This window comes from Ochlerotatus camptorhynchus, unplaced genomic scaffold (genome assembly GCF_037179485.1).
Source record: "Ochlerotatus camptorhynchus isolate MF236.1 unplaced genomic scaffold, CSIRO-AGI_Acam_v1.1 ptg000041l, whole genome shotgun sequence".
NCBI classification, from domain to species: Eukaryota; Metazoa; Arthropoda; class Insecta; order Diptera; family Culicidae; genus Ochlerotatus; species Ochlerotatus camptorhynchus.
The window spans coordinates 1,905,505-2,014,480 of NW_027040532.1; the positions used below are offsets into that span (position 1 = coordinate 1,905,505).

The 108,976-nt window shown below is 39.9% G+C and overlaps 2 protein-coding genes across 4 annotated transcripts; both read right to left on the reverse strand.

Moving 5' to 3' along the window:
• Nucleotides 1–29,628: 29,628 nt before the first annotated feature.
• On the reverse strand, nt 29,629–92,279 carry zyd (zydeco). 2 transcript variants are annotated; one of them, XM_065236901.1, is made up of 8 exons: nt 92,037–92,279; nt 44,059–44,232; nt 43,728–43,915; nt 43,430–43,616; nt 43,155–43,232; nt 31,822–32,520; nt 30,485–30,586; nt 29,629–30,400 (listed from the first exon to the last, which is right to left on the reverse strand). In XM_065236901.1, exons 1-8 carry the CDS (start codon nt 92,074–92,076, stop codon nt 30,066–30,068), a joined length of 1,803 nt encoding a protein of 600 aa, XP_065092973.1. In that variant the 5' UTR covers nt 92,077–92,279; the 3' UTR covers nt 29,629–30,065. The 2 variants fall into 2 exon arrangements, with proteins under 2 accessions (XP_065092973.1, XP_065092984.1); XM_065236912.1 differs by lacking the exon at nt 92,037–92,279 and having other exon boundaries at nt 43,430–43,612; nt 44,059–44,149.
• A 13,373-nt stretch (nt 92,280–105,652) lies between these two features.
• LOC135713408 (zinc finger protein OZF-like) lies at nt 105,653–107,465 on the reverse strand. Of its 2 annotated transcripts, XM_065236521.1 has the most exons (4): nt 107,409–107,465; nt 106,303–107,351; nt 106,200–106,236; nt 105,653–106,135 (listed from the first exon to the last, which is right to left on the reverse strand). In XM_065236521.1, the coding sequence occupies exons 2-4, from the start codon at nt 107,300–107,302 to the stop codon at nt 105,664–105,666; spliced, it is 1,509 nt and encodes a 502-aa protein (XP_065092593.1). In that variant the 5' UTR covers nt 107,303–107,351; nt 107,409–107,465; the 3' UTR covers nt 105,653–105,663. The 2 variants fall into 2 exon arrangements, with proteins under 2 accessions (XP_065092593.1, XP_065092601.1); XM_065236529.1 differs by lacking the exon at nt 107,409–107,465 and having other exon boundaries at nt 106,303–107,407.
• Between the last annotated feature and the right edge of the window lie 1,511 nt (nt 107,466–108,976).

Consider the following 108,976-nt stretch of genomic DNA (forward strand, 5'->3'; position numbering starts at 1 on the left):
AGATGTCTTTCGTACGCATACCAAAAGACGTTTATTTAATGATTGTAGGGACAGCCATTGTTGCATGGCGTGCCGTATCACCTTAACACTAGACAATGGACAACACACCCAGTAGACCAGTAGGAAATTTTTCAGGTAGTCAAAATTTGCCCCGGCTGGAGAGGGAATCGAACTCTCACTTCGTGACACTCACAATATGCCTGAACGACGGGTGAAGTCACACGACCACGAGGCCCACAAAGATGGATGGAATTCTACTCGGAATTAACTTGAAATTCTCGTATGATTTCACAAGGAATTAACCTTACACTTCACTGTGAACTATTTTCAGAATTACCTTAAAATTCCAATAATGTCCAACGTTGATGGACTTTAATAAAGCAGCAAGTTGGGCTTCTTATTTTTTGATTAGATTGTAAATCAATTGCAGTGATATTTTTAAAGCAACATGTTTAAAAAATGTGGGAAAATCTGGAACATATTTTAAAAATTTGGAAATATTCGTGGTCTGTCTGTGTATCTGGCAAGATGACTAAAAATCTTGAAAATCCAGATTAATCTGGAATACTGGCAACGCTGACCACAACGAAGGTCATCCACGCTGCGCGTCGCTTCCCAGCCATGTGTTTAAACGCCTACACATATAACGTTTGGTGGTATTTTTTTATTAATTTATTTATTTGTACAGGCTCAATCGAATAAACTTTACAGAGCCAAGTTATCATTTGCGTTATACATAATTGATGTCTTAAATCTAGATTTAAATGAACTGAACCGATTACTCGCGGTCTTCTCGAGGTTAGTAGAGATTTACAGTTTTATGGATGGGGAGAGGGAGGAGAAGGTTTGAGTTATGATTTACGATACAAATATTTCATTATTCCTAAAACATGAACTTATTCCTATTCAATTTGGTATCCACAGTGTAATTATACAATTATTACAGAAACAAAAATTAAAAAAAACCCACACGAACAAAACAAAAACTAAACACAAGGTTAATCAAACTTACAATCTATGGTTAATATTCTTAAAGAAAACATATATGAGTTGCATAAACTCCAGATCACGTCTACCCAAAATATCTCGAACTGGAACATTAGGTTGTCTACCTCGAGCCCGAAGGGAATCGTACAGTTCAGATCTGACTCCGCGATGCTCAGCACAAGACCAAATAATGTGATCTGCGTCCTGGTAACCTTGTCCACATTCACAGAGATTGCTGTCCCCCAGCCCAACACGGATCAAGTGAGCGTTTAACGAATAGTGATTGGACATGAGGCGAGACATCACACGAATGAAGTCTCGACCCACCTCCAACCCTTTGAACCAAGGACTCTTCGACACCTTAGCGATGATCGAATATAGCCATCGTCCCAAACTTCCTTCGCTCCATTTATTCTGCCAGCTGACGAGTGATTGTTGACGATAAATTAAGAAAAATTCATCGTAGGCGATTTGTCGATCGTAAATATCGCCTTCCATAGCGCCCACCTTAGCAAGTGAGTCCGCCATCTTATTGCCCGGAATCGAGCAATGAGATGGGACCCATGCAAAGGTGATGACAAAAGATCTTAAAGATAAAACACTTAGAAGCTCTCGTATTTTCATGAGAAAATACGAGGAGTGCTTTACTGGCCTCATAGAGCGAATAGCCTCGACAGAACTGAGACTATCCGTAAAAATAAAATAGTGATATGGTGGAAGTGAAGCGATCGTTTCTAGCGTATAGTATATAGCCGCCAGCTCAGCAATATATACGGAACAGGGAGTTTGAAGCATTCGAGAGGCGCTATGAAATTCATTATAAATACCAAAACCAGCGGACGTCTCTATTAATGATCCATCTGTGAAGAACGATCTTGCGGAATCAACTTGGCCAAACTTTGTCAGCATAAATTGACGGAACAATTATGGAACGATGATGTTCTTGGATCCCACGAATCTCCCTCATCATAGATGAATCAAAACTAACTGAATTGCCGATGTCGGAGAAGCATACACGATGAGGATTATGCTGTGAAGGGCTGACATCCAGTGTTATGTACACGTAGTACAATGACATAAAACGAGTTTGAGGGTTCAGCTCAAGAAGCTTTTCAAAGTTTTCGATTACCAGTGGGTTCATAATTTCACAACGGGTGAGGAGCCTGAGGGATAATTCCGAAAACCGATCAGAGAGTGGCAACATGCCCACCAACACTTCTAGACTCATAGTATGAGTCGAGTGCATGCATCCTAACGCGATACGAAGACAACGATACTGGATACGTTCCAGTTTGATGATGTGAGTTTTATTTAGCCGCCGACTGGAAACAAAAACTACCGTACTCTAAAACCGATAAAATCGTTGTCCGGTACAACGTTAGAAGATCTTGCGGATGAGCTCCCCACCACGTTTCGGTAATTGTTCGGAGAAAATTGATCCTTTGTTGGCATTTTCGTCTCAGATACTCAATGTGGGATCTCCAGGTGCATTTTGAATCGAACCAGACCCCAAGATATTTGAAGGACATATAATGAGTGATCGGTTTACCCAAAAGTTGAAGCTTTGCTTCCTAGAAAAAACGACCAACTCATTTTTCTCCGTGGAGAATTCGATACCTAGCTGAACAGCGCAAGTAGACAAATTGTCTAAGGTATCCTGTAAGGGTCCTTGCAGGTTGACTCCTTTGGGCCCTGTCATAGACACTACGCCGTCATCTGCAAGTTGTCTCAACGTGCAGTTGTCACTTAGACAATTGTCAATTTCTCTGACGTAGAAATTATACAAAAGGGGGCTTGTATCAAAACCGAATACTTCATCATTTCTCAATAGTGATGGAGTAATACGATATGCACTAAACTTAGGACACGGGATATACTACAATAGATCAAATTACTGGTCGCAGTAGTGTTATGTCCCGAACAGAGGAAAAAAATCCAATTTGTATCTTTGAATTTTTTTCTCTTCCATAAAACTCCAATGACTCTAAAACTTTCCCAAGAATCTGACATATTAAAATATTTTCATAGTTCTTATAATTAGCTTGTTTTTCAACAGTCTGGCACTTCAAATATTGACAATGTTGGCTAGAATTCTAAAGAAATTTATAGCTCAAGACAAGCTTGCAAATGCTCATTACAGCTAAAATGCTATTTTTCGGATTTATGAAGCTATGCGATATTTTAAAGATAATTCTTATGAACAAGATGCAAGAATATATGGTAAAGTGTGTGTATGACACGTAAAACATGTCAATTTAGCTTTCAGAGGGTCACAACAGCGATTAGCTGTAACGATGAGCAACGCGATGAGCGAACAATCAGCGATCATAAAATCGCTAGTTGTGACCTTCTGAAAGCAAAATTGACAAATTTTATATGTCATACACAAACTTTACCACCTCTTCTTGCATCTTACAAATAAAAATTATCATTGAAGTATCTCATTGTTTCATAATTACGAAACATAGCATTTTAGCTGTAATGAGCAATTGCAAGCCAGGCTCAAGAGATAATTTCAATGGGTTCTTAATAAATATTAAGGAATTTTAATGAAAACCCTTGCAACATCTAAGAAGAATTTTAACAAAGTTCTAAGGAAATTTTCAGGCGTGTTTTGAGGAAAGTTTGAAGAAAATTATTATCAAACTTCAATCGGAGGTGAATTTCAAAAGGTATCTGAAAAATGCTTATAGGTAAATCTGAAGAAATTACCAAGGAAATGTAATGAATATGACAAGAGTATTTTATTCATAAACTAAACTGAAGTGCGAGGTTTCATGAGAATACCAACAATACTGTAGAGTGAATTTCAAAAAATTCAGTTGATCGTGAAAGTTTGAAATGAATTCCAATTAGAATCCAAATGGGTGGGTGGAACCTGCCCTTGGTGGGGCTCTGTCTCATTCAGCATACAACATCAATCTGTCAGCTGGCTCCGACTATCACGATGGATCGGACACCTACGATATAGATCTTCCCGTCGATCAGAGTGGCAGTCACCGTCGCGATGACACTAGCTCCACAATCACACCGCGCTCGTACCCCGCTCCTACCTTGCCTAAGCCAGTAAACTTCATCCTGCAGTGGAACATTAACGGGTTCCTGAACCATATTGGTGATCTAGAGCTCCTTTGCCACGACGATCCCCCTGGGTCATTGCACTCCAGGAAACTAACAAAGCGACATCAGACCAAATGAACCGCTCTCTAGGCGGTAAGTATACGTGGACAGCTAAACGGGGAAACAACTTTCGGCACTCCGTGGCCATCGGGGTTTTGAAGACGATACCTTTCCAGGTTGTCGATATGGACTCCGAGCTTCCCATACTTGGTGTCCAGCTGGCGGCACCGGCGAACATCTCCGTTGCATGTGCATACCTGCCATGCGGACGGCTGCCAAACCTGCACGATCAACTCAGCGAAGCCATAGCTAAACTACCGGAACCGCGCATCCTGGTTGGGGATCTGAACGGGCACCACCCAAGCTGGGGCTGCCCCCGTTCCAACCCTCGAGGTGTTACCCTGGTCGATATTTTCGAGAAGGAAGACATGGTGATTCTGAATGACGGTGTGCCCACGTACTTTAACGGGCGGCATACTTCTGCCATCGACGTCTCTGCTGTCAGCCGCTGCTTTGCCGGAAAAACTCAGTGGAGCGCGAACACTGATCTCTATGGTAGTGACCACTACCCCATCAAAGTTCAAATTTCGACCGCCATCTTCCCGATGACAACACGGAGGCCCCGATAGCGCTATGAACAAGCGGACTGGGATAGCTATGGTGAAGCCTTTCAGTCCTTGTTACTACAGCGTAATCCGAACAGCATTGAAGACTTTTCAGAAGTGGTATACGAAGCAGCAACAGCAACCATCCCAAAGACCAGCAAGTCAACGCCCTCAGTGGGAAACGGCGCATGACACCGCTCCACGTACAGATTAACGGTGAAGCTGTTTCTGACCCTGCAATTGTAACGGACGAACTCGGCTCGTACTTTGCCGATCTCGCAGCCATCGAGAAATACGAAGACGAATTCAAGCGGAAAGCTAAGCCTTCGACGTCATCCATTGCAAGTTTTTCTGTTTCTTCTGACGCTGGAAACTTGGACATCAACCAGGCATTCTCCTGGCAGGAATTGCAGCATGCCCTCCGCTGCAGCAACGGAAAGTCGGCGGGTCCCGACGAAATCGGGTACCCTCTACTCAAGAGGTTACCAACGCCAGGCCAGCTACGGATGCTGGAGCTTTTCAACAAGCTCTGGCTCACCAACTCGTATCCAGCGTCGTGGAAAGAGAGCTTAGTCATCCCCATCCCAAAAGCCAATGAAACAACCCGTGAAGCTAGCAAGTTCCGGCCAATAGCCTTGACATGCTGTATGGCCAAGGTCCTGGAGCGAATGGTCAACAGAAGGCTAAAGCATTTCCTTGAAGCCGAAAACCTTCTAGACCATCGACAGCACGCCTTCCGTCAAGGGTACGGAACGTCAACTTATTTTGCAACATTAGGGGAGGTCCTCAAGAGTGCCAACGATAGCGGTCTCCACACCGAGATCGTCTCGCTGGATATATCGAAGGCCTTCAACAGGACGTGGACGCCCCTCGTCTTAGAGCAGCTTGTCAACTGGGGGCTGTGTGGACCCATGGTCCACTTCATCAAAAATTTCCTGACCGATCGCTCTTTCAGAGTCGCAGTTGGCAACACGAGGTCCCAGCTTTTCAGAGAAGAGACGGGCGTCCCTCAAGGTTCAGTTATCGCCGTTACCCTCTTCCTTGTGGCCATGAACGGAGTTTTCGGAGGACTGCCGAAAAATGTTTACATTTTCGTGTATGCAGACGATGTACTTACAGCAGCACGCAACAGGATCAAGGCCCAGGCAGCAGTCTCCGCTGTATCCAGGTGGGCCAGCGCGGTAGGTTTCCAGTTTTCGGCCACGAAAAGCGTCAGGTGCCACGTGTGTCCATCCCGGCACCGTGTGAGCGGGCCACCTATTAAAGTTCAAAGCCAGCCCATACCACTGAAGAAGACGGTCCGTATTCTGGGGGTGCTTGTTGACCGGTCCCTCAACTTCGAGCAGCACTTTAAGGCGATCAAGAACAACTGCCGCAGTAGGATCAACTTGATCCGCACTATCTCTCGCCCCCACCGGTCTAACAATCATGATAATCGTTTCCGGGTTGCAAGAGCCGTCATCGATAGTCGCCTACTGTACGGTCTTGAGATGACGTGCATCGCCACCGAAAAGCTCGTGCAGATACTAGCACCAACTTTTAACACCTACATTCGGATTGTCTCCGGTCTTCTTCCGTCAACACCCGCCGATGCCACATGCATCGAAGCGGATATTCTGCCCTTCCGCCATCGTATAACCGCAGCAATTGCAACGAAAGCCGCTGCCTTTACCGCAATGACCTCCGGAAATGACAGGATCTTTCTCCTCGATGAGGGGACCAGACTCCTCCACATGACTGCCAATTCGGAGCTCCCCCAGTGGCCAAGGTCCACTGGTACGGAGACAAAAGTTGACGCATACCTCGACCAAAAATCGATAGTCGGATAAAAAGCAGGTTCAAGGCTGGAGATAACTCTGCAGCGCTGAAGAGAACAATAGCCGAACTGCTAGGCTCGGACTATCCAACCCATGCCCACATATACACAGACGGATCGCTTTCCCGAGCCGGGGTCGGAATTGGAGTAGCCGGAATTTCAGCACCGATGAGTAGCAGCCTACCACCACAATGCTCGGTTTTCTCCGCCGAAGCTGCGGCCATCTTTGTTGCCGTTACAACACCCTCGGACCGGCCCATACTGGTGCTATCCGATTCGTACAGCGTGATACAAGCCCTTACATCGGAGGCCATGACTCACCCCTGGATACAGGGTATTGTGGAGGCCACACCTCCGAACACGGTGTTTTCCTGGATCCCTGGGCACTGCGGTATCCCAGGCAACTGCGAAGCCGACAGCCTTGCAGGGTCTGGACCAGCTGGCCCCCGTTACACCGACGAAGTGCCACTACAGGACATAAAGCGATGGATAGTCAGCAAAATGTGGGAAGCCTGGGAAGCAGAGTGGTGCCAATCCTAATCCCTCTTCATCCGAAGCATCAAAGGAACGACGAGCAAGTGGACGGATATGTCGAAACTACGGGACCAGAAGGTGATTTCTCGTCTTAGGACAGGCCATACAAGGATCTCACATAGTGTTGGTGGGACGCAGTTCCACAGAACGTGCTACGTTTGCGGAACCACTGCATCGGTGGAACACATCCTATGCCTGTGTCCGCAATACCAACAACTAAGAGAGCAGTACGCGCTTCCCAACAGCATTAGGGACATACTGGGCGACGAACCTTCCACTTTAGCGACAGTTATTTATTTCCTCAAGGACGCAGGCTTATACAACAACATTTAGGTCCTTTTAACTTTCTTTTGGCTGACGGTACATTTCTACCGGACGGGGGATTACCCCCCCTACGGTGGAGCTCCGATCTCTTTCAAAACCCTACCTAACTTTGATGTACCAGATTGTTTTTTTTTCTTCTCGTTGCCTGTATTGTTAGTCTTTTTACTGGAATCTGTTTTAATTGCTTCTATTTGGGTACATGTGAATTGTAAGCCAACTCCGTAACAAAATTTGCTGGTGGAACCCCCCTCTGGGGCCTCCCATTTTATAGAGATGAACTAGCCAACGGCTAAAAATCTCTCTAATAAAGTTAAAAAAAAAAACAAACAAACAAATTATTTCTAGTGTGCCAGAAATTTTACTTGTGAATATATATTTTTTAAATCATCACTATTGCGTGAAAAACAAAATAAAATTGTCGATTTTTGCAACTTTTGTTGTATACTTTATTCCAGGATGGTTAAAAACAATCATAAGTGCCTTTTTTTTGTCAAATTCCGAACCCTTAAATCAATAACAAATGTTCAAGTTATTATAATGATGATTATTGAAAAACTATTATCGAATAAAATGGTAGATTTCTATCAAGACTAAGTTTTCAAACATAATTTTGTAAGTTGTTAAAGATAAAAAGGATAAGATGAGGAATTGGGAATGTCTTCGAAAAATAAGAAATCTTTAAGTATTTAACGTTCACCAAATTGTACAATATTAAAATCCTTTTTAGGGATTTTAGGGATACTAAAGATGTTTTATCATTTTGCTTTGTTTAATTGTCGGAGTCACAAAATATTATAAATTTTCTAAATGTTTTAGTAATCCATATGGTATAATAGCGTTTGGTGTTTAACTAATCGGCGTCTACCCTAATTCCCCATAACACATTTTTGTTGACCCCCCTTATTCGAAAACTGGCTACGCCCTTGAGAACGTGTGTCCAGATAATAAAACTGATAAGAAATAAAGCATTAAAGTTGAAACAACGTGAGGTAATTGATGGAAATCTATTTATTTCGCGTGCCAATGTCAATTCGTCCACAGTCACCACACGTGAACACGTGCATATTTGGGTTTTGACGAGTGCGTTTCGTAGAGATTGTGCGGGCTAGAACATTGTTCTTAGCTACGGCTTCAACAGCACCCAAAAACTATCTGCGTGCTATCGGTGACACTGTAGCCGATCCACTGGGACTATTTTTCGCTTCGTGACTGCGTACCGCTAACAATAGTTGCAGTGTGCGTGGTCATCGAAGAAGGAAGTTTTGTCTCGCCAGCATCACCCGCTACAAGGGTGGTTGCCACAATCCGCGAGTGGTCAGTCTGGGAAAAGCTTGCCACTGTCAGAGTGAATCGCCCAGACTCACGTTCCGGGTAAACAACTACCAGTCCCGAGTAGAGCCCAGCCTTCCAGTGCACATCTCCGTCATCGCCGAAGAAAGCCGGTAGTCCCCTTCGTGGTGCTAGAAAAGCGCCGAGTCGCCGCCCAGGTCGCCGTTCCTCTAGCTCGTCAACAAGTATGACCACCCGTTGGTGTATCCGTTTCGGTGCACATTTCCGTCCTCGATCGAAGAAAGCTTGGGCTAGTGAGCACCTCAGTCACCTTCCGTGCAAACCACATGGTCATCAAAATCGATACCCTACCGGCTAAACGCAGCGTACGACAATCCGACGTCGACCCACTCGGACTGGTGAAAGTGTCCTGGTACACGTGGCAATCGTCTTCGTTCAGCAATCAGCGAGCGTCAAAACCGTCGTTTTCCGCCTCCCATCTACCTTGCGGCTGGTGAACCAGGTAACATCCGACTGACGACGAAACCTGTAAGTACCTGAACAGTTTTCTAAGTACCTACCCACAAGAACACATGTCACGTCCAGTACAAGTAGGGACAAACTATAGATTAGTAGGGGAAGAAAGAAGGGTATTTCAACAATAGGATGACTCACGTAAAGGGATAACACTTACTGAATGACGGCACAAATTAGGAGGAGGAAGGAAAAGGGAAATGATTTTTTTTTTTCTTTAATTACCATGCAAAGTTAAACCCACTAAAATAGACTTTGGAAATCAAACTGATGAACCTAATATTGGGCCCATCGCTAAAAATCAGCTATTTATCAATTTTATCTAGATGAACGCGTCATTGGGACGGTACTAATGAATAATTTTGGTCGCTATTGAAAATTTAGTCGACTGCTGAATTTATGTACATATATAAATTAACAATTTTATTGCATGAGAAATAAAACGGCTTTTGATTACTTTTAAACACTATACACACTTAAAAAAAATCATGTAAATTTAGGTGCCCTGAGAGTGACATATACGAGCGTCAATTTTGACATTAATTTGACTCATAAAAGACGCGAAATATAGCTCAATCAAACTTACTTTTCGTCGAGCAATGAACTTGTGAAACCGCTTTGAATTCGGTATTTGCGAAATGGAAAAATAAGTTGGAGCGTAAATCTACGACTGTTGCTGTTTTTTTGGATCTAAAACGCGTTTTTTAAACAAATTCTAGGACCTTATTGTTAGGATCAATCAAGCGCTTTGGAATTTCGAGTACTGCATATTTTAATCTGGTCCACAAAGCTTTTTTCTTTCCACTCCAATGTAATGTCAGCAACATGAGTATTTAGCACTAAAGACAGTAACACAGTCGATCAGTGATCGATATTCGTCGAAATCCTAGCTGATTTTTTTCTGTGATGAACTATAATTTTTGCTATTTTTAGCATGCTGGTTTTATTATCAGTAGCTCAAAGTCAATGCGGCTGAGCAACTTGGTATGCTCAAATTTGCCCACGGCCCATGTTGCATTTTCTCGTTTGTTTACGATTCATAACGAAAAATATAGCATAATCTTTCAAATATGCAGTACAATCTTACACGTTTTTTTGGGTGTGTGCAGAACAAGAACTCTAATTAATTCTGTACAAATGCTACAAACCTTAAAGTAAAAGGCCAACTTCTCTTTATCATTATTTTTGTCATTACCGTTATCTTTATCTTTATTATTATCTTTGTCATTACTAGTAGCAGGGGGTTCTTTAAAGCTCTTTATCAAGTAGATGCTTTCTTTTTTTTTTCTTGATTTGATTTCCGTCGATCTTGTTTTCCGTGCAAAGCACCAATGCTACCGACGCCATGGAAGCAGCTCCCACACCTGTACCCTACCTATCGACCCATCAAACTCATAAACCGGGGACCAACGGCTTTACTTCCCTTCCGAAGGAAGGCGTGATCAGAGATGTTATGACTCAGAACATCCCGGCGGTGCCGATTGGGATTGAACCCAGGCCTGCTGGGGTAAGAGTTAATCACGCTTACCACTGCATCTCCGGTGCCGCTAAGTAGATGCTAAACTTCCTCGGCTTTCCATTTCAAATGATGCAATAACAACTGTAACAAGTACGCTTTCCATATATTTAGTTATTTCTTCGTATAGAATTCGAATTTATACAATTTGATACAATTTAATCCAAATTATATTCACCGCGTCGGTTCGAGAGTTGCAACTGTCATGCAAAATGAGTTCTCTGCGTTCAGATGCAAGCGCAAAATAAAATGTTACTACCTGTTGAGCATACCGACGGGACTACGTCGAGAAGCGGACATCGACTCGCCAAATTTCCATTTAAAATGCGTTGACCTTTTTTTTTTTTGACGTAGGACTACGTCTGTGATTTCTATATGGGGGTACACTTTGTGAAAACTGAAAATGGAACATGTAACAAAGTTATGAAAGATTTTGAACGTTAATAACTCAGCTTCCCCTAAACCAATCTCAATAATTTTAGCACCAATCCACAGTGGTCCAGAATGCAGATTTAGTTGGAATGATATGTTTTGAGCCTGAAATTGAAACTTTAGACTAAAAGTCTCTTCTACAAAGTTGTTTCTTATAGTTAGGCTCTCATTTTTATGAGAATGAATTCTAGGGTGGTTCCTATTATCCTTATAATCAAAAATCTAACTTTTTTGTTTGAATAAATTAAGGTATACATTTTTCAGCAAAGTTATAGCTGAGCTAATTTCATGCAACTTTGTTGAAAATAACTTTTTTGTATCTCTTAAATTGGCCGATTTAGAGCTATTTTCTTGAATTGAGTTAGGGTGGCTCTTAAAAAAACAGTTTTTTTGTTCTAGTTTTCTTATTTCGAATTTCGCAGCAAATGAGTCTTTAGATAACTTTTAGATATTAAGAAGGCGCAAATTTTTGCTACACAAAGTTTTTCAATATCTTTCGTCGATCAAGAGTTATTGACGTTTTTATACTAAAAACATGCACTTCTCAAATGTTAATATCTCTGGTTGGGGCAAACAAAAAAAAAGTTTTCTCACGGCATTTGAAAGGGCGTATGTTATTCTCAATAATATGACAAAATTGGAGGTATGTTAGTTTTTAGACTCGTATAAAATCAATTTGAATTTGTTCATATTTTTTACTATATTTGGGTATATCTTTTTTAATAGAATAGATACAGGCAACAAATTCAGCTATAAAACATTCGTCTTAAAGAGTTTTAAAAGTCTCTTTAAGATGACTTTCATGATAAATTTCAAATAAAAAAGTTATTGGCAAAAGATGGATTTCATAGGACCACTCTAATGACAAATTTATATAAAATGTGCTAGTACATTTGTTTCAATATTTAGACATTTAGTGTCTTCGAAGAAGTTTTTGTTCTTAAAAATTTCCTTCTTTTGGTGTTTGCAAACGTCAGGGTGGTCCTCAAATTAGGGAATTTTTAAAACTATTTTTTTTTTTGTTTTACAAAATAAAAACATGTGTTGTATAACAAAGTTGTAGCTAAGTTAATTGCAAGCAACTTCGTCGAAAAAAATTTTGTTCTATATCTTAACGTTCTCATTTTAGAGTAATTTTTCGGAGTTGACTTAGGGTGTTCCTGGAAAAAATAGTTTTTTAGCAATAACTTTTTAATTTGAAATTTCTCATGAAAGTTATCTTCTAGAGAATTTTAAAACTCTTTAAGACGAATGTTTTATAGCTGAATTTGTTGCCTGTATCTCTTCTATTAAAACAGATATACCCAAATATAGTAAAAAAATGAATAAATTCAAATTGATTTTATACGAGTTTAAAAAATAATATACCTTCAATTTTAGCATTTTATTGAGAATAACATACGCCCTTTCAAATGCCGCAAAAAAAAATTTTTTTTTGTTTGCCCCAACCAGAGATATTAACATTTGAGAAGTGCATGTTTTTAGTATAAAAACGTCAATAACTCTTGATCGACGAAAGATATTGACAAACTTTGTGTAGCAAAAATTTGCACCTTTTTAAGATCTAAAAGTTATCTAAAGACACCTTTGCTGAGAAATTCTAAATAAGAAAACTAGAGCAAACAAACTGTTTTTTAAGAGCCACCCTAACTCAATTCAAGAAAATAGCTCTAAATCGGCCAATTTAAGAGATACAAAAAAGTTATTTTCAACAAAGTTGCATGAAATTAGCTCAGCTATAACTTTGCTGAAGAATGTATACCTTAATTTATTCAAACAAAAAAGTTAGATTTTTGATTTTAAGGATAATAGGAACCACCCTAGAATTCATTCTCATAAAAATGAGAGCCTAACTATAAGAAACAACTTTGTAGAAGAGACTTTTAGTCTAAAGTTTCAATTTCAGGCTCAAAACATATCATTCCAACTAAATCTGCATTCTGGACCACTGTGCAATCGATCAGAAATATTTCAACGCATCTGTGAAATTTAATAATTTACCATTTTTCAAAATGTCATGTGCAACTGTTGCTATGATAATTAAAATTATCACCGATTGCCTGCGAAAAGCGATTTCCCTAACACAGATTTCAAAGTTGAATTCCATTCGGTCTCACCAAACGGTGTTTCTTCGTGCTCTTCGTGAATCGCTGTGAGCCATCTATGTCAAGCGCGTCATACTCAAGAGAATAAACAGAGAGAACACCGCTCAAATTCATATTCCCGCACAAAACACAAGCTCCTACTGCAGTTAACAATTAAGATTTATTATATAATATAATCAACACTGCTTACAACCCCATAGGGCTGTCCCTTGTAGTTTTTGTTCGGCTTTGCGCCCTCCCGCTGAATTTCGAAGAGAAATGGTCTGCACGGGAAAAAATCCGATCTCCGAAATTAGAAAAATGACTCATGATTTCATGAACACATCGTATTTTCATGTTATGAAAATACACCATGAATAATATTCATGATATCATGAGCAACTTTTGCGTAACGCAGCAAACATTCCCACAATCATGAATCATCCGAGTTGAAATCATGAGCTAAATTCATGGCTTTAACTTTAAACCAAAAAATGTAAAAAGAATAAAATAGAGCAGCAGACTGGAATCGAACCAAGAACCTTGAGATCACTAAACCCATACTTTGACCACAAGACTCTCAGTACTTGTATAAGGAGGAATGCAAAAGGCGTATAAGAGATACTTATGTAGTGCGGTTTATGAACACGGTTTATGCCAAGTACGTGTAACGCTTTTAGCGGTCTTGATTCATCTGCATTATGAAATCATGAATTTCCATCCCGAAATCATGAATCATTGTTACGATTTCATGGGATGGCAAGTTTTTCCATTTCATGATTTTTTATTCATGAAAATGGAATCGGATTTGTTTCCGTGTGGATACTTGAACAGCCCGTCAGAAAGAGATGCTGCAAAACTTTAACAATCAGGTGCACAATTGCGAGAATTTTGTCGTTCGTGAAATTGGACTTCGTTCAATTCCACGATTCCGGGGGCAAAGTTCTGTACTAGCGGCTGACTGAGGAATGTCCTAGCTTGGAGGGTTCAATTCGAATCGAATTGTGGAAGAGGCAAGAGTGGTCGGTTTCTTATATCGTTTCGGGGTGTGTTAAAACACGTAGTTAGCGACACGAGAATCCCCAGTAGGATTGTTAATATATTTCCCTTTCCTTTAGTGACAAGTTAGGCAAACTCTAGCTGGTGAAGTGCAGTGGGCGGCAAAGTGTGTGGATCCAGGATCAAGTAGTAATTCTTAGACCACAAAATAGGTCAACTTACTAGCGTGCACGTGTGCTATCCCCATAGATTCGTGGCAGCGAAGGCCATTTGCCGACACATCACCTTTCATGAGAGACCGCTTTTGACCCCACATGTCGACTTCGGAGTATCCCCGAGGCACACGTGGTCGGAAGAGGTCGCGTCCGTCAATCTACGTGACCTGGACAGGCAGGCCAAACGAAACCGTCATCTGTACCCGTCGCAACACCGAACAACCAACGAATGTGCCGCGTTCCCGCGTAAACCCGCGCTTCCTGTGAGTGAGACCAATCCGCATCATATGTTTGCATCCGCGATAGTTTCTGGGCCAAAGTAGTGCGTATGCAGCTTCGGTACCGTGCGCCGCCGTCTCCTCATCAATCTGCAGCGACATAAACCCTATTGGTAGTCAATCGTGAGTACATGCATGTAACCTGTTTCCGCTGATTTGCCGCAGATCCTGCCTCTCAAGGGTGAACAAACTGGCCGTCTACAAACAAATCATAGCACCTGCAATCCTCTACGCAGCTCCGGTGTGGGAATCATGTGCACAGACTCACAGGAACAAAATCCAGGTCGCTCAGAATAGAGTGCTGAGGATGGTACTTGATCGTCCTTTTGACACTAGAATAACAAATTTACACGAAGAGGCAGGCATTGTCAAAATAGATTCCAAAATTAACGAAATTAAGACTAAATTTGCACAAAAATATAATTTATCAGAACATGCTTTGATAAGCAATTTGTATTTAGTAGGTTAGGTGTACATAGTAGTTGTAGGTTAGTTGTAGTTGTAAATAGTAGTTATAAGTAGTCTCCTTTTTCAAATTTTCAAACAAACCAATCCCACCAAGGTGGTCATTCTCTAAAACAGGCCTGATAGGACTAGGAACTGTAATTAATAATAATTGAAATTTCACAGGAACTAAAGTTGAAAAGACGCATCTGTGTCACTTGATAAGTTATACATGTAAACCACACAAATTCAAGAAATATAGATCATTTAAGTAAGTAAAAAAAAAAAACATGCATGTAACCCATTTCTCGTTGCATCGTCCATGCGCATGAGACTAAAAGGAAGTCCGTAAGAGTCTCACTGAATGGGTTAACCAGCAAAAACCCGAAGCATGAGCATGAGCATGATTGACCGCCCACGGTTGCTACTCTGTTATTGCCAGATTAGCTGTACTTACACAGAGAACCAACAGACGATGTTTGGGACTAGTAAATAACTTCAATGTGTAAAAACTGATGATCTCAAACCAGGCAATACCAGCGCCGGCCGCGCCCGAACGCAGGTCAAGAAAGGAATGGGTAGGAATGTGTTGACGTGACACTCGTTTTGATGAAAGCCGAGAAATCCTCTGCACTTCCACGAGGAATCACTAGAATGTTGGATAAGATGGTAGAGTTTGCAGCAGGGTTCGTTTAAAAACATTGGCCTAATGTATGATGATATTCAATTTATTCTCTGGTAATCCAAATTCTGAAAACCTGGAAAACAGCACCAAAATAGCTGCGACGAAATAATTTATCGGACTCGGATACCGTTTATTTTTTGTTTTTGCAGGCTATGGCTACACGCAAATTATTGCAATTTGACAAAATCGTTTTTTTAATGCTCCAGTAGATAGGCTGCCAGCAAGCAATGGTTAAGGGGAAATTCACCGCTCAAAAAAAAAAGAATTACGTTTAGATTTTTTTTTTAATGATAGAAAAAAATATAAATTTTTTTTATTTGAAAAAAAAAATCCCGTGCAAAAACATTTTTTATAAATCATTATGGCATAACAGCCACAAAACATCAACTTTTCGATTATACTGGGGGTCCATTTTTTCATGATGAGATAAATAAAATATTTTTACACGGTAATTTTTCCAGGAATCTAAGGAAAAAACTGATTTTCTTTGATATTTGATAATATTTCCCAATATTTTTAGAAAAATAAAAACGTGCCGGTAAAAAAATATTCTCGGGGCTGTAAACTTCCGCTTGTAGGCTGTCAATTGGTTGTAATTCCAATCAGTAGGCAACGTGCACGTCACGATTACAAGACAGTTTCCAAATTGTGCTTCCAGATGGCGGTTCAGCAAATCAAAAGAGCGTAGGGGTAGGTAGGAAAGCAATGACATTGATCACAAAAAAAAACTATCACGAATCACTACGAAACGTCCCTTAACTCAACAAATATCGCACTTGGCCAAAACCGGAGTATATAAAACTGTCACGAATTCAGTCTATGCAATTTGAAAGCACGAATTCACTCGTAAAAACAAAGAGATCACGTCGACTAAAAACCACACAAAAACAAACAAGAACAGTGTTGCTAGATAATTTAACCAGCGAAAACCCGAAGCGCCCGAAGAACAGGAATGATTAGGAGGACACACGCGGAGCACACGTATGGGAAAGATCATGGGTAGAGCACGCTAAAGGATAGGAAAGAGAAAAGGGAAGGGAAGATAAAGGCCTACACGGTAAGAAAAAAGTACCCAACGGCCAGTTCACTTTTACTTACTTTTGACTAGTTTGTCTCCTTTTCTCCTTCTAATGTTGTCAAAAACGGAGGAGCAAAACCACCCAATAGGGGTAGTAAAGTGTGGGAACCCAACGTTGAGTATAATCATATTTACCTACTGTTGGGTACAACTAACTTACTTTTGGTTAAAAAGCCAGTGGAAAATTCCATACGAACTGCACATAAGTAAATGAAAATTACTTTGACCCGCTTTACCTACTTTTGGGTTCCTGTACAATAGTGCCGAGATGAGTGAAAAGAACTTAACTTAACTTAACTTAATAATTGTAGAGAGCAAACAATACACAAACGAATGTATCGATCGGAAAAGCTTGTTTCATTCGACTTGAGCTTTGGTGTTGAGAGGAGCTTTAGTAAAGGGCAACAATTGTGATGTTCGCCTGAATAAATACAGTTGAACTCCCAATTACATGGTTTTCTTTATGATAGCGTATTAGGAAAAGTTCTCAGGTTTTAACGTCTTCAGGGAATTTTCATGTCGTTCCGTTCGATTTTGTAGTTTACTGGGATAATCAGCCCGATTCTGATCTCTGGCGTCTCTCGAATCTTACCGGTCGGTACGATAGATCGTTTTGGTTAGGCCCGTAATGAAAAGCCCCGCTCACGTGACTTCTGTTCTGAACCAATTGATGTTCTTTTGCACCTGTAATTTTTAGTGACTTCGCGGAAAATCTTCTTGGGCAAATCTTTCCAACAGCCAGTCAGCATTCTTCCCGTATTCGGGAAACATCGACCCAATCCTCAGGAAGGTCTCAGGCCGGGCAAACCTGCAATCTGTTGGGTGGTCTCCATTTGGGAGTGGTGCTTAAACTACCCATGTTGTGAACAGAAAGCTTGACAGGTTGGTGGGTTACACAACTTAAGACTAAGCAAAACATCATCTTTTTCTATTTCTTTTTTATATTTTACAAACTGAGCACTTCACGGAATCGATTTTTATAAGTTGAAGGGGACAGATGAAAGCCGAAGACATATGAAAACAGCTCATACTCAATAGACTCATTATGACCGTAAAACAGAACTGAGGGTATTACGACGAATACACTGGAGTCGCTTTTTACGCGGTTTTTTTTTACACGTTTTTTTTTTACGCGGTTTTTTTTTACGCGGATTTCGGAATTTACGCGGTTTTTTTTACGTGGATTCCGGAATTTACGCGGTTTTTTTTTTACGCGGATTTTGGTTTTTTTTTACGCGGATTTCAGAATTTACGCGGTATATCGCTTTTTACGCGGTTTTTTCTTACACGGTCTTTTTTTACTCGGTTTTTTTTTTACGCGGATTTCGGAATTTACGCGGTTTTTTTTTACGCGGATTTCGGAATTGGGGGTACACTTTGTGAAAACCGAAAATGGAACATGTAACAAATTAAGAAAGATTTTGAACGTTAATAACTCAGCTGCCCCTGGTTCAATTTCAATAATTTTATCACAAATCGATCAGAAATATGGCTACGCACCGATATCAATGCTTCCGAATGTTGATTTTTATCAAGAAACTATTGAAAAACTGGTAAATGACCAGCATTGTCCAAAAGCGTCGAATTAACTAACAAATCCACCAATTACCTACATGCATATGCTGCTTCCCCAGCACAGTCGTCAGAGAGTAGTAAATAGACGAAACAAGTCGAAGTGGCATTCGCTTCCGATCCTCGGGCGCGTGCGAATAGGGAGGATGGAATTGCGTAATATGTTGCACACTCATCGCCATATTCAGAACCAAACGCAAATTCTTCGAGATAACCACCATCCGTCGTCTGACTCGCCGTGGCTGTGTCTGACGTATCTCCGGTCTGATTTACGAGGTGTGTGCCTGAAAAATCCGTTATGCTGTCACCTACACTAAACACGCCAAGCGTAATTGGCCATGGATGTCATCTACGTTTTGAAGTGACAGAGACGCACTCTGTTTGGTTTCGGAGGTTAAATCATCACCAACTTTGGCAACAAAACGGCTCTTTTCAGGGTCACCAAGCTTATTACAGTAAAGAGTAGGAATAGAATTCATCTGCCTGTTTGTCCATATTCAGCACCACACGCCCCACCAACCACACAAAATGCTCATGTAACCAAACTTGGAAGCAGGGAAACAAATGATTTTGTTATGTTCTCTTCATCAACTTTCTCTTTGAATCGCCACGGCCGGATATTTTCGATGGAAGAAGCAACAATCAAGCATCTAATTCGACGAAGATGGCAGGAAACATTTTTGAAGCCAAGTTATTTACGAAATAGTGAGAGTCGATGAAGAGAATCGACCAATGTAGATAGAACTTATTGAAAAGTGACGCGAGATTTGTTTTCCGTGCTGAGCACCAATGCTGCTGTCGCCAGGGAGGCAGCTCTCACACCTGGACCCTGCCAATCGACCCATCAACTCAACCGGGGACCAACAGCGTGAAGGAAGGCGTGATCAGAGATGTTATGCCTTAGAACATGCCGGTGGCGCCGACTGAGATTGGACCCAGGCCTGCTGGGGTGAGAGGTAATTACGCTAACCACTTCACCACCGGCACCAATATCTTTCAAGGTGATATCACGGCGAATTAGAACGACCCAAATTTGAGTTTAGTCAACTCATAAATCACATAAAGTGCAGGAACTCAGCGATGAGTAAATTTGCCTCATGTTTTCCCAGGTTTTTCCAGGATTTTCCAGGGAAAAATTCCCGAATTTCAGAAACGTAAAGATTGGATTCACTCAGTCTATTGGTACTACTCCGAGATTGAATAAAAATTTCCTCATTTTCTGGCAGATTTTTTAGGTTTTCCACAGGAAACCATGAGACAAATTTACTCATCACTGAGTTCCTGCACTTTTGGCAATTATGAGTGAACTCAACTCAAATTTGGGTCGTTCTCATTCGTCGTGTACGCAAAAGGAAAAGAGCCAGTGTCGCTAATTGATAGCAAACTACTCATAATGGGAGGAGTCTTTGTAGCTTTTATACCACTTGGTTGCACATCATTCTGCTTTAACCGGAAAAGATATAAAAGAGCGCTGCTGTATGGCATTAGCTCATAGTAGATTAGGTGTATATAGTAGTTGTAGGTTAGTTGTAGTTGTAAATAGTAGTTATAAGTAGTCTCCTTTTTCAAATTTTAAAACAAATCAATCCCACCAAGGTGGTCATTCTCTAAAACAGGCCTGATAGGACTAGAAACTGTAATTAATAATAATTGAAATTTCACAGGAACTAAAGTTGAAAAGACGCATATGTGTCACTTGATAAGTTATACATGTAAACCACACAAATTCAAGAAATATAGATCATTTAAAGTCAAAAAAAAAGAAAAAAAAGTCAAGGCATTAGCTCATTTTCGCTTCGGACGAAAGTGCAACAATAGCAGCAGTAGGAAGGTGGTGGCTAGTCCACTCCTTCACACCCAACAAGCAACAATTTACTAATCCTTTAAATTTGTCGAACCTCTTAACGGGATCCCTTTATGAAGAGCTTTGAGTGGGTTAGTTTATTTCCTTTAAATTCCGTTATAATTGCTTATCTTTTGACAGATACGCGTATTTCGTCTACTACTTGCAGACTTCATCAGTGCCAAGTAAAATTACTACAAATTTGGCACGCCTACAATTCAAAAACGGAAAGAGTTGAGATAATAGATAATTGGTCAATTAAAAGAACTAAATGCTCTTCACATTTATTCCGTCCACTAGCGGTCCTACGTCAAGTTTCCGTTCGTGCCTCTAGGCACAGACCCTTCTACTTTTTTTTTTAATAATTAAAATGATTATTGGCTGCCCACTCTCAGAATTTTGGAGAAAATTATTGTGAGAGACTTGTATCTTTTTCAACATCTCAAATTTTTTGAGGCTTTAAAATTCTAAAAAAAAATCATCCTAAAAATGTCTTATGGATACTCTGTCGATTAATGTTTCAACTTCCTCACCGTTTTTGGCTACCCATGAATCGATAAACAGTCGATTGCTCTTTCTGGATACGTTATTTAACTTCCTGATTTTTTCAACTTTCCCGGGATTTCAGGGATGCTTCCAGATTTTGATTGCGGATCCACACTAGCTGCAGGAACTTTTAAGAAATTCGGAAACTTCAGAAAGGTCCTGACTTTTGAGTAAGTTTCGATAAATTAAAGAATGTTTCAATAACTTCTGCTAAAATTCTAAAACCCGGTCCAGCGAACTCCAGTGAACTTAAGGAAACATGATAAACATTTTGGATACTTCACAAGTCCTATATTCCTTGAATTTGTGTGGTTTACATGTATTAAAGGGTGATACGGTCAAAATTTGGTCAAGGGAAAACGCGTGTAAATCGGTGAAATCGTTTATTTAAAAAATCAAATTAAATTCCTTTTTCAAAGTTCAATTAGTATAAAATTCAGGAAAAATATTCAGTTAGGCTTCCGCTTTTCCAAATCCGAATTGCCGGGCCATACGCTTGACCCCTGCCATCAGATTTTGTACAGCCACCTTGTCCACCTTCTTCGCCGCAGAAAGCCAGTTTGCCTTGAACTGCTGCTCGCCCTTAGCAGTTTTTTTGGTCTTCTTTAGGTTCCGCTTGACAATAGCCCAGTATTTCTCAATTGGGCGGAGCTCTGGCGTGTTGGGAGGGTTCTTGTCCTTGGGAACCACCTGCACGTTGTTGGCGGCGTACCACTCCATGGCCTTTTTACCGTAATGGCAAGATGCCAAATTCGGCCAAAACAGTACGGAACAACCGTGTTTCTTCAGGAAAGGCAGCAGACGTTTATTCAAACACTCTTTCACGTAAATTTCTTGGTTGACAGTCCCGGAAGCTATGAAAATGCTGCTTTTCAAGCCACAGGTACAGATGCCTTGCCAAACCAGATATTTCTTTGCGAACTTTGACAGTTTCATGTGCTTGAAAACATCTGCTACCTTTCCCCTTCCTTTTGCCGTATAAAACTCCTGTCCCGGAAGCTGCTTGTAGTCGGCTTTGACGTAGGTTTCGTCGTCCATTACCACGCAGTCAAACTTCGTCAGCATCGTCGTGTACAGCCTCCGGGATCGCGCTTTGGCCGTCGTATTTTGTTTATCTTCGCGATTTGGAGTCACTACCTTCTTGTAAGTCGATAGTCCGGCTCGTTTTTTGGCTCGATGCACGGTTGTAGACGATACACCCAGCTTATTTGCGGCATCTCGGAGAGAGAGGTTAGGGTTTCGCTTGAAACTACCGGCAACTCTCTTTGTCGTCTCAGCGGCTTCCGGTTTTGGATTTCCCCCCGATCCAGACTTCCTGGCTGTCGACAAACGTTCCCCAAACACTTTAATTACATTTGTAACGGTTGATTTGGCAACTTTTAGCGATTTTGCCAACTTTGCGTGCGAGTAGCTCGGATTTTCGCGATGCGCGAGCAAAATTTTGATACGCTGCTCTTCTTGCTTGGACGGCATTTTGACAACTGAAGAGTGAATTCCAAAATCAAAATAGGAGCAACATTCTACACACACACACCTTCAAAATGAGGGGTGTTCAGGTTTTTTAAATGCAAAATTGAAAGAAATACGTCAAGTTGATATTGACCAAATTTTGACCGTATCACCCTTTACTTATCAAGAGACACAGACGCGTCTTTTCAACTTTAGTTCCTTTGAAATTTCAATTATTATTAATTACAGTTCCTAGTCCTATCATGCCTGTTTTAAGAATGACCACCTTGGTGGGATTGGATCCACAAGTCCAAAGACCTTATGGAAAATTTAATGATTTTCAGGACGGTTCAGTTTCAGAAGAATTGAGAGAACTTTAGGAAGCTCCGAGAAAATCAGGATAGATAAATAAATTTCAACGCTGGAATTTTACAGGAGTTCCGAGAAACTCAGGCAATTTTCAAAAACATTAGCAATATTACGAGAGGCTCGTGCAAATTTAAACGCAAGGGAGTTACATGAACATTAGACTGATGCAAAATTTGAAATTTTCGTTCCACAATGTTCAAACGGTTTCAAATCGGGTCCTGATTAGCCTCCAAAAGTTTAAACTCATTTGATGAGAAACTGACTTTGGCACAAACCATTTGAAGTTAATATGCAAATAACTCTGGGAAAACAAAACTTCTTGTTCATTGTCTTCTAGCTTTTTTACATATTGTACTGTTAACAAATTCTATTTCTATTCTTATGGGAATTTTTATCAGCTACAACTTTGCAGAAAATTGTTTTTCAGTCAAACGTCAAATTAAATAGTTATTAATTGTTTAAGAGATTGATAATCTTATGGCAAGATTAAGCAACTGTATTGTGGGCAACACTGTATTCTGCAGTGGCACATTCTACGCGCCATAAACACCAATGTTGCCTGCTGAACAGTTGATTGAGCATAATCATAAGACATCAGTGACTTGAATTATTAATAATTTTTGTTCCTTACATTTGATCGAAAAGTGGTCTTGAACAAAGTTTTAGCTGAGAAAATTTTCAACCAGCTCAGCTATTATTTTCTAAAGTAGAATGAACTGGTGAATTTTGAGATCGATATGAACCAGAATTATGGTTTCTCCATAGTAATTCCCATATAAACTTCAAATGGTTTGTGCCAAGTCAGTTTCTCACTAAATGAGTTTAAATTTTGGGAGGCTAATCAGGGCCCAATTTGGAACCGTTTGAGCACTGTGGAGCGAAAATTTCAAATTTTGCATCAGTCTAATGAACATTCGCACATTGTGAGAACATTTTATAGGAAGTTCCGCGCTTATTAATGGCAGTGTTGATAACTTTTAAAAATTAGAAAAATCGGAAAGATCAGAGAACTTCAAAGCTGATGTTATAATAGAAAGAAAGAAAATTGTGAGAGCGCTTGAGAAATTTCGTAATTTCAAGAAAGTCTAGAGACCTTCAAAGTTGATTAGAGATATTTCGGTAGTCTCATTATAATCAGGGAAGTTCTAAGTATTTCAAAAATTCTCAGATTTCTCCAAGACAGCCCTATTAACTCAAGGAAAATTACAAGAACTTTTGAGGAATTCCAAGGAAATATGGAATATTCCTAAGTACATTTCAGGAATGTTCCAAAAATCTCAAGGGCAGGATGTTTAATGACAATTTGGAAAATTTTCACTCATTAGAAACTCTTTAAATAAAACATCCCTCAAAAGCTCTTTCTTCCGGAATTATGTCCTTGTTTCTTTCGACTGTTCCGTTAGCACTCTGGCTTCCGACTTCCTCCAGAATTTTTTTTTCCAATCTAACTTAGGAAGTTTTTGCCAGCGTCTCCAGGAAGTTCAATTAAACTTCTCCCAGAAATCGTCTAGTTCTGGAATTTTGTCCAGTTGATTATTTTTTGACTCCTATTGGAAGGTTTCTCCGAGCTTCTTCTGGCTTCTCCTGGAAATGGCTACTTCTGAAATTTATTTCTAATTTCCGAAACTTTTCTGCCTTCCTTTGAATGTGAAATCAGATTTTTTTCTGAATTTCGCCAGAAGTTTCTCAATGTATGTCTTGGAAGTTCCGCGGATGTTTTTCCGACTTCTTTCAGAACTTTCGTCAAATTTCCTCCAGGAGAGCTTCTTTCTTCTTTCTCTGAATGTTGTTTTCAGCTTCCTCCAGAAGCTAATTCAAACATTCCCCGGAGTTTTCTTCTGGAATTTTCCGATCATAGTCCAAAAGTTTAAACTTTCGCTTTCAAAAACGGCAAAAATATAAAATTAATTTAAAAAGTAAATACCGATAAATACCGGCTTTTCAATATAATTTGATACCGATAAGCTTTAAAACATTCTGAAAACATTGGTCCCACCACAAAACTGAAGTGATGTTGGTTAGTAACTGTAAAGTAGTGTTGTTACGAGGTGAAGTATCTGGGAGTAATGATCGACGCCCGGATGAATTTCAATAGCCACGTCGAATATGCGTGCGAGAAGACAGAAGGCCATCAACGCGATAGTCAGAATCATGCCGAACAATTCTTTTTCTTCTTTCCTTTATTTAACGTCGGTCTCTGCTCCGCAATCTAGTGCCAATCACCGACGGACATCCATTGACGGCAATCGAATGTGCAGGAAGGCAGCTTCCACACCTGCGTAGGATATCGCACCCATTCAACACACATGGTCCAGCACCAACGGCTTTACTTCCCTTCCGAAGGAAGACGTGACCAGGGATTTTTATGCCTCAGAAAAATCCCACCGACCTCGGCTGGGATTGAACCCAGACCCATCGGGGTGTTAGAAAGCAGTCACGCTTACCTCTACACCACCGGCGCCGGCTGCCGAACAATTCTGGTCCAAGCAGCAGCAAGAGGCGTCCTCATCGATACAAAGGTACGGAGGTCCTACCTGGATTGAAGAGCTGAAAACGAAGTAGAACCAAAGGAAATTGAGCTGTACGTTTCGGCTCATGGCCATGCGAGTCGTGAGTGAGTACAGATCCGTTTCGACGGAGGCAGAAGGCAGTATGCGTTATTGCCTGTATGATCCAAATCGGCATCACCCTGGCGGAGGACTACGAGTGCTATTTGAGGAGAAAAACCACACTGAAAATAGTTTTTCGTTAATTCTCTCATGCCCATTTCGTAAAAATGGGTTTCGTAGATATAACACATTTTTCGTATATTGTGCGAAACATTTGTATTGTATGTTATCAAGCATAATGCTAACATTACGCTTAGTTCGTACAATACAAGAACTGAATTTCGTACGGACGTAAACACTGCCTTCGTAAATCATTAGTACGTTCGTGTAAACTACGTTCACCTACGAAAATCATTCGTGCATTATAGCATTGGACGCATTGTGAAACGAATGTACAATGACAGCTAGAAGGAAAAATATATTTGTGAGCGAGTCCCCAGCTTCGAAAACGTACCACGGAGGAGCAAACATGGCTCAAGCTGGAAGTCCAGTCGTAAGCTATGGCCATCCTGAAGCTGACCATGGATAGCTGAGAGCAATCAAGGGGCTGTTCATAAACTACGTAGACAGTTTAAGGGGGGTTGGCAATTATCCACGGCCCATACAAATTAAAAAAAAATGTATGGACAATTCTCTACGCAGGGGGAGGGGGGTCAAGAATCCCAAAAAACTGTCTACGTAGTTTATGAACAGCCCCCAACATGATGGATAAGACCAACTCAGTTTTCATCCGAGGGCTATCGGGAAGTTCACGGTTCCTAATGAGGTGAGCAATTTCCATCGTTTTGCAATTTGTAGTGGAACTAATCCTTATTTTTTCAATATACACAGCCTGTCATTCGTTGTCTAGGCGAAAGAGCAGCTTACGAAAAATTTTCGGTGGACATAGACCGCATTCTGATCTTGGACACAGTCTACTCAAAAAATCCCCAAGGCTAGATATTTTAGCGTGACCGTGCCACCGACTAGTCGGGAAGGCGTTGGGCTGTTCATCGGAGAAATGCTGCCGTGGCGTAGGATATTGCCTTTGGTTCGTGCTGCGGTTTTCAAAAGCTCCTGGTGCAGATTGGAAGAACCACCATTGGTAGGGTTTTTGATCTAATTTCCGTCCTACTAAGCACAACCCGCACTTTACCTCTCTTTGCTGAACGAGTTTAAACAAAAATGGAATATTTCTGTCAAATATGACTTGCAAATTTATTCACCTTTCCATACGTACCATTGGATTTGATAAAGAGTCACAAATTGTTGAGATATTGTCTTAAATCAAACACTGCTTCTTGATTCTAAATTCGTTCTACGAGTTTCAATTCCGTCCTAACGCATTGAAACGCCATTAGATTTTCTTCGTCCTTCGGATAAACGTAGAAAAAGAGGATTCGCTAGGAGCGCTTCTTTTGTTTTGAGAACAATGAGCGTAAATCCCAACTAACAATTTTCACAATGTAAACGCTTTACTCATTTCATTTATACAGCCTCAAGCTGTATTCAAACGTTATACGATATGAGGAAACCTTTACTCAACCTCTATACAAGTAAATCTGGCGAACTTAGTCATCTACTTTTGGCTGTTGGAACGGTCGGGAGAAGCTCTTATTGCATATCCATTAACGCTTCTATACAGCTGTTATCCTGCTGTTTAGTTGTGTGTGTACTTGAAAGGCGCTTATTCAACCTTTTCCCGGTTATCCAATAATCACTACACAGCTTTCTCTTGAAGCCGGGTTAAATACTGTTTACGCTTTTTTTATGAAGGAATTTATTGAGTTTATTTTGCTGTTAATTAAAATTAATCGAAATTAGTTACAAATCATCACCAAATTATTTACCCTGCACCGGAACCTGGAATCGAACTCAAGACGACCTCATTGGCAAACCTTGACACTACCAACTGTGCTACGCCAACACTTCGAACTTAAGTAACAAATCAACATTCCCTTCTACAACAAAATCGCTGAGTAGAGGCTTTATAATAATGCACATGAATCACTTTTCTCGACTAGTTATAAAAGAGCAGAGTAAAAGCTGTAAAACTGCACACGTCTAAAAATAAACCTAGTTGACTGTGAAAATGCTTCCGAAGTTGCTCTAACACAGTTTATAAGCTGAGTACAGGTTGTTTAGTTGTTGAAAAAGCACTTTTGATGTTTATGTTATTCAGCAAGAGTGGTTGGTTGTGTAGAAACCATCAAATGAGTAATATATTCACTTTGTTAGCTTTGTTTTGCAGCTACAAGTTGAAAGTTGATTAGTGTGTGTATAGAAGTGACATTAGCGTTTATTGGCTGATGTTATTCAGTGCGACTGACAAATTGAATAATGGTTGTGAGAAAGTTGAGTAAACGCTCTCCAAAACTATTTTGCTAGCTTTTGCTTGTAGCTGTATCTGCAGCTTCTTTTCAGCTACTTTACAGCACCACGCTGGAAAAGTTGGCTTACAAAGCTGAAAATGTTAGTTGGGATATTCATACAATGCGCTCTAACAGGATTTATGTTGTAGCTAATGAACTAACGCATCGGAACAAAACTATTATTGATTTGTGCACGGTGAAATCATTGATATTATTGACCTTTTCTGATCGATACCGGAAATGGGCGATTACGACGAAGTAGCGCTCTACCCTATGTGATGGTTGTATTTTAAAGATTCAATATTCAATAAAGTTTTCAAAATGGCTCCCAAAAAGGACAATTTTATTTTCCAACTAAATGTTCGTGTCTATTTGTATAGCGTTTCGTAAACTTTGTTGTGAGTATATGGATGATTCGTAATATTTTCATTCCTTCGATTTTTTCACACGATTATATTCGTATTTAGTTTAAGAAATATTCGTAGCAAGAGTGGCAACGCTTCGTAAAATACACGAATGTTAGGAAGTGAATGATTTTGGAATTTTAGACGAATCGAGTTTCTTAGAACGTACGAATATTGTTCGTTGCAGAAAACAACGAAAGAATTCGCGAAGCAAACGAACGCTTTCGTTGTATAAACTAAATTTAATTTTCAGTGCAGAGGAGTACGAAAAGTTGACGAACCTCCTGTCTGGTCATGGCTGCTTCAGGAAGTACCTGCATCGGTTCGGACACGCAACGTCACCCTTCTGTCCGGAGTGTGGGAATGTGGAAGAATCACCAGAGAACTTGGTCGTCGAAGGTCCTAGATTTGATGCTGTGCGAGAGGAGATGCTCGCCCTTAGCGCGGAGAATGTCGTCGAAGAATGCCGTCAGCAGAGCAGTAGCGCAGATCATGTCAGCACTGCAGCGAAAATGGCGAGAATAGCAGCTAGAAAGTAGTAATGTACTCACACAAGTGCGAAGTGAAAGACGGAGCCGGGAGAACATTCACCGTCGGAGAACTCTCCATCGAAGTAGGCTGAATCCACCGCGGGGGGTTCGTTTAGTAGAACGCGACTACGCTGAGAGCTAAATGGTTCACAAACTTGAGAGACGATCAGCGAACTAGAAGCGCCGTTTAACTGAGATAAAGTGAGGTACGTAATACACAGCCCGCTCCAAAGTAAAACGACAAGTGGTCCCGGGGGAATACGGGCGAGGTGTCCAAGGAGGTTTTAGTGCGGTAAGAATCCCAAACACCGTGTAACCGCGACCGTGCGCCCGATCAGCCAACAAGCAAGTGGCCTTTTTCATGATTTCCTCGTTTCAAAAAAATACACACACACACACGTTTGACTTTTTGTTAATTCATAAATTCCACGGAATACTGTGGAAAGAAACCTGGCATCTTCGCAAATATGAGGTTTGATACAAGACACAGCATGTTCAATAGCGACTAGGTGTGATACATTACAGGACAAAATCAGTGTGTTCAGCTTCAAATAATGCCTTCTGAATTATATTCTCATGCAATTGTTTCTTATTCAAAATTGTCCCATCATGATCTAGGAGTTCTGTTTTCTTTCTGAACTGTGTGAAGGCTACGGATGCTGTTTTCTTTCATACCAAAGATTTTATAATAGTCTGCAGTATGAACATGAATGACTTCGAAGCGTTGCAATCAAATACAGCAGTGTCTCAGAATACAAAATAACAAATGCTCTTTTTTTATTCTAGCAACTAGCAGAGATTTATTTAAAGACACATGAATATTTACAATAGAGAGGAAGCGAATGTTCGTCACTTGTTTTGGTATCCTTAGCACTTTATTCAAATTCAACGATCTAGCATCTCCAATCCTCATCCTGTTCCTTGTGATAAAGAATAGCTGAGATTTCGACCGTATTGACTTTTAGTACAATGTTAATGTGGTGATTGCTACAAGATAATGTAACAACCAACGAAACCTGTTTCCTAGTAAAATAGTTCTTATATTTTGGTATGTTCTTTATTTTTTGGTATCGGTGCTGAGTTTTCACTTGGCATTAAGTCAAATACAGCTAATGGTTGGTTCATACTTTTACTTCGATCATGCATCGAAATACAGATACTGCTTCACGGATGCCTCGCTCCGCCCAATTTTTTCGGTCTTCTTCTTTATCAACACTCACTCACTCTTAACTGTAATCAGCGGGGCGTCGTCCAAATTCGAGTTGCACCAAAAAACATCAATATCAACAATAACAACAACAATTATCAACGTTTATCACCCGACCGAGTTTGTCACGCGACAACCATGTGACAGACACCAGCATCGAGGAAGGTCGAAAATCACTTCGAATTGGGCACCACCCAGCGCCAGATTAATAGATAAAAAACCGTTCACTTTATCGACACTTAACTCAATTTTTCCTGCAACTCACTCACCGCACGCAGGTCGGGAGGTTTACGGGGAAGAATACATTCAACTCAATCAAACTCGCCATAATCAGAAAGACGGCGTACATTATGAGACATGCGTATCCAACTCTCCGATCTAGCCGGAACTTGTTCAACCAGAACGCAACGTACAGCATCAGCAAAGTCGACAGCAGCGAGATGGCCGAGTATTCCAACCCGGCAGAATTGATTCCTACCCAATGGTGACCTTCTTGGATGGGCGAGAAGGCTGCCTTAATGAACCATGGCAATCCTAAACAGAGCAATATGTCGAAAGTGTTGGAACCAATCGAGTTACTAATTCCCATCGAGCCGTACCCTGAAAATGCGAAGAAAGATGTTGATTATCCATTATTGGAAAAACATTTCATACCAACAAATCTCGTGTCAATTAAAGGCTTACCCTGCTTTGCAACGATTACGCTCGACACGGCCTCTGGCACGCTGGTACCTGCTGCCAAAAATGTGATTCCCATAACCGAATCGGGTATTTTAAGCGTGTCGCCTGGAACGAGATTAGCCGGACCAAGAAAACAAAAAGTTTCCAAATATACCAAATTAGATATCTGTCTGTTATCTGTCGTTTGATTAGCCGTGACCGCGGGCTCACATAGATTAAGTCGTAATTTTCGATAAACGTTTTAATTTCCGTAGCAAAGTTCGAAGAGTGACGTCAAATGTGTATTATTTAGGGAAACCTAATCAGCGTTTTGATGCATGCTGAAAGAATACTACCAATGAACGGAGTTGAACACGGGCTCGAAGCTCGTTTGACAAACCACATGCAAATGCTGCGCAATCGCACTAATACACGTAGGTATGTTTTCAAGCTTAGCCCTCGAAGGTTTCAAGGGCTAGAGTAGGTCAACGGTGCCAATCTCGGCAAAAGAAACAAAGTGCGTAGAATGTGTCTGATCCATTTTATGCAACAGAAAAAGAAATTTAGCACAGAATTGCTTTAGCAAACACACAACTACTCTAGCCCTTAAAACCTTCGAGTATTAAGCTTGCCTCTATTATGACAATGTTTGTACTGTAACTTAACAAAATGAAATGTAGCCCCTAAATATTATTGCATATTGGGCAAGTGTGTTCAACTTTCTATAAGAATTGATCAGGAGTTTCTGATTTCAGTAGCTCAAAACGTTTTGGTGAGCAGTTGTTGAGTAGTATAGTTGAAAAGTACAAAATGTAGTAACGTCACGGAATATAGTCGTTCACCAAATCATTTAGAGCTACTCATATAGGCCTATTCTGAGAGGCATGTGAGGTGAGGTGACGGTGAAGTGGCAAATATAACCCCAGGTGAGGTGAGTCTCCGTGCAAATAAAATGGAGAGTTACCTCACCCGAGGTGACAATTGTAACTTCACTAGTGACAGCAAGTCACCTCACTTCACACGCCGCGCAGAATAGACCTAATAAACTCTTGATCAAATCTTATTGAAAATTGATCCCACTTTCAAAATCTGCAATAATATTTTAGGGTTACTTTCCATCATTTTTTTTCAGTTACTGTAAAAAGACATCCTGGTAGAATGTGTCATCGTGCAATCAACATGAAGAACTATGGTTAGGCAGAGTTATAAGTCATGCGATGGAGACGCCTGGTTCCTGATAATTAATCAAAGTTTCAAAATCTAACGCTGGGCTGATTTTAAGTAGGTAAATACATCAAATCGAACTATTCATCTTTGTAACCAATTAGCATCAACCGATGAAGTGCGTCACTGCAACTTACCGATAATCGTAATCATCCACGCAACCACGTACGACAGTGATCCAATCCAGACAATGCACATGATGAACGTCAGCGGAAACCAATTCTTGTATCTTGGTTTTTCGCAATTTGGAATGGTGAAAACAAACAGCAAATAGATTGGCCACGTAATGATCCATGAAAACTGCCGAAATTTGCTCTGCCCTGACGGATACTTGAAAAGTTGAAATTCCTCTTCCTTCTTGTCAGCTGCCTCTCCCGGTTCCCCTCCAGTGCAACCATTATCCAACGCACCGACGTCCTTTTCCGGACGATCTCCGTTCAGTGAGTGTTTCATCGATTCCGCACTATCGGTCGACGGTTCAGGTGTCGTAGGACTAGGCGGTGGAGGTGGTTGGTCATCGTCATCTATGCTGGCGGTGCCATTCATGCTACCGGCACTGTGACGACGCTTGTTTTGCTGTTGCGTTTGCTGCTGCTGCTGCTGCTGCTGCTGTTGCTGTATTTGTTGCTGGTCATTGAGTACGGTTGCTGCTGCTAGGGCCACTACGGGAGCTGGTCCATCTCCTCCTCCCCCACTGGCACTGATCGCCTTAATTTGCATCTCCAGATCCGCTGACGTCAATTCATTATTGCTCGCATCGATGTGAGTAACGTTCTTCAAATTGCCATTCTGTTGGAAGTGGCTTATACGTAACGGGAGATGCACATCAATTGCTTCTGTGGAGAGAAAAATTAAGAAAGATATGTTTAAAAGAAAGAATCGTAAACGTGCAGTACTACGGGCCTGGACATTAAGGTCAATGTGAATTGATTAAAACACAAGAATCGAGTCGTGCCCAGCTGGAGAATATAGCAATGAGCAATGTGTATTTTATGGGATCAGAGTGTTGTGACGTAAAGGTCTTCGACGTCATCAGCGTTGAGTCAAGTGCTTGATTTAATTGGCTTTGGAATTCTCAAAGTGTCTAACGAAATGATACGACATACATGTGCTTAAATTGACATATCAGCAATATTAATATATAAAAGTTGATCTCATTGCAGATCATACATATAATACTTTTGGAAGTGGAGGGGGTTATTCCGAAAGTCGGATTTTCACTCGGTCACTAGTGAGGTAACAAAAGTCACGTCGTGCGTCAGCACGACTTGACGTTTATCAACTCACTAGTTACAGAAAGTCACTTCCACTCTTGGCAGAGCCCCCAATAATAATCACGATAAGATACGCATTAGCTATGGCAAAATTTTCCTAATGTGGAATCATGATAACGCCAGTGTTTAGAAGAGTGAAACATAGAAAATGAGATCTTCCAAATATTGAATTCACAAAAATAGTAGCCCAGGAACAATAGAACGCCATTCGCCCAGCTCTGCTTATATGCGACATATTTTATGTATGCGTGGAAGTGTGGACCAATAGTGGAGGTACGTTAGTGCAATGTGTTCCTATAGTAGCTTATGGAGACTCCATAAACCACTTTAGGAACACATTGCACTACCGTACCTCCACTATTGATTTATATTGATGAGCTGCCAAGAGCTTTTTTATTGTGAAATTCCCGATCTTTCGGAAACAAAATATTGTTGGAACTGTAGAACCGCGAAATACATTCTAAAATGACCTAAAACTACCAACATTTAAAAGAAAACTACGTTCAATTATTATTTAGCTTTATTTAGGAGGCTTTCAGCCTTAGGCTGGTTCGCCTCCACTCTACGTTCAAACCGCGACATCTAGAAAATGGTGTGACTTAAAGGGTGTCCCACATCAAATTGCATCACGGAAAAAAACGCTGTAGAAAATTACCTGGTTGACCGATCCTATTCAAACTTTCAGACAAAAAAATACAACCCATAAGTAAGCTTTTGGTATATTTCTTTCATTCAACTTCATTACCATAACCGTACGCTCGCACCTTACGCTTAACTCCACTCATTAGGTTCTGTACAACATCTGGCTGCAGCTTCTTCTGTACGGAAACCCACTTTTTCTTCATGTCTTTCTGAGATTTGGGATGCTTCCGTAGTGCCTGCTGCATAAAAGCTCAGTATTTTTCGATGAGCCTTAGTTCCGGTGCGTTGGGGGGGTTCATGTCCTTGGGTACGAAAGTGACCCCGTTGGCTTCGTACCACTCCAGGACAACATTTGAATAGTGGCACGAATCATGATCCGGCCAGAAGATCGTAGGGTCCTCGTGTTGTTTCACCAGAGGAAGCAGACGCTTCTGTAGACACTCCTTGAGGTAGATCTTTCCGTTCACAGTCCCGGTAGTAACGAACGGCGCACTCCGTTTACCACATGAGCAGATCGCTTTCCAAATCATGTATTTCTTGGCAAACTTTGAAAGTGTCTGCTTCCTTGCTTCCTCCGGAACATCAAACTTGTGCTGGGTGGTGAACAACAGTAGCCCCTTAAGCTGCCGGAAGTCCGCCTTGACGTAAGTCTCATCATCCATGATGGGACAATGAGGCTTCGTCAGCATCTGAGTGTAGAGTTTCCGGGCCCGTGACTTTCCCACCGTATTTTGTCATTCGTCACGATTTGGAGCCTTCTGCACTTTGTACGTATGCAGTCCCTGCCGGTCCTTAGCTCTCTGAACAAAAGACTTGGACAGATTCAACTTTTTAGCAACATCCCTGACCAGGCATGGAAGTTTTTGTAGGTTTTGTTATTAGCTACAACTTTTGCTCATAACTCAAATCTGTATCTCTTATGCATCACGAAATACATTCACTGAAAAACAGTAGTGGCTTCTGTTCGCTCTGGTTTGTCATGCATCAGAAATACGGATTTGACTTGTTAACCGAAGAAATACCGATTTGACTTGTTAACAAAAGTTGTAGTTAATATCAAAACCTACAAAAGCTCGGTACATCATTTTGCGGAATGCTGTTGATGAAAAAAGTTAGAGGCAAATGAATGTAAATGAATGCAAATGATTTTCCATGCCTGTCCCTGACCGAAGCATTGGGATTCCGCTTAAACGCTTTCACGGCACGTTCAAGGACGTAGCCAGGTTTCGAACTAAGGAGGGGCGAAAAAAATGAACTATGGAAAATTTGGCCGAATACCATTTCACTGAACGCTATTTCACCGAAAGCCTTTGTGTTGCTGAGTTTAGGCCCCCTCTGGATATGCCTATGGACACGCTTGTGATCCTGATCACTAATAGAACATCCATTCTGACCGCATTTCTCCTTCCTTTCGATGCTCAGAGTTTCGTAGCAACGTTTAATAACACGACTCACCGTTGACTGCACGATTCTTAGTTGTTTTCCGATGTCCCGATGAGAGAGTTAAGGAATTTCAAGGTGCTTGCTCAAAACCAATTCGCGACGTTGCTTTCGGGTGATGCAATTTTTCCAACTTTCGAAAAACTGACAGCGATAAAAATACAGTGTACACACTCTAAACTACTTCTACCCAAATTTTCAAGAGAAAATACTACAGCGTTTTTCCGTGATGTAGTTAGATGTGGGACACCCTTTAGCAGCACTTTTTCATTCAAAATTTGATGTACTTTCGTTATATCAAGTCGAAAAAATAACCGAACCATGTTGTAGATATTTTATAAAAAAAATGAGTTTTTTTCAAAAATTAAAACTTTTTTTCCATCATTTCTCCACCTTAACCAAAAGAGTAATAGGTGGTATTCAGTATCCCCAAAAATAAATAAAATAAAAATAAAAAAATCCGCTCTTAATTGGAACGATTTTTAAGTAGTTGAAGATGCTAATTTTAAATAACAGACTAGAGTGGTAATTTTTATACGCTAGATGAGGAGATGAAAGTATAGAGTTGATAGTTCCGTTAGAGTTCGGCAGTGTGAAATTGTTTGTATAGAAAGTAGAAAGCTAGCAAGGACAACTTTTATGAATAAAGGTACATATCGGTTTGCTCATCTCTCTTTACCAAACTCCCACGTTGGAGAGGGATGGTGATGGGTATTCCCCCCGCCACCACTGGGAGTTTGGTAAAGAGAGATGATCAAACCGATTTGTACCTTCATTCATAAATAACCACTCTAGTCTGTTATTTGAAATTAGCATCTTCAACTATGTATATCGTTGACTTCACGCAGAAGTAATATAAAACAAATAGTTACGGTACGATTTTTAAGTTTTATTTTAAATTAAAAAAAAATGTGACATTTTTAATGCATGCATTTTTTTCAAATAGTTCCAGATATTTCCTACAACATTGCCCAAGGTATCAAATCGGTTGGACAAACATTTTTCGAGTAGCAGTTTTCCGAAGACTACCTCGTGCGTGAATTTGATATCCTTGTGAATTCTGGTGATCTCAACTAAAATTTGTGGAAGGGCTTCCCGTTTTACTACGCTGAAGATATCGTCAATAAATGTGCTTTGTCCTTCAGGATTGTCTCCAAGTTGGCCATGAAAAGTTCGCACAGGAAGGGGATAGGGGGTTTCCCATTGAGGCTCCTTTCGTCTTCTTGTAGAAGCTACCTCGGAAAGCGAAGTAGTTCTCTTCCATACAAAGGTGGGTCAGCTTAAGGTACGTCCGAACCTTGAGTCTCCATGCAGCGATAGACTGATGCAAAATTTGACTTTTTCGCTCCACAGTGCTTAAATGGTTTCAAATCGGGTCCTGATTAGCCTCCCAAAGTTACAACTTATTTGGTTAGAAACAGACTTCGCACAAGCCATTTGAAGTTTACATGTAAATTACTATGGGAAATCTCAACTTTTTGTTCATTGCCTTCTAGTCTTTTTCCATATTGAGCTACGACACAGTTGGATAGCCATTCTTATAGAAAAAAATTTCAGCTACAACTTTGCTAAAGATCGTTTCTATGTAAAACGACTAATGAGACAGTAAAAAGTTATTAATTATTTAAGAGATTGGTAAACTTATGACAAGATCAACCAGCTGCTCTGTAGGCAACTCTGTATTTTGCAGTGTGACATAATGTTTGTGTCCTATTCAACGCCCCAGAAACACCAATGTTGCCTGCTGAGCAGTTGATTGAGCATGATCATAAGACATCAGCGCATTGAACCATTGATAACTTTCGATCCTTGCATTTAATAAAAAAGTGGTCTCCAGCAAAGTTGTTGCTGCGAAAATTTCCTAAAAGTACAGTTGAAAGCTTTTGAAGCAAACCGATATGGTGAATTATTAGATAGACACGAACAAAACTCTTAGTTTTATCATAGTAATTCCCATACAAACTTCGAATGGTTTGTGCCATCTCAGTTTCTCACCAAATGGGTTCACATTTTGAGAGGTTAGTCAGGATCCGATTTGGAATCGTTTAAGTATTGTGGAGCGAAAATTTCCAATGTTGCTTCACTCTAATGCAGCATCCTCTCGTTGTGTCCTATAAATGGTTGATCGCTTCCGTGACCGGTACGCTGGGAAAAAGAGCTGTCACGTCGAAAGATACCGTGATCTCGTCCTCGTTGATGTTTCCTGAAGATTGTAGTTGCTGGGTGAACTCCTGGGTGTTGCTAACTGCTTTACTCTGGAACTGATTTTTAATACTCTGGATCTCTGTGACTAGCCACTTAGCTAGCTTGTGGGTGGGGGAACCAACTGCAGACACGATCTCTCGCTTTTCATTCCCTGGTTTGTGGACTTTGGGGAGACCTTTGATCCTGGGTAGAATGGGATTGGATTCCCGTAAAGGACCTACTCCATCTCCTAATATTGATTTGCACTCCTTCAGTGCTTTCTCTACGCGTTTCACTATGTTCTGTAATGGGTCTACTCGAAGCTGTCTATACGGTCCGTTGTTAATCTTCGTTGTCATCTGATTGTCGTAATCTTCCTTGTCGATGATAACGACCGCGTTGCCCTTGTCTGCTTTCACATAGTACTTTACTTTTCAGCTCCTTTACAATCCGAGTTTATTTTTTGTTGGCGCGACTTTGCTCCTGTCCGTCCTTGATTATGTTCGATGTGATAGTCCTGACCATATATTCTGTGATGAAGTTGGAAGTGTCTTGGTAATCACTGTCTCTACGTCAATGATCTGCTCCACGCCTGGCTTGGTTGTAACCGCGCATTCTAGCCCCTTGTTGAGGTGTGTAAATTGTTTTTCTGTGAATGCGGTCGTCGATCGGTTGACAACCAACTCATCAATGGAGTGGTGATGGTGGATGGGATCTGCTCACCCGTTCGGTGTGTCGTCCGTCTCCGTTGAGACTCGTGTCGTAGTCTGTAAAGCTTCCTATCGTGCAGCTTCCGTTTCCTATCCGATTCGCACTCCTCTGCTACCTTGGCCCTAGACTATTCCCATAAGACGCTCCTAGAGTATTCCACTCAGGTGCCCACATTCATCAGGATATATCAACAGAGGTTTCATGACGTGTATGACGGAAAATTAAAATATGTACTTATAGTATTTATCATGTGAAAACACTCAAAGATTACACGTAATAAGTTTAATTTATCTTCCATCCACATATTTATCTAAAAAAATAAAAATACGGGACATAACGCATATTATACAAATTGAAAGAGCGGTGAAAAGTGTCGGTGAAAGTGATGAGCAAAGCAACGTCGAGAAAATCCACAGCCAGACAGTGGTTCTAAGCGTGCTTCTTTTTCATGTTGATAGTCTAGGTGTTATAGAAATGATGCGTTCAACACGTTGTATGAAAGGGACAAAACTCAAGTTAATTTTAAAGCTTCAAAAATGTAGACCCCTGATGGATAATGGTTTGAATATCATTGGTCATATTTAATGAAAATGTGATATGATATTCCACTTGACATAACCAAGAGAGGCAATGATATCGACCATATGGAACAACAATCTGGAATATCCAGAGCCGTTTCTAAAGTGGCTATGAGAGATGATTTGACCATGTGAAACCATGATTCGGAATAAAGTCTAGAACGCGCAAAAATTGGTCAACTTAAAATTGGTGTATTTCTGTTGAAAATGCATAAAAAAAACCTGAAATGTTGCATTTGGAAGTTGAGAGTATATACCATGGTTGCTATGATGAGTTTTCATCAAGGTTGCAAATACTCATTTCAGCTAAAATAATGTTTTTCGGAATAATAAAACCAACAGATGGTATGATGACATGTTTTACTTGTAACTTACAAGAAGAGGCTACAAAGTATGCGTTTGAAACATAAAACCTGTAAATTTTGATTTCTATGAGTCACAATCAGCGATTTGCTGATAGCTGAGTGAGTGAGTGAGTGAGTGAGTGAGTGAGTGAGTGAGTGAGTGAGTGAGTGAGTGAGTGAGTGAGTGAGTGGGTCAAAAATCGCTGATTGTGACTCGCATGAAGTGAAATAAACAGGTTTAATATGTCAAACACATTCTTTGCCACCTTTTCTTGTATCTTACCAATTCAAAATATGATCATAGCATCTAATTATTTCATAATTTAAAAAAAAACATTGTTTTAGCTGAAATGAGTATTTGCAACCTTGGTTTTCACCGGTTGCTCTCCAGTTTTCAAAATGACGTCCAAGCAAGAGGAGCAGCGTGTCAAAATTTTGCTCGCGCAGCAAGAGAATCCGACGTTCTCACACGCCAAGTTAACAAAATTGCTGGATGTGGCCAAATCGACTGTGATAAACGTTTTAAAAGTGTTCGGGGAGCGTCTGTCGACCGCCAGGAAGCCTGGAAGCGGCGGCAATTGGAATCCGGACGTGGCAGCAACGACGAAGAAGGTGGCGGTGAAATATCAGCGGAATCCTAACCTCTCCATCCTCCATCTCACTGACAAGCTCAATGTCTCCTATATTACTATGCAGCGGGCCAAGAAACGAGCCGGGTTGTCAACGTTTAAGAAGGTGAAGGTGACGAACCGAGATTACAAACAAAACACGTCGGCAAAGCCGCGGTCCCGAAAGCTGTATACGAATCTGCTCACATAGTTCGACTGTGTCGTCATGAACGACGAAACTTATGTGAAGGCGGATTTCAATCAGCTTCCGGGACAGGAGTTTTATACCGCATCAGAAAAAGGGAAGGTGGCTGAAATTTTCAAAATCATCAAACTATCGATGTTCCCGAAAAAATATCTCGTCTGACTGGCCATATGCACGTGTGGTCTAAAAAGCGGCATTTTAATTACTACGGGAACCATCAATCAAAAGATCTACGTCCAGGAGTGCCTGGAAAAGCGGCTGCTACCATTCCTAAAGCAACATAATAGACCTGTGCTGTTCTGGCCGGACTGGGCAAGCTGCCACTTTGGGAAAAAGGCAATCGAGTGGTACGATGCGAACAACGTGGTTGTGGTACCCAAAGACCACAACCCTCCCAACAGCCCAGAACTCCGCCCTATTGAACGGTATTGGGCCGTGGTCAAACGGAATCTGCAAAATTTAATGGAAGGGATTAAGCGGAAGGCACGCCATTTTGGATTCGGCAAACCAAAAGAATAAACGAACATTGTTTCCTTTAAATATATGAAAAGAAAATATACAAAAATAAAAATAAGAAGATTTTTGTGATAAGAATTTTGACTGAATGAAACGATTTTTTTGTCGACCAATTTTTGCGCGTTCCAATCTTTATCCAGAACCATTTCTACGGAGGCCATATGGCTTCATGGATCTCTTTTGTGTGCCATTGGTCATTTTTCGTTAAGTTGATGTGATTTGATAAGTCGTTTGATAATGATATTGATACTGAAAATATCCGGAACCGATTGTATGGTGGACATATTGGTTATCGTTTTTAGTGCCATTGGTCAAATTTCATCGAGTGGATGTGATGTGATATGTCGCTTGATATGGTTATGAGAGATATCAAATATGACCATACGGAACCATAATCCAGAATATCCGGAACCGGTTCTACGATGCACATATGGCTCTATGGACGTCATGTTTCATAGGTTAAATTTCATCGAGTAGATGTGATTTTATATGTCACTAGCTGAGTGTGCCCGGTCTTGCTCGGGATTCAATATTAGCTTGAGTTTATGCGCCGATTTAAAAAAAATATGCTATATTGTACGTAGCCCCCCCCCCTATTATCTAAGGGGCTACCCCCTATCCTTATACCCCCACACTCGCCCCCACATGCCTAATTTGGTTCCATTTGCTTGATTAGTTCTCGAGTTATGCAGAAATTTCTGTTTCATTTGTATGGGAGTTTTATGGAGGCGAACCAGCCCAAGGCTGAAAGCCTCCCTAATAAAGATAAATTAATTAATTAATGGTATGGGAGCCCCCCCTTACAGAGGGGTCTTGAACCATCATAAGAACCTTTCACGGCCCCAAAAACCCCTGTATACAAATTTTCACGCCAATCGGTTCAGTAGTTTCCGAGTCTATAAGGCTCAGACAGACAGACAGACAGACAGAAATTCATTTTTATATATATAGAAGATAGATTTTATATGGTTATGATAGATAACCCAAGTAACCAAAAGTTCTGATAAAAGGCTTTTTGTGGCTTAAGCAGCATGGTTGAAGGTGGTCTATAGAATTCTAAGCAGCCTCATTTTTAAGTCGTTATAAGAACTTAAAAGTTCCGGTACCATAGTTGAAGAGCATTCTAAGCAGCTTCTGGCGGAACTTGAACGGAACTTTTAGAAAATAAATTAAAAAAGGTTTTTGTCCTCTACACCAATTCTATATTTAAGTTCGCACTTTTATGAAAGTTATTTCTAAATGCAGGTATTAATTAATGCAGGTATTCATCATCATTAGTAGTAGAATTGGAACTGTTTGAAAAATTTAACCCCGTCCTTCTGCGTGAGAGTCCCAGCACGAACCGCTACGTCATCTGAAATATATTAAAGTGAGCTGTTGTCCCGCCTACTGTTGGAGTTTTCAGTGCCATCTGACTGTCTTGAATACGAAACACAACACCTTGATGAATTTTAAATTGGTGTTTGTCCGCTTGGTATTCCAACACATTTGTGGCGCAGTGGTTAGCAATCGTAGATCGCATGTTGAATACACGGGTTCGAATCCAGGAAATTACTATTCAATTTTTTTAATGTTTGGTAGAATGTTGATGCACTGCATAAATATAAGAATTATTATTTAATCAGGCCACTGATAATTTCATATTTACGTACATTAAATTTGGTTACTAATAAAGATTTGAGCGGATTGAGCTTGAAAGTTTTGTCGGAAATTTATTTGAACTTAATGGAACTTGAAAGTTCTGTCAGAACTTTATTCGAACTTTATGGAACTTGAAAGTTCTGTCGGAACTTTATTTGAACTTTATGGAACTTGGAAGTGATTTTAATCGTTGAATGCGGAACTTTCGATTACTTGGGAATAAATATGATCATATGGACCAATAATCCGGAACATCCAGAATCGATTCCATATGGTCAAACAATTCCATTGGGTTTGTCACAATGATAGGCAAGATATATGATAAAGATTTCACCCCCGTGCTAACGAATTCTTGAATATATAACAAAGAGAGAGCTGCCTGGGGGGAGTACCACCCAACAGATGTAAGAACCAGTCACCGGAATGATGTATCTCTGAGATACAAATGATTGAAAATAAAATGTTTGTCCCGGGCTTTTATGGGTTAACGAGTTCCACAATATAATCCAATATTACCATTCCTATACATCTCAATCATGAACCAAAACATACTGATTGCCGCACCGCGTTTTGTAGATTGTCGATTGACGTTGAAAAAGATTAACAGCATTCCAATAGGACTGCGAATATAGCACTTACGTAATCAACCAAATTATTTCCACTGATCACATTTTTTTCCTTGATTTGTTTTCCGTGCTGAGCACCAATGCTCCCGACGCCAGGGAGGCAGCTCCCACACCTGGACCCTACATATCGACCCATCAACTCATGAAACGGGGACCAACGGCTTTACTTCCCTTCCGAAGGAAGGCGTGATGTTATGCCTCAGAACATCGTGGCAGTGCCGACTGGAATTGAGCCCATTCCTGCTGGGGTGAGAGATAATCACGCTTACCACTACACCACTGGTGCCGCTACTGATTACATTTTGAATATTTACATATTAATTTGTAATTTTGCATATTGACCTGAAAGACGAACATTCCAAATTCGACATAAATTCTCATTTGATTCACTCCTAGTGTAGATAAATAAATACATTAGTAGCTCTTTTCGCCGCAGAAGCGCTCTCAACGTCATGAAATCGGTTCGTCAGCAAAACAGAAGAGTGAACCATATTGTTGCTATGATATATTGGATGTAACGAGTTTTGAAATACTAGCCGTTTTTTTTTTGCAATTCATAAACCGAGTACAAAAACTACTAACTGATACAAATAATGAAATTTTATATAAATTTAAAGCAATACATTCAATTTCAAAATAACTCATCGATTCAAAACTCTGGACACGACTCGATATGATACATTCCTCCAACACCCAGTTACCTTGTTCTCTACTGGAAACCGATTTGATACTACAGGATGCATCTTGCGATCTGCGTGTGCGTGCGTGCTTCAATCCATCTGTGTGCAAACACAAGAAATACAAATATATGTGCTTTTAGTTTTGTGCAACCAGGTTAAAAACAAAACATTGATTAAAATTTGTCCACCGCCACGAACCTACAATAGAGACCTATTAAGAGACCCAGCATGACCCATCCTATTTCCCCAATAGCCTCGGTAGCTGACAACAGAATTGATGAAAAACCGAAACTCACCTCTGGCACATTTCTGAAACGCTTTGTCGTAGTACATCACAGCAATGTACACGATATACAACAGCACCAGTATCAGTGCCTCATACCACTCGACCCGTTCGTCGTGGATAATGCAGATCAGTATTGCTACCGTAATGCCATAGGCAAGGCAGTCTCTCGTCAACGGCCACCAATCGAGTGGAACTACCTGGAACAAAAATGCAATCGCAACCATACATAAGTGAAGCCTTCGTAGCCTAGTACGGAACGAACGACAAAGTAAGGCAAGCTTCCTTTCTTCATTTCGATTAATACCAACCATTCCGGCACCGATCCCACAGCAGGCGGCCACTGCCAGGATATTGAACACCGCTGACCCCACTATGGTGCCAACGCCGATGTCGCCTTCGGTGATGAACGTTCCAATCACGTTGACGAACAGCTCCGGCGCCGACGTCGCCGCTGCCATGAACGTCGCTCCGGCCACGTCGTTTGACATGTTTAACGCTTGGGAAAGTAACAATCAACATTTATTAGTTCAGATCTCACTCACTTGCTTCTTTTTTAGGTCAGGTATTTATATATCAGATGCAAACACCTGTATGACTCAACTGATTAAGAAGAACAACAGCAGCTTTAATGTGACTCACCATGGCATATTTTTTCGACGGCAGGTACAAAATACTTATCACATACTACAGCCAAAGCTACAAATAAATATAAACTAGCGATTGCGTGTAACACTATGGCCCCGTTCTGTCTCTGTTGCACCGAGAACAGATCTGACGGGAAGTCCTCTATCGCAGGTGGTGTACAGTTCAGCCCTGTGGAAGAAAGAAATACCAATTGATAAATCTGAAATTCTAAGATGCCCCACCATCAGTGATAACCAAAACGATTTGCATATATACGCGCAAATGAATCTCATTACACGAGATCAGGACAGCGTTCTTTGATTTGAGAGTGCAGATTTTGTCATGCTTTGAGGCTACCCTATTTATGCGCGTTGAGGTCGTGTGGGAGTTGATAATCTAATTTGAATAACCGCAAAGTAACTTTTGCAAAATATGTCTGTCCTACGAGCATCACTAATTAAAGCTACGTTCTAGCATTCTTATCTACTGCCACGCTACTACGTGGCGCCTTATGGATTATAATTGAGTTAAATTAACGGCAATTAGCGATACCATGTGAGAATTGCTACGATGCGGCTTTTGCTATTGAGCTTAAATTATCTGCAGACGGATCTCTCGGGTCGGAATTGTATCGGTCAAAGCAAGTATGTCGGTCTTGATATATATATTCAACACAAAATATCTACGTTCTTTATCGGGTTTGAAATTAACCGAGGAAGCAAAAGTTTACCAACCAACATAGGCGAAGTTAGAATTTCGCTGGGGGCAACTGAACCAGATATTTATATTTTGTTTAGCACTTTCAAGATTCTTGAAAAATGTTTCAAATCCAAATTTTTTTAGAACCATAATTTTTTTTTCAGCCTTTGAGTTCGAAAATGATGATTTTGTATTTTTTTGTTTTTGAAAAAAGCTACTAGATCGAACGTTAATGGGCTGTATTAGTCATTGGACCGAAGATTGAACTGTGATTTCTGTGAATTTAAAAAAAATACATCTAATAAAAATCATTTCAGATGATTACAGACTTAGAAAAATCCTCGAGATTTTTCAAGAAACTTATTTCCTGTGCTTAAAACAGTTATTTACAATAAATAGCCAGCATTTGGACCTCACGATTTCATGAACTTTTTTTTTTATTAATTACTTTATTTGTACAGGCTCAATCGAATAAACTTTACAGAGCCGAGTTATCATTTTCGTTATACATTATTGCTGTCTTATATTTAAAGTTAAAGGAGCTGGACCGGATACCCGCGGTTGTCTCGAGGTTAGTGGAGATTTACAATTTTTTTGGATGGGAAAAGGGAGAGGGAGGTTTGAAATGTGGTTTACGATACAAATATTTAATTAATCCTAAAACATGAACTAATTTCTATTCATCTTGAAAACAAACATAAAAAAAAACCTCACGTACAAAATACAAACTAAACACAAGGTTAATCAAACTTACAATCTAATGTTAATATTCTTAAAGTAAACATAAATGAGTTTCATAAACTCCAGATCGCGTCTAGCCAAAATATCCCGAACTGGAACATTAGGTTGTCTAAGATAAGACTTGATTGTGCCAATTTTCAACCAAGTCGTTCAAATAGTTTATTAAAAAATGCAATTGAAACAATTGGTTGATATTTAATAAAGGATTGAAATTTTGAAACTTTATATTTTTATGGGATTAATGTCCCAAATGTTCCAAATATTGGGCCCATACATAAATAACAAAGGATAGCATTTTATGAAAAATTTATTGATTTTCAATTTTAAAATTCTAAGTATTTTCCTGGTTAGTAAGTTTAATATATCAAAATTTTCGGGGTTTTACAAATTGTGTTTAAAAAAAATTGAATAATTTTATAATAAAATTGAAGGTGATTTTCTGTTGCTTTATTTTTTTATATGATGATGGTCCCACCTCTTGCCCCTACAAAGGTTTGAACTGGACGATTTATCTTTAATATAATTAAACAGACAGTTTAACCAGGTTTGCAAACAAAATCGAACTGGTTACAGTTACAGATATAAATTCCCTCTATAGTTAACAGTTGCTTCACAGCGATATAAATGTGGAAAAGCTCAAGCGTCCACCTCTTAGTTCGCCTGTCTGTCCACCTAAAATATTCATAAGTATTACAAGCAATCAAGAGTTAATTAACAATCAACAAAGCATCCTATTACACTAGCAACCCCACAATCTGATGCTATCATAATTTTCAGAAATGTCAGGAATGCTCACGAACCCCCAAAATTTGCCAGAAAACTTAATACTAACTTAAGGTATCTTCCAGCCAGCGCAGGTTGTGTAGTGGTAAGCGTGAATACTTTCTCACCCCAATGAGTGTGGGTTCAATCCCAGCAGAGGTCGGTGGGATTTTTCTGAGGCATAAAAATCTCTGGTCACGTCTTCCTTCGGAAGGGAAGTAAAGCCGTTGGTCCCAGCCCATGTGTGTTGAATGGGTGCGATATCCTACGCAGGTGTGGAAGTTGCTGCCTTCCTTGCACATTCGATTGCCATCAATGGATGGCAATCGATGTTCGTCGGTGATTGGCACTTGATTGCGGAACAGAGACCGACGTTAAATAAAGGAAAGAAGAAGAAGGTATCTTCCAAATAAGCTTCAAATTTGAATTTTTTTTTTCAAATGTTAAATTCAGTCCTCTATATCTGTAATACGCGCGCGAGGCCCAAACCTTTGTAGACTACTAAAAAAAATATTTTTTTACTACTACTATTAAATCAAATATCAAAATTCCATCATCACCATCTTGGCGAACAAAATAGTTTTTGCAGTGCTAAAATAATTATTAAAAAGTCGTTTCTGGCTCACCCACCCCAGTAGTGGAGGTACTAAGCCAATTTATTAATTAAAAAACTAATATACGATGTAGGAACACACAATTGTGATACGTCAATCTATAGCTTTCAACCTCTATTTTGATAGAAAAATATTACATAGGGGAATTTACGTATTCTCGTCAATCTAAGCAGCGTCCGCACTTCTATTAGCATTTTCACAGCGTCACGCACATATATGACGTGTCTGTTTGTTTCAATTCATCTGCTGCTTGCTTCTCTATCCATTCCAATCGACAGAATTCTTCAAAACTGTTTGAAAGCGTTTTTACAACGCTCTAAACTTCTCAGGTGAGTGTGACTATTGTCGGCAGCCTCTTTTTCTTCGGCAACCTTCCCATTAGAACTGCGTGTTAACCAGCTGTTCTATTATCAGCAACTCGAAATCAGCCCCATTTTGTATTACGTATGCTTCATTTGAAGAAAAATCTGGCATAAAAGGATTGCTCGGTCCTACAAATATAATCAGATTGAAGCTGAAAGACTAAAGAATCATTTGTATACATTCAGGGAAGTGTGTTGATGGTAAAACATAGTGAAATTAACGTTTAAATTTTGATTGCCGAAAACAGTCAATGGGTGCCGAGCCGACATTTACCCTAGTAATAAAATTGCATAAAATTTTAGAAAAATCGTCCTCAATTAATAAAAACACTGTTCCAGTAGTTGTGTTAGTTGCTAACTTTGGTCCCTATAATAGTGGAATGCGTTGGTTTCTTATGGGTTCCACTATTATAGGAACGATAGGTGCAAAGAAGTGAAAATCTTAAGGAAAATTAATTATTTTCCGTCACATTCGGGCATATTTTAGGTTTGAAATATGCAAATATGCTTTATTTTACAAGAGCTACAGATGACAAATAATCTTATTCGGGTCCTCCTCACTATTCCGGCACCAACTCCATACCGCAACTATACCACTATTACTGGAACACTTACCCTAACAGCTATCCATACAAAATAATCCGTAAAAATAACTTCGTCAAGATACATAATTTACAGCGGCATCGGTGGGGTGGTGGTAAGCGTGATTACCTCTCACCCCAGCAGGCCTGGGTTCAATCCCAGTCAGCGCCACCGGAATGTTCTGAGGCATAGCATCTCTGATCACGCCTTCCTTCGGAAGGGAAGTAAAGCCGTTGGTCCCCGGTTCATGAGTTGATGGGTCGATAGGTAGGGTCCAGGTGTGGGAGCTGCCTCCCGGGCGTCGGTAGCATTGGTGCTCAGCACGGAAAACAAGATCGACGGAAAACAAACCAAGGAAAAAAAAAGTTACATAGGGTTTGTGATCTAATTTCCGTCCTACTGAGCACAACCCACGCTTTACTTCTCTTTATTGACTGAGTTTTAACAATGAACGAAATATTTCTATCAAAGATGACTTCTAAATTTATTCCACTTTCCATAAGTACCGTTGAATTTGATAAAGAACCACACATTATTGAGATATTGTTAAAAATCTAACACTGCTTCTTGATTCCAAATTCGTCCTACGAGTTTCAATTCCGTCCAAACGCATTGAAACGCTTTTGGATTTTCTTCGTCCTACGGATTAAGGTAGAAAAAGCGGTAGATAATTTTACTACAAAAATCTTTGCTGAACACACCAATCCTCTATACTCCTTAGTTTTTGAGATAAATACGTAGCGTTTTATATGACTGTTCAACAAAATTTAGGTTTTTTTCAGTTTTTATAACGTATTTAAAAAACAATAGGTTTTAGAAGACTATAGTTCCACAAATATTTGTATTTTATAAAAATACAAAACTTTGTTCCAGACGTCCAAAACGTATCGATTACACAGGCTGAGTCATTCACAAATTTAGTAAAAAACATTACATATTTTGTGCCCTCACAGACAAAAATCCAACAAAATCCCTCAGTTGAATCTTGAATAGGATGAAAGCTTGTTCAAAAGTGATCTCAATTTCCATTGAAACATTTGTCCCTTTTAGTATCCTCGTTGATTGTTTTGTATTTTTTAAAGGTCGTTCCGTAGTTCAGTGACAGCACGCATTTGTCAAAGACTGAATCAAAGTAGGCTCTGTGATAATATAGCAAAGTATTGTCACTAGGGTGGGACAAAATTCAAATTCCAGTTCCAGTATGATTTCCGGGGGCCTTCTGGGTCCTAGAATAACTGTGTAAAATTTCAGGTCGGTCGGTGAAGCTATATTTTAGCACCAGCGGTTTTAATTTTACATAGGATTTTCTATGGGAAAACTTACTTTTAAAAAAAAAAATCTGGTGAGGTCACTCATTGTCCTCTAAAAATAAATCAACCCATATACTCCCTAAGAAATTTTACAATGTCTATGTCTATGCGGTCAAATGCCTTGCTAAAGTCTGTATAGAGAGCTTCTACGTGGTTTCCATTATCCATTGCATTCAATGAATAGTCTATAAATTCAAGTAAATTTGTCGAGGTCGAGCGACCCTTGAAAAAGCCGTGTTGCAAATCAGTAATTCTATTTTTGATTTGGAGAAATAATTTTTCGTTGACAATTGCCTCGAAAAGTTTAGGAATGCAAGAGATAATGGCTATACCACGATAATTACGTACGTCAGATTTTCGGCCAGATTTAAAGATAGGCACTAGGAATGAGCTTTTCCAAGTTTTTGGGAAGGTTCCAGATTCCAGGGACATATTAAAAATCCAGAACAATGGAGCAGTGAGTTCCATTGCTAGACATTTAATAAATACTGGAGGAATTCCGTCAGGTCCAGGACCTTTTGAGGCGTCTAAATTTTTTAAAGCCTGCAAAATATCCTGCACTTGAAGTTGATTGAGGCCAATGACCCTTGAAAATTCTGGAAAAAAATTATTTACCTCTCAGATAATTTTGATTTAAATCCCAATGTTCAGGGTTTTCACCGAGAAGTTCTTTTTTTCAAGAGAAATACCATGGAAGACATTCTAATGTGGGGTTCCCATGCTGGAGGCGGCTGCGTTCGAATCCCGGTCCGGTCTAGGAATTGTTCGGGTTGGAAAAATCCTCGACTTCCCTGGGCATATAGCGATACATTGAACTTCCCACACAATATACGAATGCACAAATGGTACAGGTTTAGAAAGGTCTCAATTAACATCTGTGGAAGTGCTCATAGAACACTAAGTTGAGAGCAGTCGTAAAGTTCAAGTTGCTAAATCAGCTGCGATAATGGAGACAATCAACGAGTGGGGTCTGCAGGAAAGAATAGTTGAAATGAGCTTTGATACAACTAGTGTTAACTCTGGCATAAAAAAATAGTATTATAACCCGTCTTCCAGTTGTACTGAAAAGAAACTTGCTACCATTTGCATGCCGCCATCACATCGCCGAAATTGTATTCAAACACGTTTTTGAAATATATGGCGTTAAGTCGAAGTCGAACAATCTCGATTCTTTCAATGAATTCAAAAAAGAATTCAACCAAAATCGGAGAAGCCGAAAATTCTTGACCGTTATGGATGATCCGGAGCTGAGGACCTAAGCGAGAATAAAGTTCCCGTCAGAGCAACTAACATCAGTGACCATTCGACCCTTTCGGACTTTATTACTGAGGCTGAGTTTTTTACTGTAATGAACATCTCCACCGATTTTCTCGGTGAAAACCCTGAACATTGGGATTTAAATCAAAATTATCTGAGAGGTAAATAAATATAACAAATCATCAAGATCAAAGTTATTTTTTGTGGATGTGTCATGTTCATGAAAATGTATTCACTGAGAGTGATATATTTTCATAAACATTGTTTCGATTTTGAACAAAAAAAGTGATATAGAATTATTGAAAGGCGGTTCTTTTCTACTTAAGAGCACAGCAGCGAGTTCAAGCTCTTGGGGTTGTGAATGATGTCGCGGAAAGGGCCGTAAAGCTTGTTTCCGACCTCAACAACTCGGTAACCAAGAATCCAGAACAACATGAATACCTACAGCAAGTTGTGGAGTATCACCGAAAAATGAAGCCGATGAAATATTGAAGTCTGAGCAGCAGCACATCGACTGATAAGGTTTGAATAAATTGTGCGCCAAAGCAAATGTACACCCTTGTGAAAAATCACGCTTGTTTCGAAATGACCCCCGTGAAACATAATTGTTGTACTATACCGGAGACCTGTGTAAAGTTTCATCAAAATCGAAGATTCTTTGCGCATGTTACTGGCTTTCCTCCATGCTGAGTGAACCCCCACACAACGTGACTGCCTCGCGCAGATAGCAGCAGGCGGCCGCTGGCAGTGCTGCTAGTAAAAAAAGAATAATGAGCAGTTCGTTTGGTTAGCAATCAGTAATGGCTTAATTACTTTTTCCAAAAGCGTCGGATCGTTTTGCGGTGTTCAAAGAAAAGTTTCTTTTTAAATTTTCTAGGGAGTATATGGGTTGATTTATTTTTAGAGGACAATGGGTGACCTCACCAGATTTTTATTTTAAAAAGTAAGTTTTCCCATAGAAAATCCTAGTTAAAATAAAAACCGCTGGCGCTAAAATATAGTTCCACCGACCGACCTGAAATTTTACACAGTTATTCTAGGATCCAGAAGGCGCCCGGAAATCATACTGGAACGAGAATTAATGTTTTTCATATATCCGAGTCCCAGCCTATTGATTATGTTTCAATGCCAGAATTGGCAGCTGAAGTCAATAATTTTGTGAAGGCGACATGCAAATATTTTAAAAAACTGTGGGAAAAGCGCAACCGGACCATGTCATACATGCTTGAAAGCAGTTGTGGTTATTTCGATAGCCCCTTCAAACTACCACAGAAAGTTGTTGATCGTTTACCTTGTACTTCTGGATCTTCCCGTCGTGGAAGAAAATCTTTGGCGTTCGAAGAAAGTAGCGAGGTTGTTAAGAGACGCAAGACGTCTGCAATGCGGTCTAACTACCCAACAGATGAACTTGCATTTGCAACCCAAATGAAATTACGTGAGGATGGTAAAGAAGATGCAGCGTTCATTGTTAAACAGGCAACGCAAACAACTCCGACAAGAGCCGTAAAAATGGTTTCGGCTATGCAATCATCCAAAAATGGCTTTGTACCCTATTCGGAGTCGGAAGCTCTTGCGTTAATATTGGATCTTAATTTATCAAAAGACCAATAGGAAAAGCTTCGTAATGGAGCTCTGGATCCGAATGTGCCTTTGTATCCGTCCTACTACAAAGTGCTGCAAGTTAAAAAGTGCTGTTATCCCAATACAGAGTTAGTAGTTTCGGAAACGTCTGCAAAAGTGAAACTAAAGGATCTCTTGGAGCACATGGCAATGAGGATTGTTGATGCGAATGCGTGTATGCTGGGTGATGACGAATTGGACAAAATGTCTTTAACGATTAAGTGGGGATTTGATGGCACAACTGGATTAAGCGAACACAAGCAAGCATTTGGCGATGATGACGGAACTTAATCCGATATAAATATGTTTGTTACATCCATTGTGCCGATCAAACTGGAATCAAATGGGTACATTTTTTTCCAGAACACACGTCCCTCCTCAACTCGGTACTGTCGACCGCTGCGAATCCAGTTTTTTTCGAAACGACTGAAGTTACGTTGTTCGAAAAGGAGTGCATCGATAACCAAATCGACAAGATGTAACCCATCGTCATTTAAAAAAACCCGAATTTATCCACCTATGGTGTGATCAGACCCTTCTTACTTATTCAAGTTTATTTATTTTATTGTCATTATCAGTGACCAAGCCCCCCACCCCCGTGTCATCCAGTGACACTACGCCACTTCCTGGGGGTACCTGGAATATATCCGGGTGTAGTCTATTTGGTGAGGCTACCAATCACCTTATCATCGTATTTTAATGTGATTTAATGGGTTTTAATTCAATTCATATTCAAGCAACTTCCCCGGGGTACCCGGAACATGTCCAAGTGTGTCCAATGTGGTCTGGAACACTTAACACGACTTGCATTGATCTTATTATTGAATTCTGTAGTAATTTGATGTGTCGCATGATGGTTTTGATACGTTTTCCGTTAAATCCAGCGTGAAGGCCCATATTCACCGGATCTTATTCCGGCCATATTCCGAAACCGGTTCACCGATTCCAAAACCGGTTCAATGGGACCCCAAGACCTATCATTTGGCGCCGAGTTTGTCCAAATCGGTTGAGCGGTTGCTGAGAAACGTGAGCGCATTCATTTCGTTACATACACACACACATACACACATACACACGTACACACACACACACAGACCTTTTCCGATCTCGTCGAGCTGAGTCGAATGGTATATGACACTCGGCCTTCCGGGCCTCGGATCGATAGTCGGTTTTTCAAGTGATATCTATACCCTTCTTTGTAAGGAGGGGTTTAAAGGGTGGATGCTGAAAATTTCCTGCAACATGCTATTAACTATGCTCGACGGCAAAGCTATAAATTCCCTAACGGAAACAAAATCCTCACAAACTTGCTATCTGTGCGGTGCAACTCCCAAGCAAATGAACGAGATTGACCGTGTAAGAACAAGAGCTGTGGACAATGACCGGTGCCAATATGGATTATGCACACTCCATGCTTGGATACGATTTTTCGAATACTTCTTACATCTATCGTACAAACTTGAAGTTAAAAAATGGCAAGTTCGTGGAGATGCAGTAGAATCGGTAAAACAAAGAAAGAAACTCATTCAGCTGAAATTTAAAGTCGAAATGGGACTACTGGTTGATAAACCACGTTTTGGAGGAGCAGGTAAATCATGAAATTAATTAAATTATTTCTTTTCAACGTCTTATACGGCACTCATTTTTGAAAGGTAACTCGAACGATGGCAACACGGCCAGAAGATTTTTCTAAAACCCTGAAAAAGCTGCTTAAACTACTGGACTCGATGAAGTTTTAATAAAACGATGTGCGGCAATACTGTCAGTAATGTCATCGGGGATGCAGGTACATCAAAATATCCGTGGTACTACATGCCAGTAACGGTCCACAAGATAGTAATTCATGGATTGAGGGTTATACAACATTTTCTTGAACCTATTGGAGAGCTATCTGAGTTAGTACAAGAAAGCCGTAACAAGGACCTCAAAAGGTACGATGAATTTGATAAAGAATATCAGTGTTAATAATTATTATTTTCATAGATATAGATCGGACCACACTAGAAAAATTTCGAGAACAGCAGTAAACACAGATCTACTGCACCGTCTCCCGGAATCGTCTGATCCACTCGTCAGCAGCCAGCTGACGAGTCAGAGCATCTCGAGACAAGCCGATTAATGACCTCTGCAGCGATGCGAAATACATGCTTGATGTGGAAGAGAAAGATGAAAATCTCATCAATTTCATCCTATTCAAGATTCATCTCTGACGGATTTTGTCGGATTTTTGTCTGTGAGGGCACAAAATATGTAATTTTTTTACTAAATTTGTGAATAACTCAGCCTGTGTAATCGATACCTTTTGGGCGTCTTCAACAAAGCTTTGTATTTTTATAAAATACAAATATTTGTGCAACATTATAATCTTCTAAAACCTATAGTTTTTGAAATATGTTATAAAAACTGAAAAAAAAACTAAATTTTGTTGAACAGTCATATAAAACGCTACGTATCTCAAAAACTAAGGAAAGATTTTTGTAGTAAAATTATCTACAACTATCTTGTAAAAGTAAAAAGTTAGATTTTGCAGCGCCGCCTGTGGTGGAGCTCCAAACTAAAACTTATCACTTTGTGCCTTATTTTATACAAAAACGCTTTTGAAGACATCATAGTGAAAAAACCGACATTGAAGACGCAAATAAAAAAGCTCGTGATATTGAGCATTAGACTGATGCAAAATTTGACTTTTTCGCTCCACAGTGCTTAAATGGTTTCAAATCGGGTCCTGATTAGCCTCCCAAAATTACAACTCATTTGGTTAAAAGCAGACTTCGCACAAGCCATTTGAAGTTTACATGTAATTTACTATGGGAAGTCTCAACTTTTTGTTCATTGCCTTTTAGTCTTTTTCCATATTGAGCTGCGAAACAGTTCGATAGCCATTCTTATAGAAAATTTTCTCAGCTACAACTTTGCTCAAGATCGTTTCTATGTAAAACGAGACAGGAAAAAGTTATTAATTATTTAAGAGATTGGTAAACTTAAGACATGATCAAGCAGCTGCTCTGTAGGCAACACTGTATTTTGCAGTGTGACATAGTAGCCATGATTTTTGTGTCCTATTCAACGCCCCAGAAACACCAATGTTGCCTGCTGAGCAGTTGATTGAGCATGATCATAAGACATCAGCGCATTGAACCATTGATAACTTTCGATCCTCGCATTTAATCAAAAAGTGGTCTTCAACAAAGTTGTAGCTGGGAAAATTTTCTACAAGTACAGTTGAAAGTTTTTGAAGCAGACCGAAATGGTGAATTATTAGATAGACATGAACAAAAATCTTGGTTTTACCATAGTAATTCCCATACAAACTTCAAATGGTTTGTGCCATCTCAGTTTCTCACCAAATGGGTTCAAATTTTGAGAGATTAGTCAGGATCTGATTTGGAATCGTTTAAGTATTGTGGAGCGAAAATTTCAAATTTTGCATCACTCTATTGAGCATTCAAACCACTGTGCGCTGTAATTTCGATATTTGTGTTTCATTGGACAGAAATAAAATGAATGGGTAAAGGTCAAGATGAGGAGAGATGATTGATTTGTATAGCTGTATTTTACTGGCAATAGTTAAATCGTTTTTCAATCGACATAGAATTCCATACTTCTTGGCAATTTTCTTGATGACATTATCAATGTGAGAGTTGAACATAAGTGTGTCATCAATAATCACGCCAAGATATTTAATCTCCCGAACGCGATCAATAGTCTCATTATCAATTGAAACAGAGACGTTCTCATTTAATCGATTCCGCGAAATTACCATAAATTTAGTTTAACTTGTATTCAATTTCAACTGCTTATACTACAACCATCTACTAGGAGAACGCAAATCTTCATTCAAGTGTGAAACGGCATCATCTAAATCCTTAGCTGAAATGAATAACACAGTATCATCTGCAAAAAGATTAATGTCGCAAAATCGTAAAACACGTCGCAAGTCATTAAAATACATAATAAATAACAGGGGCCCTGATACACTTCCCTGTGGCACTCCAAGGTTATTCCCCATGGGACTGGAAACAGAATCATTAAATACAGTCCGTTGAGTTCTGTCAGATAAATAGCTTTCAAACCATTTATATGCAGTACTCGTAATTCCAAAGCGCTTGATTGATCTTAACAATAAGGGCCTAAAAATTGTTTCAAAAACGCATTTAAGATCCAAAAAAACAGCAACAATCGTATCTTCACACTCCAAGTTATTTTTACACTTCGCTAATACCAAATTTAACGCGGTTTCACAAGAATGACCTTCCCGATATCCCGATTGTTCTGGTATCAACAAACTATTATTATTTAAATACTGCAACAGCTAGCCTTTAACAACAAGTTCTAAAATGTTATCTAATGTGTGCAACATGTTGATGGGACGAAACTCTTCGGCTTTAATCGTTCCAGCAACTTTTTGAATAGGGACCAAAAAGGATTCCTTCCAAATTTGTGGCACATGTCCAGTTATAATCATCATAATGAAATGATTGACCGGAATATGCCCTCAACAGAATTAAAAATATATTTCTGAACCCTGCGAAGTCATAGAACATGAGTCCTAATGTTAATATGTAGTCTACGATTTGATTGATTGACGAAGAAAAATAAATAAATAAATAAGTATGACTGGAATTTGAATTTCGGTTAAATGACCCAATTGCCCTCTTCGACCTAATAGTGTATGGTCTAATGGCATCCAGCCTATTGGAATTCGGCCTAATTCTCCATCCCTAATATCATTTTGCCAAGCCTCCAAATCCCCCTTCCCTGCTTCAAAACCTGACTACGGCCTTACTCTCCACAGTTCAAATACGACCATATATTTACGGCGAAGGAAAATGATAACGAACATCCGACACTTCTTTCCTTCTACAATAAATCGTAGCTGCTGGCTGCTTCCCAGCTCCACCCTCCCTGTTCGTTACAATGCAAAAGTTTACAACGCTTTACATTTCAATACACACCAATTGTAAACGGGCAGGGTATAGAAAAATCTTCCAAGTCAATGTATTTGAGATGTTACAAGATAAAATCAAATTGTGTCACACAGCATTGCCGGTGTTTGTTTTATAAACAGTGTTTAATAATAATTAACACAGTGACTGGAGGAAGTGTACATTTATAGCGTCATAGAAAGGGGCAGACGATTTTTTTGTTATCGTGTCACTAACGTGTACTTATCTTTACGTATGCATCCAATTTATGACCTTTGCCGCAATGAATTACCTGTTGACAGAATACTCAGAAGACGCTCGAGGAAATACAATGTATGCTGACAAGTGACCAAGGTCGCTGATCTAAAGGTTTAACATGCCTGGTTCCCATAGTTAGTTGGAGTTTAAACAGCATGAATTTGTTCCTCTTTTCGGTCGTAACTAGGTGCTGTTGCTCCACGTGGTGCTTAAATTAATAACAATGCCGTTTATCGCAAGAGGGTCCCTCAACTGCGATTAAACAAGTTTAGAACATCAACCAAATAGATTGTCTTATTGCATACAAAGTAGAAGAAGTTGATTTATGCTATGGGAAAAACTTGCAATGAACGGCAGAACGTCTTTATGTGTCGAAGATAGAGTGTATTAATCAGTCCGAATGCCACTAGGCCAAAGGCCCATATTGACACAAATGACACATAAATAGTGATTTAGTAATATAATAGCTTAGGTAAACAAAGCTTATAGCATATTTTTGTTCATTTTAATTATAAACTGTAAGTTTTTCTCGTTAAGAATGAGAAAAAATTATGCTTTCGAAATTAACTATTAATATATTAACATTTAATTTCTTGAAAGATCATTTTACCGCTATGCCCAAAACTCAATAATTGTCGACTTATCCTGAAATTATACTTTTGTGGCTAAAATCTACTTGAGAATCTGAAAAAAAATATAAAAATTATAATATCATGACAAAAATTTCAATAACGACCGACTTCGCCCCACTGTGGACAATCACATGATTGGAAGGATCATGGGTGTCACTTGAGTTACTTTTTTAATCACTTGGTGGCGAGTCACGTGACTGGATGGATTATAAGTATCACTTTTTGACCCTTAAGGCCCAAACGCAATGTAGACGGAAGCGGAACGGAAACTGAAAGTTTGACAGTTGTCACAAATGACATCAAGAAGCCTAACCGATGTCGATTTGGTTCTAACTAGTTTTCAATCCGACAAGTAGGCTTACTCAGATCGGGCTTTTCCGCTGCCGCTGTCATTGCGCTTGGGCCTTTACACACCAAATTTATGTTTTCAATATCAGTAAAACGAATTGCTGGATCATGATCAGCAAACCAATGCCTTACTGAGAAACAGCAAACGATATTTTTTACCGAAAAATTCAGCTAACATAAACGTTTTGCTGGACACCCAGTAACGAGCTGTCAAATTGTTACCGTCATAGCAAGTATTTTTGCATTCATACGCTGGTTATATTTAATAAATTCTACATGGAAAAGAGCGTAGTGATTTTGTCTTTCTTTACTAGTTCGTTTAATTACTACGCTCAGTCGTGTGTGACACTTTGCGGAGCCAGTAATGTTTGTAATGTTTGTTTGAATTTACATTTTAAACAGCAGTAGTTCTTGGTTAGTATTGGGTACAAATTACTCGTGGTGGGCTTGAGGTTAATGGGTAACAATTTCGATTGGAAGGAGCTAGGTAGGAAACTGGTTTCTAAAGCCTCCTTCAGATACTACTCTCGGATAGTTGACCAAATCCTGGCTGGGCAGGGGCAAGTAGCACGAAACAGGAAAATAATAAGACTGGAACACAATGGCTGGAAATTGTTTGGAAAGGAAGGGATGGTCACATCAAACTCTTTTCTTTTTTTTGTTGGTGGGAGTTGAACCACTGCGTCCATTATTTGATCTTTTGTGGTACCCCTGTTTACTGTTCGTATCATGCAAGCTGACCACCATTTAATGTTTATGGAAACTGATTCAAATGCGCCCTTAATATCCAAAAAGGCTGAAGCCAATTGCTCCTTGTGCGCAAAGGATAGTTGAATATCAGATGAAAGCATCGCTAGACAATCGTTCATTCCTTTACTCTTTTGGAAACCAAACTGCGTTTTTGAAAGTAAGTTGTTTGATTCAACCCAATGGTCAAGTCTTGATAGGATCATTTTTTCTAATAATTTACTCAGGCATGATAACATAGAGATCGGACGGTAAGAATGGTGATCAGATGCTGGTTTCCCAGGCTTTTGAATGGCTATTACTTTAACCTGTCTCCATGCTTGTGGAACTATATTGAATTCCATAAATGAATTATATAGGTTAAGTAATCGTCTTTTAGCGATATCGGGGAGGTTTTTTAGAAGGTCGAATTTGATCATAGCGCTTCCCGGAGCAGAGTTATTCGATGAAAGAAGTGCCCTTGAAAATTCCAGCATTGTGAATGGTTCATCCAGCGAGCCGTTACTACAGGTTGTATCCCGTAAAGTTGGTTGTGCTGGTACAGAGTCTGGACAAACCATTTTAGCGAAGTCGAATATCCATTGGGAGGAGTGTTCTTCACTCTCATTGGAACATGAGCGGTTTCGCATATAGCGTGCCTTTTTCCAAAGCGTTGTCATCGAGGTTTCTCTAGAAAGTCCCTCTATAAAAGTACGCCTGTAATTTCGTTTCTTTGCTTTTAGTAAGTTGTTAAGCTTTTTTTTTCAAGCCATAGATACTTTTCAAAAAGCTCAGATCTTTCATATCTACGATAATCTTTAAAAGCATCGGATTTCTCAAGATATCAACTTTGTGCATTCGTCATCCCATCCAGGGGTGGTGGGTCTTCTTTTGAAGGATGCACTTGGAACACGTCGTTTCTGAGCTTCTAATGCGCTTTTGTAGATTAGCTCGGTAAAGAAACGATACTCGTCCAATGGTGGTAGAATCAATACCAAGAGTTGCCACCGATACAATTTTTTGCCTTTTGTTCCTCGTGAGGTCAAAAGGAACTTGAATTGACTGATCTGTTTTTAGACGACCACTTTTGATTGAAATAATAATTGGTAAGTGATCACTATCATGGGAATCATTGATAACAGACAATCTGATGATAGTGAGTTAGAGCACAAAGATAGGTCAAGACGGCTCTCTCGAGCATTAGGTTTTGCTATACATGCTTCACCAGTGTTCAAGATAGCCAAGTTGAAATCGTCGCTCAAGTCATAGAAAATACCTGCTCTATTGTCATCGTATGATGCGCCCCAGCCATCGTATGATTCACCCAGAGATGGAAGGATTTTAACTGAACTCCAAAGCTGACGCCAGTTTATGGAAGGCCTTGGAGGGACATATACAGAAGCTATGCAAAGACCTTTGTTCTTCACATTTATTTGGCAAGCGACGATTTCAATGCCTGAAATTATTAGGATTGAGATTTTAAAGAAAGAGTAGCACTTTTTGATTCGCACTAATTATAGCTTAGGGAGCGCTATTTACGGCTTGCAGCGAGTGGTCAACCGAGTAATGTCGATATTCGATTTGCACTTGACACGGAATATGCTTCGCCGAAGATTCTCTGCCTTTTTTGCTGACCGAAGGCGCTTGACGCCCAACAGCTAAGTGTAAAATTTTAGACTTATACATTTTTAGTAACTTGACAATGCTTTCCTTATTATTTTCATTTGTAACTGTAGTATATTTAGTCTGTATAATCTGTACTTTTTTTACAACACATCATTGGGTCTATTTCAAGTCTTTTGATGCAAACATAACAAATAAACAAATAAACAAATAAAAAAAAAACATAAACGAATTAAATCCTTACAGGGGAAATGGATGTAATGTCGGCCTTAATGCCCCTAATTTGGGCCCATACATAAATTCAGCAATCGACTACATTTTCAATAGCGACCAAAAATATCCATTGGTACTGTCCCAATGACGCGTTCATCTAGATAAAATTGATAACTTACAGAATTATAGCGATGGGCCCAATCTTAGATCTATAGGCCAACATTAGAGCCATTTCCCCTACTAGACATTTGTAGAAACACATAAATCGACTGCATATAGCAGAGATCGCGGACACTCTGCACGTCTCTGATAGGGATATAGGGTTGTCTTCCGAGGGCCTCGAAGGTATTCAAGAGTAGCTCTCTGGCGGCCTCATTATCCGTACATTACCAAACTGTGTAATCGATGTCATCGTAACCGTTTCCACACCGACAGATGTTGTTGTCCACGCATCTAGCGAGTAGTGGTTGGACATAAGTCTACTGATCACGCGAATGAAGTCACGACTTAAGTCCAAGCCTTCAAACCACGCTCTCGAAGAAACATTGGGAATAATTGAATGTAATCACCGTCCAAGATTTCCAGAGTCTCAATCGGTTTGCCAACTCGAAAGGGTACCCGAGCAAAGTCCAGCATCAAAATGACAGCAAATCGAAATCAAGTTTTGATATCAACATCAAACCGAAATCCTTATTTGATTTCAGTTTATGCAATTGATAAATTTTGTTTTCAGTTTGCTGTACATTTGCTCTTCAAAAATATGTTGTTGCGGGTTTGTTTTCATTGCCTTAGCATAACATCAAATTGATTACTTGTTTTGTTATCAACAGGAAAAATTGATATCAAATTGATTTTTCAGTTTGCTCTCACTGATAGCAGAAATAGTTTTCAATGTGATGTCACAGGCAAGGTTGCAAAGACTCATTTCAGCTAAAACAATGGTTTTCTAAATTATGAAATAATTAGATGCCATGATCAAATTTTGAATTGGTAGGATACAAGAAGAGATTGCAAAGAATGTGTTTGACATATTAAACCTGTTTATTTCACTTCATGAGAGTCACAATCAGCGATTTTTCACAAACTCACTCACTCACTCACTCACTCACTTAGCGATCAGCAAATCGCTGATTGTGACTCATAGAAAGCAAAATTTACAGGTTTTATGTTTCCAACGCATACTTTGTAACCTCTTCTTGTAAGTTACAAGTAAAACATGCCATCATACCATCTTTTGGTTTTATTATTCCGAAAAACATTATTTTAGCTGAAATGAGTCTTTGCAACCTTGGTCACAGGAAGATTTTTTTGCTCTCAATTTTGATATTTTAACCGTTAAAACGACCAAAACGACAGCAACCTGAGCAATCATTATCAGCGAAATCACAACATCAAATTTAGATTTCAATTTGATCTCAGACTTTGCTCGGGTACTCTGACGTACTAAATGATAAAATTCATCGTGTGAAATTTGCCTGTCATAAAATTCGCCTTCCTGCGCGCCCTCCTTTGCGAGAAAGTCCGCCTTCTCATTGCCTGGAATTGAACAATGTGAGGGAACCCATACAAAGGTAATCATATGTGATCTTTCGACCAGCACACTCATCTGCTCCCTTACCTTTGAAAGAAAATAATATGAGTGCCTATTTGGTTTCATCGACCGAATAGCCTCGATCGAACTGAGACTATCCGAGAAGATGAAGTAATGGTCTGCGGGCATGTTGGAAATCATCCCCAATGCGAAGTTGATTGCTGCTAGTACAGCAACAAAAACGGAACAAGGTTCCTGTAGTTTGCGGAAGCCGCTAGAGTTTCCATTGAAGACACCGAAGCCAGTAGATCCAATGAGACGAGACCCGTCTGTAAAATATCGTTTCACGCAATTCTAGATAGAGCTGAAATTAGGGCGTAACAGCTTTTGTAAACAATGACTTCTATCGATGATTTAGGAACTCAAGGCACGCCCACGCAGACCAACATGACCATCGGATAGGGGAAGTCTTTCCCTACCTGATGACGATGTTGGTTTGCATGGGCGAGCTTTGAATTTCTAGAAATCATCGATAGAAGTCATTGTTTACAAAACCTGTTAGGCCCTAATTCCAGCTCTATCTAGAATTGACGTGTTGGTACTTTTTAGTAAAAATATGTGGGATAATAATAGTCCGAAGTTGATCTGGAATCTCATGAATCACTTGTTTTATGGAAATATCATATCCAATTGAAGACCTGCTAATGGTGAAGTGAGCACCAAGAAAGACACATATCCGAAGATATGTAGTGAAGTTAGATTTTCATAAATCGAGATTGTGCGTTCAGCCCAAGAATTTCTTCAAAATTTGCCAATCATAAGTGTGTTCATCACTCCGCATTTGATTAGTATTCTGAGAGAGATAGAGCTCCCAGAAATAACTCTGAAGAGGTGTTACTCTTGCCAGAACTTCGAGACTCACATTATACGTTAAGTGCATACAGCCGAGAGCAATTGGCAAATCAAAGTTGGCACTCGTGGAGAATAGGAGAAGTATAAGAGTGATGATGGTTTCAAAATTTTACACGGTGATGTATACGAGTGCAATCTTAAAATGCTTCTATGTTGCAAATGGAGCATTTTATTTAAATCTGGTTAGTGCTACGTTAGTAGAAAACTTAAGGACTGCTCAATAGACATTTAATATAGAAAAAAAAATCATTTTTTTTTTCAATTTTTAGGAATATGCATAGATTTTAGCATTTCTACCACTGTAGCAGCATTTTAATATTGCACTCGTATACCTCCCTGTGGGAAATTTTGAAACCATCATCACTTTCATAGTTCTTCTATTCTCCACGAGTGCCAACTTTAATTTGCCAATTGATTTCGTTCCAATGTTATTACACGGTAACCGCGCAAAATACCCAATAATGACTATAAAATACTCAATATTAACTACAAAGTGAGCATTTTCGAGGGAAACTAGGACTACCCATTAAATAAGTAGAATTTCACCCATTTATGAGTAATTACAACTTCAAAAATGAGTAGTAAGTAATAATTTATGAGTAACAAATGTTGGTAAAATGTTGTCACTTGCCGAGAGAAACAACAGAGAGAATTTGACAGTGAGCATGCATAAGGGCCTAAACACGATGATCAATTTTCTCTTTACATTGCTACAGCTAAGCGAAAAAAAAATTCTGGAATTTGTTCAATGTAGTGTTGTAACAGGTTGTACTTGCTATGTAACAGCAAACGAACCGAGAAACGTTAATCCCAGCGAGTTATAAAGCGAGTTGACAAAATCGACGAAGAGAATCGATCATCGCGTTTACGCCCTTATGCATGCTCACTATTGAGTTGATCCTTTGCTGACATTTTTGCTTCATAGGGCCTCGTTGTGCCAATTTGGTCCTGGCACATTTCGAGTATGAGAGAGTAATTGCAGTTAAATCAAAAGTGCCTGAGAAAAATGCAAGTACTTTCGCAGATTACCTGAAGTTGCGATAGTGAAGGTATGATCACAGACAAGCAGACATAACAGTCTTAAAACGTTCATCGAAACCGTTTTTAACGGTCAATTTAAATGTTTCTTAGTTGGTAGTTCCGACACTTGTGGTGCACATAATCAATTCCCTAGCGTTTGACGTTTACACACTAAAACCATCTGTTGAGTGTATTGCCCATCAAAGTATATACGACAGAAGGCGGTAGGGTTTGCAATGATAAATGTTCAATGTGTTGTGTCTGCTTGTCTGTGATATAACATTGAGGTAACGTTAAGATAAAATCAAAACATTGAGAAATATAACGCATCACTTTCAGAAATACTTCACTTCGCAACCGATGAACCATTCTGACGGCCATATGAGTACCCAAGTAACCATATATAGTCGCAATATAGCTTGTATATTCTTACTTTGCTTTAGTATGGTTAGTTGGGGAATCTGACGAAACTGTCACTTCTTGAAACTGATCCCTTTCGTATTTCTTTCATTTTCTTTTCGCACACGGAGCGCTCGGTGGACTAGCAACTTTGGACGTGAGCCTCGTCCCAGATCACCATAGCAATTTAATGACAGATGGTGGACATGAAACCGAGCAAAAATGGCGGAATCATATTAGAACTAACCAAGGACGATCTACGGAAGGAAATTGCCGGTGAAGCACGGAATGAAATACGAATCGTTAGCGAAAAAGTCCAAGGGATTCCAAAAGAAGCAATTAACGACGGCGGAAGAGCAGAATATGGTGAGAGCTACCTATCCAATTATTTAAAAAAAATAAATATCAAAATTAATCTAAATACATGTCAGGTTTGAAAAAAATATTTTCGAACCTGGAAGTGTGCATATATAACCAATATCCATTTGATAACGGTGATGCATACATGTGGGGCTTATTGTGAGTGAAAGTAACCTCGAAATGGGCGTGACTCTCCAGACATTCTGAAATGGTTTGCTGGATCTGCAATAGAGCTATCACCTTCTAACTCCCGGACTAAAGCTGTCTACAATGACCATAAATGCGACATTGTAGAGAGAGTTCTTCCATAATAACACTGCCGGCCAGTGGGGGTTAGAGGGAACACACACACACAAATACGTAATATGGGTATTCCAAGTGCACTTCGAATCAAACCAGACTCCAAGGTAGTTGAAAGACAATGATTGGGTAATGTTTCTGCCCAAAGATTAAGCTGCATTTGAGCTGGGTACCGCTTTTGAGTAAACACTACCGGTTGAGTTTTCTGCGACGAGAATTCGATCCCTAGATTCCTAGCCCAAGAAGACAAGTTATCAATGATCCTTGCAAATCCACGGCATGTGGACTTCTTACCGAAACCTCACCGTCATCTGCAAGTTGTCTTAGCGTGCATGTTTTGCCAAACAGTTGTCTATATCTTTGACATAAAAGTTGTAAAGAAGAGGGATGAGACATGAGCCTTGGGACAGACCCCATTGAGACATCTTAATCCAACCCAGCTATTAACAAAAGAGACAATCGATGAAGAGAATGGATCATTGCAGTTAGGCCCTTATGATTCTGAACAATAGATGTGTTATGTTTGATGCGGTGGGTGCTAGCGCTTCTAATAACTTCTTTTTAAGGTGATTCCCTGTAGCGTCCTTTTTCGTGTTACACTTCGCAATTGCACATGTAACAATAATAAGGTTTCTGTGAATGCACGTAACTAAAACTACTACTTGTTGTTTGCTGCGGAGAAGCAAGCAATGTCTGAAATTTGCAGATGTATAAACTTTTCAGATCTTGAGTTGGGTGCTCTTGAAATTGCGAGGTGTATTGGAAAAATGGACTCTACAAGGAAACACTGCATGGCCGTAGTCATCTAAAGAAAAATTCGATGAAGAGAATCGAGGACCTATGGAAAAAAGAAGGTTCGCAAGAATTCCCACTATTCAAACAAGAGGGCATGTGGTTAAATATGCATTGCTCCAAAAACCATACGTCTCCAACAGCATACCCAAAACACAAGCGGACGGTAGGTAATCATATTCTGTTTACACTTCTTCTACACTGCTTCCGCTTTGTTGCTAGTAGGGGAGCTGGGTGTAATACGCGCCTGCGGGGTAGTGTGACCATCGACCTTTTCCAAGGTCTTTTAAAGCAGTAATTTATATAAAAATTTCACTAAATGATAGATCAGCAGCTTATCTAGCAGCTCTGGATTCAAAGCAATTAAATTTTGTTTGAAAAGTGCGTGAAAAAAAGCTGTAGGCATACAGGTGTGACCCGATTTTGTCATCCCCTCCACGCTTCTTCTTCTTATTCGCATTTCAAGCTTATTGCTTAGCGCATATTAGCTTATTGCGTGCTCTCAACTTAGTGTTCTAAATGCACTTCCACAGTTATTAATTGAAAGATTCCCTCGACCGGACCGGGAATCGAACCCGCCGCCTCCGGCTTGGTAATACCGTGCCTTTACTGACTAGGCTATGAGGCCCCTTCACGCATCAGACTTTTATCCTTCAAAAATTTTACATAACCGTAATTTCAAATCTTTCTCATTCTTCTTCAAGACGGATGTTTAACCCAGAGACGATGTTGTATAAGAGACGCACGGAGATAATAAAAGTTAATCTGGTTGCACGGCCAACTAATTTCTTTTTCTGCAAGATTTGGCAACCCGCAATTTTGCGTTTACTTCAAGTGACTTTTAATGTGAGCGACTGTCGTCTGCTTCAGCTTCACGGTAAAATAAATACTTTTTTAACCGTATCGGTAGCAGTGCTGTAAATTTTCACATCATTCGATTGAAGATGAACCAATACAACCATTCAATCAATTCTGTGTAAACGAATTCTCACATGACCATAATTTGAAGAGCCCCTTTCTCATTCGAAGCTCATTGTCACTGTCAATTGAGTCACTCAGTATCATTTGATATACGACAGTAGAGTATGGAAGGAATACAGTAAAATGGTCCCGAACAGACTAGTCGACCCGATGTCGGATCAATGTAAGGCTAATTTAAGGTCGATGTCGACCCAATGTCGTGTTGTTGTCGGGTCAATTTTGGGTTTATGTCGGGTCAACATCGGGTTGGGGTTTGATAGAAGTCAGGTTGGTGTCGGCTTGAAATAGCTTTTTCGCCGATATGTCGACCAGAGCTCCGTTTGTGTGTAGGTTACACTCAATTGAATGATATATAGCGTTTCTCAAATGAGAATGATCCATGCCTTCGTCAAATGACTAAGCAACTGATATCACCCATTCAGAGGAGGTCTCCTTTGATAGCGAATAGCTACTTTTCTCATTTTCATCAAAAATGTTCAAATGATTTTGAGAATTTACAGCACTGATCGGTAGTATCGCTATTCAATGGAAGTATATGAAGACTCAATTTTTGATAACTCTGAGTGAAACCTAATATACCACATTGGAGAGTATATTCTACAGAGCGTTGCACAGAATTATTCAATCTGCGATCGTTGTATGTATGAGTGAAATAATATTTATATAATTTTTTAAATCTCAACAGTTAACGAGCGTCTGGCTGAAAATCTCCTTTATAAAGACAATCAACCTTAACAATTAAATTCAACTTCAAGCTCAATACTTCCCACGCTTTTCTTCGTGAAGCAATCGTGTTTATTTACTTTGCTCGATTGGAACCGCGTTTGACGGTTCGATTGGAACTTTTGGCTTCAGTCTTCGCGCGTCTCTTATTTAACATCGTCTCTGGTTTAACCTTCCCAGTGCATTGTGGTCAGTGGAGCCGGTGGTGTAGTGGTAAGCGTGATTACCTCTCATCCCAGCAGGCCTGGGTTCAATCCCAGCCGGTGCCGTCGGGAGGTTCTGAGGCAATAATATCTCTGATCACGCCTTCAGACGGAAGTAAAGCCGTTGGTTCCCGGTTCATGAGTTGATGGGTCGATTGGTAGGGTCCAGGTGTGGGAGCTGCCTCCCTGGCGTCAGTAGCATTGGTGCTCAGCATGGAAAACAAGATCGACGGAAAACAAGATCGACGGAAAACAAATCAAGGAAAAAAAATAGTGCATTGTGGTCATTTCGGCCTGGAAACACTGTGTAAATTTTTCCTTATGCATTAGGAATGTTAAGCTAGAACATAAGAATATCAAAAAGGGAACTGTATTACCCAACTAGTGCGTATTACACCATTCTCCCCTACTGGGTGTGTTGTTTTGGTTGTTTTGAACTTTGCAGAGCACACACTTCGCTTCACGTGCGGGCGCTTTATGGCGCCCATTGGCGTATTCACCGATGCTGCCACCATCAACAGATTGGCAAGCATCCGCAACTGATTGCTAGTGTGTGTTTATAGATATAGAATTACAACAATTTGTTTGACAATATAGTAATCTGCCGATGATTTGTTGACCATGTGCATATACGACAGATCTTAATATGGCTATTGTAAAAAAAAAATGTGGCAAACCATTGCCATCTAAATGGTAAAGCATTTTGGCCCAAAAATGTAGTAAATTGCGTGAATAATCAACTGTATTTAGGGATATATCCAATAGGTAGCGCACGACTAACAAAATGTGGAAGTTTAACTCCATATGCATTGGGGCCATACTTTAATTATGTTGAGGAAAATTAGGGGGGGCTCGTTACGTTTTTCCTATACTTAATGCATTGCTTGCCACAAAATTTTACAACCCCCCTTTCCCCCTTAGAGTGTGACATAATATCAATCAGGGAAGTAATTTAGCATACTATTTACGATACGCAAACGATACAACCGTTAATTGGGTTTATGGTCATCGATGAAATTGATTTAATTTATTTCGGGTCAGCCACACCCCACGAAAGAACGAAAATTAAATCGTGTTCATCCAATAGTAAATAACTGATTATATGGTACTTTTATAACTCACTATTGTATTTTTTAACGAGTTAACATAAACGAACTATTCCTAGAGATATTCTTGGGAATCCAAAAGTTAGCACGAGTCAAATGTAATTAGCGTTCCAATCGATCTTGTCGGTCATTGTTTTACACGCATGAGAAATATCTATATATAAAGAGATGAAAAGAACGAAAGAGCTCATATAGATACAACGTATAGAATTAGATTAACACACAATACTGTCACATTTACGGAACATGTATGATGAGCACTTAATCTTTAGAGGAAGTTAATACTTATGTTGATAGTCATAAAAACTTGTAAACATAATGAATGAGCTATCAATTGTCATGTGTTTATGTTCCATCGAACGAGGACAAATTAACCAGTGAGGTGTAATCGCGTGTTTAGCTTCTACATTCTGAAGTTGTCGCTGATAGACATTGTGTCTGGAAAGCATTTACTGCCCAACTATTCAAAAGGAGTAATGTACATTGATCGGTTCTCTTCATCGAATTTCTCTTTGGATCTTCATGGCCGTGTAATTGCATTTGCGGATATTTTCGACACACAGTTCGACGAAAGAAGTTACGATCCAGCACCCAATACGAAAAATACGTCAGAAAACAAAAGAGACAGTCGATTAAGAGGATGGATCAATGTACATTGGACCATTTGATTAGTTGAGCGAGATTTTCATCAGTAGACGTGTTATTTTGCGTTTTTACAAGATTGAAAACGTTTTTGAAAAAGGAATTACTCAAGATACATTTGAATGTGATTCATGAAGCATTTTCAGAGCTCATCAGCAATTTATGTTGGTAAAAACATTCCATATAATAAAACTTTTGAGTGTGCCTCAGATCTAAATTGTTGCACGCATCATTTGCCTTGAAATTCTATGATTGCACACTTTGTATCTAATTATTGCATACCTATAAAATATGGCTAAATGCATCTTGAAATAAAATTTTTCAGCAAGAATAATCATTCAGCGATTCTGTTAGATGATTACACGTAGATTTTCGGTATATGATACTAACTATATAACGAACAGACAGGCGTCATCGGAGATCTTAACGCTCAGGTCGGCCAGGAGGAGGAATTCAAATCAGTTTTAGGAAAGTTCAGCGCTCACCAGCTAACGAACGCCAACGGCCTTAGACTCATCGATTTCGCCGCCTCTAAGAACATGGCCATACGTAGTACCTACTTCCAGCATAGCCTCCCATATTGATTGGAGATCACCGCAGCATCGACGGAAGGCACTTCTCGGACATTATAAACGTCAGGACCTATCGCGGCGCAAATATCGATTCGGACCACTACCTTCTAATGGTCAAAGTGCGCCAAAAACTTTCCGTTGCCAACAACATTCGGTACCGACGCCCGCCACGGTACAATCTGGAGCGACTGAAGCTTCCCGAAGTCGTAACTAAGTACGTGCAGTGCCTCGACGCAGCGTTGCCGGATGAGGGAGAGCTCACCGAAACCCCTCTTGAGAACTGCTGGAGCAACGTGAAAGCAGCCATTAACAGCGCTGGGTTCGTGGAGCGGAATCGACGGAACGATTGGTTCGACGAAGAGTGTCAGACGGTTTTGGAGGAGAAGAACGCAGCGCGGGCTACGATGCTGCAGCAAGGATTCAAGGAACCCGTCATAATGTGGAGCGATATAAACAGAAGCGAAGACAGCAAACCCATCTTTTCCGAGATAAGAAGGGCCGCCTGGAAGAGCTGGAGTGCAAAGAAATGGAGCAGCTATATCGTTCTCAAGAAACACGCAAGTTCTACAAGAAACTCAACGCATCCCGCCAAGGCTTTGTGCCGCGAGCCGAAATGTGTCGGGATAAGGAAGGGGGTATCTTAACGGAAGAACGTGAGGTGATTGAAAGGTGGAAGCAACACTACGATGAACATCTGAACGGCACAGAGGCGGAGGAATGGCTTCGTCGGTTCAGCTGATGAGGGGGGCATGCCAGCTCCCACGATAGGTGATGTTAAGGATGCTATCCAACAGCTTAAGAAGCTTAAGAACAACAAAGCAGCTGGGAAAGATGGTATCGGAGCGGAACTAATCAAAATGGGCCCGGATAAGTTGACCACTTGTCTGCACCGACTGATAGTTAGAATCTGGGATAAAGAACAGCTACCAGAGGAGTGGAAAGAGGGAGTAATATGCCCAATATATAAAAAAGACAACAAACTAGAATGTGACAACTATCGAGCGATCACTATTCTTAACGCGGCCTACAAAGTGCTTTCCCAGATCATCTTTCGCCGTTTATCGCCGCTAGCAAGCAGATTTGTGGGAAGTTATAAAGCCGGTTTTGTGGACGAGCGATCGACAACGGACCAAATCTTTACGTTGCGGCAGATCCTCCAAAAGTGTCGTGAATATCAAGTCCCTACGCACCACTTATTCATCGATTTCAAGGCCGCCTATGATACTATTGACCGTGAAGAGCTATGGAAGATTATGGACGAGAACGGTTTTCCCCGGAAGCTGACCAGACTGATCAGGGCTACGATGGATGGTGTACAGTGCTGCGTGAGGATATCGGGTGCGTTATCGGACTCGTTTGAAACTCGCAGAGGACTTTGACAACGCGATGGTCTTTCCTGCCTCCTGTTCAACCTTGCGCTAGAAGGTGTTATGAAACGTGCGGGCTTTAACATGCGGGGCACGATCTTCAATAAGTCCAGCCAGTTCATCTGCTTCGCTGACGACGTGGACATTGTCGGAAGAACTTTTCAGGCCTTGGCGGAGCAGTACACCAGGCTAAAACGTGGAGCAGAGAAGGTTGGATTAAAGGTGAATACGTCGAAGACAAAGTATCTGTTAGCTGGAGGAACCGAGCGGGATAGGGCTCGCTTAGGCAGAAGCGTGACAATCGACGGAGATGAGTTCGAGGTGGTGTATGAATTTGTGTACTACGGATCATTGGTGACGTCGGATAACAACTGCAGCAGAGAAATTCGTCGGCGTTTTATTGCCGGAAGCCGTGCTTACTACGGACTCCACAAGACCCTGAGGTCGGGTAAACTTCACCTTCGTACTAAATGTACCATGTACAAGACGGTGATAAGACCGGTAGTTCTCTACGGGCACGATACGTGGACGATGCTCGAGGAGGACCTGCAAGCACTGGGTTTTTTCGAACGACGAGTGCTTAGGACCATCTTTGGCGGGGTATGTGAGAACGGTGGCGAAGGATAAACCACGAGCTGGAGCAACTCTATGGCGAGTCCTGTATCAAGAAAGTTGGACGGGTACGATGAGTGGGACACGTTTTAAGAATGCCGGACAACAATCCTGCAAAAATGGTATTTGCCTCGAATCCGGCCGGTATTAGACGAAGAGGCGCACAGCGAGCAAGGTGGTTAGACCAAGTGGAGCAGGATCTTGGAAGTGTGGGATGGTCAAGAAATTGGAGACAAGCAGCCACGGACCGAGTGAATTGGCGTAACATTGTGATGCAGGTGCAACCCTGAGGGATGTCGGATAAGTAAGTAAGTAAGTAAGTAAGTAAGTAAGTAAGTAAGTAAGTAAGTAAGTAAGTAAGTAAGTAAGTAAGTAAGTAAGTAAGTAAGTAAGTAAGTAAGTAAGTAAGTAAGTAAGTAAGTAAGTAAGTAAGTAAGTAAGTAAGTAAGTAAGTAAGTAAGTAAGTAAGTAAGTAAGTAAGTAAGTAAGTAAGTAAGTAAGTAAGTGAGTAAGTAAGTAAGTAAGTAAGTAAGTAAGTAAGTAAGTAAGTAAGTAAGTAAGTAAGTAAGTAAGTAAGTAAGTAAGCCCCATAACGTGGGTAGATCACCTTTTCGTGGTACGTTACGGGATGTAAGATCTACCAACGATTCCTAGTCCTGACTACTTCAAAATAGGGGAACAGGATTTTTCAGTAATCCAAGGAACACATCTTAGTCCTTGTTACTTTTTATGCCTTGTCGATAGTGGCAAGATTCGGCTTTGTCCACCGAGGATGATCTTGAAACAAGGAAAAAAAGAGTTAGTTAGTCTTCATCTATGTGATTCCTAATTTTCTATTCGTTGTTCCCTAGTTTGAAGTGGTTAAGACTAGGGTTCCGATGCATGGTCATTATCAGTGTCATTCCTTAATTTTGTTGATAAGGAATCTAATTTTGACTGACAAAGGGGCGCGCCTTTGGATGGTGTTTCAACACTCCGAAGGGTATAAATAGCGGGACCTTTCAATTAGAGTCGGATCCTTGCGATAAATGCAAGAGTGGCAACTGTAAAAAAAAAATCGAATACTTCATCATTTCTCAATAGTGATGGAGTAATACGACATGCACTTAACTAAGGACACGGGATATACTACAATAGATCAAATTACTGGTCGCAGTGGTGTTAGGTCCCGAACAGAGGAAAAAAAAAGTAAGTAAGTTAGAAGAAGAGGTTGTAAAGTATGAACGCTTGTATGAAAAAGATTTTCGTTTCGACTTGCAAACTGAGGCCCCTGGACCAAGAGTCCAAAGGTGATCCAATAATTGAACATTGATATTTTTTCTGTAGACACTAATGGCGGGAAATTGCACTGAATTGTGCCGGTTACTTTTCTGTGGATTTCTGGATAGGTTTTTGCTGGATAAACAATTAGCGAACAAACACGGGACACTGACAACACGTCACGGAGTGGTCGTAGAACTCACCGGTTGCAGATCTCGTAAGAAAACTCCGATTTAGCGGGACAAAAACTGCGATGTTCGCGGCTCGCACTGTTACTCGTTGTTCTTGTTCAAAGAAGACTACATCTTGCGGGAAGGTAGAGGTGGTAAATCTAAAATCTAAAATTGCCATCATCACGAAAAAGTGATAGGTTTTGAACGCTTATAACTTTGTCATCCATAGATGAAATTAAAATCCGCATGCACATCGTTCTGCTTGAATCTAAAAAGTTGTAAAACAGCGCTGCTGTCGTTCCTCCGCTTATTTACGCATAGGATGGCGTGTGAGCAGGAACCAGCTGCAGCAGTAGAAACCCAAGTAACATTGCAAGCTTTATAGAGGTTTTATAGCATTCTACAAGTCCAAATCATGGTCTACAAAACCCGCATAAAACCAAAATTGTTACTTGGGAAGTCAGCGGTAAAAGGTGGAATTTAACTCTTAATTCAACGGTGTGATGAGTGGATCACCGTGACAACCAGCGTTGGGGTACAAGAAAGCTCACCTCTTCAACGATCTCTTTTTGCATTTGGTCAAGCTTCCAACGGTTTAATTCAAAATTGCCACGTTTAACCGTTGAATAACCACGTGTTGCTTCTCTCAGAGACTCTCAACATATGTTGCAAGACAGCGCTGCTCTATAGGATTTCTGGCCGACAAACATCTAAAAACCGACTCTCGCCGATCTTTTTGTCAAAGTTTCCTATCGATAGTAAACACTTTAACTAAGAGAAATCAAAAATGTCAACCCTCTAACAGTTGCAGTCCGTTAGATACTGATTTCGAAAGTAAAAAAAATAGTACGTATTTCTCCACAAAAAAACATGCTCTTACTCACATCAATTTTGGACAATTAATATCAAAGTAGCTACAAGGTTGTTTAATATCGTTAGAAAGGTAATTCAATAAGCTTTGTAAATACGTAATAGTTTTTGAAATCTTTTGAAAAACATGTTGTTAAAAAATAAGAAAAAAGAACGTGCAGACGATGAAAACACTGACAATAAAAACCTAGTAGGTCGAACAATAAAACTATGTTCATTTTAACTATGTCACAAAACAGTAAAAATAACGTCAACCAATGTAACCTTCAACGCAACGTCGAGGGAATCTTTCGTGTTGGAAATTTTCTCGACTTCCCTGGGCATAGAGTATCATTTTGCTTGCCACACAATATACCAATTCATGCATTGGTATTGGCATCGAAAGCTCTCAAATAATAACTGTGGAAGTGCATTTAGAATACTAAGTTGAGAGCACGCAATAACCTAATATGCACTAAGCAATAAGCTTGAAATGCGAATAAGAAGAAGAATATTGTATGTTCAGCCACAGATCGATAAAAGAAGCTTTTTATCTAGCATCTAAGACGACAAACACAACAAGAAACGGTTGTGTGATCAAGTTATTAACGAAAGAGAAAACCGACGAAGAGAATCGATCAATGTTATAATTAGGACCTAATGCAATGTTCAGCTTGAATATTATCTGAAATTTGTTCAATGTACCTGTAACAGGTTGTATTGGCAATCAAAGGCAACAGCAAACGCACCGAAATGTGTTAGTCCAAGTGAGTTATTAACAAAAGAGAGAATCGATCATCGCGGTTACGCCCTTATACATGCTCACTGTCGAATTTGTAATCTGTTATAGATATGGAAGTAACTTTTTTCCCACCACAGAAACGCCCCGTGTTCTTATGCCAAATGATGCATATGCGTTTACAAAACGCAAACGAAATCTTTAAAGAAACAGCAATCTTTAGTATCTTTTTTTTTGCTCAATCGGTAGATAAAAGATGTACCGAGAACTTATTTTAGGGATTTATGGCTAATCGAGATATTCGCGATCAATTACGAAATGTCGCTTAAAATATGTGCACAATTGTGTACCCCGTTTTTTGTGTGTATTCCTTTTTTAGCGTTCTGGTGAATCGCTGTGAAAACCTTATTTCTGAGTTGGTTGGAAATGCTAACATGAAGCTTTAGTGTGATGATTTATTAGCTAGAGAATGATCTTTAGAAGAGGGTAGGTGGATAGTTCCGTTAGAGTACGGCAGTATGAAAATTGAATAGAAGTTGAAAATAAGCGAAGGGCCATTAATGCGACAGTTTTTCAAGATAGACGCACATTTTTGCCTAACCCGTACGATGTACGCGGGGACTTGAAGTATGTCTCCAAGTCCACAGACAAAAATGTGCGTCCCTCTTGTTGCTCATAAACTGACTGCGGCTGTGGAATAGTTCTAGCGACGTTTTCATCACTACCTAAAGCCCCACGTTGCGAGAGCATTTCGACAGTGAGCATGCATAAGGGCGAATACGCGATGATCGATTCTCTTCATCGATTTTCTCTTTGCATTGCTACAGCTAAGCGAAACAATTTTCTAGAATTTGTTCAATGCAGAGTAGTAACAGGTTGTATTGGCTAAAGAGAAAATCGACGAAGAGAATCGATCATCGCGTATAGGCCCTTATGCATGCTCACTGTCGATTTCCAGTCGATGGTGTGTTATAATGCAGTTCTTCTTTACCCAACTATTGTGTTTCTTATTTCTAATCAATCTTACTACCACTTCAAAATTTCAAGAGCACAAATATCAGCTCTCACAATACTTATAACAAAGAAACTGGAACTTCACGTTTGCTGCAGTGCAGTACACAAGAAGGTTCCAATTTCATGAGTGATGTTACAACCGTCCAACATTTGAGCCGTAGAAATCTTGAAGTCATTGTTGAATGCTGCAATGAATCACCTGAAGAAAGCCTTACTCATATCTGACTACTAAGAAGGAAATCCAAAATATGTATATAGGACCGAAATCATAGGTTACTTCTACTGTATTTTAAATCAATATCTAGATAACAGTAACAGTTTTCATGGTTGTGCCAATCACGCACAATAGCACATTAGGAAAAACTTTATCCTCCCATTACATTCGCCATGGAACGTCTCATTCCCACTATGTATGTTGCTGTAAGAAAATAATATGGTGCAGCAAGTACGAGAACACACTTTTGCTTTTTGCTAAACAGAATCAAGTACTGGAACAGATTTAGTGTTATGTCTCAACATTTAACCGGGTGTTTTTATGATGGGAAAAATTGATTTCCCTATGGCAGATTGAAGATTTCAGTTCCAAGCACTGAAATTATCAGACGGTACCTATATTTGTGTTTTTAAATTAAGCTATGTAAGTCCATCCTACTTGGAGATTTATGCAGAAAAGATTGTGTTTTACTGTTGGTAGCTGCGTGCACGCTGAGTAGATAGAAAGAAGATTGATGACGATTCTGAAGATTTCCTGCATAAAGATAATGCGCGATGCAAGCAGATGCGACAAATGAAAGAAGATTTTTAGAAGATTGATTCGCTAGTGTGAGATTTGTTGAGCATCTAAACCTGAGATTTAGATGTGTCGCCCCCCTCGGTAGAACCAAACGAACCGTCAAATGCTGAACCAAACGAGCAAGTAAATAAACATTACAATTCACCAGAAAGGAGTATTGTTCTCAATTATGAAGTGTTTAATTATTTTCACAATATTTCATTATAAAGAACAATTTCGAATCGAAACGTTTTATTTTGTTTTATAGTTATACAAATGATTGCGCTGCAATCAAAACAGTAAAATATGACAAAATTTATATGTTTGGTCCAACTTTGCCTCAGTGTACGGCTATGCTTCGCCAGTATAATCCTTCAGAATAGTAAACTTCGAGTATGAACAGTAAACTTCGAGCCCTTCTTGATGTACATGGCGAAAACCAAGCTTTACAAACGGTGTAGTTCATGGCAACGCTCCGTAGAATATATCCACCGATATGATAAATTTGATTTCTTTCAGAGTTGTCAAAAAATGCATTGTCGAAAACATCCTCCGGGTATTCCACAGTGATCAGTTGGTCATCACACACAACTTGCTTTTGAAGATCGCTACTTCTTCTTCATTCCTTTATTTAACGTCGGTCTCTGTTCCGCAATCTAGTGCCTATCACCGACAGACATCGATTGCCATCCATTGACGGCAATCGAATGTGCATGAAGGCAGCTTCCACACCTGCGTAGGAATATCGCACCCATACAACACAACACATCATGGACCGGGACCAACGACTTTTCTTCCCTTCCGAAGGAAGACGTGACCAGAGATTTTATACCTCAGGAAAATCCCACTACTGACCTCGACTGGGATTGAACCCAGACTTATTGGGGAGAAAGCAGTCACGCTTACCACTACACCACCGACGCTGGCAAGATCGTTACTTACTGAAGCCGTCTCCTGGCTTATGTATGCTGTAAAGTCCGTCAGTCATAGTCTATCATCGCATGCATACGATGCGTTTGGAATTTCTGACATGAATTGGGAAACTGATTGCAGTTTTAATTTTTTCTTGAACTGCAGAGCTGTTGGTCTTTTTTGCTTAAACCTTAGCAAAGAAAATATATTTTCGACACAATCTTGTGTGAACCTGGCTGTGAAGACAAACTGGTAGTGTCTAATAGCGCACTTAATTTTTATTCAGTTCCGGCCGAACGTTCAAATTTACTCAACAGCATTGCGGCACTGTATGAAAGTCATTTGAAGCCACTCTAAGAAACATGGTTGCCAGTGACATTGTTTCTCAAAAACCGTGCTGCTATTTTGACAGAAATTTTCTTTGCGTGTCTCTATCAATGTATCTGCGTCCAAGATTTGTGCTTTAGAAATCTTAAAATTATAAGGAATATCAGCCATTACGACGGCTATTGTTGGAGAAAAAAAAGCATTTGTACTATTTTTTTTATTTGTAACCGAACTTCAGTTTTTTTTTATTTGGGGTTGATGAATGTACAAAAATATGGTTGAAACTCAAACAATATAGTTCTTTGAACATGAAACTTTGAATGAGTATATAATCAGAAAACATCATAAGCAATAAGAATGGCACATTGAATTTGTGATGGCTATATCGGAAATACATTTCATAAGTGATGGTTTGAGTGTTTTTTCAAACAGGCGAAAAACACGAAAATTGTTTTTTTAATATGTTTGTAAAATATGTAACACATACTATATACAAACTATATACAATATCAATGGAAATACCCTGAGCTACAATATGGAACCAATGTTTCTAATTTGGAAAAAGCGCAACGAGTAAATTTAATCTTAACATTATACTATCAAAGTTGCCCGCATTATCAAAGATACCCATGTTTACGGTACGACTACTTCTGTGTTTTCTATATGCGGGTGGCCCTAATGGCAGTTTAATATTTCAAATAAAATCTTTATATAGAAATTTAAAATTTTCTAACTGCTAATAATTCAAACAACATCTCCTCACTAACAAATGAACGGACAAGTGGATATTAAATATTTACACTACAACGTGATGGCGTCTTACAATCAACTGCAAAGCCATTGACTTTTCAATATCTTTGCATAAACTAAAACAATATTTTAACTCCATACGGAATCATAACTCGTAAGAAGTGAAAATAGAATAGCAGACAATTTTTTTTATACATTCTTAAGAAAAACAAATTTGTATATGTCTACTAGTCTACATCGGTTGATGAAAATAAATAAACGAAAATTTTTGTTTTAAAGTAAAGTAACCCCCTCCCCCGCGCTCTCTAACTACGCTTATGAGATTGAGCAAATGTTTTTGAATAATTAAGCCTGTACATACCAAATCGATAAGATAAGAAATTCCGAAGTTATTTCAGTTGGAAACTATTGATATGAGTTAAGGTGGACGGGGTATATTATTACCCCCCCCCCCCTCTCTCCAACTACACATATGTATGAGATAGAGCTATTGTTTTTGAATAATTCATCTGTACATACCAAATCAGTAAGATAAGAAACTCCGAAGTTATTTCAGTTTGGAGTCTGACTTTCATTGGTACACCGGCAGTGTTGGCAGAAAAAGGGATTTTTGGTGTTTAATTCAAACCATAAATATTTGAATTGTTATCACTTTTGTTACATACATTCTAGCACCGTACTTCGTTTGGCAAAGTTGTTCGGTACTTCCTCGACTATATTTGTGCATACTTAGTTGCACTTTTCATGCTAAATTGTGGTCTAATTTCCATACAAATTTCAAACGCAATGCGGAAAGCCGAGTTACAACCAATCGTCCCCAAATTTTGCACAGTTGTTTGGGACTCCAAATGGAAGCAAAAAAGGGTTGTTCTCGATTGATGAGGTAAAGTTTGCGTTTTTCCATATAACGATGACCCACTCTATTGGTAGATATTGGTAAAGTATTTCCTTCAACTTTGTAATCGTCAACTTCACGCATGGACTAACAAAAATCTGATTAGGAAGTGTAAAAACTTGCTACTCTTGTTTGAAGAAAATAGTTCTAGAGTTCGGTGGCAGATCTTACCATCACTAAAAAGTTATCTTCCCACGTAACAAGGCTTCTTAAAATGTATAACAAATAGAAGATAATCGGTTATTAACGCGCAAATATGCCAATATATACAGTGCATGAAGCTAATATAAACAGGCTGTGGAAATGCTCGCAGTTGAGAAACGGAGTAAAGCTCAAATTGGGACGTAACCGTCAAGAAGAAGAACCATTCCCATAGTCTAAAAAAAAGAGCCATTATCTTAGCCCGAGAATGCTGTCCCCGTGGCCTGTCAGATTTTACTTTGAATTATCAATGAGTGTTACATCTCGGATTTCTGTTGTCCAAAAATGTATTTTGCTCAAAATGCCCAATTAACATCATCATGTTTACTTGCTCCCACAGATTAGGAACGAACTATTTTATTCGAGAAACACAAACATGTTCCGGACATGTGACTTTCTTCCATAATCTAATTCCGTACACCGTGTGTCGCATCTAAGCGATGCAATGCGGCCTTGTTCAATCTTTCACATGCGAGCAAAACAATGACCGACAAGATCGTATCAATACATTCGACTCGTGCCGCCCGATGTAAACCTTTGCTAGCCGACCGCAATCGGACCGTATAGTAACGTATATTATTACCAATGTAAGACAAAACGGGCATTAATACCGGTAACACACGGTGTCGTGCGAGATTTCTGGGAAGGGACAATCCCGTGACTGAAGCTCCCGTCATTCGGAGGTGGTGAGTTTTCTCGAAAATCAACACTTGATGGAGTAGAAAGTGACACCGCTTCTACCATTTGCCACAATTCAGCACTGTGATCATATCTGTATAATTACACACAAATGTGAGTATTTGATCTTGTCATTTAACAGTGATTCGAGGGATTGTGATTGCCGTCCGACGTCGATTACACTCTCATTCATTTACCATGCTTGCCTATCAAAGATCCACACACTTGCACGCCGGAAAAGTGTTGGGCGGGCACCGCCCACCTTACAATGATAGCGATAATGATGATGTTGTTGATGTTAGTGATTAATAGGCAGTGTGATGTGATTTCACGTTGCAGTAGGCAGGAAGATATATTTCATGCTTTATTATGAACTACACGCAACGATCGTAGCGATTTTAGTTTTCGTCGGAAAATGAGCGTGAGCTCCGTTACTAACGAGATAAGAACAAAACTAAAACGTGCCGTTTGAGCAGCAGAACATTGGTTCCTTCATAACGCCCAACTAACAATTTTAGCTGCAGATTAGCTTAAACAAAGACAAAATTGCTTATACGTTTAATTTTTGCCTGTACAAGCTAGTCTGCGGGGCCTGCGGGGCCTGCAGCGTCTATTGGTTCTATGTGTAATTACAATTGATCTAGCAATAACGGAGTAGCAAACCGCCCGTGGTCAACCATGCTCATGCTCATGTTCATTAATTGTGCATTTTGTGCCTGAACTCCAATGTTTTGACAACCGCCAGCGGAATGTACACGCTTAGTTTATATCTGGGGGTTCGACACATCGACTAATCTATATTTTAGATGATCAGAAAATCTCACGTTTTCGTCTCAATCTACGAAACATATTGTTTCAGCTCTTGCATCTAAATCCATCTACTCACATCGCTCTCCAATTATTTGCAGAAAATCTTCAAAATTTTCTTCAATCTTCTTTCTATCTTCTAAGCTTGGGCGCATCTCATAACAGCAATGTGAGTCTTCCTCGGTTTATATTACAGTGTAGCTCGGCATTTTATTTTGCTGGGTTTCAGAAGAAAAATGCCGAGATTTAGCTAATAAACGAAAGCATTGCTGAGATTTCAGTGAAAATAAATGCCTAGCTAATCAGCGGTGCCGATTTCGGCAATACAATCTAAGGATGTACGGCGTTTGAATTTGGTAAGTTTTTAACCGACTAAATGGAAAAATTGCATATTATGAGATGTGATAATATTGCATGAAAGCGACGAATTATCTATCGGAGCCAATTTGCCAAAGACCACAATCTTCCATCTAATAGGAGATAAAATTATGGTGCTACTTGAGAAAGAAATAAATTTTAGCAAGATGCTGGCTTCAAAATTCTTTCACGGTGAGGCATGGGAGAGTATTTTTAAAAAGCATTTATTAAATTATTTACGCATTTCAATTAAATTTGGTTTTCTCTACTAAAATCTTCAAAGGCTACACAACCCAAGTAACAATTTTGGTTATATGAGGGTTCTGTAGACCATGAATTGACTTGTATAACGCTTTAAAACCTTGATAAAACTTGCAATTTGACTTGGGAATGGACTCCTAAAATAATATTTTTTTTATATAATTCTTTCCCAGTCGGCGCCGCCGGGATGTTCTGAGGCATAACATCTCTGATCACGCCTTCCTTCGGATGGGAAGTAAAGCCGTTGGTCCCCGGTTCATGAGTTGATGGGTCGATAGGTAGGGTCCAGGTGTGGGAGCTGCCTTCCTGGCACGTCGATAGCATTGGTGCTCAGCACGGAAAACAAGATCGACGGACAAAACAAACCAAAGGAAAAAAAAAAAAATAATTCTTTCTCAATTTTCGCAAGATTTATAGATTTTAACGTTTTAACCCCGTTCCACTACCTAATTAAAAAAAGGCTTCAATAATGTATTGCAAGGTTTTAAAAACTTGTCTCCTATACCGCACCGTGAAGGAATTTTGAAACCATAATCATGTTTCTAGTTCTTATGTTCGCCGCGGGGTTCAACTTTAGATCGTGAATGGAGATGTTAATTTCAAGTAAACAATAGGTAGCCAAATGGTACTCTTGTGCCGCTCAACGAACTGTCCTCCATTTAATGGGTCTTGTCCATCTGAACATCTTTGCTGGTACCTTTACATTTGGTGGGAATTTCGATAATGGAACGAGTCATTAAAGTCGACCTTCAATAGCGTCTAACGGTATGTCCTTTGTCACATCCGCAGACGAACTGACACATAACATAGTTAAGCAAGATAATCATACAGTTTTGTTTTAAAGATAGCTTACTTTATAATTCACTTCCACTCACTTCTAACCACATTTGTTTGTTTAACACTTCAAACACGATGCTTCCGGTAAAATATGTAACGGTAAATGGGCAATGTTTGAAAAATGACTGCTCAGAAATTTATCTATGGATTTTAAGTTTATTGAAACCAAATAAATTTTTAAAATCTGTAGTTTCAAATAGCGTCAATATATTTGAAATTTGTCAATAAATGGCTGAGCTATGATTTTTCGAACATAGCAAGTTTGCCGTTACACATTTTACTAGAAGCATCGTGTTCGGAGTGTTAATTGATATATTGAAAAATATGTAATATTAGATGCCCTACATTGAAAAAGTTGTTAATCTTCATTATGTTGATATTCTACAAAAAAAAGTTGTAATAAATGATCAAAATTATAGTTTTTTTACCGGTGGTTTTGCTACTGTTCGTATTTTATTTTATAATCAAATCTAAAAAGCTTTAGTTTAGTGGAAAATTGTGATCAAACTCGTAGCTGCTCAATAGGAAGAAACGCTCAATCAGAATAAATAAATATAATATTAAAATATTAAAAATATATTCCACTAATTGAAAAAACTAAAAAATATGCATATTTTTTAAAAATCTGTTTATACAGATATCAGTATCAAAATATTGGGAAAAATCTATATGATTACATATAAATCTGTATATGTGGCATCACTGCCTGCCTGTCACAGCCTGTGTTGATGAGCCCAACACTGACACCGCTGAGTAGAGGCTTTATAATAGTGCACCTGCAACACTTTTCTAGACTAGTCTATTCAGCTTTGTAGAAAAAAATCGGACTAACGATTTTAAATTGGCTCACTACTTGACTAGCCTATTGGTCCCAAGCAAACGATTAACGTACCCCATTCTAGTCGAAATTCTAGTACTACACAATGTTTGTTTTGATTAGCTATGAAAGTTTGACAGATAAAATGAGGGGTTATAGGTTTTTCCTATGTTTCGAGGGGTGAATCGATTAGCTTGGGACCGAAGAGAGTACCAGAGCTGAGCCAAAAAGTTGAGCACGTTATTTCGGGACCTTCTAGTCTTAGAGTTACCTCTCTATGGTAAAACTGCACACATCTAAAAATGAACCTAGTTGGCTGTAAAAATGCTTCCAAGGAAGCACTAATATAGCTTATTAGCTGAGTACGGGTTGCTTTGTAGTTTAAAAGGTACTTTCGTTGTTGATGTTATTCATGTTTATTTATTTAACTATCCTTTAACTTTGGAAGTTACTGAATCGTTTTTAAGCAAGAGTAGTTGGTTGTGTAGAAGCCATCTTCTTCTTCTTCTTCTTCTTTCCTTTATTTAACGTCGGTCTCTGTTCCGCAATCTAGTGCCAATCACCGACGGACATCGATTGCCATCCATTGACGGCAATCGAATGTGCAGGAAGGCAGCTTCCACACCTGCGTAGGATATCGCACCCATTCAACACACATGGGCCGGGACCAACGGCTTTACTTCCCTTCCGAAGGAAGACGTGACCAGAGATTTTTATGCCTCAGAAAAATCCCACCGACCTCGGCTGGGATTGAACCCAGACCCATCGGGGTGTTAGAAAGCAGTCACGCTTACCACTACACCACCGGCGCCGGCTAAAAAGCCATCAAAATGACACTTTATCGGCTTTATTTTATAGCCTCAAGTTTTAAGTTAATTAGCATGTGTCTCCAAGTGACATTTGCGTTTATGTTGGCTGTTGTTATTCAATGCAACTGAGAAATTGTTGTGAATATGTAATACAAAATATATAATTAAAAAATTAAAACCACCGGTAATAACAAAATGTGGATTTTTTTCGGAAGGTAAGTAAAGCCGTGGGTCCCCATTTTCCAATACGAATTATTTTTATTTGGTTCTCTAATAACAGCATAAAGTCTGTTCCAGTTAGTATTTGGCCGCTTTTTTTAAATTATTGTAGCGTCGCCGTAGCAAGAAACTGTTATTCTGGAAGGATTGTTTATTCAGTGGTGAAAATTTTATCAGGATCCATACACACATTTAAAGCTTATCAAAGATGGAACGCGAGAGACGTGAAAAAATTATGCACACTCTCGTTGAAAACCCAACGTGTTCGTGTTCAAAGGTTCTCAAAATTCCCAAATCGACTGTAAATACCAAACGATAAGAAAAAAAGTACCCAAAAGTAAGTTCTTTTCACTCATCTCGGCACTATAGTTCTTCTTCTTCTTCTTCTTCTTCTTCGCATTTCAAGCTTATTGCATATCGCATATTAGCTTAATGCGTGCTCTCAACTTAGTGTTCTAGATGCACTTTCACAGTTATTAATTGAGAGCTTTCGATGCCTGTACCATTTTTGCATTGGAAATCGAGAAATTTTCCAACCCGAAAAATTCCTAGACCGAACCGGGAATCGAACCCAGTCACCTCCAGGCTGGTAATGCTTTGTAGCTGCGCCTTTACCGGCTGAGCTAAGGGAGGCCCCGGCACTATGGTACAGGAACCCAAAAGTAGGTAAAGCGGGTCAAAGTAGTTTTCATTCACTTGTGTGTAATTCGTATGGAATTATCCGCTAGCTTTCCACCCAAAAGTAAGTTAGATGTACCCAAGAGTAGGTACATATCCCAAGTAACAATTTGGGTTTTATGAAGGTTCTGTAGACCATGATTTGGACTTGTAGAATACTTTAAAACCTTGATAAAACTTGCAATGTTACTTGGGATGATTATACTCAACGTTGGGTTCCCACACTTTACTACCCCTGTAGGGTGGCTTTGTTCCTCCGTTTTTTACAACATTAGAAGGAGAAAAAGACACAAACTACACAATTAGCTTTTTCTACCGAACTTGGCTGTGCAAATCTCGGCAAAAAAAGTTTTACAGAGATCTCAGCAAATATTTCATGAGCTGAGTTTCAGCTAACCATTATCCGAGACTCAGCAATCAAATGTCACTTTTGCTGAGACCTCAGTGAAACTTATTTTTGCCGAGATTTGCACAGCCGAACTCGTTCGAAAAAACTAAGTGTGACACTCAAAAAATTCCACACGTTTGATCAAAGTGTTTAAAAACTGGATTTTTTAAATGCACAATCACATTTACTATAAGTGTATTTCATCTTGGTTCAATGTGTTATACACGTTAATTTATAGTGTTTTAAACTTTGAAATGTTGATAATCTTTCACTATTGAATCACACTACTATTTAAAGCAAATGGATTTGAAGTGTTTTGAATTTCAATGCCATGTGAATTGCTTGCTCAGAAAGGTATACATCTAAAACAAGACTTGTGACTTTATTCTATCAACCCACCTCATGAGAACAACCGTGGCACAGTGAGATCGAACGAAGACTCCGGCAGCAGTACACCTCAACAGTCCATGATCGAATCCCAAATCAGACCCATTAAAAAGATATGTGAAAGCTCTGGCCTCTGGCAGTTTTGTTTATATATTTGTCGATTCATTTTTAGAGTCGGTAAAGTAGAAGTCGATGAATAAGAATATTGTAGAATATTGAACTATGATGTGCAAAGCTATTGATATCACCAAATGAGGCGCATAGAATCCAAGTGTGTCACAATTCAAATCCATAGTGTTCAGGCATGATTCATACACTCAAAAAAATTATCACATATCTAATGGATGAAAACCATGTGAATTTCACATGGCTTTCATGTGATCACATAGCTAAAAATCCCACCACAAAATCATATGAATATTATGAGGCCGATGAAATTCATATGAAAATCCATATAGAATTAACGTGGTCGCATAAATGTCATGTGAAATTCAGATGAATTCCATTAATTTTATTTTTGGATGAAAATCATTTGCATTTCTAATGAAAGCTACATAAAAACTATTTTCGGTGTAGCATAAGATTCACACATTAAATGGATGTGTTTCAAAATAAGCGCAATATTAAGTGTGGAACATATGATGATGACGTGTGGAATTTTTTGAGTGTAGTCTAATACCCCGTTCACATTACATCGTATATCACGTGATATACGCTGTCTTGCAATGAGCAATCATAAATCTAGTTTTCACTGGAAATCTTTTGTACGAGTGCTCATTGCAAGATAGCCTATATTCCGTGATACAGGCTGTAATGTGAACGGGGTTTACGTTTGTTTGACTTCTCGACGCAAGATCTCACTAATACAACCTAGCTATTGTAGCAGTGTAACAGAAAAACACTAACGTTGGATCGCGCAAAACAAAACAAACGTAGAAGTGGACGAGAGGGACGACTCTATCTACTATGCAGAAAAGATTGTGTTTTGCTGATTTGGCGAAAAGGTTCAGTTCGGCGAGTCTACATATATGCAAGAATGTATTCTGTAGTACCATGCCAGAAAACATCCCAACAGGACGCTGAAACAACACGCTAACTTGAAAATACCCTTTAAATGAGTACCTTGTACTCATTTTTAAGTTTATTTTAAGCTGTCAAAAATGAATTTTTTTACCAAATTAAATATTTATACTTTTTATTCATTTTTGAAAATATCTGCTTGAAATAAAAATGGGTAAAAAATTCATTAATATTTCAATGCTAAAATCAGACGGCATTCTCACATATCAGGAGGAAATGGTCGGGAGTTATCGCGAGTTTTCCAACTATAGAAAGAGCGGCACAGCTAGTTGTTACAAGGTAGGGATCGAGATAGGGATTATATAGAAGTTCGATTTTCATTCAAATTGTTCTAATAATGTGTTTCGTCTCAGGTTTGCTGACATCTTAGAAGAAGTTCACTTTCACAAGGAACCGGACCCATTCGATAGCAGCATCCATCACGTAGACTGTCCTTAAGGACATTCATTTGTTGCTGATCATGGTGAGAAAACTGCATTAGCTGCAACCGACACATCGAAATCGTGATCGGATGGTGGAGTCCGTTGAGGGAATGTCCAGCACAAAAATTCAATGAATTTTTCAGGGAGAACCTTCCGCCAGGTGAATTTTTTCAACCATGATCTTGAGGACGTGGATGGAACTCTGGAGAGGTCTTCCATCTTCCAGTCGTAAATTCAACAAGAAAATTGAATTGCAATCATTGATGATCAATATACAATATAATAATTATTGGTGTTTTTTCACAATGTAATTCTTGGTTAAATCTCTGATGACAGGGTGCCCCATGCAGCAAAATTTTCAATAAAATGAATGCTTTCTACTCATGTATAGAATAAACATGAAGGGTTAAAAGTATCCATTTTTTAAAGTATTCCTTGAATACTCATTCATGAGCAAAGCCGGTTTTACTCATTAAATGAGCTAAGCCACTTTTCTATAAAATTTATGAATGTTTACTCATTAATGGATATATTCAAGTTAGCGTGAAAACCAGGGGGCATGCAATACAAAGAACCGGTGCGTTAAAGTTAAAATACAATCAAAAGTACTTAAAGTAATTAATGCGTTTTGAAGTAGTACTGACGGTTATCAAAATTATCTATACGTAATTAATGTAATTAAAAGTATTGAAAATGTAATTAATGTACTTTAATTACGAAGTTTCGACTGTAATTAATGTTAAAAAGTAGTTAATGTTCTACATTGTGTAATTAATGTAATTAAAGCAATAAACTTGGTTGCCAAAAACCGTGCAAGGAAGTTGTACGAGCATGTTCTGACATAAGAGGAAGAGGTGACAATTGGCTTCGTACTCTTTAATTTCTATCTATATCTCTATCTTTATCTACGTATATCTCTATCTTACGCACATCAAATCAGCCAATCACGAGCTGGTTCACGTTTGACAGAAAAGTGGTTCATGTGTGTCACCTATTCTCTTAGGTTCTGACCAATTAAATATAACGGGTGTATTTTTAAGGACGACGAAAATTACGTCAAAATTGCCTTTAGACACATTCTGGGTCAAAAATTTTACCTTGCTGAACGTAGCGGGGGATACTCCGGGTAAGTTCAAATTTGTCTGTGTAGATAAATTCACTCGCAAGTTGATGATTTGGCAAGGCATCTGCAGTTGTGGAAAGAAAACAAAGGTTTTCAACACTGGAGCGACTATAAATGGACAACTTTACCAGGGGGAATGTTTTCAGACGAGAAATTTACCATTCATTCAGTCACACGAAGGTCCCTTAAAGTTCTGGCCTGACTTAGCCAGCTGCCATTACAGCAGGGATGTCATTGAATGGTATAAGCAGAATAATATAGATTTTATTGAAAAAGTATCATCGAAAATTTTTGGGCAATTATCAAGCGTAAATTGAAGAAATGTGGCAAAACAATCAAAACACCATCTGATTTGGAGAAGTGGTTGAAAAAGATGACAGATAAGTTTGACAGTACTACCACGTACTACCATAGAGGTAACTATAAGACCAGACGGTCCCGAAGAAACGAGCTCAACTTTTTGGCTCAGCTCTGGTACTATCTTCGGTCTCAAGCTAATCGATTCACCTCTCGAAACATAGGAGAATCCACTAACCCCTCATTTTATCTGTCAAACTCTCATAGCGAATCAAAACAAACTTAGTGTAGTACTGGATTTTATACTAGACTGGGGTACGTTAGTCGATTTGCTTGGGACACTTATACATTTCATTTGACACATGATCTTCATTAACTTTTTGCAAGGCGTCTGTTTATTAGTTGACTAATACATTTTATGAATAATAAGCCATAGAAATTTGCCAAAAGGTATAAGGAGATTTCTATCCGTGTAGTAGTGAGCCAATTTAAAATCGTTGGTTTCGTATTGATTATTGGTACTACTGTGCAAGACATGATGGGAGGTATTCGCGAAAAGTCCGAAAATTCACCTGAAAAGCATAGCTTTTTTGTTGGAGAAATGACCAATTTTGTGCGACCAAATTCTTAATGGAACAGACTTTAGGAAATAAATAATGGAAGATTTTGTGATTATGAATTAAATATGCCTAACATAGGGAATGGTGATGCAAGATGAGTCACGTGGCAAGATGGGTCAGCTAGTATATCTAATGATTAATTAATGCCAATCAACTTAATGTCTATAGTATAATACTATTACTATTAGTATTTATACCTAACGTCAAATCTAAGTGTTCTCCCTTAGCTCAGTCGGTAAAGGCGCAGCTATAAAGATGACCATGCTGGAGGCGACTGGGTAAGATTCCCAGTCCAATCTAGGTATTTTTCGGGTTGTAAAAACCCTGGGCATGATTGAACATGCCGCACTATTATACTAATACAAAAATGGTACTGGCATAAATAGCAACTGTGGAAGTGCTCAAAGATCACTAAGTTAAGGACCAGCGTAAAGTCCCAGTAGGGACGTAATAAAACCAAATGAGAAGAAGACCTAACGTCAAACAAAGTCGCCGATTATTACAAATTAATAAAGTGAACAGCTGTAGTGACTTACTGCTTTTGCGATCTCGCCTTTTTTGTTCGTCAAATGCAACAAACGCCTCGATCATTCCAGAACGGAGAATCGTCATTTAAAAGATTCCTACACACTATGCGAGTTGTGAAATGGTTCAATTCTTATACACGTGGTGTGATTACTTCCTACTGGCCGAGTCTTATTTTGACATATAGTTTCAAAAAATTATATAATTCTCTCGCACATCCAATGGCAACGCCGAGCTGGGTGACTTTTGCAAAATCCATCTTGGGTCCCTCGACTGACTATACCGTAAGATCGTACACATTTCCATGTAGCTAGCACCACATCAGAGAATGTCACTTTAATTCAATTAAACCCATATTTCAACCAATAAAAATATGACCTGAAGCAAAAGGAACGAATCACATATCATCTTTTTGTATGCTGTGGAATACGGTAGTGGTAGGGTTCTTTATTTTTTTCCTTTGACGCAAAAGATTTCATCAACCAGCTGAAAATGTCTCAATATCCAGCCCGCGAAAAGGTTATTGCCTGTAGATCAGTGTCGTCAGTTTTTCGATTTTAAGTGAAACTTGCTTGTACATAATCTGGAAATCAGAAGAACCTGGGCCACCTGAGATGTATACAGCACTAGAATTCAGTACATGGCATCTTCCAGGTCACCTAGGTCCTAGAGAGTGATTGCCCCGTTGTAGAATGCCGCTGAATTGTTAAACATTTAACGAAATTAATTGAATCTTATTGTTGATAAATTCAGCGCTTATTTATCGAATAAATAACTTATTATAGCCCGCCTGGCCTCCACTCCTGAGCACTTTGCGCAAAACTCTCGGATATATTGTATTGTGTGTGGTTGGTCCCGGGTGGTAGGTGTATTGTACATGTTCGACGCGGAAAGTGGGGACCTATTCGATGCGAGAGTTTTGTGTGTAAAGTAGGTACACAAAAGGCAGTGCGATCATTGCGGTTTCCCGCGAGCCAAATATCACACGTTGTCTCCTCGACACCGCACACACCGAGTCCACCTACGTCTCAATCGAGCACGTTATCATCATCGACGATAATACGTATTCTAATACACAGGCAGAGGCCGCTGTTGTGATATTTGTTGTATTCTTCTCGGCCTTTTCATTGATGCTTCACAGTGATACAGTTTTCATTTCATGAAGGCACTTAGCATATTGGACGGTACTGGTCACTCCTTGGCCAATTTGAGCGCACTTCTTATGAACACACATATGAGCCACATAAGGGCTACATATACAGCCACGACGCGGCAACAGTTGAACCACTTTACTCTTTAATCTTCTCATCTTCCGAATTAAGTGAAACGTTCTCGTCTATGATAATCAATTAGTGTGACTCCAAGCCGTAGAACTTGATTCTGCCATTTCAAGCACATTGTAGATTCACGATTAACAATTGTTCAGCGCTGCCGATTGGCGGTTTGCAATTATTCATGTTCCTGCTGTAATCATCTCTATGTTAGTATCTGAAACTCCACACGACACTCAACGCACTACAAACTACAGGTCAATCAATTCTTCAAATCCGTGGCAAACAATTAGCTAACAATCAACTATAAATGGAACTAATTTTCCAAAATACCATTAGGTCTCGTAACGGTCCAGAAGTCCGTTTCGTCCATGTTGATCAAATCACAGTCCAAACCCAACTGAGGCGCGCCGATCCCAATTGGCTCCTATGTATAGACTTTTTCCGCTCTTCAAACACCAACGGAACGCAACGACGACAAACGGCGACGGTGCAGCGGTGACAAACGGGTATAGGGACGGGTCACTACGGGCCGACCATTCGAAAGAACCGAACCGAGATGTTGAACGCACGGAAGACCAGGTCAGTCTGGAATAGCTTCAATCGAGCGCATCTCTTAGGTAGCGACAAATACGAATTGCCCTCCAATGTCGATTCGCGTGCTCTCATCACGCCGGGTTCTTCTCCAGCTATGTGGCTCGCTGCTCTCCATATGTGTATAAAAGTTGAAGAACAACGGAACGGAAGGTGATACTGGGGATGTGGAAAAGAATGTATGCTCGCTCACTGTTTACTCCCGTGTACGGTCGGATGCTAGTACAGATAGAATTGCGAGATTATGCTTCGTTCGATTGTGGAAGGGAAACTTAGCTTTATTTCTCTGCCTGCGAACGACACTGTTGATTGGGATTTTTTTTACAATTGAGGCTGTTAGGGTTATCCACTGGGGCCTCTCTTAGCTCAGTCGGTAAAAGCGCAGCTACAAAGCAAGACTATGCTGGAGATGGCTGGGTTCAATCCTGGAATTTTTCGGATTGGAAATTTTCTCTACTTCCCTGGGCATAGAGTGTGTCGATTGTACTTGCCTTGCCACACAATTATACTAATGCAAAAATGGTACAGGCATCGAAATCTCTCGATTAATAACTGTGGAAGTGCATCTAGAACACTAAGTTGAGAGCTATAAAATGCGATAAGCATTAAGCTTGAAATGCGAAAAAGAAGAATAAGAAGAAAGAAGGGTTATCCACTATAACTCAACATGGGTGAATTGTACAATTTTTTCCCTGGCTATTTACTAACTTTGACAAGGCGAGTACTGAATACCGGTGTATCGATTACCGGCAAATCGATACTGGCACAAAAATGGCGAATCAGTTATGATTGCGCTATCATTCAACGTGGTAGTTTGAATTTTAATTATTTAAAATCACAGATAATGTCGTTTAGGGGGGAAAATTTTAAACTAAATTCATCTTGGAAACTGAATCCGAATGCCACATCAGAATGCTTACGAATGCTACGAAAGGGTGATAGAACAAATCCAGAACACTTTTGGCATAATTCGCCCTGTACACCTGTCCCGAAGTGACGTTTCTTAACACACATTTTGACAGTTCCTTATGGGCTTTTGCGTTGGAGTGAGAGAATAAGAAAAAGTCCGCCATGTTTCACACATAAACTGACAGTTACATATGAGATTTCTCCATAGGTGTAAAGAGTTACAGAGCTCTCGTCAACGCCAATAACAGGAAGATAAATTCGGACAAAGTAAAACAGGAATGTCATGCTGCCTTATGAATGACAAAAGCCATTTTTGCGGACATTTTCTTATGTTAACATCTTGATTCACATCGCTGTAGTAATAAAATTACGTTTTATTTTCCATTGATTATGATTTTACACTGATCATACATTCCAATTGATTAGCCTGAAGGGCTCTTCATCTTTGTTTAATTTGTTATTCTAATTAAGGTGTTTACGTTTTTCAACTAGTTTACATGATACCCCTTAGAGTGCGTTTTGCTTGAATAAAAAAATAATAATTTGATATCCTGCCTAACTACTAATAACTTAACCTAAATAGCCAGATCGAGTATGATCTGGTTATTTGATCTCAGGCAGGCGTCTTTGAACCTTTCGGGGATGAGTGTACTCCACTCCTATAGTGTCTGAAGACCAGCCAGGCGGTGGATCTCAGAATTTCGAGTCCGCGGGGGACTGTTGAGGATCATCCCAAGAATCTTGTTCTGGATCCTTTGAAGTTCGAGGTGATGGAACTTAGCACAGCTCTCCCTGCTTGTGGACAACAAACTTGTTTTTAAGGGAAAGGGTGGACTTTCTGTTCATGAGTGGGTAGGGCGATCTAATCAAGACGTTGCACTTGGTGGATATTTTGTCCACATGGGAACGGAACAGCAACTTGCTATCAAGGGAGAGACCAAGGTAGAAGACTTCACTCGACCATTCAACGTCAAGTATTATCAAGGTGGAATATCAAGTTACCATGCGGGGCAAGTCGAAGTGAATTGGAGTGCGGAAATAGTATGGTCTGTGTTTTAGCTGCATTGATAAATCTTCCAGCTTTTGACATAGTCGAACAGAACATACAGGCCTGTTTGGAGTTTTCTCTTCAGAGCATGGATCATTCGACCCTTATAGATGATGGCGTACGCACATCATACTGAAGGCTGAAGCTAGGCGGATTGGACTTGCCATCAACGCATCAAAGACAAAATACATGAAAGGAAGAGGTTATAGGGAAGACAATGTTAGCCTCCCACCCCGAGTTCAGATTGACGGTGACGAAATCGAGGTGGTCGATGAGTTCGTGTATTTGGGCTCACTGGTTACCGCCGAAAATGATACCAGCAGAGAAATTCAAAGACGTATTATGGCAGGGAATCGTGCCTAATTTGGACTGCGGAGGACGCTCCGGTCGAATAAAATTCGCCACCGCACGAAGTTGACTGTCTACAAGACGCTGATTAGACCGGTGGTCCTCTACGGTCACGAGAGCTGTACTATGCTCGTAGAGGATTAACGAGCCCTTGGTGTTTTCGAACGGAAGGTATTGCGTACCATCTACGGTGGAGTGCTGACGGATGACGGAACGTGGAGGAGGCGAATGAACCACGAATTGCACCAGCTGCTGGGAGAACCATCCAACGCAAATGGATCTCGAAAGCGATCCAATAGGAACAAGAAGAAGAGGCGCTCAGTGCGCAAGGTGGATCGACCAAGTAGAAGGCGACCTGCGGACCCTTCGCAGACTACGAGGCTGGCGAAGTGTGGCCATGGATCGAGTAGAGTGAAGATGACTTCTTCAGACAGCAGAGGACAACAAGGCCTTAGCCTGATTGGTATGGTAAGTAAGATGATGGCAGTGTCATCTGCAAACATTGACAAAATATCACCACCCGGATGGGGAGGAACATCTGACGTGAATATGTTGAACAGGATAGGATCAAGGAGGCTACCCTGGGGAACCCCAGCATCAACGTTGGACGTATCAAAAGGTGAATTGTTCAAGAAGACCTGGAAAGATCTGCCCGACAAATAGTTGTTGATGATCTTAACAAGGAAGATTGAGAAGTTGTATCGATGCAGTTTGTACACGAGGCCATCATGCCAGACATTGTCCAGCGGCTTCTCAACACCAACAATGTCATGGCAGATGTCTTGGAAAAGGACTTGTTCCGCTTGATGATGTTAGTAAACCGTGCGAATTGCTCTTTGAGAACGATGTTTTTATCATTTGAAAATACCAGCAAAGCCGAGCTTTCCGAATAGCTTCGAGATGGATGATAAGAGGCTGATAGGGCGATAGCTTTTGGCAATGGTAGGTTCTTTGCCAAGCTTGTGGATTAGAATGACTTTGGCTAACTTCCAGCATGCAGGGAAGTAGCCTAGCATCAAACACTTATTGAAGACCGCTGCAAGGTTTTCGAAGAAGTCAACACTCAAGTTTTTCAACTCGAGGTTGACCACTCCATCGACACCTGCGGCCTTCATGATCTTGTTTGATTTAATGGCTGCTATCACCTCAGCAGCCGATATTCTACTTTCGTCAGGGGCATCTACGGGACTCACCATGGCTTGGCCAAGGTTATGTGAATTCACTCATTGTTGACCAAGAGCATTGACCTGTTCACCTGGGGTTAAGAGTAAGGATTGATCCGAATTCTGATTAAGAGGGGAAAGGGGAGGGATGGGCCTTGGCTTATTTTTTAAAATCTTTGTCATTTTCCAGAACGGCTTAGCACAATCTGGGAGAGAGCGAATCTTGTTTGCAAAATTGTTATTTCTGAGTTCCACTATCCTGACTTGAATGATTTTGTTTTAACGGTGGAAATTTCTGGTACTGGCTACGAATGCTTTTGCGGAGTCTAATGAGGTCTTTAGTGGGCCTGTCAAGGTTCAAAGTATTACATGGTATTACCATAGAGGTAACTCTAAGACCACTGGGTCCCGAAGAAAATCATTATTATTTTTGGCTCACTCAGTACCAGAACAACGGTCCCAAGCAGTCCCAAGCTATTTCACTCACCCCTGCATGTTCTGCATGAATCCACACACCCCTGATGTTATCTGTCAAACTTTCATAGCGAATCAAAACAAACATAGTGTAGTAATAGAATTTCAACTAGAATAGGGTACGTTAATCGTTTGCTTGGGACCAATAGGCTACTAAAGTGGTGAGCCAATTTAAAATCGTTAGTTTCGTATTGATTGTTGGTATTACCATAGAGGTAACTAAGACTAGAAGGTCCCGAAGAAACGTGCTCAACTTTTTGGCTCAGCTCTGGTACTCTCTTTGGTCCCAAGCTAATCGATGCACCCATCGAAACATAGGAAAAACCACGAACCTTTCATTTATTTCTGTTAAACTTTCATAGCGAATCAAAATAAACATAGTGTAGTACTAGAATGTTGTCTAGAATGGGGTACGTTAATCGTTTGCTTGGGACCAATAGGCTAGTCGAGTAGTGAGCCAATTTAAAATCGTTAGTTGCCACCGGTTGGTATTACTCATCAGTCTGGATACTGACACATGTTGCTCTCTGGCCCGAGGGGCACGCAATACAAAGAACCGGTGCGTTGAAGTTAAAATGCAATCAAAAGTACTTAAAGTAATTAATGCGTTTTGAAGTAGTACTGACGGTAATTAAAATTATATATCCGTAATTAATGTAATTAAAAGTATTGAAAATGTAATTAATGTACTTTAATAACGAAATTTTAACTGTAATTAATTGAGTTAAAAAGTAGTTAATGTTCTACATTGTGTAATTAATGTAATTAAAGCAGTAGTTAATGGAATTAATTTAATAACAGCCGTTGCCTGCGTTGGAGTTGAAGGTTATTGCGTGCCCCTAGCTCTGGCCCGGAAAATCGCCTCATCGATGGAGCGCAGACACCGGTCGATGTTGTCTGTCGTTTCCGGCCGGTTGGAACTGCGCCCAGTGGTGGCGCGGGGATAATTGCGTCGAGAAACTTCGAATCGGTTCACGGAGGAACCTACTTCGGCCACCACCGGATAGTGGTCCGAGCCGAGTTCTTGGTAAACCACAGTTTGCGAGATGTTGTTGGCCAAGTTGTTTTCTTTCCGCAACTACAGATGCCTTGCCAAATCATTAACTTGCGAGCGAATTTTTGGCCCGGGATTTGTCCAAAGTCCACTTTTACGTAAGTTTCATCGTCCATCAAAATACATCCGTTGTACTTGGTCAGAACTTGCTGGTACAGCTTCCTTGCACGGCTTTTGGCAACCTGGTTTAGTTTCAGCGTCCTGTTGGGATGTTTGCTGGCATGGTACGACCAGAAACCTTCTCGCATACAGATTCGCCGAACTGTACTATGTGCCGCACTGAACCTTTTCGCCAAATCACGACCGGAGATCCCCTGATTCTTTTGGACTGCCCTTATGACCTTCGCTCGTAGTTTTCGGTCATATGTTCCACTTCTACGTTTGTTTTGTTTTGCACGATCACTGTCACGTTCCATATTCGATAACTTTTGAACAAGTATATGAATCCTGATGAAATTTTCACTACTAAATAAACAATCCTTCCGGATCAAAACGCTGTCAATAGTTTGTTGCTACAACAACTACACGGTTAGAAAAAGTACCCAAAATTAAGTTCTTTTCACTCATCTCGGCACTATAGTGCAGGAACCCAAAAGTAGGTAAAGCGGGTCAAAGTAATTTTCATTTACTTGTGTGCAGTTCGTATGGAATTTTCCACTGGCTTTTTAACCAAAAGTAAGTTAGTTGTACCCAACAGTAGGTAAATATGATTATACTCAACGTTGGGTTCCCACACTTTACTATCCTTGTTGGGTGGTTTTGCTCCTCCGTTTTTGACAACATTAGAAGGAGAAAAGGAGACAAACTAGTCAAAAGTAGGTAAAAGCGAACTGGCCGTTGGGTACTTTTTTTCTTAACATGTAGGGGCGCTACAGTAATTAAAAAGAAGCGGCCAAATACAAACTGGCGCAAACTGGAACAGACTTTATAATGCCGATATAAGCATAAACTTCTCCAGATGATCATCGGATCACCACTCATCGTTGCAAACAGTGCTGCACTCTGATTGGTGGAAAAATTACAGCACAGCGACAAAAAAATAATCGATTAGTTGTTAATCGAGTAATTATAAAATGGGACATCTCCGATTTTGGCCCCGGGGAATTTTGTGCAAACGTGCGTTTGAGAAAAATCGAAATGCCACGCGGTGTATTAAATTGACGGAATCCTACTGATTCTGAAGTATCTTGTCACGTCCGATTAATTTGAAATGCATACGATTGATATTTCATGTGTAAAAAACGAACAAACAGAAGACCGAGCAGAAGACCAAAAAAAAATCTCTGCACGTAATTCAACTCTCACAAAATTTGCGAACCAGAACCAAGGCCGAACAACAAACATGAGATGACTCGCTGTCACTATAGTGACTATTCGTGAAGTGTGAAGTGAAGTGACTATTCGACATTGAGCAAGCATAAGGGCGTAAATGCGATGATCGATTCTCTTCGTAGAGTTTCTCTTTTGATAATAACTCGCTAGAATTAACGTTTCTCGGTGCGTTTGCTGTTGCTTTTGATAGTCAATACAACCTGTTACAACTCTGCATGAGCTGTTAGCAGTGGATGAAAAGGAAATCCCGCGTCCTGAAATACTCATTGGTTTCTTCCCTTGGAGTTCAGAGGACAAAAATGAAGAAATTCTGGCTCTCCTAGAAAGTCAAAACGATGGGTTGGCTGTTGATGCATGGAGGATACTGCAGCGCAACGTAAAAAACCAACATGTAGAACTAGTTTTCACTGTCGACGGAGGATCCTTGAACTCCATCAAAAACAGTAAATTCATCCTTGATTTCAAGTTTGGAAATGCCAACATAAGAAAAAAGTTCCAGAAGAGAAATCTACATGATGGTAGTGAAAGACCAGGGCAAAGGGATGATGGTGAATCTCAAAAGACCCACGTAGGCACTGGCGATGACAAGATGATCGTAGATCAAATTGACGAAATCCCAGGACCAAGTGGTGTCGAGAGCAAAAAACAAACCGTAATGCTCCTGGCTACACTACAAATACAGTCGGTGACAAAAGAAAAGAAAAGAATACACCACAAAAACAAGGATTGAAGCCAGGATACAAAATTACTAGGATCCAAGCAGAAAACAATCCAAATAAGGGGAACCGCAAAACCAATGTTGGGGAAGAACTAAATCCCCATGCGAGCGGTGAACAACAACAACTTCAACAACAATAAAATCAAATTTGTTCAAGTGAACCTTCACCATGCTGTACTTTGTAAAAGGTTCACAGAGAGAAAACTAGACATTGCCCTTATCCAGGAGCCATGGACAAATAAAAGTAGGATATTAGGAGTTCCTACAAAATCTTGTAAGTTAATTTACGATGAAGAGCAATTAGCTCCAAGAGCTGCAATTTTAGTAAATGGAAGAGTAAATTTAGTTCCTATTACAGAATTTATAAAAAGAGACATTGTTGCGGTCCTGATGGAGGTTCCAACAACTCACGGGAAAACGGAAATATATATTGCTTCAGCATACTTTCCAGGAGACCTGGGAGATGTACCTCCACCAGAAGTAGCGGCGTTTGTTTCATACTGCAAGAAACAAAATAAGGCATTTATAATTGGCTGTGATGCAAATGCTCATCACACAATATGGGCTAGCACGGACATCAATACCAGAGGTGAGTACCTTTTAAAGGGTGTCCACGATGAAATTGCCACACACAAAATTGATTCGTAAAATTCGAGTTTTCATCCGATTGCCATCAAATTTTCAGGGATTGAGAAATAACTATTAAATTTCATTTTACCATTTTACTCGTATTTTATTTACAGTCCATACGCAAATGCCCGCACCTTGGCCTTAACCCCGGCCATAAGATTCTGCACAACCTGTGAATAAACCGTTTTTTGCATGTAAACCCATACTTTCTTCAGTTCCTCGACTGTCTTCACTACCTTAGGTCGTTTAAGAAGGTGCTGCTTCATAATCGCCCAGTACTTCTCGATGGGGCGGAGCTCCGGAGTGTTGGGAGGGTTGAACATTTTCGGCACGAAATTGACCTTATTGTCCGCATACCACTTCAGCACGTCCTTGGAGTAGTGGCATGAGGCCAAATCCGGCCAGAAGATTGTTGGGACGTTGTGGGCCTTCAGGAGAGGAAGCAGCCGCTTTTGGAGGCACTCTTTTATGTACACCTGTCCGTTCATCGTGTCCTGGGTCACGAAAGGTGCACGCCGCTTCCCGCACGTGCAGATGGCTTGCCAAACCAGGAATTTCTTCGCAAATTTGGACATCTTCTGAGTGCGGACATGCTCCGGAACGCTGAACTTATCCTTGGCCGTGAAAAACAGGTTGCCGGGGATCTGTTTGAAGTCGGCCTTCACATATGTTTCGTCGTCCATGATGCAGCATTCAACTTTCGTCAGCATGTTGAGGTACAACTTCCTGGCACGGGTTTTGGCGGACTTGTTCTGCTTCTCGTCGCGATTAGGGGCCTTTTGTACCTTGAACGTTCGAAGCCCAGCCTTAGTTTTGGCCTTCTGGACAAAACTTCGGCTTAGGTGCAGCTTCTTAGCCACATCCCTAACGGAGGCGTTCGGATTTCGGTTGAAGGCCCCAACTACGCGGTTGTGATTTTTGGTGTTGTACGGAATACTTTTTCCTTCACTTCTGGGCTTCCGATCGGTGGTCAACCGTTCCTCGAACCGCTTAATCACTCGCGACACCGTGGAATTCGCGATTCCCAACGTTTTAGCGATGGAACGATGCGAGAGATCCTTGTTCTCGTGATGAATGCGCAAGATTTTATCACGCACGAGCTGTTCTTTCGACTCCATTTCCGCGAGTTTTGATCACAGGACTTTAAAACTTGCAGGATGTAAATAATGCACTATGAACTAAATCCACCCAAATTTTCATTAAATTCTACCCAACGGTTAAAAAGTTAGAGCAATTTCATAGTGTGGCAATTTCATCGTGGACACCCTTTAGATTATATTTCTAACAATGATATAGATATATGTAACAGAGGAGATGCTCCAACATTTATAAATGCAATTAGACAAGAAGTTCTTGATTTGACTTTGTGTAGTCCAATAATCTCAGACAAAATCAAAAATTGGCATGTGTCAGACGAAATATCTTTGTCTGATCACAAGCAAATATTATTTGAATATGAGGCTGGTCAACAGCTCACACAAACTTTTAGAGATCCTAGGAAAACAGACTGGGAGCTATATAATTCAGAGCTAGTGGCAGGAAGAGACACGATAGCAATTAACTTAAACACTTGTGAAGAACTTGAGAATAGTTCTAAACAACTTTCAAATTTGATCCAACATGCCTTTTATGAGAGTTGCATCGAAAAGGAACGCTCTACAAACAGGGATGTACCTTGGTGGAACAACAGGCTACAGAAACTTCGTAAAAAAGCCCGGAAGCTTTTCAATAGGGCTAAACGAACACAATAGTGGGAACAATATAAGGAATCCCTCACCGCCTATAATAAGGAAATACGGAGATCAAAGAGGATACACTGGAGGCATACGTGTGAGAACATTGAAAATACTCCAGCAACTGCTAGGTTGCAGAAAATACTCGCTAAAGATCATTCCAATGGTCTGGGCACTTTGAAAAAAGAGGATGGCTCTTTTACTACTTCTACAAATGAAACGTTAGAGTTGATGATGAGAACGCATTTTCCATGTTCTATTATTAATTCAAACGAAGACCAAAACGTGACGACAACAGCAATTGGTATCGATGAAACCAGGACGGATATTCATGAAATATTGAATGAAACGACTGAGTTAGACAGAACAAGAGCTGATGCTTGCACTTTGGCCAACAAAATCTTTACTGAAAGAAAAGTTGAATGGGCGATTGACTCCTTTGAACCTTTCAAGTCACCAGGTAGGGATGGAATTTTTCCTGTACTACTACAGAAGGGAAAAACGGTTGTAATGCCTATTCTAACAAAGATATTTCGAGCAAGCTTAATATTAAGCTATATACCGGCAGTGTGGCGACAAGTGCGGGTTATTTTTATTCCCAAGGCTAATAAAAAGGATAAAACTTCACGAAAATCCTTCAGGCCAATAAGCTTATCGTCTATTTTGCTAAAAATAATGGAAAAAATAATAGATGAACACATAAAGTCATCATATTTAGTCACAAATCCTCTGAGCAAATATCAATTTGCATACCAGGAAGGTAAGTCATCAGTAACAGCACTCCATACGGTTGTTACAAAACTAGAAAGATCTTTTGAAGCAAAAGAAATTTCACTTGCTGCATTCCTTGACATTGAAGGTGCATTCGATAATTCATCCCACGATTCAATGACTACAGCTATGATGAAACGTGGTTTCGATCAAAGCATTGTAAATTGGATCAATGAAATGTTATCAAAAAGAGAAATATCAGCAAACCAAAGGATGCCCGCAAGGAGGCGTGTTATCACCTCTATTGTGGTCTTTAATAGTTGATGATCTTCTCAAAAATTTAATAGCCCATGGCTTCGAAATAATTGGCTTCGCAGATGATATAGTCATAATTGTACGTGGCAAATATGATTGTATTATCGCTAACAGAATGCAAATTGCTTTAAATTTTGTCTCATCGTGGTGTGATAGGGAAGGATTAAACATAAATCCTTCTAAAACTACTATCGTGCCATTTACCCGAAGGAAGAAATTTTCATTAGACAACATAAGATTGAAAGGCACACTTTTGGAACTTTCTAATGCTGTCAAATATCTTGGAGTAATCCTCGATAGTAAACTTAATTGGAATATGCACCTAGAGCAGGCAATAAACAAAGCTACTAATGCTCTATGGATATGCAAAAGAACATTCGGTTAACAGTGGGGACTGAAACCGAAAATGATCCATTGGATTTACTCGGCAATTGTGAAACCCAGGATTACTTATGGTGCATTGGTCTGGTAGACAAAAACAAAAGAGAGTGTTGTTCAGAGAAAGTTAGAAAAACTCCAAAGGTTAGCAACTCTCTCAATAACAGGTGCAATGAGAAGTACACCATCAAAGGCATTGGATGCTTTGCTTTATATGCTACCATTGCATCAATTTGTACAATTAGAAGCCGAAAAGTGTGCTCTAAGGATTACAAGGTCAGTGAAACTCTTTGAAGGAGACCTTAGAGGACATCTTACGATTCTAAAAACTGTTAGTATCAACTCTCTAGTAAGGAACAACGAAGACTGGATGGAGAAAAGATACAACTTCAATCGACTTTTTCGAGTAGTTGACCCTGGGCGTAATTCATGGCAATTTGGTGGCCCGGTTCTTCGTCCAGGATCGATTGTTTTTTATACAGATGGTTCAAGATTGAACAATCAAGTGGGAGCAGGAGTAACTGGTCCAGGGATAGAAATATCGGTTCCTATGGGCAGATGGCCAACTGTGTTCCAAGCTGAAATCCAAGCAATTTTAGAATGTTCCGTTATATGTTTGCGTAGAAACTATAAAGGGCCACCCACATTAGATCCGTTTGCGTTGCGTTGACGTAAATTTGACAGTTAGACAATAGATTTAGCTGTCACTTTGCCGCAACGCGTCCGATCCGGATCTAATGTGCGTGGGCCTTAAGAGTTCAAATATATGCGTCATGTCCGACAGTCAAGCTGCTCTAAATGCTTTAAAGTCGGCGACATGTACATCAAAACTTGTCTGGGAGTGTGTTCAATCACTTCAAAAATTGTCTTGTCATAATCAAGTCAACTTATATTGGGTTCCTGGTCATTGCGGGATTGAGGGAAATGAAAGAGCTGATGCACTAGCAAGACTCGGATCTTCTCATAAGTTCATAGGGCCAGAGCCCTTTTGTGGCTTATCGGCTGCATCTCTTAGAATGGAGCTAAAAGCGTGGGAATCTTCAAAAGTGGAGGAAAACTGGAAGAACACTTCCATTGCTAGGCAGTCGAAGCGATTTATTAATCCAAACATTTCTGTGACCCACAAAATCCTGGAACTTTCTAAGAAAGATCTTAGTATATATGCAGGTCTTATAATAGGTCATTGTCCGAGCCGTTATCACTTGAAGCTGATTGGAAAACTTCAAGATGATGTATGTCGCTTCTGTGGCATAGAAAAGGAAGACTCGGAACATTTGCTATGCCACTGTCCGGCAATTTTCAATAAAAGGCGTAAGTTCTTCGACAAGGGGCTGATAGAACCCTTTGACATTTGGAGAACAACTCCTAGTACGGCGTTGCACTTTATTCGAAGTATAATGCCGTGCTGGGATAATGCTATTAGTCAAACGATGGCGATCACTCCTAATAATAGTGATACGGCATCTTGATATAGCTAAAGAAAAAAAAATGGGGAATATATCACAATAGATCAGAAAAATGGTCGCGGTGATGAAAATACCCGACAAGGGAAAAAAAAAACTCTGCATTGAACAAATTCTAGAAAATTATTTCACTTAGCTGTAGCAATACAAAGAGAAAATCGATCAAGAGAATCGATCATCGCGTATACGCCCTTATGCATGCTCACTAGACTGGTGCAAAATTTGACTTTTTCGCTCCACAATACTTCGATTTCAAATCGGATCCTGACTAACCTCTCAAAATTTGAACCCATTTGGTCAGAAACTGAGATGGCACAAACCATTTGAAGTTTGTATGGGAATTACTATGGTCTGCTTCAAAAGCTTTCAACTGTACTTGTAGGAAATTTTCCCAGCTACAACTTTGCCGAAGACCACTTTTTGATTAAATGCAAGGACCGAAAGTTATCAATGGTTCAATGCGCTAATGTCTAATGATCATGCTAAATCAACTGCTCAGCAGGTAACATTGGTGTTTCTGGGGCGTTGAATGATCAATTTGCCCCTCGGATCACAGTACCTATTTATTTTATTTTTTGTAGCAAAATGTAGATTTTTTTCCTTGATATGTTTTCCGTCGATCTTGTTTTCCGTGCTGAGCACCAATGATACCGACGCCAGGAAGGCAGCTCCCACACCTGGACCCTACCTATCGACCCATCAACTCATGAACCGGGGACCAACGGCTTTACTTCCCATCCGAAGGAAGGCGTGATCAGAGATGTTATGCCTCAGAACATCCCGGCTGCGCCGACTGGGATTGAACCCAGGCCTGCTGGGGTGAGAGGTAATCACGCTTACCACTACACCACCGGCGCCGCTAAATGTAGATTTTGATTTTCTTCTTTTTTTTTTAATACAAATTTTATTTCGTAGCAGGAATAATACGATCGCGCATTTGAAATTCAAACTTCGAAATCACATAATAGCTGCCCCAGAATCCCGCGGATCTTAAATTCTGCACTGGTGCTAAGAGAGACCCACTTCATATGAGATTAAATGACAATCTTTCCGAAAGAAAATACACCATCACAGGAAAATCCCAGTCAGATCAGTTTCTATTGTCCATTTCCAAGGGAAACTCCGAAAGATCTGCCAAAATTGTCTGAACCATCTCGACATCCCTCTGGGCATCCGATTGCGGTTTGGCTTTCAGCTTGCCACGTTTCTTCTCCTGCTCGGCCCGTCTGTTGAGCGTGCTGACGATAGTGAACTGTATCACATCAGGCGCATCGCTGCTGTCCTGTTTTTCCAAGTGCCGGGCAGCCAGGTTCTGTACGGTATCAGATTCCTCGTTATCACCCGGTTGGAAATGTACTTTATAGTGATTCCGTAGGTCCGTTATCAAACGGAATGACGCTTCGCACCTATCACACTGGTAGGGATTCTCGCCAAAGTGGGTTTTACTGTGCTTGACCAGGTCGTTGCTTTGGGCGAACGAACGATCGCAGGTGGAACATTTGTAGGGTTTTTCTCCCGTGTGGGTACGTATGTGCCGTTTCAAGTGGTCCGATGTTCTAAATCTACGAAAATGTGGTGGGATATTGGATTAGTTGCAAGGCTTGATATTTTAAATGATCTGCTTACTTCATATCGCAGATGTTGCAACCATGTGGTCGTTCATCTAAAAAAATGAGATACAAAAAGTTAATATTTTTCGCTATATTGCGAGTGAAATATTCCTACTAACTCGTGTGAACCATAATATGGGAGAAGAGCGCGTGTTTCAAATTGAATCTAGCTCCACAAGTCTCACAGGGGAAGTTCTTTTCCTTGGTGTGCGTCAGCATGTGAACCTTTAAAGCACCCTTCGTGTGAAACTTGGACGGACACTGACAACAAACGAAAGCTTTTTCATCGGAGTGACGGACAAGGTGCTGTCGCAGGCTGGGCTTGTTTGAAAATGCTTTGCCACATTCTGGACATAGATACGGAGTCTCACCAGTGTGGTTGTGCATATGTTCCCGCAGATAGTAAAGCGACTTGCATCGTTTTTGGCAAATGTGACACGCGTGGCGTAGTCCTGTCGAGTGTATAAGTTTATGTTCCTCCAATTTTTCCTCGGTAAAGAATACTTCATCGCAACGACCGCTGGAGCAGTAAAAAATCTCATCCTGGTGTTTCAGCTTCATATGCTTCTTTACGGCAAAGGGACGGTTCATCGTGGCAGAACATCGTTCACAGCGATATTGCCTAGGCTTCCGAGACTTCCCCGCAGCTGTCTTACTATCGGTACTTTCGTCTTCCACTTGGGCTTTGGAAGCAACTTCCTTTTCCGGATCAAGGGTTTCCACGAACACTTCTGCGAACTGTTGTTGTGGCTGTGTGGCTTCTATTGGTACCATAGCTTCATTTTCCTGTTTTACTGTCGAGGGTGCTGGGCAACCCGTCAGCATTTCCCACAGCTTCCGATGGCTTTCAATGCATGTCTGGTGTAGCCTGTATGCTGATTCAATTTTTGACCTGCAATCAGAGCACACGGTTTGTGGCATTCTATGCGATTCTACTGGCTGTGACTTTTGGTCATATTCGGCAGCAAAGATCTGAGAACAGATTGCATTGAGCTTCGTGTAAATACTGAGGCAGTCTGGGCTTGCCTGTACATAGATGTTCTCCGATGATGAGAAGGCGACGTCCTGTGTGCAGACGCGACAAAGCTCGGACAGATCAGTTCCCAAACTCAGTTCCATAATGCTTATGGCTAATGTTATGTACGCGTTTTGCACTGCCGTTATTTTCCTCACAAATAATTTAATCTTTTTATTCTCTACATTTGCTAATAGATTTTGAAAATACCTATCCTACTGTAACAGCTGTAACGTAACAGTGATGTTTATGTTTATATTTTTTTAGTCCAAATTAGAGAGACACAGGGTGGCCAGATATTTTTTTTCATTATCGGTAGCTTCTCAAAACGTTTATCGGTAGTTATCGGTAGGCCATCTTAAGAAGGTTTTCCCGATACTTGAAACCTTTGTGAGCGGAGGGGGGGGGGGACTCTGCTTCAGAAAAATATTCTGTCCTTTAGTTATTCTGCTTTAAACTAGTCGAAATCAATATTTATAATTCTAATGCTAGTTCTGACTACACGGAAAACAAAACATTGGTATTGAACATTTTTCAAGATTACAAAAAATCTGTGATTCTCGGTAGGAAAAGTGAAAAATCGGTAGTTTTTAACCCTTCGTCTGTGAATCGGTAGGGATCCCGAAAATCGGTAGGACTACCGATAAATCGGTAGGACTACCGATAAATCGGTAGGTCTGGCCACCCTGGAGAGACAGCAAAACGTACACGCTGATTGTAATATCCTAAAAATGTAGTAATAAATTACATGAATCGTATACACGGTAACTCACATCAACTCAAAATTGAGTTGAACATGCTCATTTCAGCGGGAAGTATGCCCTGATAAACAAATACTTTAAGCGAACTGTATACCGGATGGGAAAACTATCCCACAAATGGTTTGGATGATACACCGAACACGTCGTTAAACTCTCTTTTATGGTTATTTTTATTAGGGTGCCCTAATAAAAATTGTATGGTTAATTTGCTTAACGACGTGTTCTGGGTATCATCCAAACCATTTGTGGAATAGTTCAATGATTTGGGTTATCGTTCGTTTATGGTTATTTTTTATTAGGGTGGCTTCTCAAAACTGAGTAGGCGCACTTTTACTCACTTTTGAGTAAACGACGTTCTCGCGCAGAATGAGTCAAAACCACTCTGTGATATTTTCAGCCGGAAAGATTGGTTTTTTTATTTGTTTTGATAAAAAAAAAAAAGGTAATTACCTGCTCCAGATTCATTTAACTGGAGCTGAAGACGACTGAAAACCGTCTCAGTATGCAATTTCTACTTACCTTAATACATTTTGGCCGGTGTTTAATTTCGCCATTTCTTAGAGCGTTTGCTCCTACACGGCTGGCATCAGCGTTGCCAGATATACCGATTTATCGGTATTTATACCGATTTTTAAACTTGATACCGATATACAGATAAGGTTTCTCAGAATACCGATTTTTGAGTTATAATACCGATTTATACCGATTTTTTATTAATAATCAAAATAATTACTGCCTCGTGCTAAATTGTCAGAGGAAACTACTGCGAGAGACTTTTATCTTTTTGAAAATTAAATTTTTATGAGGCTTGAGTGCTTGATACTCTTTCGACTAATGCTTCCATTTCCTCTCCGTTTTTGGTTACCAAGGAGACGAAAAACAGCTGATGACTCATCCCAGTAATTTTTGAAAATCGGTAAATACTTTTATTCAGTGGAAACATAGGACCATCAAAACGTTAATTTTTGAACTTCCTGATTTTTTTTTAATCTTCCCTTAGAAGTTTCTACCAACTTT

Excerpts from the sequence above, each read along its gene's own strand:
- LOC135713408 (XM_065236521.1), bottom strand. The coding sequence starts at position 107,302 with ATGGAACTGAGTTTGGGAACTGATCTGTCCGAGCTTTGTCGCGTCTGC. Across the intron at positions 106,237-106,302 it reads CCATATTATGGTTCACACGA|ATGAACGACCACATGGTTGC; the intron begins GTTAGTAGGAAT and ends TCATTTTTTTAG. Across the intron at positions 106,136-106,199 it reads TGCAACATCTGCGATATGAA|ATTTAGAACATCGGACCACT; the intron begins GTAAGCAGATCA and ends ACATTTTCGTAG.
- zyd (XM_065236901.1), bottom strand. The coding sequence starts at position 92,076 with ATGGACGAAACGGACTTCTGGACCGTTACGAGACCTAATG. Across the intron at positions 43,233-43,429 it reads GTTTCAGAAATGTGCCAGAG|ATGGATTGAAGCACGCACGC; the intron begins GTGAGTTTCGGT and ends GTTTGCACACAG. Across the intron at positions 30,587-31,821 it reads GTGGATGATTACGATTATCG|GCGACACGCTTAAAATACCC; the intron begins GTAAGTTGCAGT and ends ATCTCGTTCCAG.